The 144,179-nt window shown below is 33.0% G+C and overlaps 2 protein-coding genes across 2 annotated transcripts; one reads left to right on the top strand and one right to left on the bottom strand.

Moving 5' to 3' along the window:
• The first annotated feature begins 43,347 nt into the window (after positions 1-43,347).
• LOC123664914 (ATP-binding cassette sub-family C member 4-like) lies at positions 43,348-86,403 on the top strand. Its single transcript, XM_045599286.1, has 25 exons — positions 43,348-43,659; positions 49,277-49,408; positions 57,304-57,508; positions 58,207-58,432; positions 58,737-58,834; positions 61,834-62,031; positions 69,963-70,089; positions 70,924-71,094; positions 75,255-75,433; positions 77,178-77,342; positions 77,562-77,699; positions 77,961-78,128; positions 78,226-78,345; positions 78,546-78,787; positions 79,490-79,539; positions 83,403-83,612; positions 83,718-83,948; positions 84,036-84,142; positions 84,226-84,349; positions 84,553-84,726; positions 84,928-85,055; positions 85,391-85,513; positions 85,597-85,719; positions 85,786-85,946; positions 86,035-86,403. The coding sequence occupies exons 1-25, from the start codon at positions 43,439-43,441 to the stop codon at positions 86,312-86,314; spliced, it is 4,101 nt and encodes a 1,366-aa protein (XP_045455242.1). The 5' UTR covers positions 43,348-43,438; the 3' UTR covers positions 86,315-86,403.
• Positions 86,404-99,342: 12,939 nt separating this feature from the next.
• On the bottom strand, positions 99,343-143,184 carry LOC123661444. Its single transcript, XM_045596404.1, has 39 exons — positions 142,859-143,184; positions 141,857-141,985; positions 139,786-139,886; positions 138,710-138,869; positions 134,486-134,813; positions 133,115-133,327; positions 132,169-132,405; positions 131,446-131,631; positions 130,911-131,153; positions 130,410-130,664; positions 130,042-130,255; positions 129,201-129,340; positions 129,038-129,106; positions 125,656-128,500; positions 123,071-123,260; positions 122,826-122,957; positions 122,541-122,751; positions 122,217-122,442; positions 121,553-121,650; positions 120,368-120,565; positions 119,687-119,813; positions 118,905-119,048; positions 117,984-118,150; positions 117,697-117,861; positions 116,931-117,068; positions 115,738-115,905; positions 115,547-115,663; positions 115,127-115,371; positions 114,050-114,102; positions 112,571-112,780; positions 110,325-110,555; positions 109,987-110,093; positions 109,444-109,567; positions 108,797-108,970; positions 103,880-104,007; positions 102,996-103,118; positions 101,482-101,604; positions 100,479-100,639; positions 99,343-99,713 (listed from the first exon to the last, which is right to left on the bottom strand). The coding sequence occupies exons 1-39, from the start codon at positions 143,182-143,184 to the stop codon at positions 99,449-99,451; spliced, it is 9,471 nt and encodes a 3,156-aa protein (XP_045452360.1). The 3' UTR covers positions 99,343-99,448.
• Positions 143,185-144,179: the final 995 nt, after the last annotated feature.

The raw sequence follows: 144,179 nt of genomic DNA, 5'->3' as shown, positions 1-144,179 counted from the left end.
ATAAATATTTTTTTGTTTTATTTTATTTGTAGCGTTTGTGAATCAAACTGAATTTTATTTTATAATTTTGTAATACAAATCTTTGATAGTATACACATAATTAAGAAAGGCAGAAAAAGCTGTATCCACTATATGTTCCTCACGTCGCTTTTACCATATTGTATTTCTAAATAACTTTATTTAGATTAGGTCTAAAATTTCATTTAAAACTTCTTCTCAAGAACTGTTTATTAAGTTACATCAGTTTTGTTGTTGGATTAGTAGTAGATAATTGAACTCGTGAGAAAAATGTAAAATCATTTTAAAAAAAGACAACATGTCGTATATAGTCCCTATATACAATTAATAGTCAGGGTTGTCCAATTTTATTTTTATTTCTACTGCACTTCATCATTATCATTACAGCCTATACAGTCCACTGCTGGACATAGGCCTCCACAAGTTTACGCCAAAAATAACGTGAACTCATGTGTTTTGCCCATAGTCACCACGCTGGGCAGGCGGGTTGGTGACCGCAGTACTGGCTTTGTCGCACCGAAGACGCTGCTGCCCGTCTTCGGCCTGTGTATTTCAAAGCCAGCAGTTGGATGGTTATCCCGCCATCGGTCGGCTTCTTAAGTTCCAAGGTGGTAGTGGAACCTTGTTATCCCTTAGTCGCCTCTTACGACACCCACGGGAAGAGAGGGGGTGGCTAAATTCTTTAGTGCCGTAGCCACACAGCACTTACTGCACTTAGGTACACATAAAACGTTGCACGCGGCGGACAAAATTGTAGTTATTTCTTTGAGGTATTCTCAAATTTTATAAAATTACTTTAACAAAACTGATCTCAATAAAAAAAAAAAATACACGTAAGCCGCATATGGACCTATTGTATATTATGGCCAAGAAGTATTAGTTAATGTATAAAAATATATCGCTATCTAGTACAATTCAAAAACTACCAATAAAATCACTCATTAGCGTTAAAATTCTACCTGAAATTTTTACAGAAAGATACTTAAAATTGTATATTTTCAAGTATAAGTTATATAAGATAAGGTAAAGCACGTACTTATTACAGCTCACTGCACAAAGTATTTCACTAGATGTTAATTTATATATGTAATTTATTTACCCACAAAATTTTCTAGTTTTCTTATTGTTATATTTTAAAACAATTCAGTATGAAGGCTGAAAAATGTGTCAAGAGCTGGTGTTTTTCAATTGTTTATATATTTATATAAAAAATGAATCGCCGAAATGTATGTACCTACGTGCATAACTTTATAATATGAATATAAATTGAGGTAGGGCACGGCAGGATATATCATGTTCAAAATCTGGAGCAGCGCTTCTCAAGAAGTACCTCAACCTTACAGAAGCTCACAGCTAATGAACGCTGCTCTCAAGTAGTGTTGTGTTCCTGTGATGAGTAAGGTGTTTGGAACTTCTGTGTAGGGTCGGTATCGCGCTTGCAAAATTTCTGGTGTGGCAAACGTCTATAGGCCACGACCAACAGCTTACCATCATTCGGGCCGTAATTGCAATAAGCTTGTTTGCCGACCTAGTCGTATGAAATCTATTCAACATCTTTTCTTCTTTCTTTTTTGTGTACGTTATTGTCTTTATAACATTAATTTATTATGTTAAAGTTGATGTTTTTATTTATTTTTGTAGTTTAATTAAAAATCACGTAAACTGAGAATTAAATTCTAAAATTAATATAAAAAATTTCAACTATTTAAACCTATACCAATATCTAATCTATATATATATAAAAGCGAAAGGTCGTCACTCATCACGAAATCTCCGAAACTATAACAGCTATAAATTTGAAATTTGGCAGGTACTACTAAGAACGGATTTTACGATACTCGATCCCTAAGGGGATAAAACGGGGGTTAGAAGTTTGTATGAAAGTCCTATGTTTTTGAAGTAATAGACTTGAAATTTAAAATTTATGCTCTATAGATGGTGAGAAGGTGTCCAAATAATGTATCTTTAGAAATCCATTTCTTTTTGGGGTTAAAACGGGGGATGGTAGGTTGACTCACTTATCACGAAATCTCCGAAACTATAACAGCTATAAACTTAAAATTTGGCAGGTAGGTTTCTTATAGGGCGTAGACATCCGCTAAGAACTAATTTTACGAAACTCGACCCCTAAGGGGGTTAAACGGGGTTTGGAAATTTGTATAAAAGTCCTATGTTTTTGAAGTAAGCGACTTGAAATTTAAAATGTATGCTTTGTAGATAGTGAGAAAGTGTCGAAATAATGTATCTTTAGAAATTAACTCCTTTTTGGGATTAAAACGGGGAATGGTAAGTTGACTCACTCATTACGAAATCTCCGAAACTATAACAGCTACAAACTTGAAATTTGGCAGGTAGGTTCCTTATAGGGCGTAGACATCTGCTAAGAAATGATTGAAAAATGATTTTACGAAAATCGACCCCTAAGGGAATAAAACGGGGGTTGGAAGTTTGTATGAAAGTCTTATGTTTTTGAAGTAAGAGACTTGAAATTTAAAATATATGCTCTATAGATGGTGGGGAGGTGTCCAAATAATGCATCGTAATTTATATATGTATATAAAAGAGAAAAGTCACTAACTCATTCATCGCGAGAACTCAAAAACCGCTGGATGGTCTATCCATCCAGGTTGGACAAAGTTAAAATTTGGCAGGGAGGTAGATTATAGTTAGCAGACGTCCGCTAAGAATGGATTTTACGATATTCCACCGCTTAGGGGGTTTAATTGGGGTTTGATAGTTTGTATGAAACATATACAGCCTGAAAATAAAACTAAAAATGTGGTGTATAGAGAGGTTTTATAAAAATAACTATTAAATTATACTAAATTGTGCCTTTTAAAAACTTACTCAGTTTGATAAGCATTTCAAGTGACTGAAATAAAAAAATAATATGCGTTAAACATCTTAATAGTAATGCATATCTTCATAACCACGCGGACGTAGTCGCGGGCAACAGTTGGTGTATTATAAAACAAAGTCCCCAAAAGTCTATGTGATCGATTCGCTCAAAATCGACTGAGCGGATTTTCATGCGGTTTCACTATTGGAGAGAGAGCTCCACCATTGGCAAGAGGAAGGTTTACGGAACGGCTAAGCCGATTTTGATGAGAGTTTCACTGGAAGTTTGCCGGGAAAACTTTGTGGCACATTGATTTCAACGCGGGCGAAGCCGCGGGCACAGCTAGTAATAATATAAATGTAGTTGAGATGAGAGCGTTAAGAAGTATGATAGGAGTTAAACTGAGTGACAGGATAATAAATAGTGAGATAAGGAAACGTTATGGTCGGAAAGAAGATGTAGTGACAAAAATTGAGAAAGGTATGCTCAGAGGGTTTGGCCATGTCGAGAGAATGAGTGATGAACGATTGACGAAAAAAGTGTATAAGGCGAGTGTGGATGGAAGGGTTGGAACGGGTAGACCTAGGCGGACGTTCCGAGACCAAATAAGGGACGGCTTGATAAAAGGCCAGGTCAAGAGTACCCTAAACCGAAGAGCATGTATGAAGGGAATATTGAAAGTGGACGAAGCCAAAGAAGTATGTAAGGATCGTAGCAAGTGGAAAGAAGTGGTTTCTGTCTAACCCTACGGGAAAGTGGCGTGATTATATGTATGTATGTATACCAATATGCTAGCCTAACATAATACACGTTTTTTATTTGACAAAAGCTACTTTATGAAATATTTGACTGATTATTACTTTAGGTATCTACGATATCATCATTATATTATTATTATACGTGAAGCAAAAAATTTGTAGCCCTTTTCACGAAAATTGCGCAGACGGAGGAGTGTGAATTTTCGGACACTAATAGTTTATATAGTGAAGGAGAGCAGAATTCTAAAATTCTTTAAAAATTATGCATTAAAATACATTAAATCAATAAAAAAATCATTACACACACTACTATGTATTTGACACGCACACACGCACATTATACTATTTTGTTGATTGTCAAAGTCTCTAGTCCATTTGAAAAAATTAAAAAAAGTTTCTTTATTTTTATTATTTATTATTTTTTTGAATTTAAATTTTTAATTGTGGTCGAAATTCGACCACTGGGCGACCACTAGTATATATTAATACGCTAAGGTTAAGATGTTTGCATCCCTTTTTAGAAAAAAACCTCACAATTACTCCACATAAATCATATACAGTCGGCTCTCGTTAATTCGAAACTCGGGGGACTCGAAAAATATTATGAATTATCGAGTGTTTGAAATATCAAATGGTTCGAAATTTTTGGAAGATAATAAATAAAACTTCGAATTATTAAGTGTTGATCAATTATTACATACAAATTTATTAACTGCTATTCTTTAACAATGACAAAAGTCACCTTTCTTCTCACCTCCCTTTACTTTTTCGATTAACTTCTTCTTTTCAGCAATCGTCAAGCATTTATAATTTTTGAAACCGCGGAGATCAGCTAGTTAAGAAATAATTTACGTAAATACGAAAATATGATTCGATATTTACGTTCAACCAGTAAGATAAGTTTCGTTACGTAGAACTGTTGACCGTTGTATATATCGTACGTACGAGTACAATTGAAAAAAATCAATTGAAATGAATAAATAAATTTGTTCAGCTTCTGACTAATCGATATTTAGGCGTTTCTCGAAAGGAAGGAACTCAGCGTATAATGAAATTACGAGCCATTAAATTGAATGGCTCATTCAACCTAACGAAAATTTAAATTCTGATACAATAAACACTTTTTTCGTGTAATGTACGAAATTATATACCCGTATACTAATATCACAACAAAATTTTTTGAACAATTACATTCTGCAGAAACAACGCACAGATTGACAATAGTTACATAGAAATCAGCCGATAACACGACCGATTAATGTCCTCGTGAAGCTTAAGTGTACTTTATCTTATTACATTAAGGGTCATGTTTCATGTTTACATTTTTTATAAAGAAGTAGAATGAGAACTCAACTTGTGTAAAATTGTCGAATTTAGCCAAATATCTATAAATATAAATATATATATATATATATATATATATATATATATAAACGCGAAAGGTCACTCATCACGAAATCTCCAAAACTATAACACCTAAAAACTTGAAATTTGGCAGGTAGGCTCCTTATAAGACGTAGGCATTCGGTAAGAACGGATTTTATGAAAAACAACCCCTAAGGGGGTAAAACAGGGGTTGGAAGTTTGTATGAAAGTCCTATGTTTTTGAAGTAGGAGACTTGAAATTTCAAACGTAAGCTCTATAGATGGTGAAAAGGTGTTCAAATGACGTGTCTTTAGAAATCAACCCCTTTTTGGGGTTAAAACGGGGGATAGTAGGTTGGCTCACTGATCACGAAATCTCCGAAACTATAACAGTTACAAACTTGAACTTTGGCAGAAAGGCTCCTTATAGGGCGTAGACATCTGCTAAGAAAGAATTTTACGAAATTCGATCATTAAGGGGGTAAAACGGGGGTTGGAAGTTTGTGTGAAAGTCCTATGTTTTTGAAGTAAGAGACTTGAAATTTGAACAAAACTAAACAGAATAAAGAACAAAATAGAATAGAACAGAACAGAACAGAATAGAATAGAACAGAATAAGAACAGAACAGAATAGAACAGAATAGAACAAAATAGAACAGAACAGAATAGAACAGAATAAGAACAGAACAGAATAGAATAGAACAGAACAGAATAGAATAAGAACAGAACAGAACAGAAGAGAACAGAAGAGAACAGAATGGAACGGATTAGAACAGAATAGAACAGAATAGAATAGAACAGAACAGAATAGAACAGAACAGAATAAGAACAGAACAGAATAGAACAGAACAGAATAGAACAGAACAGAATAGAACAGAACAGAATAAAACAGAACAGAATAGAACAGAACAGAATAGAACAGAATAGAATAGAACAGAATAAGGACAGAACAGAATAGAATAGAATAAGAACAGAACAGAAGAGAACAGAATAGAACAGAACAGAATGGTAGAGAACAGAACAAAACTAAACAGAGTTGAGAACAAAATAGAATAGAACAGAACAGAACAGAATAAGAACAGAACAGAATAGAACAGAACAGAATAGAACAGAACAGAATAGAACAGAACAGAACAGAATAGAATAGAACAGAACAGCACAGAATAAGAACAGAACAGAATATAACAGAATAAGAACAGAACAGAATAGAACAGGATAAGAACAGAACAGAATAGAACAGAATAGAACAGAATAGAACAGAACAGAATAGAACAGAACAGAATAGAACAGAACAGAATAGAACAGAATAGAATAGAATAGAACAGAATAAGGACAGAACAGAATAGAATAGAATAAGAACAGAACAGAACAGAACAGAACAGAAGAGAACAGAATAGAACAGAACAGAATAGTAGAGAACAGAAAAAACAGAACAGAACAAAACTAAGCAGAGTTGAGAACAAAATAGAATAGAACAGAACAGAATAGAATAGAACAGAACAGAATAGAATAGAACAGAATAAAAACAGAAAAGAATAGAACAGAACAGAATAGAACAGAATAGAACAGAACAGAATAGTACAGAACAGAATAGAACAGCATAGAACAGAATTGAACAGAACAGAATAGAACAGAACAGAATAGAATAGAATAAGAACAGAACTTGTGGAGGCCTGTGTCCAGCAGTGGACTGTTATAGGCTGTAATTATTGGCAGGTAGGTTTCTTATAGGACGTAGACATCCCCTAAGAAAGAATTTTACGAAACTCGACCCCTAAGGAGGGTAAAACGGGGGTTGGAAGTTTGTATGAAAGTCCTATGTTTTTGAAGTAAGAGACTTGAAATTTGAAATTTATACTCTATAGATGGTGAAAAGGTGTCCAAATAATGTATTTTAGAAAACAAATCGAAATTAAAATATTTAACATAAAAATATTTAAGGGTCGAGTTTTGCAAAATCCGTTCTTAGAGGATGTCTACGTCCTATAAGGAGCCTGCCAAATTTCAAGTTTGTAGGTGTTGTAGTCTCGGAGATTTCATGATGAGTGACCTTGTGAATATAAACATATAATAGAAAGGTCACTGACTCATTCATCACGAGAACTCAAAAACCGCTAGATGATCCATCTATCTAGGATGGACAAAGAAGAAATTTAGCAGGGAGGTAGATTATAGTTAGTAGACGTCCGCTAAGAACGGATTTTGCGATATTCCACCGCTAAGGGGTTTTAATTGGGGTTGATGGTTTGTATGAGACATATACAGTAGCTATAAGTTCGCCTGATAGGTTATTTATACTGCAGCCTGAAAATAAAACTAAAAATGTGGTGTATAGAGAGGTTTTATAAAAATAACTATTAAATTATACTACCTGTGTCTTTTCAAAAGTTACTCAGCGTGATAAGAATTTCAAGTGACTGAAATAAAAAAATAATTTGCGTTAAACATCTTGATCGTAGTCGTAGTCGCGGGCAACAGTTGGTGTATTATAAAACAAAGTCCCAAAAAGTGTATGTGATCGATTTCCTCAAAATCTACTGAACGGCTAAGCCGATTTTGATGAGAGTTTCACTGGAACTCGACCCCTAAGGGGGTGAAATGGGGGTTGCAATTTGTATGAAAGTCCTATGATTTTGAAGTAAGAGACTTGAAATTTAAAATGTATGCTCTATAGATGATGAGAAGGTGTCCAAATGATGTATCTTTAGAAATCCATTTCTTTTTGGGGTTAAAACGGGGGATGGTAGGTTGACTCACTCATCACGAAATCTCCGAAACTATAACAGCAACAAATTTGAAATTTGGCAGGAAGGCTTCTTATAAGATGTAAACATCCGCTAAGAACGGATTTTACGAAATTCGACCCCTAAGGGGGTAAAACGGGGGTTGGAAGTTCGTATGAAAGTCCTATGTTTTTGAAGTAAGAGACTTGAAATTTAAAATGTATGCTTTGTAGATAGTGAGAAAGTGTCGAAATAATGTATCTTTAGAAATTAACTCCTTTTTGGGATTAAAACGGGGAATGGTAAGTTGACTCACTCATTACGAAATCTCCGAAACTATAACAGCTACAAAGTTGAAATTTGGCAGGCAGGTTTCTTATAAAGCGTAAACATCCGCTAAGAACAAATTTTACAAAACTCGACTCCTAAGGGGTTAAACGGGGGTTAGAAGTTTGAAAGTCCTATGTTTTTGAAGTAAAAGACTTGAAATTTAAAATGCATGCGCTATAGATGGTGAGGAGGTGTCCAAATAATGCATCGTAATCTATGTATATAAAAGAGAAAGGTCACTGACTCACTCATCACGAGAACTCAAAAACCGCTGGATGGTCCGTCCATCCATCCAGGATGGACAAAGATGAAATTTGGCAGAGAGGTGGATTATAGTTAGTAGACGTCCGCTAAGAACGGATTTTGCGATATTCCACCGCTAGGGGGGTTTAATTAGGATTGATAGTTTGTATAAAACATATACAGCAGGGTCAGTTTAAAGGAAAGTAACCACGTTTGCAACCCTATGTGTTCAAGAAACATTTATATTGATCACTTATAAGTAATACAAAAAAAAAAAATTCAATATCTAACCTTTACGTTACTAGAATACTTTTTTTTTATTTACCCCTGTCGTCACGGAGCCACGGAGGAGTGTGCGTTACGCTATTCCGTGGCATATATTTATATAGTACCATATTAAAAACTAAATTGTATGCAGTATCTTTTAAAAATATAATAAAATAAATAAATATATATATAAAATAAATATATTTACACTACAATACTATATTATTACTACATTATTTCATACTGGTGCTGTGTGGCTACGGCACTAAAGAATTTAGCCACCCCCTCTCTTCCCGTGGGTGTCGTAAGAGTCGACTAAGGGATAACAAGGTTCCACAACCACCTTGGAACTTAAGAAGCCGACCGATGGCGGGATAACCATCTAACTGCTGGCTTTGAAATACACAGGCCGAAGACGAGCAGCAGCGTCTTCGGTGCGACAAAGCCAGCCCTGCGGTCACCAACCTGCCTGCCCAGCGTGGTGACTATGGACAAAACACATGAGTTCACGTTATTTTTGGCGTAAACTTGTGGAGGCCTATGTCCAGCATTGGACTGTATAGGCTGTAATGATGAATTATTTCCGATCTGGTTCTTAGTTCCTGTGGGTCTCCCCACCGTGTCTCGCAGATATATATATATATAGCAAACAACACGTGTCCAAATTTTATTATAAACTTAAGGAGGAATAAGGAGGAAACTTAAGGATTTAAAAAAAAATTGCAAACTAGTTCAGGGCTCGTAATAGATATATTCTTAAGAAATTATAATAAACAAATCATACCCAAGCACTGAATATCGCTACTGAAATCAGCAAGAGAAGTACTTTTGTTATTGAAATATGAATACTTTCATACTCGAGTAATAAGCCAGTCCGTTTCAATTCTTTGTAAATATTTGTATGTGATTCATATTCAGGTCTAAAAATGAGTTAGGTACTGGAACTGTTTTTCTGTTGCTTGTTTTTTGCTTATAAGTTAAGTTTTAGTGCCTGTTTCACCGGTTGTAGATAACGCTATTTGACGGATGACGATATTCAACAGATAAATTGTTTTGATGGTGGTATCAATTATTCTTTTTCACCATCAAATTAGACTATAAATATATTTATTAGATTTTTCTATTCGCAAAAGTGAACCTAAAAGCTGTAGTTTATTAATTAACGCGAAACAGGTCCTAATGGGCCCAATCTACCTCTTACTGTTAAAGTCTAATCGTAACTTATATACAGGATAAACTTTATCCACAACTGATGAAACAGGCCCTAAGTATGTTAGATTTTTCTGTTACATTTTAATTATTGATTATAAAGTGAATTCGTAATAATGTACTAAATGTAATAACTGTATATGTGCGGTATTACGGTATAACTAACGTATTAATTCCAAAGTGGTTTTCATATTGTCCAAATTGTACCTGGAGAAGAATTTGATATACAATCTTGCTCCTCTCTAAAGTAGAATAAATAACGGGACCAGGATATAGGTTTCTAAAATTAATAATAATGATTATTAAAAATGATTCATCCAACACAAAAGCGAAGCCTTTGTTATAAAAACAAAATCATTAGTTAGATACATACAAATAATATAATCGTTACGAAAACCCAACTTTTTTTATATTAATTTTTACGTGATGTACGTTTAGATGTTGAACATATACTACTATGACCTAAAACATAGTTTACAGAATTTAAATAGCTGCGCATAAACGCGACAACCTCAATAATTATTATTTTGATAAAGCTGTACAATTATTTATGAATTCTTAGAGTGTAACTTAGTTTAATAAATCAAGTGTCGTCTAAAAGCGAAAACGTAACAATTAAAGTAAACGAGGGTTAAACTGCGAAAAAATATTGGTATAAACAACAATAAAACCTAGTCTAGTAATACTATTTCTACAATTGGTTTAATATGACGTAGGTACTTTATCCATAGGTACTTAAAGTTTCTCTTAAAAACTATAAGTATTTTAAACAATAATTTTACAATTAGCTAACCGTATTACTTTAATCAGTTCTCGCTCGTGCTGCATTCCGAGAAAATTAAATAAAGGATTTATAAATTCAATATGACTTTTTTAAAAAACTTCTCTTTAAAGTAAATACCAAATTCTTCAATTATTGCATCCGGAGCGTGAACTTTGATAAACATTAAGTTTTTATGTTCAGGCAACTGAAATTAATGTCGAATTTTTAACCGACTTCCAAAAAAGGAGGAGGTTCTCAATTCGACTGTATTTTTTTTTTTTTTTTTTTTTTTTTTTATGTATGTTACTTCAGAACTTTTGACTGGGTAGAGCGATTTCAACAAATTTTCTTTTAATCGAAAGGTGGTGTGTGTCATTTGGTCCCATTTAAATTTATTTGAGATCTAACAACTGCTTTTCGAGTTATATCTAATAATGCGTATTTACTTGACGCTTTTTTCGTCGACCTACGTTCTATTATACCGCATAACTTTCTACTGGATGTACCGATTTTGATAATTATTTTTTTGTTAGAAAGGGAATATCTCTTGTTTGATACCATGATAAGGAAACCAGGATCTGATGATGGGATCCCAGCGAAATCGAGGGAAACTTTCGAAAATCCGCAATATCTTTTTACTGGGTGTACCGATTTTAATAATTTTTAATTTAATCGAAAGCTGATGTTTATCATGTGGTCACATATAAATTTTATTGAGATCTGATAACCACTTTTTGAGTAATCTTTGATAACGCGTAGTTACTTGACTATTATTTCGTCGATCTACGTTGTATTACTTGTCGATATAATTGAAGGCGGTTTTTCTTCGTTTGCCTGCAAACACAATTATTATTATGAAGAGATTATGCATATGAAGGTTAGTGATCACCGTAGTATAGTAATAAGCACCCATAAACTCTGATTACATAAACATACAGAATTAAGGGTAGTAAAGAGTTGGAGATACGAATAGTGCCCACCAGCCGATCACGCAAAAAAGGCGCACCAAGACGTCGAGTTGCGAAAAATAGCCCGTGAACAACAACAACAACAACAACAACAAGAGTTGGAGATGAAGAAAAGAACCGACCACCACCGATGGCGGGATAACCATCTAACTGCTGGCTTTGAAATACACAGGCCGAAGACGAGCAGCAGCGTCTTCGGTGCGACAAAGCCAGTACTGCGGTCACCAACCCGCCTGCCCAGCGTGGTGACTATGGGCAAAACACATGAGTTCACGTTATTTTTGGCGTAAACTTGTGGAGGCCTATGTCCAGCAGTGGACTGTATAGGCTGTAATGATGATGATTATTATTTCATACCACAATTCTGACGAATTCAACGAACCATTTTGTTCGACGCGACGCGCGCTTCACGCGGACAATAGTTAGTGTATTATAAAACAAAGTCCCCAAAAGTGTATGTGATCGATTCCCTCAAAATCTACTGAACGAATTTTCACGCGGTTTCACCAGAGGGGGCTTCAAAAGGAAGGTTTATGGAACAGCTAAGCCGATTTTCATGAGAGTTTCATTGGAAGTTTGCCGGAAAAACTTTATGACACACTGATTTTAACGCGGTCGAAGCCGCGGGCACAGCTAGTATATATATATATATATATATATATATATATTTCCTAAAGGTATAATTCTCTCACGATTTCATCCCGCGTTAATATCAAAATATATTGTTTCGCAGACTGCACTGCCGTGTGGTGTCGACCGAGTAGAATAGCACCACTCCTTTCTTTCCGTGGGGGTCGTTAAAGGCGACCGAGGGATAAACCTGGCTCAAAATCATCAGGGTCCCGGAGAAGGAAAACTTCATTTGAAACCCGGAATGGGGTCTCCGTCAAACATTTGTGGCATAGCTCTAAAATGCGAAAGACTCCTGCAACCGAACTGGCTCCACACGTATCGACTCGTCGTTCCTGTGAGCCTAGCCAGTGAGATCGAGAGGGTGGCAAAGAGCTTAGGCAACTCTGCGATTCCCTGAAGAGTGTCCTTAACGACACAGTGTCTGTCTAATCTGTAAATAAATGTCTGTCTTGTCTAAATCGTCTGCAATAGACGGACTGAGGCCAATATTGTTTCGCAACTGCGAGCAGTGCGCGTTTTTATACTTCTGGATAAAGTAGCTTTTAATAATCTTCAATCAAATTTTGATAGAAGATTTCTATTACCAAATTTTGGTAAAGCCTAGAAATTGAGTAATAATAAAAATAGCAAATAACTAATTCTTGTTATACCTTGAAGGAAAAATATGTATTTTCTCAATATTGATATTGTTATTAAAATTGTTTATTTATTCTATTATATACTTATTTTCTCAAAGTGTATCTTATTCTTGCTTCATTATTCAGGCGTAATGGGTTTGTTGTTCTGTGAAAAGAGAGAAATATAATTAAACATGCGTATGTTAATAACTATCAAAGCACCTTTCTTCTATAGGATCGTTAATGTAGCAGCGTATTATAGCTGTATCAGTCATGCAAATCACATAATAAGTCACTACGTCACAGCATGGCACGCAGCAAACTTTTTGGTGATTAGTAAATTATAGTTACATTACTAGCTAATGTTCGCAACTTTGTTCGCTTGATAATTTTCCTAATAATCTCCTTTTACCTGGGGTTGTCTGGAAGAGATTGCTTAAAGCAATAAGACCGCCTTTGCATGCTGTCATTGTAACTACTCTTTGATTAATTTTATTTCTGTATTGCTGTTTTTTTTTTCCTTTTTTTACTACGTAAAAGTGTTTGTCTATATTTATGAGAAGACAATAAATAAATAAAATAAATTTTGATATTAATCCCATGCGTCATGCTATCCCATATACATGCCTTTAGTGATATGAAAATAATAAGCTAAAAACTGAAATTCAAAAACCCTTGAAAGCATATTTCTTTCATCGTATTTAAACAAAAATGGTACTTGTTATTTCAATCATAATAAATTTAATTTTCATAAAATCTTTAATTTGTCCATTTTAGATGTAAAAAACCCAAAAAAAAAACACGTGTTATTTTTTATATTTACAGGTTTAATACAAGCTGTATGTATTTTAAGCTATGTGGCTACGGCATTAAAGAATATAGCCACCCCCTTTCTTCCCGTGGACTGCAATTGGCTGAAATGATGATGGTGAGGTTGATGATGAAGAGTAACTACGGAGTTTCTTGCCGATTCTTCTCTGTAGAATCTACATTCCGAATCGGTGGTAGCTTTACTTCATCTCACAAATATAATAATTTATTTTTAAAGTTTCAATTTTTAAAATGACGATTCGAAAGTGCTCTTGGAGCCTATTTGAATAAAGCTGTTTTCGAATTTGATTTTGAATACAGTATTTCGTTCTTCAACATTTTGCAGCTTTTGTTGGTGAGTAAGGTGACCAGAGCTCCTGGGGGAAACTGGGGATGAGGTCGGCAACGCGCTGGCGATGCTTTTGGTGTTGCAGACGTCTATAAGCCACGGTAATCCCTTACCATCAGGTGAGCCGTAAGCCTGTTTGCCGATCAAGTCACATTTAAAAAAAAAGTTTCGGAGCTACATACCGATAGCAGCGCCACCTACCAGGTCCAATTGAGATAAAAACTACCCTACCTTCCAAGTTGGACCAAATCAAGATGCTAACAAAATTTGCTAAAAATTGGTTCAGTAGTTTAAGAGTTACATACCGATAGCAGCGCCATCTACCGGCTACAATTGAGATAAAAACTGGGTAGTTTTATCAACAATTGTATGAAATATCTAGACCTAACTCTGGACGGATGATGGAACTTTGGTCCGTACTTGAGGGAACTCGCTCCGAGGCTGCCTATAACTATATTAGTGTGCTTATTCTATTTTTTGTAGGATTTCAAAGTCATCTCACGAGACGCAAATATAAGTCACGCGGCATGTATATGTTCACCTATTACATTAACCTCATGTATGAGTAAAGACGCATATTCATAAGCGTTTAGATACACAAAAATGACTATTCAGTTATATTTATTTCCCTCCGGATCGCGGAAGCGCTTGGACGTGTTCACTGTGTTGAGTTCTGTGAGAAATTTAAATTTAAAATACTAAATTAACCATTGGAGTTTCGTGGTTTTGAACCCGTGCCGAGTGTTGGAAGGACTGTGAACGGCCATTCTCCGATTAGCAAATTTTTCGTGTCCGGGCTTGTTTAAACCGTAATATCATCATATTCAATCATGCACTTTTTTATATATTTTAGATAGCATCCGTACCTAGCTGTAAAAAAAATATTGGCTTCTGTTTTAAGTAATTAAGACTAAATTAATTTAACTTATGTTCAAAAAACCTCTGTTCTCTAATTACCGTGACGTGTCCGCACACCAACTTAATCTTAAAACTTGCTTGTAATTTTTATAGCGTATAGATTTACTTTGATCCATTCAACGTTTTAAACGATATTAAGCAGCGTGTATCGCATAACAAAATATCAACTCAATAGAACCAGTCTACTAATAATTATTAAGAAGTAATCGTATGTCCAATGGAAACTTCTAATTACCGTAACATCTGCTGTTCTCGAGTGCACATCCCTAAATAAAAGTATTTGGCACATCACTACCGTACGCATCGCGTCTCCTCAGTGTGTGCCGAGGTCCATCAGCAGTTGTATGACTCTCATGTTAGTGTACCACCAATGAAGCACGTGAGTATATAATTACCGTAGCCTTGGTTAAAAACTTTTCTAATTACCGTTGTTCTTATTTTAATACTAGATTTTTAAGATAGACCCAAGTTGATCATGTAAATGGAGACAGTACTTTGGCCTCTGTACGTTGTAATAAGCTAGAATTTGTATACTGCGTCGGTTTTAAACATTTTTGTGAAAATGTATCGTTTTCTAATTACCGTATACCAATTACCATATGTTTATAATTACCGTTGTATGAAAAAGTAATACTTGTTTACCGCGGTTTTCGTAGATTATTATTATCATTGTCCGTAAATATGTCTATATTATATGCTGACCATTCATCAAATTATTTAATTTATAGGATAGAAAAACCCAAAAAGACCAAAGAGGAAGTTAAAGAAAATAGAAGGCTTGCCGCGCGACAACGCCGAGAACGAATTAAAAATGCCCTTTTTTGTATTAGCAATCAAAGAAAAAATAAAGGAGAAAGAAGGGTACAATAAAAAAAATAAAAAAATACTGCCTATCTGCGAAATGTCACCAAAAGCCGGAAGAAAACTCAAAAAAGAAGTAGAGAAAATTTTAGAACTTACTATGAAAGACAAAAGGAAAAGGGAAAATTGAATACAATCGAGGAAGAAGGGACCTTAGATATAGAGGTGCTTGATAACAATATAACAGATCCTCTTGAAACTCTGTCACACCACATCTCAATGATTTATCATATTCGCTGCGCTAAAAAGTACACTAAAAGAGTACAAAATTGTCCCGAAAATCCCAAATCAAAAAAATAAGATAATCAGCAAGACGAAATTTTTCTGCAGTCGAGTTCTTTTGAAAAAGAATTAGTTCCCTTGAAAAAGACACCAAATTTTAAACCTTCTTTAATCACATCAACGCCGCGTCCATCTAGTGCTCTGTCATCATCTTCTACTGAAAGTATGTTATTTTATTATTAATCAATAATGAGCATTTGACCGAAAATAAACGAACGAGCGTCTTCCTTGTGTTCAACACCAACTTCACCATCTTCAAAGATAACTGTCGCGAAACCGATACGTAAAAAAATCTCACTCTTATTGTTATTTAGAAGGCATGTATAGAAAACAAATAAAGAAATGTCATATTTGAGACAAAACAATAGAGCTAAGAAGAGCAAAAGAAAAGTACAGGAAGCAAGCATTAAGACTGAAATATAAAACACGTTACATCCAAAACCAAAACAAAGTCATGATAAAGAAATAGAACCAAAGTATTTACATAATAATAATATAGGGACTACTGTAGAGATAACCAAACAAGACTTCCAAATTTTTGTAGAGCAAGATGAGATCAGTCACATTTGTCCTGGCAAGAGAGAATATATTTCAAGAAAAACGTGGCGTGAACTCATGTGTCTTGTCTTGTCTTGCCCATAGTCACCACGCTGGGCAGGCGGGTTGGAGACCGCAGGGCTGGCTTTGTTGCACCTAAGACGCTGCTGCCCGTCTTCGGCCTGTGTATTTCAAAAGCAGTAGTTGGATGATTATCCCACCATCGGTCGGCACTTTCAAGTTCCAGGGTGGTACTGTGTAATCCCTTAGTCGCCTCTTACGACACTCACGGGAAGAGAGGGAGTGGCTATATTCTTATTGCCGTAACCACACAGCATATTTTCTAATTACCGTTACATTAAATATAAAAATTTTCTAATTACCGTATTCATAAATTTTTTAAGTCTCATTATCTAGAAAACCACAATTAACTGTTACATGCCAAATTAATTATTGAATTCGTATTTTTGATTTGTTTCATATTTTAATGTGTTTAAGTCAAATCAGTGAAAAATAAAAAACGTCACGGTAATTAGGCAAAGAACGCCGAATTGGAGAATGACCGTGAAGTGATCACTGCTGTGTGCCATTACACCACATGTATGAGCGCCGGCGAATCGAAATTCTACACCGCATTCGACAAATGACGTAGTGAGACTGCGAAGCTTGTGACTTGCTACGATACTTACTAAAAATCAACAACAATCAATCAACTTGTGAGATTTCGTACGGGGTCTGTTGCCAAGGGTGACACCAATATAACAACGCGCTCCAAGCGCCAGCAAATGGAGACCTCTTCGCCAAATTCTTCTGCTCATTCTGGTTCCGAAAGTAGTGACTTAAGAGCGGATGTCCTGAAAATGCTTTCTGAATGGAAAGAGGATCAATAACGAAACCTACGTGAATGGAAGTCCACTCTAAATGACACCCTAAACAAATTATTTTCTGAATTATCTAATCTAAAAACAGAATTCCAGGAAATAAAGAAGTCAAACTCGGAAATAGAAAAGGGAATAGAATTTATTAATAAAATCCAGGAGGAGACCAATTGCAGAGTAAAGGAAATTGAAAGTAACCAAAAGAATAATAAAAATGCTATAAAAAACTTAGAATCGCACATCCAGGATATACAGATTCGTACAAGAGACGCAAGTCTGGAGATTCGCAATATCCCGATTTCTGAAAACGAAAAGTTTGACAATTTGCTCTCCACTCTTTCTGTCATCGGCAAAGTTGTGGATATTGATATAAATAGGAGTAATGTCCGCGACTTGTATCGGCTGCCGGGTAGACCAGGAGTATCAAGACCCGTTGTTGTTGAATTTACGCGTGTTCACGCTAGAAATGATTTGTTGACTAAACTGCGAAACTTCAACAAAGAAAGGCCAGTTCCTGAGAAGCTCAATACTCAAACTATCGGTTTGCCAGGAATAAAGACTCCAATTTATATCGACGAACATTTAGGCCCATTTCAAAGAAAACTTATGTTTGAAACTCGCCAATTTGCTAAGAAACATAGCTACTCTTGCTGGCATTCCAATGGAAGAATATTGTTGCGTAAGGATTCGACTGGTAAACCGATTTTAATTCAATCAGAAAAATATTTATCTGAGCTGGCAAAGAAATCATGACTCTTCTGCCTTTTCATCAACCTATATTGCCAATTAATTGTATATTATTATTTATATCTATTGTTTTGCTTTTGTCTTGCTAGTGAAAAAATTACTTTGATCAGTTTTTTCATGTTAACTTTTTGTTTAGTTTATAATGTGTTTACGTTTGAATTTGTATTTGCTCTTACACTTTTTAACTTGTATACTCACATTCACTGAAATTATACACCACTTGTACTCAATTTATACAAAGTATACTCATGGAAATAATGAAACTGCTAACAATTATCTCAGTCTGTTTTCGTGCCCAGTGTATGTGCTTTGTGTTGATTGTGTTTGTGTGGCTCTATTTTTGAAATTGGGCCATTCTCGGTGTGCTGCATCGCATGCCTTATTATGTTACTACAGTTTCGGACTCAGTAAATAAAATTCGATAAAACTAATGCAATTATAAATGATATCGATAAACTTGAAGTTGCACAATCTTCTCTTTGTAAAATTGAGGACTGTCAAAGAATTATGAACTACCCGAATAAGTGTCTAAAAATTATTCATCAAAACATTCGTAGTATAAATCGTAATTTTTCCGATTTTCAAACCTTATTGTTTAGATCCATGACTGATTGGGACTTAATAATACTAACGGAATGTTAGCTGCATAATAATCGTAACTTACCATCTCTTGAGGGATACAACAGTGTTCTAACTGAGAAAAACTTCACACAGAACGAAGGAGTTGTGGTATTTTTCAAAAAACATTTGAAATTAGTTGTATCCGAGCCTGACCTTTGTGATGCCAACTGTTTAATGATTAACCTTGAGGATAATATAACAATAATTGCAGTATACAGACCACCTGGTTACAAAGATGTTCCACGGTTTTTGGTATTTCTTGACAAACTTCTTTCTGAGACTAGTAGTACTCATAAAGTTCTGATAGGTGACATCAATATTGATATATTGGATAACAATAAGGATGTTAATTCTTCAACGTATTTGAATATGCTGGCTTCTCACAGTTTATTGCCGGCCCACACATTTCCAACTCATGGCAGGACTTGTCTTGACCATGTAATATTAAAATGCTCATATCACGCCTATTGTTATGTTGCTGAAACCTCAGTTACGGATCACGACACTTTAATCCTGAAACTTGAATGTAGCACAATGACTGACAAATGCTTTTCACTGAAAAATATTGATTACCCGTCTTTGGATGATGCTATGAAGAACTTGAATCTAAACATTTTATATGGAATGACTGATCCTAATGAGACAACAGCATTTCTTCTGACTGTGCTTGACACTGTAATTAAAGCAAATACAAAAACTATCACCATCCCAAATCGTAAGAGGATCAAGAGGCCTTGGATGACTCCAGGTCTACTAAGATGTGTAAAGCATCGTGACAAACTACATCAAAAAGTTCTCTGGGACACTATCAAACAACTAACCTACTCTAATAATACAACTAGTTCTGCACATGAATTGGTCTCTCTAGTGGACCCGTTACTCTCAGTCAATAACATTAATAAATTTTTCGTTTCTATCGGGAAGGATATTGCCGAAAAAGCCTATTCTAATAGCTCTTATAAAAAAGCACCAATCAATTCTACACTGTCCTCATTCGTCTTGCTACCTACTGATGAATTTGAAGTTCAATCTCTTATCTTACAACTGAAGAAGAGCGGTGCTGCGGGCAGAGATGGCATTTCTGGAGCCTTTCTTAAACGTTATCATGAAATCTTAGTCCCCCCGCTTACACATATATTTAATCTGATCTTTTCTACGGGGATCTTTCCGGACTTATTCAAGCTAGCTGAAGCTCTGTCTGTTCGTGGTGTGCAGCTTAAACTATTTGAAAGTTACTTGAGTGACAGACAGCAAAGAGTAAAGGTGGACAACACTGTTAGTGACGATCTGCTGATAGGCTATGGTGTGCCACAGGGTAGTGTTTTGGGTTCAACACTGTTTCTGATATTTATCAATGATCTTTGTGACCTCCAGTTACAAAATGGTAAAATTATTACATTTGCAGATGATACTGCGCTTGTGTTTCATGGTGATAGATGGAAAGATACTCTCGATATTGCGCAAAAAGGATTCGACGTTGTTAACGCCTGGCTCAGAATGAATGCCCTAACTATCAATGTCAATAAAACTAAATGTATACCATTCTTCATAAAAACTCCTGCCCCTAGTATTAACCTTGGCTTAACTGCTCATGTATGCTCTGACAATGAATCTTGTAGCTGTCAAAGGATCTCTGTTGCCAACAGCACTAAGTATCTAGGTGTAGTTGTTAATAGTTCGCTAAATTTTAACTACCATTTAGACCTGCTACAATCGCGAACTCGGAAACTTATCTTTACCTTTAAGAATCTCCGTAATATTGCTGAAAAATCGACCATTAAAATGGTGTATCAATCCCTCTGTCAATCCGTTTTAAGCTATTGTATTACAGTCTGGGGAGGTGCTTGTAAAACTTATCTTATAAAACTGGAGAGGGCTCAGCGTGCGTTATTGAAAGTTAGTTATTCTAAGCCATTTTTTTACCCTACCAAAGATCTTTATCTTTTATCTGACGTACTCAGTGTTCGCCAACTATTTATACTAAACACAGTGCTCAAACAACATTCTATGACTCGCTATGATCCTTTTTTAAATAACAACAAACGATGCAAATATAAAGTCTGCACCTCAGATACCCGTTGGTCCACCGCTTTCTCAAGGAGGTTTTTTGGTTTTATGGGCTGTTATCTATATAACAACATAAACAGGTTGATCAACATATATCCGCTTACTAAATATGAATGTAAAAAAGCTATAGTAAAATGGCTTAAAGATCTAGACTACAATGGGACTGAGAAGTTGTTACTAGTCCTCAGCTAATACTAAGCACTCTAACACGTATATACACATATTATGTTCATTACCACACATCCATGTACATATACTAAGACCTACATACACTAATACATTTACTACATACACTGACACATTCATGCATTAAAAAATACATACACTAACCCATACATACACCATGACACTAAAGTGTGAGTATATTTAATAATTTTATTGATCAAATTGATGTATTTAAATTCCATTCGGTCCGGATGTGGAGGGACTGGCAATCTGTAATACAGGTCTCCTAGTACAGTTGCCAGTCTCTCACACAGATTTTGCTTTGTTATGTTGAAATTTGTATTTGTATAAAAAAAAATTATATACTGTTTTTTTATATAAAATTTAAAACATATATGTATAGATAGATAGATTTTATTTATTTATTTATTGCCATAAATATACTACCATTATAGGCTTATTACCTAATGCGATAGTACATATAATACTAAAATATTGTAACCAAAACAACCACTAACCTAACATATAATAAATAAAGCAGCTCTTGTGAATTCATTCAGAGTACAACAGAATATGTCCACCTGATCTGACAACTGATTCAGAAGGCATGTTGCGCGATAGAATAATATAGATAGAATACACTTTATTGCACACCACTGAGAAAATACTTAAATAAAACAGCTATTTACACTAGTTAGTCATGCATAAAGGTGGTCTTATCGCTTAGTAGTGTATATACTACATCTCTTAATAAAGATGTCAAGATTTTTTATTTTATTTCAGACACATAAAAAGAGAATAGAAACCTAATACTTGTCATACATACAATGTCGCGCAAGTCTTGTCGCTAAGAGCGATATCTTACATACAGTGTAGCGAACTTGGAAACAACATACAATATTGAGTAATGCTGCATACGAATTAAATATTAAACAATAATTACAAAAGCAGGTACATCGCTAAATAATTTATATACGACTTACTACATTAGATGTCTGACGAGGCGTTGGCACAGCGGTTTATGCAGTCACGGTTTCGATCGCCGCTCATGACAAATATTTATAAAGGCCGTAGAAAAATATCATAGATTTCATTCATAGAGTCGCATATTCGAAGTTAAAAAATGTGTAGTTCATACGGCGTTTTATAAAAGTGACGTTTATGCTTACCAAAACATAAATATTTTTTAGCAGATTTCTTTCTATTTTTTATAACATCCATATAAAAATTTACTACATATACAAAATACTTCTGCAATGTGCCTTTTATTTATAAAAAATTATACGTCTTTGTCACTTCGACTTTCTCATTTAAGAAGAACACAAAAAAACGAGCGTAGCAGATGTAATCAGCAAGCAGATGCAAATGATGAACCAATAGGTTGGCACATAATTTTCAATGAATAACTTCCTAATAGTTTAAATATTTAGTATTTTGATTAATAATATATAACTCTAATGTTCTTTTGTTTTGTTTTTGTGACTAAGTTTTACAGATTAATCATCATTATTTATCATCATTCCGGGAGAAAGTCTGTGTGGTGAAACGTGTGAGATTCAAGGCTACTGACAGCGAGTGAATTAATCTTTTGAAATACCGGACTAGGGTCTCTAGACATTATCTAATCTAATATATATATATATATATATATATATATATATATATATGTATATATATACTAGCTGACTCGGCAAACGTTGTCTTGCCGCTAAACGCTATTTAAAAATAGGGGTTGATTGTAGAGGGTTGAAAATTTAGAGTGGTATGTATTTTTTAATGTTGTATCATAAAAAAAAAATAAAAAAAATTATCTACAAATTAAAAAAAAAATTAGGAGTGGACTACCCCCTTTAGAGGGATGAAAAATAGATGTTGTTCGATTCTCAGACCTACCCGATGTGCACACAAAATTTCATGAGAATCGGTCAAGCCGTTTCGGAGGAGTTTAACTACAAACACCGCGACACGAGATATACTTGACGACGCGTTTGCGTTGGCGGTCGCGGGTTCGATTCTCGCTCATGACAGACATTTGTATCGGCCATATAGATGTTTGTCGTGGTCTGGGCGATGCAGGCGATTTCAGGAGCGATAAATCGATATAGCTAGGATTCATTTTTAACCGACTTCCAAAAAAGGAGGAGGTTCTCAATTCGACTGTATTTTTTTTTTAATCTATGTTACCTCAGAACTTTTGACCGGGTGGACTGATTTCGACAAAAAATTTTTTAATCGAAAGGTGGTGTGTGTCAATTGGTCCCATTTAAATTTATTTGAGATTTAACAGCTACTTTTCGAGTTATATCTAATAATGCGTTTTTACTTGATGCTTTTTTCGTCGACCTACGTTGTATTATACCGCATAACTTTCTACTGCATGTACCGATTTTGACAATTCTTTTTTTGTTGGAAAGGGGATATCCTTAGTTTGGTACCATGATAAAGAAACCAGAATCTAATGATGGGATCCCAGATAAATCGAGGGAAACTCTCGAAAATCCGCAATAACTTTTTACTGGGTGTACCAATTTTGACTATTTTTTCGTCGATCTACGTTGTTTTACTCGTCGATGAAATTGAAGTCGGTTTTTTTTCGTTTGTGAGCAAACACAATTATTAGAAAATGTCGTTTTATCCCTGTTGTTAGGCAATGAACAAATGGCTACAATATCGTTAGAATACGAAGGTAAATTTCGCAATTGTTCGCAACTTTATTTGACAATCGCAGTTCGCAATTGTCAAATAAAGTTGTGATAGCTCAGGCGGGAAATCAGCCGGTCGAGATCGACCGAGAAGATCACGGTTCAAATCCCCATGTCTCCAAATCCATTATTTTTTTTCTAATTGCACTCATGATTTTTTTATTTAAATAGCCAGTTCATATTTTTTATTATTATGTCGGTAAAATCGGAAAATATTATTCATATTTTATCAATAATTATGTAATTCGTATTTAAATATTATTTCCAAAAAACACGATTTACTAAAAATACCGAGCTAAGCTCGGTCACCCACGTACTATAGTTATATTTTTAAAGCAGTTTTATTCCTTTCGCATCTTCTTGTGATTTCCCCCACCGCCTAAACTCTGTATTATTTATTTTTAATTTCAGGTAATCAATATCTTGAAATAATGTTTTAAAGTAAGTTGTTTCTTCATTTACTAGTAATTACTAAACGAAGCTTCAGAATCGATCTTGATGAATACCTCAATGATAAAAAGATGCCTTATTTGGAAGCGTCGCAGATAAATGATTTTGACCTCAATGTCTGTCTGTGTGTCTGTCTGTGGCATCGTAGTTTTCGAACGTGTGGATTACAATTCGTTTTTTTTTTCTTAACTGAAAATGAGTTTCCCTGCGGTTGTTGTAAACTATGTTTGGTCAAAATCAATCCAGTTGTTTTGTTGTCGAAGAGTATTTGCTCTTTTCAAAAATTCATGCATTTTCAGCATAAAATGGGATACTTGGGTGACTGTTAAAAAATTTAAAAAGCACTTTTTTATTTCTAATGTAATAGTTATTTCAATAATTAACCATATAGAAAAACCCATGCTTACTAAATTAGAAAACTAACAATGACCTAAACTATATCGCTACTTTACTACTTATTTAGTTAAAATAACACCTACTAAATAAAGATATTACTAAAGAAACTACACAGTTAATTGTACTGAATTAATATAGGTATAGTATGTGTGTTATTACTCATAGTAAATTTACGTTACTTACCTCATAAATCAAGAGACCCGGAGGGCCAGACTTTCGTCATTTCATAAAAGCTGAAAATTTCTCAGCATATGCTCCCATCACAAATAGAAGCAATGGTCAAATGTGAAGTTTTACTCATGGTGGCATTGGCGAATACCAGGTATAAAGGCGTATAAAATTACTTCACAGTCGTACCCATGGCCAACCTAAATGTTTATTTAGGTCGGGATTGGAGTTATCGAAATTGACCGGCTACTGAAGCAATATGCTCTAATTGCTAACCAAGTGACATGTATGAAGTTTATAGTTATTAGTAGTTTTATTTGAAGTTTTATACTATGACGTAAGTTAAGTTACAAAAGTTTTGGGCACTGGTTAACGTGATGTCTTATATTACATCGAACAGAATATTAAAAAATTACGTATTAGGAAAAGACGTAAGTTTGTTGCCACTTTGTACGCCTTCGCTACCTGGTAACTGCCAAAGTAACTATGACTTCATCTGTGGCCATTGCTTTAACCTGTATTGGGAGCATGCGCTAAGAAACTTTCAGCTTTTATAAAATGATGAAGGTCTGGCCTTACGGGCTCATGGGCTATAATAAATTTTGAATAAGGAAAAGCTTGATAATGTTACAAATACAGTAAGCGATTTGTTCATATGTTTTTGTTAGTTACCCTGCAGATCCTCCACCCATTGGCTACCCACCTCTCCGATTTTATTTTTCACCATTTTAATGCTTACACTGTACCACGTGGATATTGACTATAATATGCTGTGTATATATCTTCATACGTGGGAACTAAAAGTGGGTGATATCAAGAAGACAAGTGGGATTTATTTTAAGATTTGGACTAAAATAGTGCTATCGTCATACCTCTTCCAGCAATGGTCCTACACATGTTTCTCTGCTACCGCTAGCTGCTGTTGCACTGCAGGCCTACAAAAGAATTTGGACTTCAAAAAATATGACTATTTAAATTTTGAATAGTGCGTATTAAATTAATTACAAATAAGACATTTTTGCTATAGTAAGGTAATTTAGGTTAAGGACAATCGTGGAGCAGAATTTATTGTCATCCTTTATATCATAATTGCTTTAATATTTTACACTACTTTAATCTTATAATAAAGGTTATATTTTTTTTTATGAAATATAAAAAGATTATACAGATAACTGTGGCATCAGTAACATTTTAGTGCACTAGAGAAGATTCACTAAGAATATTTTGTAAATTATTTATATTCATTTTCAGTGGGGTGTTGATCATTTGACGTAAGTAAAATAAAACGTTGTAATATTTATAAGCACTTACTGATATTTTTTGACGTATCATTAATATTTTAGTAAAGAGGTTAGATGAGTGGATCTTCGAAGTTATATAGCGCATCGTTAAATAGTAGCTAATACGCTTGCATTTATTTATTTTTAAATAAATACTGAACACAAAATATTGACTATAGGTACGTTTTTTATGAAGATACATGCTTGATTTCCCTTTCTATAAAGGGCTTGTTTGCCATTTCTCCTGTGCCTGTAATTACACCGGTCCTATGCAACGGAGTGACGAGTCAAAGCATTCTTAGCAGGCAAATATCTGGCGAGAGGCTCGTGCCTACTCAGACAGACTCATCTTCACGTCAGAAAAGGTAATCTCGAGTCTTTGAAACCTGGTAATAAATAGTGTGTGATTCAAGAAGGATTACTCACTTGCTTTGACGTATGCGATTGAAGCTATTGTAGCAATCTCTAGGGGAGGTACGAAAATCACGTAATAAGGGTTTCGTAAACGAAAGAAGATCGAAATTGTAAACACTTTACAATTTCGATCTTTTAAACCGACTTCCAAAAAAAAGAGTAAGTTCTTAATTTGATTGTATTTTTTTATGTGTTATCTCATAACTTATGAATGGTTAGATCGATTTTAATGATTTTTACTTCAATCGAAGTCTGATACTTGGCTTGTAGTTCTATTTAAATTTGACCAAGATTTAATGACTACTTTTTGAGTAATCTTTGATAACGTGCATTTACTTGACTATTTTTTCGTCTACCTACGTTGTTTTACTTGTCTATGTAATCGAAGTCAGTATTCTTTTCGTGTTTCTAATATGATGCATGTGTATTAGATCCACTTGGAATACTTATAACAGTTATTCAACTTAAATGACACTAATTATGATCCCAACAAATTTCACAGTATACATATATATATATATATATATATATGTATATATATATTTATGACTTCCCATCCGACGTTTGTGCTATTCCTTGTTGAAGACGGTAATGTTATGTACAACTATAGAAGCTGTGATCATGTTTACGTATGTACGTTGACGAAACTTAATCGATCAATTTTTTTTCTGAAAAACATCCTTGCGCGCCCATTTATCAATGTCTTCATTATTACAAAAGTTTTTGTAACCCCTTAATTGTTCTATTCGTATCTATTCTGAAACAGTACTATTATTAGTATAATAATATTATTGATATTATGAGTACTGTGTGGCTACGGTACTAAAAATATAGCCACCCTCTCTCTTCCCGTGGGTGTCGTAAGAGGCGACTAAGGGATAACACAGTTCCACTACCACCTTGGAACTTAAAAAGCCGACCGGTGGCGGGATAACCATCCAACTACTGGCTTTGAAATACACAGGCCGAAGACGGGCAGCAGCGTTTTCGGTGCGACAAAGCCAGCCTGCGGTCACCAACCCGCCTGCCCAGCGTCGTGACTATGGGCAACACACATGAGTTCACGCTATTTTTGGCGTAAACTTGTGGAGGCCTATGTCCAGCAGTGGACTGTATAGGCTGTAATGATGATTGATATAATAAATTCAAAATTAAAGAGGGTCCCAAAAAGAACGTTATTTTAGAGACATATTGTTTAAATATCGTTTACATATAAAACAAACAGATAAACGTATTACATCTTTTCCATAATCTTTTTTCATAGAAATGCCAAAATATTTTTGCTATTTTGAGCAGATTTAAATTGTAAGTAAATTGTACAATAGTAGTGCTTGCAATTGTATTATTTTGTTTAAATAAGCGAAATAATTATTGCTGTGTACACTTAAAGTCTACACTTTATGTATGTCATACAATTTTACACTGATACAGCTCAGTCGGAACTCTTGACATGTTCCAAATATACAAATGGAATTTTACTTAGAGGCTGTAGAGCTTAAAAATTCGCGATATCCGATGCTACAGCATTACATTAATAATGCATTAATTAATTAATGCATTATACCTTTTCATATTCAATGTGCCTTTTTGGGAACCGTCAGGGTGCAGAAACGAAGATTTTAGTGAATTCGACGGTCAAGGGTTCAATTACCGCTCAGAGAGCATATTTATACAAATATTCGTTTCTTGTCAACGTTATTCTACTTGTGGAGATTTTCTTCTTCTACTCAGCATTATTTGCAAAGAATCTAAAGCCATCCATCCTTTATTCATTATTACCAACACCTTAAACGTATATAATTATATGTATTTTATATTCATCTTATCTTTAATCTCGGTAGAGATCTCTTTTTCCATGTAGGAAAAGGACCGGAGCGTAATACACCACGCCGTTCACCTGCAGGTTGGGGGATGTATTCCGTACTATGAGTAACGATCGCTATTAGTTGTGCATGATAAGGCATGACGGGGAGACCCACAAGGACTGCACAAACACCCAGACCACGGCAAACACCTGTATGGCCAATACAAATGTTTGTCATGTGCAGGGATCGAACCCGCAACCGCCAGCGCAACAGGTCAATCCATGGCTGTAACCGTTGCGCCAACGCGGCGTATTAAGAAAATATGTAATCACAAAATTAGATTAGACAGTCAATTTAGTATAACCATAAATTGTAATTTCGGATTAAATGGGAAAAATAAAAAGGCACAACGATAAACTTGTCCTCGATATTTCCAGATCGGTCTTTAATAACGAAATAAAATGAGTTGTTTGTCCCACGTGGACAGACGTACAAACAGGATAAAAATATTTGCACAAATATCTATCTGAAATCGAATTTGGAAACTACCACTGTTTTTTTTTAATTAAAATTTTAAATTAAATTTTTTTTTTATTAATTTTTAAGAGAAAATATCCGCTTAACCATAATGGATCATCGTGACGGATTAAGTTTCAAGTATTCCCCACTTACAATTAGTGGTAGAGAACTATGACATTCTATAAAGAGAATATTTTTAAACTGCTTTCGTTTAGTTAATTAAAAAATTAAATCTCGTCACAAATACTAGAGCATCATAAATTGCGTCTTTTCGAGACTTAACAAAAAAATCTTTTTATTTTCGCTATAAAATATTATCTGTATACAAGAGTTAGCCAAGAGTCCTTAGTCAAAGGACCTTTTTTAGTTTATAACGTAATTTGTTTACTTATATAATATTTATTTGGTTTCATTTAGTAATGAAGTTACCACAACACAAGTAAAGATAAACCATTAAAATCATATTAAAATGGTATCATAAAACTATTAATAGAATAATTGTGTTTACTGGCAAACGAAAAAACCGACTTTAATTACATCGACAAGTAATACAAGAACGTACGTAAGTAGACGAAAAAATAGTCAAGTAAAGACGAAAAAGTAGTAGCATTATCAAAGATTACTCCAAAAGTTGTAATCAGATGTCGATGAAATTTAAATGTGACCACATAATAAACATCGGCTTTCGTTTAAATTAAAAATCATCAAAATCTGTACACCCAGTAAAAAGTTATGCGGATTTTCAAGGGTTTCCCTCGATTTCTCTGGGATCCCATCATCAGATACTGGTTTCCTTTTCATGGTACCACACCTGGGATATTCCCTTTCGAACAAAAAAAAAGAATTATCAAAATCGGTTCAGAAATAAAAAAAAAAGAAATGTCAAAGTTATCCCCGAACACATAAAAATAAAAAATATATATATACGGTCGAATTGAGTAATCTCCTCCTTTTTTGAAGTCGGTTAATGATGATATTTTCTGCTTATCATTCTGATATTAGAGGTAATTAAAATTCAAGAAAATCAAATTCAAGGAAATTCAAAAAATCAATGCTATAGATTGTCTTCATATTTGTAAGGCGTGTGAAGTCCTTGACCTATCGCGTGTTAATCGCGGTTAGTTCAGAAGCCCTTGGCAAAAGTCTAAAGGCTAGCTATATTATCACAGTGTATCTACACTTTCACTTTAAAGCGGTTGCATTTCAGCCAGTATTCGATTGCCGGACCGACGCTAACGCGGAAAACCGTTGTTCGTATTAAGTATAATATTATGTTAATTCAGTCTTGATTTATAATTACTGCGTAAATCAGTATATATAATGCAATGAATCTACATTCAATAACTGGCCCGTATATCAATCAACTGTAAGTTACTATGATGCCCATCTTAGAAGGAGTCGAACGTGTCAGTTTTGGACAAAAAAAAATCTAGACCTGCTAAATGGCAATCTCCGATAATAAAAACCAACGTATCTTTGTGTTTTAATTATTTTAAATTTGCTTAAAACATATTAAACATATTTTTTACTGAAATTTAACGAAATAAATGATATTTACCTTCGTACAACAAATACATGCCATTCTTACCCTATTTTGTACATTTTAAATTACCCATTTTTTGATAAGTATAATTGTGTTTGCTCGCAAACGAAAAAAAAAAATCGACCAATTACATCGACAAGTAATACAACGTAAGTAGAAAAAAATTAACAAACGCACTAGTCGTCACTATGATTTTCGAGGGTTGCCCTTGATTTCTCTGGGATTCCATCGTCAGATCCTGGTTTTCTTATCATAGTACCACACTTGGGATATCTTTTGCAACAAAAACAGAATTATTAAAATCGGCTCATAAAAGAGGAAGTTATCGGATTATGTTTCGGGGGAACATACATAATATATATATATATATATATATATATATATATATATATATATACAAGAGATTTCCACCTGTGTAGACTCTACACGATATCTCTCGAACCATAAGGCGTAGAGACTTGAAATTTGGTAGGAATATTCCTTTTGCCGAGTAGAGGTCTGCTAAGAGCTAAACAGATTTCGAGAAATTCCACCAACAAGAGAAGGTTGCGGGGGCGTTAATAATGGAAAATTCCCGTTTTTAAACTATAGCTTTTTGGGGGAGCGTGAGGAACATGGTGTTAAGTCCCTCATCCCTATATACTTGAGGGTGATCCATGAGGATAATAAAATCAAAAATAATCAAATAATAAAATATCTATTGTTATATATATATATACATATAAATATATACATATATATATACACACACATATATATACATATATATATATATACACATATATACATATATATACATGTTTAGGCGCGTACATGGCGCTCGCACCACTACACCAGAGCGGTTGTTAAGTTGTTGTCAGTTAGATTTACTACTTAAAGCAAATCTAATAGTGAAAATGTACTTTTTTTAGCAAAACTATTTAACGAACAAGCTAAATAATTATATTATATACCTGCACTGTAACAACCTACAAAAGTATATAGCTTACAGGGCAAAGACCTTTTCTCACACTGAAGAGAAAAAGTGTAATCCAGTAAACAGTTTCTACAGCCATGTGACGGCAAAACATCGTATTTGTCTCATAACTATTATCGGACGATATTTCAGATGTTCCATTTCTATGGTTTTTATGTTATAAAAAGTGATATTAGCACATAAATCGTTGTAAATCAAATTTTATGGTTGTGATATATTTTAACTAAGCAATAAAAATTGTCTAAAAAATGAAATTTTCTAGAGATATCACTACATAGTATAAAACAAAGTCGCTTCCCGCTGCCTGTATGCCTAGATTTTTAAAACTACGCAACAAATTTTGATGCGGTTTTCTTTACTAAATAGAGTGATTCCAAAGGAACGGTTATATTTATAATACATGCATAATATAGTAGAGTAACACTGATAGTTTTAGAGGTTTTTTATGTGATTTCGTAAATAAACACATTTTTGCGCATATATTATGTAAGTATTGTATTTATTTATATCAGTATTGCACCCGTGTGAGCCGGGGCGGGTCGCTAGTTGTTAATAAGACATTATGACCACAATTATTTAAACATACATAGTGTAAAATATAATAAACATGCAAATCCTTAGATAGACTAAATTACGTAAAAACTTCTAACGTTACTAAAGTTACTAACTCTATTAATTACAAACGCCAAGATCTGTTAGGTGACATTAAACTTGCAAGTGAATTTGATATTGTTAAATATATTAAAAATAAGCGGAACTTTAAAATATCTGATATATAATAGCTCCAAATATTTTCAGACAGATATAAAAACTCGATGCCGGCATAATTGAAAAGTTGCAAATTAATTACTTTCGAAACGATTTAATTTAAATTTGAAATTTTCTCTAACCTCGATCCATATAAACTGTGGCGTGATTTAAAATCAAAGTATATTGATAAACTACTTAGAGAAAATCTGATAATGTAAATATACTTTAATTTTTAGTACAACTATTTTGAGAATACGGCATACGCTAAATTTTTATAAAAATAATTGAAATGTAATATATTGTAGTGTAAAAAGTGTTGTCATCATACTATGCTAAAAAAAAACCAACTGACGTTTTGGCATAGATCCAATTTTGAACAAATAACTTGTTTTTGCTTCAATATGCCCAGCTATATTGAAAGTTCGTCAAACTTACGTTATGGTTTAATAAAATAATTTTCTTTATAATATGACTATTACTAAACTAAAAAGCGTGATTAAGTTGATTTTATATTATTCTACTTACATTTAGGCTTTTGTTTTGCGTAGCACCATTATTTATTTATTTATTTATTAAAAATAACCAACAAAATACAATATAAATGTTTTAATACAGAATAGTTTGGTAAATATTTATATATTATATATTACTGATTAAAATTAAACGAATAATTTAATTAATTTTAATCGGTAAAATATACAATATAATACATTTATAAGAAAAATAAGCAACAAAAACACACTAAAAATATTACATATCCGAATACCGAGCTAGACTCAATTGGCTACCAATCAGACTGCGCCGTATCTCCACTTGCTCCCCCTTCTTTACTCCATTCTTTATAATCCCTTATCACCTTCTTATTTAAAAGAACATTTTGTATTTCTTGGCTCAAATTCTGACCTTCACCTAAACCTTCGGTCACGTAGAGACAATCGGCTAAAGATGTTTGTTTCGCAATCGCAAGTGCACAACAACTCTTTTACGATTAAGGCTGCGAAACTATGGAATAGCCTACCCAGAAAAGTTCGTCATTCTGATTCGTTATTAATTTTTAAGAACCGCTTATACAAACATTATCTATCGCTTTAAATGGTTTTTTTTTATATTATTTTATGATATGCATTTGTATTGTTGTATATGTATGTATGTAATTATGTATGTATGTATTTTGTGTATGTGTAAATATTTAATATGAGTACCTATATTGTTACGTATGGTTTACGTAAATTTACTTATTCTCATGATTTTGTATGTTTATCCTATTCTTCTATATGTGTATGTATATATGCTTTTATGTATTTATAATTCTATTTATATTTATCTACTTTTGCACAATCCCGCACTTTGTTACTAATAATCTCCTTTTACCTGGGGTTGTATGAAGAGATTGCTTAAAGCAATAAGACCGCCCCTACGTGCTGTCCTTGTACTTTTTGTTTAATTTTATTTCTGTACTGCTGTTTTTTTTCTTTTTTTTACTACGTAAAAGTGTTTGTCTATATTTATGCACTAAATAATAGGTAAATTAAATAAAAATATTAAATAGCGCAGCAATTTAGCCACAACCATACGTATAAAAAATTACATGTTCAGTTTAAAAACTAAGAAATTACGTCAGTTAAAAAACATTAATAATGATTTTATTTATTTACTTATTCATCACAAAACAAAATTTTACATATCAGTTTTATGTTTGAAGGTATAAATATAAATTTAAAAATATATATATATATATATAATAAGATATATATTACACAAAAGATCATTAAAATTATATGAAAAGAAAAATACCAAAATATTAATTTGAATAATATTCCAATTTGCTTGTTGTTAATATGTGCTGTAAGCCTTAATTGACTGTTAAGAATAACTCTCAAATCACATATCGAACCTACACTCAGCTTTTCAGAAGCTATAAAATAATGGCTCTGCAAAAAATGTTTCTCCTTGGTGAATCTAACCAAATGGCATTTCTTAGCGTACCTTTGTAAAGACACATACAGTTCACATTACGCGATTGAATAAGACGATTGAGATCTTTGAGGTAGTTCAATCGTCCGCAAACAGAGAACACTCAGATTGTTAGAATATTGCGGCGATATCGCGTAACGACGCGTTGGCGCAGCGGTCATACCACTGGCTGTTACGCTGGCGATCGCGGGTTCTATTCCCGCTTACGACAGACATTTGTATCGACCATATAGATGTTTGTCGTGGTCTGGGCGTTGTGCTTCTGTATTGTGTGTGTTTCCGGACCCCCAACAGAGGAGAAAATGCTACTGGGGCCGTTGAGTGTAAAGCGTTTATTATTTATTATTATCATTAACAAAAATATCAAAAATAGAAGGTACTAAAATGGAGCCTTGTTGAACACCAGAGTAAGCAGTATAAGGTTTGGATTTATACTCATTGATTACTACATTGACTATAATCTTTTTTGTAAGCAAAATGCGCACTAATATCTTCTAAATATAATTTCATAAACCAGACTTTCAAAGACCTTACATTGTAGAAATGATCGAAAGTGGTCTAAAGTTTACTATAAAATTAGGCCTATCACTTTTAAAAACAGGAACAATTCGTGCCTATATCCATATTTTGGGGAAAATATCCGTATTCAGTATAGTGTTAATAGCTGCGGTCATGCCAAGAAATTTGAGCGATGAAATAAAAATATTGGGGGTATATTATGGGACTAGTACTTATCTTACAGGATTTGCAATATTGCGATAAATCGTGATATTTTATTTTCGGTAAAAACTTGGACGTGTAGGTAAGTAGAGCAGAAACAATTTTCACGCGGGAGAAATCTTAAGATACAGCAGGTGTATTATAGAAGTTGTTATGATCTTGTCTCAAAACGCTAACCTACATTTATGACATATATACGCTTGGTACTTTTAATTTATCTCTAAAAATATTTTGTAAATGCAATTTTTATTTTAAACTAGCGGCCCATACAGACTTCGTTCTGTCAAAAGTTAATTGTAAAAATTAGTGTATTTATCAACTTTTTTTTAGTAATTAAACCTTCCGTGGGCCTTAAGGAACATACAAAAAAATAAATTAGCCGAATTGGTCGAGGTATTCTCGAGTTATGCGCTTAGCAACGTTCATTTTTATTTATATACGACGAAATGAAAAATATGAATTGGGACGATGTGAAATGCAAAAGTCTTAGAAAGTAACCAAAACTTCATTATAGTTTATGTCAGTCCATTAAAAGTAAAATAAATAAGTGTTACTTACCACTTTTTCTTCAACAATGTCGTTATTGTTGTTGTTGCTCCCATGTTTTAAGGCACCGTTTTCCATGACCACAAGTAACAGCCAGGATAACTTATTATCTATATATTGAACACTGTAGTCCTAATTTTACTTATTTATATACATATTTCGATATTTGTAGGGGGTTTCATTTAAAACTATAACATTAATTCTAGATTGTCACAGCCTATGTCTATAACTTCGGGGATATTTACTTTAGTATTAATTTGTAACAGAAATTATTATCTCAGATTTAATCATTTGTCATACTCACGGAATAAGATAAACAAATTATCAATAGTATGTATACTATATATTTTTTATTTGGATATAATAAAATAGTAATAAGCGTGAAATTGTTATTTTTAATTTGTCATCATATTTTTTTTTTAAATTATAGATCACTAAAAATTACGTAGTGCTTTTACTGTTTGTAAAAAATGTCTCTCTTCGTGTTTAGGTTATTATTATCTTTTTTATTAATTAGGTTAGGTTAGAGCATTGGGCAAGTTTTGATCACTTCCCAGATATAAACAAAGTTTCGCGACTGAGCATTCTCTTAGCCTCTCATCCGTTACGTATGAAAGTTATTGTGCTATGTTGTGCTGTCGCTCAATAAATATTTTTTTAACGGAATGTATGTCTCGGCGATCGTTTAAAATAATAAGCAAATAATAAATCGATCACATAATTTCTGTTGCTACGTTACATTACTTTGTAAACACTGTTCTTTTGTCCATTCGTACAACACACAAATTAACAATTTGCAACCTTGAACATATCTTTCACTTATTTTTTTAATTTCAACAATTATAAATTAAATAAAAACTGAATTCTTCACAGAACTTTAAGCGAAACACGTAAACACAACCTTATTGATAAATAAAATGCTGATAAGCAGTTTCGAAGGCACTATGAGTGTATCGGGACACATGATATAGTATCGTTGGAACATTAATATGTTAATAGTTGGTAAGCAATAGGCGCATTAGCGTGGTTGGAGTCGGGGCGGGCGGGCGGTTGGCGGGTCGCGTCATACTGCGGCGCGCGGGCGGATCGAGTGCTCGGGGCGCGGGCCGCGGCCGCCGCATACCCGCACTCCCACAGCGAACACCATCGCTCTACGCACCATCGCTTATATTGATGGACCTTGGACTACATACATTTTTACCACCTTCGGAAGTCAGCATTAGGTCAATGAGTAATATCGAATACCAAAATTCTTTTTTATACGAAATTTGTTCTTTAGGGCGCATGTAATTCCATGTATTTGACCTTACGTTTAAATACCTGAACCGGTATTTTTATGTATGCGCTTTAGATTTACTTTTCTTAACCGATTTTATTGTTACGTTTGACGACAACAGAAACAATAAAATTACGTTATAATGATGAATGAAATTTTAAAATGAATGTCCTAAATTGCATAAAATGTTGTTGATATCATAACCAAGAATGCAAAATTAAATGATAAGTACTGGAATTTATAGATATGAACATGTTGCCATGAACTTTGTCTTGATTCAAAGAGCAATCTCACTGAACGTCGTACTAAAAAAAAATAAAGATAAACAAATAATCCTTTGGTATCATGTTCTTATAATCTACAAAACACATCAGGTGACAATTGATATGAAATAATAGATAAAAAATAACATATTTATATATCGCTTTAAGAACAAGAAAGAACATTTATTATTGCAATTGAAAACAACTCCTTAAAACAATCACATTTTAAGTAATAAATTATAATATTGTACAAAGAAAAATTCCAAACAAATCTATAAAGAAGTAGCTGCAATTTATACTTGTAGATAATAATTTTATTTTAAAATATTTAGGGTTAGGTTAAAAATAAATCATACATATATGTGGTGGTACAGTATATACACGTATGGTGTATACTTGTAGGAGATAAAATATTCAATAAAAATAAAAACGATAATACAAAAACATACTCTAAATGATATATATCTAATAATATATATAACAAAAACTTAAAAAGTTTTACCTTTCGCAAAACCTTTTGATAAAACATAATATTATTAAAATACTTTGTATAAAAATTGAAATACTAACTGAAACTGTAACTGAGATTGTTTCCGAATCACTACGGTTTTTTATCATTATGAAATGTAAACTGTACCATTGTACAAACCTTAGTTGTTTTCTTTTGCTACTTATAATTGTGAAATTGTACATATTGTTTCTTTATTTGATAATAAAATCGATAAATAAAATAAAATCTATATAAATAAATAAAATTGGAGTGTCTGTTTGTAACATTAAAACAACTCCTTTTTTTTAACCGACATCAAAAAAGGAGGAGGTTACTTAATTCGACAAATTCGAATATATATATATGTATGTTCGGGGATAACTTCGTCGTTTATGAACCGATTCTGATAATTCTTTTTTTGTTGGAAAGGAGATATCCCTTAAGTTGTACCATGATAAGGAAACCAGGATCAAATGATGTAATCCCAGATAAAATCGAGGGAAACTCGAAAATCCGCGTAACTTTTTACTGGGTGGTTTTGATTATTTTTAATTTAATCGAAAACCGATATTTATCATGTGGTCACGTTTAAATTTCATCGAGATCTGATTACAACTTTTGGAGTAATCTTTGATAATGCGTATTTACTTGACTATTTTTTTTGTCTACCTACGTTGTATTACTTGTCGATATAATTGAAGTCGGTTTTTTTTTCGTTTGCCTGCAAACACAATTATATAGATTCAAGATGTTATTTGTTGTAAATTTTCAAATGCTATTTACAGTGTAAAGCCTTCAGCGACCTAAATTACTCTTACATGAGGTTGCACAAAGAAACAAAAAGATCTGCTTATGTGTCCCGGTTACGTACTACTTGTACTTGTCTTTTATACCTTACACTTTTTCATACTTTCGGTTTGATACTGTAATTAAAATTAAAATTTTTGTTTTATTCTGTTATACTCGTAATAATCCATGACACTAAGAACAATATGGGTAAAATTAAGATTATTTATTAAAATAATAGAAGTTATTGAAAATGTCTGGTCTAAGGACAGTTCCAAGGAAATTTGGTTACGACATAATATTGAATATAATAATTAAAAAGTATACTTGAAGAAACTAAGCATGTCTTACGGTGGTAAGGCACAAACGAATTCTATTTTTTTAACCAAATAAAAAAACCATTAAAACAATATCAGTATTAAAATAACAGGTACAAATAATAGTAACAAATTACACTACAACAAATAGTTTCCAAATAATGGTGTTTGCTAGCAAACAATAAAAACTGACTTCAATTAAATAGACAAGTAACGAACAACGTAGATAAAACAACGTAAGTAGACGAAAAACATTAACAGTGCGTTTAGTTGACACAAAAATTTTCGAAGGTTCCCTTCGATTTCTCTGGGATACCATCATCAGATCCTGGTTTCTTTATTTTGGTACCACCCTAGGAATATATCCTCTCCAACAAAAAAAAAAAAAAATATCAAAATCGGTTTATAAACAATGAATTTATCCGCGAACACACATTTAAAATATATACGGTCGAATTGAGAAACGTCCTCCTTTTTTGTAGTCGGTTATAAAGATACGTAAAGAAAGCTGTCCTGATAATTGTATATATATACTAAGTGCGCTTAAAAACATTAATAGTGCGATTCAGGCTCAGTTCGCGTAATTTCTTTCAGGCTATCCTGATCTGGACCGGACTGGGTACTGATCCAGTATGCCTTACCATACTTGATTATATTTTACATCATGCTATTCTGATCTGGACCGGACCGGGTCCTGATCCAGTATGCATTATCATACTTGATTATATTTTACATACGGCTATCCTTGTCTGGACCAGACCTGGTTCTGATAGAACTTGCCGGATCTGGCATGCCTCATTCTATCCTGATCCGGTCCAGATACATGCTCTGGTTGAGCCTGACCTTTTTTCTAGTCGTGATCTTGAAAAAGGGTTTTTGGCCGATATCTCGGAAACTATGCACTTTATCTATGCCCAGTAGTAGGATATTGGAGGGTGAAGTGAAGCGTATGCACTTTAGAGCATAAATTATTGAGACCACTATTATTGAGAATAAAAAACGCTGATAATATTTTTTAAGTCCCTGAGTGATTGACTAATATTTTCGCTAAATGCTAAATTTAGAAGTTTTCCAGAAAACTTTTCGAGATTACATCAATTACATCGTAAAGTCGAGGAGTCGCAACGTTATTGTCACATGCATAATAAAAAAATGGCAGTGTAGGAATAGTAGGCGAACATTAGTTTTCTCCCTTAATGATAAGCGATGTTTGGTAACTATTATCTGAAATGGTCGCGCGTTAAAAAAAATAATCTAGAGAGAAATTAAATTTTCAACGCGACGAACTAAAAAAAATTAAAAAAAAAACTAACTATAATTCAATAAAAGGACAATGAAATCAAAAATGACACATTAATTTATTACAAAGTATCAAGCACACTCTTATAGTTTAAATAAGATGACGATTTTTAAATACTAAAATTAAAATTAGGAACACACAAACTTGTTAAAATTTTTAACAAATAAAACGTAATTAAAAAAACTATAGCACCAGCTTATCAAAGGTTCGAATTATTCCTGGCACATGGTTGGAGGTTTCAAAAGGTCACTTAGCCGATCAGGCTCCGAAGCCCCAAGTGGCACTGCCCGTAGCACCACCTTGCACCACGTGGTTAAGCTCACGCAGCTCCCACATCAGAAGTATCCACCCTGACCGCCTCGCGAAGGACCCCAACAAATCGCACCCTGAACCTGACCGTAGCTGGAGACGAAGGAAAAGAAGGAGCCACACACCACAACGCAAATTATATCTTGAAGTATTTTTCAAATGAGATGCATATAAACCAAATTGTACTTTATGGAATATATCTGCCAATTGACCTAAGTTCTCCACGTAACAGTCTCGAGGAGTAAAAATTATATCGTCTCCATTATCAGAGTATAGATAATGCAAACCACACGACACTAGCTCCCTACAGTAAACTAAAAAGGACGGGGTGAAACCCGTGGATTCATTCACCGCACTGCTAATTGCAAATTGAATTTGTGATAAGTACAAATTCCACAATCTATGATCCTCCTCCACAAAGGATGCAATACATGTCAAAATAGTACGATTACATCTCTCAACCGGATTAACTTGAGGAGCATAACGCGGAGAAAAATTAACATTAGGAATATTATACATTTAAAAATATATACATATACTAATATATATATATATATATATATATATATATATATATATATATATATATATATACTCTTTACTAGTGAATAGCGGACTATTACCTAAAATTACCGTCTGAGGAATACTGTGAATCAAGGAAACATTATCCTCAATTACTTTAATTATTAATTTGAAAACCGCGCGCTTCATAGGAAAAATTAAACAAAATTTTGAAAAACAACATGTTATCCCCAATATAAACATATTTAATTTCGTACTTGTAGGTAATGGACCCATAATATCAACTGAAATAACCTGCCATGGTCGGACACAGTTCTTAGGTCGACCCATGTCACCTAATATTAAGTGATTTTGAGCCTTATATTCTAAACACTTAGGACAATTATTGACATAACTTAAAACATCTCTATACATTTTCAGCCAAAAGTATTTTAAAATTAATTTTTTAAGAGTTTTTAAATACACCTAAATGACCAGCAGTAGGTACATCATAATTAATTGATATTATTTTCGAATGGTGTTCCATAGGAATCACTTCCTTCCAATCAACTCTGATGTTAAATAATTTTTGCTTTTAGTCAATCTATATAATTTATAGTTTTTATTGAAATAATTTTGAAAAGATGCTGGCTTATTAACGCAACCATTAAAAATATTAAGAAACCATTTATTATTAACCGAACAAGTCGACGCATCAGGAATGAGATTATCGCAACCCTTATGATGTTTAATCTCAAAGTTAAATTCTGATAACCTAGTACTCCATCGAGCCAAGCGACCCGACGGGTTGGACAACGATAAGAACCACTTAAGAGCACTATGATCCGTGTAAACTGTAAACTTTTTACTATCGTCAAGATAACAACGCCAATGTTCGACCACAACCAAAACCGCTAACGTTTCCCGTTCCGTAATTCCGTTTCTGCTTGGTAAGAGACCTACTCAAGCGACGGGGTGTTCTTTACCTTCAAAGTTTTGAGTAAGCATAGCACCGATCCCGTAACTACTCGCGTCCGTGTAAACTTCAAAAGGCTCACCATAATTAGGATACCTGAGAGTAGGAGCCGAAACTAAAAACTCCTTGAGTTTTCTAAATGAACTATCAGCCTCGTCCGTCTACTTTAATAGAGGTGCTCCCTTACGAGAAGAACTTATTTTTTAATGGTGCCGCCAAAGTACTAAAATTCTTAACGAAACGACGATACCAAGATGCTGTCCCTAAAAAACGTTTTAAACCTTTAACGTTGGTTGGAGTAGGAAAATTAACTATTGCAGAAATCTTATCTGGGTCCGTACGCAAACCATGTTTATTGATTACGTAACCAAAATACTTCAACTGATTCCTTAAAAAAATGACATTTATCGAAAATTATTAGTAAGATTACATTCTTTTAAAATTTCCAATATTTGCAATAATATAGAAACATGTTCATTAAAATCAGCGGTTGCTATTATTGACCGTCAACAAAACAACAAACCTCAACACCGAAACGATTACCAAATAACCTATCTACTAACTCTGTTGTGAGGCAGGTGCTTTAGTTATACCAAAAGCCGTACGTTTAAACCTGGACGTGCCACGAGAAGGAATTTAAAAAGCAGTTTTATCCCTATCCGATTCCTGAGTTTGGAAAAAAGCACTACAAAAATCGATAGTCGACAAATAATGAGCACCCCTAAGGTTACCCAAAATTTCCGATATATAAAGTAAATTATACGCATCCTTTTTGGTTACTGCATTCAGTTTACGACTATCTAAGCATAAACGATAACTACCCGTATCCTTTCCCTTAGTTACCAGAAGGACGGGAGAGCTCCATTCACTCTGACAGGGTTCGATGACATCCATCTTAAGCATCTTATCAACCTCCTCCGAAAGAATTCGTTGCTTCTCCGGAGACATCCGATAATAACGTTGACGAATGGGAGCTGCATCCCCCGTATCAATTATATATGTAACCACGGTAGTCAAACGTTACGCTCGAATGAAACAGAACTAAACTGGTTAATAATACTATCAACTATCGATCGCTGATCGCTACTTAAACGTTCATAGCCCGTAAAAACCCTAAGAAGAATACTGCTAAATTACATTTATTATATTCAGGACTTATCTCGAGTATTTCATAGTTCACACTTGAGTAGAAATAACTAAATTAGAAGAGAAAACAATGAAGATCCCTTTTGAATTATTTTTTAAACACTTTAATAGAATTCCTTTCGGAAAAGAGCGACAAAAAAATTTACGACTGTACTTGCTTTTTCATTTAAATTTTAATATTAAAGTTAAGCCCATAAAGTTACAGTATAAATACCTTAATAAAAGAATATTTATCGTTATTGCAAACGGAAATAAACAAATAAAAGGCCTGATCAAAAGTGACTTTCTTTTTGTTTACTGATAATAAGTATTTCACATGTACGCGTCAATATAGTAGAGAGGTTATGATTTATACAGATAATATAAATTAGACTGGAACTTTCGCCCGTACCTATATAAAAATTCACCAAATCTTATCTGCTACATATTATCGACAAAACATGGATTACATACCAATGTTACCACAAAATATTCCATATTAAAAAAATATCTCCACTACTCATTAAGTGATATAGTGAAGTATAAATATCCTTTTGCATCTTTTCGAACAATATTGTCTTATGTAATTTTTGTAACTTAAATTATTATCATTTCTGATATTTTTAATTAATACGTCAGAAACTATTAAAAACTTAATTATATCAAGTGTATGTGTATTGATAAAATTTTATTATCACTTAGTTGTACGGATTAGATATTGTTAAATAAAGATCGTTATTGTGTTATTAAAGTGGAGCGTTGTGCTACGAGAAATTAAAACTCGCACAGTCGGAAAGTGTCGCAAGACGCGAGCGCATCATTACGCTTGCAACAGTAGGATTTTTTACGTTTCAATATTATTTTTTTAGCGTTATTAATGTAAAATGGTGACTGCAAAAAATATGTCAAGTAACAAAAATGAAAAACATGAAAATGAAACCAAGAAATCGAAAAAGAAATCACCTCCCGGTCTAATTTCTCGATTACTATATATTTGGATGTTTCCGCTTTTTTACAACGGAAACAGACGTGATTTGGAAGATGAAGATTTAGTTCCAACGAAAAAAATATATAACTCAAAAATTGTAGGGGATTATTTAGAAAGGTAAGAAAAACGCTTATCTTTATCTATATCTATTGTTGTGCAAAATTATAAAGCATTAAAACATACGGTGTATCGGTCACAATACTGGTGCGCTGCGCTGGCGGTCGCGGGTTCGATCGACATAAGATATTTCTCATGTCGATGATCATCTGATGTAGCATGATGTCGGCTTAAAAACTTTCTCGATAAAACATGGATCACAAAGTCAAAAGACTTTTCCACAAAATTTCGCAATATTGCAGCATATTAAAAAATATATATGTATATATGCACACCGTAACGCATTATTGTATTGGATTGTAACTTTTTTTTATTTTATTTTTTTATACACGTATTTTATACTTTTGAATACTTCTTAGCTTATAAATCAAATCCGAGTAGACACATCTATAAGTTTCTGACGAAGCAGAAACTACATACTTATTACTTAAATATGAAATAGTAATTATATAAAAAATTTGTTTTAATTTTATAGTTATTCTGAAAGTTACTAGCATATTATAATTAAACAAAATACAATGAATATTTTCGAATTCACTATTAAGTACTCATATACGCCATAAAATACTTTAAACTCTTGTTTAACATACGAATATTAATAATCAAAAATATTAGATTAGACAAACTGAATAAAATGTTGATAGCCAAAGTGAACTTTGCTCCATATGATGTACTTACTGATAGATAATGTTCGTAATAAAAGTTGTTAAATGTAATTAGATTGTAAGGATGATTGATCACCAAAAAATTCTATAAAATTTTAATGCCTTATTTAACACTGGACTTTTGTATTTTCGATATTTCCCCAAAATTTCTAATTGTTCCGAAGAATAAAACTGACAATCCCTAGAAAACCTATTAGGACTTCCATGTCAAAACAAACATTTGTGAGCTAGCTTTGCTAGAACTAATTTAAGCATCAGTACATGCTTATGCTGTGTGGCTACGGCAGTAAAGAATATAGCCACCGCCTTTCTTCCCGTGGCCGTCGTAAGAGGCGACTAAGGGATAACACAGTTCCACTACCACCTTGGTACTTAAAAAGCCGTCCGATGGCGGGATAACCATTCAACGGCGGGCTTTGAAATACACAGGTCGACAACGGGCAGCAGCGTATTCGGTGCGACAAAGCAAGCCCTGCGGTCACCAACCCGCCTGCCCAGCGTGGTGACTATGGGCAACACACATGAGATCACGCCATTTTTGACGCGAACTTGTAGAGGCCTATGTTCAGCAGTGGACTGCGATAGACTGAAGTGATGATGATGATGACGACATGCTTAAATAGAATAATAAAGTTATATAAACCAATTTTAAAAGAGAAAGCAGATATTAATATTTTTAGATATTCTAGGAAAGCATTTAATGGATAAGTTAAGATGCTTTTTTTACATATGAACTCGAATTAGCTACCTACTTACTGTTTGAACATATAACACTATATATAATATTATATCAACCGATTTCTTATACCTTTAACCGTTTTACTTATAGATAGATTATATTTTAATTTTTATATATATTTACAGAATTCGCGATGTATTACTCTGTTTTAAAAGTTTTATGATCTTGTTTGAAATTGTTGTCTATCGTTGTTTTTTTACATATTCCTACTGTACCTACTTTTACTTTTTTCTTTAATAGATGTAGTTTTTTATACGTTGTTTTATACTTTTATTGTTGAATTAATTTCTTACAAGATAAATATTTATTGTTAGCATTAGTTTCGAATCAGCTGTTTAATGTGTATTGCATGCTGAGTTAGCCTTGAAGTTTGGTGTATAGTGTAAGATATTTTACGCTTAATTGTGTACGAATGATAAAAACCACTTTCTACTATGTTAGATTACTATATAAATAAATAAATAAATTGCCGTAGCCACGGGACGTCTAAATGAAAGTATTAATCAAAATTAATATGATACCGATTCCCAAACCGGAACACTGTACAGGCAACAAACAGGCGATTCCAACAAAATAATACTTGTATTAAGATTGTGATTTATCAAAATAGTGTTTGCCTCTTTTGTACCCGCAAATACTACGCGCAAAAACGAATCATCACCACTACTATAACATATCAATTAAAACATAAGTCGTTGAGACATTAGATAAAACAAACAAGACTAAATGGCAAATTGCCCTCATTTTTATGACGAGTAAATAACTATGAAAACGCGGTTCACAAACCTGTTTTAGCTACTAAACTACAATTCGTTTTTATTTTTTAATTTATGCTAACGTTTAAATATTTATAAGCAATATAATCAAAATATTTTTGATGCAATTATCAATTATTACAATTCTAATTTGAATAACAATTATTGTTTATAGAAATTATAATTGTCTCATTAAAATAAAGTTTTAAATAAAGTATAAATAATAAGTCACGCATACTTTATAGTTATTTAAAATCAATGTAACGTCTAAGTAAATTAGCGTCCGGATGAAAAACTTGTAGAACAGCAATAACAATTCGAGACATCATTATTTCACTAACTGGAACAAAACTCAATACAGCTTCAAATAGCAGTGCACCTATTTCTAGGAGCACATCTTAAAATGTTGATTAAGTCTATTTCCTCTCTACTACTCACAACTAGCACAATTATTGCTAGTAAGTGTTATTATTATTATTATTATTAACTTATTACAATCTCAGTGTGCAGTGGGACATAAACTGACTTTTACAGTTCATTTCGATTTAATAATAAGGATGTATGTACGTATAAATACATAAGATAATTATAAATATTGTTAGAAAGTTATAAACATAGTACACAAATATTATAATAGTCTACAGCAATTTTAAATACACCGAAAAATACCCATTTTCCCTGAAGGTATTTAAAATTAGTCTATCTAAATTCCCATGTGCGATTTTATTTTTGTGTTACTCACACTTCTAAAAATTTTGGAATTCTAAATATTTTTGAATATCATACCAAAAATTGACCGTTCCAGCGGGGATCGAACCTGCGTCTCCGCCTGACCATGTCGGCGCTCTAGCCAATTAAGCTTTGAAACGATGTACCCGTTAGATCGAAATTTTTGATATGATGATGTTATTTTCGGTTTAAGCGAACCGTGGCGCCGTCTATAGTGAGTTCTGGGCCTATACCCAGTAGTGGGATATTACAGGCTGAAGCGATCGATAAACGAAGATACTAAATTATTGAAAAATACCCGACCAAACGTAGACAAATTATTCTTGCGAGGAGGACAAACTTTTTAGGGTTCCGTACCCAAAGGGTAAAAACAGTACCCTATTATTAAGACTTTGCTGTCTGTCCGTCCGTACGTCCTTCCGTCTGGCCCTCTGTCTGTCACCAGGCTGTACCTTAAGAACTGCAATAGCTAGACAGTTGAAATTTTCACAAATTATGTATTTCTATTGCCGCTATAAGAACAAACACTAAAAAAAAAAATTAAATATTTAAGGGGGGCTCCGATACAACAAACCAGATTTTTTCACCCTCTTTTGTTCGATATCAATAATGGCAATAAGTAGGCACTTGAAATATCCACAAAATACTTAGTCGTATTTTAATTTTAATAGTAAATGATAAAATTAAAATAAAAAAAATATTTAGAGCAAATAATTTTGTCTAAATATTTTACCTATAGTCAATGCTACGGAACTCTCCGTCCACGAGTTCGAATCGCACTTGGCCAGTTTTATTTTAATACGTGATAATGTAGTGAACATTACACATGTAATAAAATATTTTATTAAACTTTCTGCTTTTAATGGGGATTACATTGCGTTATTTTGACTTTTCATCAATAAAATAATTTTTAATTTATTAGTAATATTATTTATGTTTGAATGTTTCCTTTTTTTTAATGTTGTTTCTTTATTATTTTTCTTGAATAATGATAACGTTTGTACATGTAACATTACTGTTTTAATTATTTTGAATTACATACTCTTTTATTTATAAATTGATAACAGTACTATAAATGAGAGTGGTTAAATGACATAAAAATACAACAAAGAAATACAAAATGATTATGTTAACTGTCAAAGTAAATTGCCACAGTATTGTTTCTATTTAATCCATCCTATAAATAAAAAGATTGTAAGTAACAATGAAAAATATGGAGTTTAACAGACTCGTGTTGCACGGCTGTTAATTAAAAAAATAAAAATAAATGTATTTTTATACCCTACAATTTATTTGGTACTTAAAGTATTATTCCTATAATATTGCTATTTCGTAAAGCTATATATATTTCTTGCCTATAAACCATTCAAAGCAAAATATTAAAATTGTGAATTCCTGTAGCTCCTTCAATCCACCACGTCGCTTCACAGTAATATTTCATGGGGTACGCAAGTTTCAACCTGACACTCAAACTTTGTTTTGTTTATTTGTCAGCCTGTAAGCACTTTTGAACCGTTATTTTACAAATCTGGCATATTCAGTTGAAAGAAATATCAATCTCTCTTAAAAATGACCTGATTAATGTTTTGTATATTAGTTGTACAACGTTGCGTAAAAAAGTACCTAATTTTTAATTGCACCAGTTTCAAGAAATATTTATTTAAAATCTATAAAATAATAGCAAAATGAAAAAATGCGAAAACATGATAGTAATATTACATACATATTAGCAATAAATTAGAAGCGAATTTTCATATTCCTATTTTGTATTACATAATATCAACACGTACAGATCTATATGACGTCATTAAAATAAAATTTTACCAATAACATAATACAACATAGGTTTTTCGTGACAAATTGTTATCTGTGTTCATTTATGTAGGTATATATTGTGAATCCAACCCATTTTTATTATACTATAAATTATTTATTTATTTTTATAGGAGGCCAACAAATCAGAATGTGCTATATAAATTTCTTACAAAATAAAAATTAACAATATTTCAAATCGTTGTCATCGTATAAAATAATTACTGGCTAACTCATCGCGTTTTATACGATGACTTGAAACTAAATAAAAAAGAAAGAAAACAAAAAGAATGAAAATATTCTAATTACTCTATATATCCAATGCAAGCTAATGTGTAACGGACATATTAGCTGCTGAATAGTTAAGGGTTCTTGAGTTCTAACTTTTGTTCCATTAACTATAACTTTAGCACCGCGGTTTCACAGCCAGTTGGTAAATAATGAGTAATTAACAATAGAAACGCAATTCCAATTGCGCCACCCTTTCGACCTCACTGATTAGGCCCATAGGAACGAAGGAATCGATACGTGTGGAGCCAGTTCGGCTGCAGGAGTCTTTTGCATTTTAGAGCTATGCCACGAGTGCTTGACGGATGCCCCATTCCGGGGTTTGGGGATGATTTTGAGCCATGTTTATCCCTCGGTCGCCTTTTACGACTCCCACGGGAAGAAAGAGGGTGGTGATGCTATTCTACTCGGCCTTATTTTATTAAAAAAAATACTATTCTTATTGAATAAAACTTCTAATACGATCATACCAATAAACGGCAAGTCTATGAAGGATCTGGAATGATTTTATTTTGTACTTTTAGTGATATAAAATAATTAAATTTGTAAATAATACTATTGTTTATTTATTAATATTTAAACATTATTGTGAAGGTCAAAACATTAATAAAATCCAAATTTTTTGACAGAAATTGGCTTCAAGCAGAAGCGATAGCGAAGGCTTCGGGAAGGCAGGCTTCGTTTTCAAAAGTTATCTTCAAAACTTTTATATGGTCATTCATTCCTGGTGGTATAATGCAATTAATTTGCATCGCCATAAGGTAAGATATAACGTAGTGGCACCAGTCGTCGACACTTTAAGGAGATAGTGGACTTCTTTATAAAATTAAAGGTCATTTAGTCATCTTTAAACCAAAAGTAACGATTGAGTATGGTAAGGTATATTCTTGATATAAGAATAGGATGTAATATTTTTATTAACTATATCCGGATTAGAAAAAAATCCTAAAAATGGAAAAAGTGTATAAATCTCCAATCATCGACACCGAATCTCCAGTAATCGACACCCCAGTAATCGACAGTTACCAATTACCGACTCCCAGTTATCGACTATTACCTATAATGTGTATCTGCCAAATCGCGGCCTCCTTAGTGGGTCGTTAAAATAAAATTAACAGTTTAATAAGTATTCATTTATTGTCCATAGTATAATGTCCATATTTTTAACCGACTTCAAAAAAAGGAGGAGGTTACTCAATTCGACCGTATATATATATATATTTTTAATATGTACGATTTTTATTTTTGTGTTACCCACAATTAGGAATTCTAAACATTTTTGAATATCATATCAAAAATTGACCGCTCCAGCGGGATTCGAACCCGCGTCTTCGACATACCGTGTCGACGCTCTAGCCAATTAAGCTATGGAACGATATACTCGCCAGAGCGAAACTTTTGATATGATGATTTTTACTTTCGGTTTAAGCGAACCGTGGCGCCGTCTATAGTGAGTTCTTTACAGAGACTCGTAACTATTCAAAGTTTCATATTACAATGAAAATCTTTGACAGGAGACGACACCATGCTATTTTTAATATGTACGATTTTTATTTTTGTGTTACCCACAATTAGGAATTCTAAACATTTTTGAATATCATATCAAAAATTGACCGCTCCAGCGGGATTCGAACCCGCGTCTTCGACATACCGTGTCGACGCTCTAGCCAATTAAGCTATGGAACGATATACTCGCCAGAGCGAAACTTTTGATATGATGATTTTTACTTTCGGTTTAAGCGAACCGTGGCGCCGTCTATAGTGAGTTCTTTACAGAGACTCGTAACTATTCAAAGTTTCATATTACAATGAAAATCTTTGACAGGAGACGACACCATGCTATTTTTAATATGTACGATTTTTATTTTTGTGTTACCCACAATTAGGAATTCTAAACATTTTTGAATATCATATCAAAAATTGACCGCTCCAGCGGGATTCGAACCCGCGTCTTCGACATACCGTGTCGACGCTCTAGCCAATTAAGCTATGGAACGATATACTCGCCAGAGCGAAACTTTTGATATGATGATTTTTACTTTCGGTTTAAGCGAACCGTGGCGCCGTCTATAGTGAGTTCTTTACAGAGACTCGTAACTATTCAAAGTTTCATATTACAATGAAAATCTTTGACAGGAGACGACACCATGCTATTTTTAATATGTACGATTTTTATTTTTGTGTTACCCACAATTAGGAATTCTAAACATTTTTGAATATCATATCAAAAATTGACCGCTCCAGCGGGATTCGAACCCGCGTCTTCGACATACCGTGTCGACGCTCTAGCCAATTAAGCTATGGAACGATATACTCGCCAGAGCGAACTGTTATACCTAGGTTTAATTCGCGGATAGTGCTGACGCCGCTATTTTAATTACTTTAAATATTTCATTTTCCATACGGTCGAGTCAGTTGCCGTTTACCATCCAGCGCGTCACTATATATATTTTTTTACCCAGAAAAGGAAAGTGAGGTGTTTCTAGGGACAGTTACTGTAAGTGTTTGGACTATTAAATAAACTTTATCAATATTTAACCAGTTGTGTGTCTATTCTAAAAGACTACCTGGAGGTGCCGCGTAACAATTGGTGTCAGAAGCGGGATGTCGTAAGTGGTTTTCTGTATAAGACCCTGACATCCGAACCCTGGCACCCAGGTACGTCATTAGACACAAGGTCACAGGCCCCACGTTGCCGTGCCTACACCAGATATACGTCTCAGGCCCCACGAGCCGAGGCAGATCCACCAAACACACGGAACTTCTAGCAGATCTACAGCCCCACGCTGCTGAGACTGCGTCCCAGCAGAAGAACCCTCACCAGGCAACCACACCATCATCTACATTTCATATACACGTCGCTATATTGCAACGTGACGCGTTAGCTGCAATACGACTCACAGAGCCACCACGTGTCCGAGTTCCGGCCCCGCAACGTCATCAACACGTGTCACGCTTCCCAGCAGATATGATCGCGCTTGCTGTTTCATTGTGAGTTTTCTATTTTACTAAAAGCCTAAAAGTGAATAAGTGCTAGTGATCAGTGATTCTTTCCCAGAAGATTAATATATCTTAACCTTTTTTTTTTAATAAACCTTAAATTCAGTAACAAGCTTAGTATATTTATAGAGTCACGTATATACAACTTCTACAAAAATCTATTTACATTTTCACTAAAATTACTGTTATTTTTAATTGAATGCCTCCTAAAAAGGAAAAGACTGTAATTGAAGAAGCTCGCTCTGATTCCGACAGCAATTATTCAGATCCATCTTTAAAGTTCTCAAAACCGAAAATGGCTGAGAAGATAACTCTATCTGTTCTTACCAAATTTATAAAACCTTATAATGGTGATCGCGAATCTTTGCCAGCTTTTCTCACAAACTGCGAAAATGCTATTTCTCTCGCAACCGCTGACCAACAGAATGTGCTCTGTAAATACATTATATCCCAGCTTGAAGGCAAGGCTCAAATGGCTTGCTGTCTTAAAACATTTAATAAATGGTCCGATATAAAATCATTTTTAAAAGTCACGTTTGGTGAGAAAAAGCATTCTACGCATCTTTTAATTGATCTACAGAATTGTAAGCAAAATTCAACAGAAGATGTCACGCAATATTCATTAAGAATTGAGTCTTGTCTAACACGATTACTATCTGATATACATTACAGCTGCGAAAACTCAAACGAGTTAATAGGAAGGTTAGCTGCTATGGAGGATTTGGCATTGAATACTTTTTTATTAGGGATTAATTCAAATTTATCGCAAATTGTACGCTGTCGCAATCCCAAGACGCTATCTGAGGCTATCACACTTGCTATTGAGGAGGAAAAGCTTTTAAACCTAACCAAAATTTCTCAACAACCTTCTAAATATTGTTCAATTTGCCACAGATCAGGTCATAACACCTCTGTATGTTTTAAAAACCAAAAACCTAATTTTACTAAATCTAACAATTTTCAAAAAACATTTCATCTACAAAATCCTCCAATTTTAAGTCAACCTTATAAACTTAATTCTAATTATAATAATAAATATTGTGTTTATTGTAAAAATAAGGGTCATGTTATAAACGAATGTCGCAAACGCGAATATAACAATAGCCGCCGCATACTGCAACCCGATTCTTCTCAGATTGCACAATGCGACGAAACGGGTTCACGTGCACCGAATAACGTATCGCGCGTGCACCATTGTGATAATATTGATCGATGTAATACTTCTTTTAACGAAAACGATTTAAACTAAATCCGATTTCGGCCTCGTGCCAGTCGAAATCGTCGGCTATAAACGGCATAAACTCCATTTTCGATTCTCTATCATCTCAGCCTCCCCGCGAGGTAGGCCTGAGTCATATCATTTCGAATACTATTCCTATTCTTATAAATTAAATGCATCTCAATCCCAGCCGCTGAGTCTCACTGAATCTCATAAATTAAATGCATCTCAGTCCTAGCCGCTGAGTCTCACTGAATCTCATAAATTAAATGCATCTCAGTCCTAGCCGCTGAGTCTCACTGAATCTCATAAATTAAATGCATCTCAGTCCTAGCCGCTGAGTCTCACTGAATCTCATAAATTAAATGCATCTCAGTCCTAGCCGCTGAGTCTCACTGAATCTCATAAATTAAATGCATCTCAGTCCTAGCCGCTGAGTCTCACTGAATCTTATAAAATAAATGCATCTCAGTCCAAGCCGCTGAGTCTCACTGAATCTTATAATAATAAGTCTCTTAAATCTCATAAAAAAAAAAAAATCTCAATCATTCTATACTAATGCACGCAATCACGCATTCTAACATAAATAAAGCCAGCACAATCGTAAAATCAAGCTTAAATACTTTTAATTCTACTATTCGAAGACTAAACCAAAACGAAATTAAATTAAAATTCCCATATAACTATACCTACTAAATGATATTCTTTCTCAAGTTACAAAGCAAAATGATAACTTATACTACGTAACGCGAATAAATAGTTTTATCAATCTAATTGAAAGTTCCCTGATAACAATTTCTAATTTCTTAGACATAATCCTTAATTCTATTTTATTTTTAAAAGCAAATATTTTAGCTAACATGTTTCTACTATAACAAAAGATTATTTTCATATTAAAAATACCATTAATATACCCAGAAAAATACATTGTTTACAAAAATATTCCTTTACCGACTCCACATGATAAAAATGCTAACACGTTTTCTTTAATGCAACCGACTAAAGCTTATATTGCAGTAACAGATGATAAGCTCAGTTACGTCTTATTAGATAACTTAAACAATTGTAAGTTGATAAACGATGAGTATTCTATATGCCCTATGATCAGCATTTATTCGAGTATAAATAATCCCTGTTGTGAAAGTAAATTGTTAACAGAAGTAGTCCTATCAATGTCACCTGAATGTAATCTTAAACTTTTGTATAGTAATGTCGATATTTGGCAAACGCTTAGTAATAATAAGTGGATATTTGTTCAATCTAAACCATGTAAATTAACTGTTAAATGTAATGAAACTCTCAAATCGTAATGTATCCAAATTCTAAATAAATGTTTTTTATACTAACTCTAAATATTAAACTAATGTCTTAAGATTATCAATGTACTATCTCTTACACTATTCATTACACTAACTCATATACTAATTCTTATAATAAATAATAACCTTAACTCTAAGATAAACTTACTTAGATACTTATAAAAGTTTGTTATGATTTTTTTTATTTATGAATTTTGGCAATTTTTGACAATTTTATAAATTTTATGATTTTTGTGAATTTTATTAAATTTATATTTTCTTTAAGAATTGTTTGTGTGTAGAATAGACTAACATTAGTCATATAAGTTAAAATGTTACTAACACATATGGATGAATTTTCTGAAACAAACTTATTATTATAATTACATTATTATAATTTTATAATAAAATGTCAAATTCTTAATTATTGATGATAATATTAACATTGTTAAAATTTTAGCTAAGCAGCTCTCTTATTGTTTAATGATAAATTTTATTTTTTTAATTCCAATTAATTAATATTTTGGTAAAAATTGTAAAACGCTCATTTTCCTTTCTGACCTTTTCGATTTTAGTCGCGTCTCAATTCCGCTTCATCTTTAAAGATAAAGCTCCATCAAAAGGGGGGAGATGTTATACCTAGGTTTAATTCGCGGATAGTGCTGACGCCGCTATTTTAATTACTTTAAATATTTCATTTTCCATACGGTCGAGTCAGTTGCCGTTTACCATCCAGCGCGTCACTATATATATTTTTTTACCCAGAAAAGGAAAGTGAGGTGTTTCTAGGGACAGTTACTGTAAGTGTTTGGACTATTAAATAAACTTTATCAATATTTAACCAGTTGTGTGTCTATTCTAAAAGACTACCTGGAGGTGCCGCGTAACAGAACGAAACTACGAAAACGAACGAAACTACGTAAAGAACTCACTATAGACGGCGCCACGGTTCGCTTAAACCGAAAGTAAAAATCATCATATCAAAAGTTTCGCTCTGGCGAGTATATCGTTCCATAGCTTAATTGGCTAGAGCGTCGACACGGTATGTCGAAGACGCGGGTTCGAATCCCGCTGGAGCGGTCAATTTTTGATATGATATTCAAAAATGTTTATATATATTTTTTTTTTATTTTTTTTTTTATGTATGTTCGGGGATAACTCCGTCGTTTATGAACCGATTTTGATAATTCTTTTTTTTTTTGTTGGAAAGGAGATATCCCTAGTTTGGTGCCATGATAAGGAAAGCAGGATCTGATGATGGGATCCCAGAGAAATCGGGGGAAACTCTCGAAAATCCGCATAATTTTTTGCTGGGTGTACCGATTTTAATGATTTTTAGTTTAATCGATAGGTAGCTGATGTTTATCATGTGGTCACATTTAAATTTCATCGAAATCTGATTACAACTTTTTGAGTAATCTTTGATAGTGCGTATTTACTTGACTATTTTTTCGTGTACCTACGTTCTATTACTTGTCGATATAATTGAAGTCGGCTTTTCTTCGTTTGCCTGCAAACACAATTATTCTTTCTGAAGTGTATTAATCATACAAATACACAGATTACACACTTACAGACTTATGTAAATTATAATAAAAAGGGTCAATATAATTAACAAACAATTATCAAAAAGTTTCATCATCATCATTTCAGCCTATTGCAGTCTACTGCTGGGCATATGCCTCCACAAGTTCGCGCCAAAAATGGTATGCGACTGCAATCTTTTCGCCATTTTTTTTACAGCTTCTAAGGTTTTTTCTAACTGGTTGGGAGTATAATTTTTTCTCGGAACCATCTGTAAGAACCAATCATCGACACATTATTTCCCAATAATCGACACTTGTCGATTACTGGTCTCTCGACTTTGTTTAGTTTACTTCAAATATCTACCAAATACGCAAAGTAAGAAGAACTATATTCGCTTGTCAAATGAAAAATGTTTCCAAAAAATTATTATCGACCCATTGTCGATTATTGGTAAAAGTCAGTTTATGAAAACCAGTGATCGACACCAACATTATACTAATATCAAAATAACCTTAAACTTTCGTTAGAACAAAAATCGATCGTATAGTTCTTATAATAACCCGTGAAAAACATAAAATCCAAATATATTAGACTACATTAGTATAATTAATAAAAAAATGTACTCACTTCCTTAAGGATTTCACTAAGAAATGTTGTAATTTTCACCGGTACTCCAGGCGCAATCAGTTGTCACACCGTCATTTTAAAAAAAAAAGACGGATATCGCTCAAAAGTCACTGGGAGCCAATCAAAAGTGTGCTATTTATGGTACAGTTTTGCTATAGTAAGAAATCGTTTTCCTACTCTTATTTTATTGAATCAAAATAAAAAGTGTCGGTTATTGGGTCTTGTCGGTCATTGGTGCCACTACGGTATATATTTTTTACATATAAACGTACTCATTTTTTGTAATCTATGCGTATAGTATAAATTATTGAAAATAAGTTTTTACATTCTTGTATACGTTTGATATAATTAGGAAAACTTGATTTTATAGAGGCGTACAAGCAATCAACATTAAAATAAATATTCATGATGTCGTCAGTAACCACGATGTGTCGTCAAAAATTAATGACATACGCCCTGTGTGACAAAGACTCACTAAGCCGTACTTATTTCAAGACAACTTCGTTTTACATTTTTGTAGGACGGGATTAATGTTTATTTTGTTTCTAGACTTAGAAAACATAAAACAAAGTTTTTGACATTCCGATTATATTCGAAATAAATATTAGTCGTTTCTTTATATAAAGTACCTGGGTGACCGAGCTTAGCTCGGTATTAAAACAGATTTATTGTATAATATATACGATGCACAACGTGATTATCACAGGTATTGGTGATGATCTTTCTTTTATCACGCTCTGTTTTCGGAACTAAAATTTAATTATTTGTTAAGATGCACCTAATTAAAAATATATCAAGTACGAAACCCAAAAACCGAAAAACCCGAAAGCCAAAAATCTGCTAACGGCAAGTGGCTTTTTTATCATGAAAAACTTATTTTTGGACTTTTGAAAACACACCCTTGTATCTAACTGACCTATCACCTTGTAACTATTGCTGATTACTATTAAAATTAAAATAACACTAAAGCAACATATGTCAACAGAACGGGGGCACCATTATTGTTTGCAAAATTATTAGAATACTGGTCTGTGAATTCTACTATGAGTCAAGAAGAAGCCTCGTACTATGCAGCAGGTCTAGTGTTGGCCAATTTGGTGGCAGCCTTCTTCAACCATCAAGGAAATTATTACTGTCAACAATTTGGTATGAAACTGAGAATCGCTACTAGTACTTTGATGTTTAGAAAGGTGAGTGCAAAACTATAAAGTAACCGTATTTTTAATCGTATTTGTGTAAAAAATAATAGAGATAAAGAGTACAATTCCAAATAAAATTTCATTGTTTTGTAGATTCAAATATGTAATAAAAAAAAGCACCTAAATAAATACTTAAATACAAGTTATAATCGATATAAAGTAATTCAGTACTAGACACACAGTTGCACTTAAAACCCGGGCTAGGTTTTTAAATATTCAAACTTGGTGGAAAAAAAAATGTAAGAAAACTCAGACGTCTAAAGGAACAAACCACCTAGCAATAGAGCAATGTGCAATAGAGCAATGATGCAAAGCTACTTTAGCTTCAACTAGTATTCAACTTTGGACAATACTATAGCCCGTCATGGATTATTTACAGATACAGCACATTATACAATTTTTCTAACAACGGCGTGGTGTAATGCACCAGAAGAATACACACAGGACACTATATTTGATGAGAATAATTATGTTAAGCCACACATATTTTTAAAATCCTTATTCAATTCAAGTTTTTGTTTGAATGTTATTTTAATTTCAGACATGACAATTATCGAGACTAATAAATAAAAAATAATCTATACACTTAAATGTTCTCAAATCGTTTCTCTTATCTCATAAATTTTATACCTATCTGATAAACTGATTGGAATTTTACCAAAAAATAAAATAAAATCAATAAATTTTAGATAATGCGAATGAACAACGGGTCGCTTGGTGAAACGACAGCTGGAAAAGTTGTCAACCTGTTATCGAATGACCTGCAAAGGTTTGACCTGGCATTTCTCTTTCTGCACTACGTATGGATCATTCCTCTGCAACTCGCTGCGGTGTGCTACTTGGGTTATGTTCAGGCGGGATATGCAGCGCTCATCGGTTTGGCCGCGTTGATTATCATCGCTTTGCCGATTCAAGGTTCACCTCCATATTTAATAAGATAACATACAATATTTTATATTATATGACGTAAAATTATATCTATTTTTTTAAAAATGAACTTCTCAAATATATGTTCACACATAACTTTCGAACGACTTCACCAAATGGAATAATTCTTTATTTTTGTTGAGTTCGTTATTCTCAGGACAAAGTTTGTAAGAAGTTTGTCAGTCAGCTAGTTTAATAGAAACAGGACGAAGAGTGGAGGTGGCTATATTTTTTACTGCCGTAACCACACAGCAGATGTACAACAAATTGTAATAAATTTGTATGTTTGTAGGCGTTCTCGGTCAGATACTTGGAAAAGTAAGGTTCCGCACCGCTGAAAAGACTGACGAGCGTATAAAAGTTATGAGTGAAGTCATTAACGGGATACAGGTAACTTTATGATAATTACTATTATGACATGCAATATGATATAAATGATTTTTCCCCCTTCTTAAGTTATATTCGTATTTTTTGAATGAGTTACCTATATGTTTTACCTTAAAAGGATGGCAAATTAGGGTACGGTTAACATGATGGTAAGCGGATACCGTAGCTTATGGATGCAACACCAAGATCTTTCCCCAACCCCCCTAGGAGTACTAGCTATTTTACCTACCACAGGAACATAACATTACTTGAGAGCAGTATTTTTTAGCTGTGATCTTCGATAGGATGTGAAGTGTAAGGTGTGTGCGTGTGTTAGGTGTGTGCGTGTTTTAGGTGTGTGCGTGTGTTAGGTGTGTGTGTGTGTGTGTTTGTGAAGATCTTCTCCATCCCTAGGAATATATTGCTCGGGTTGAATAAATTTTGGTCTACCTTAATCAAATATTATACTTCGTAGGATTTTGAAAAAAGAATTTATGCTTTGAAAAACTTCTAACTGCATACATATATGAGTAGATACTACATTAGTATTCACTTTATTTCTAACATTGTATGATATAAATGATTATAACAATGAAATATTAATGTTCTGATTCTGTAAATTATAAGCAAATTCAAGTCGTGATGTAAGATAAGAAAGTGACTAAACTGTAAACATTACATACATAAATTTCAAATGTAACAGCGTGATGGATTAAGCTAAGACCCTTCTCCTACATGGAGAAAGAGGCCTATCTGGCCCAGCTGTGGTATGTTACAGGCTAAGAGAGTAAAAGAATTACAAAAAATAAATAAATACACATCACTCGGGGTAACTTTGATTGATAAGGATATCTTTGACAGTAAAATTGCAAAATTATTTTTAATTTTTTACGTGGTCCACATTTAGTGCGTAAAATTATATTTATAAAATTTGCTTACATAACAAACTATTTTAATGAACTCTCTGAAAAAAAAGAAGCTATGAAACGAAGTTAATGTCAAAAACATTGCTAAAAGTTCCGCGCGCAATTTTTGTATTTTTTTTCAGTGGTAAACTTTTTAGATAACTCGAAAATTTTGCTACTATGTTCTACAATTTGATTCTGCCATCACCTTTCTACCAACGAACCGCAAGGCATTGCATCAATCTGCAACGCTACGTGGTTGAAATCCCACGATCTCGCACTAAGCGCTTTGCTTCCTCGTTCCTAATACGCACCGCAAAAACTTGGAATGCCCTTCCGGCTTCCGTTTTTTCAAGTAACTATAACTTAGGTATCTTTAAATTAAGAGTGAATAGGCATCTTCTAAGCAAGTGCGCACCACCTTAGGCTGCATCTTCACTTACCATCGGGTGAGATCGCAGTCAAGCGCTAGTCTGTATATGTTAAAAAAATTTCATGTGTGTCAAAGTTACCCATAAAGGGGGGTTAAAACTTTGACACACAATAAAATTGCCAGTTTTTGATACATATTATGATTTTTATAGCCGTTAAATAACTTGAAAGTATGAAAACCAACCTGAAAGCACATATTAAATTAACTCCTGTGTCTCATATTTAACATTGTCAAAGTTAGCTAAAAAAATATAGTAATGATCTGTCAAAGTTTGCCTGAACGACTGTCGACTGTAATTTTCTCTATGAATAACTTTTTAATTATATTGAATATTATGTGATATCTGTGGTAATAAATAATAATAATTAATGTCATTTCAAATCATCTTTTAACGGTTGTTAGATTGTTTCGGTAATTAGTCAGTGTATTACACATACTAAACGTTCTTGAGATATTTCAAAATGTGCACATATATCATGACACTTTAATATTCTTTATATGTCGAGTCATGATACCTTTCGTATTTACGTTGTATAGATAGCCGAAATTATTAAAACGCATTATTTTTATTATATATCGCCTTACTTATTGATGATAACGCAATCAATAAAATATTCTCTGACTCAACAACACGAAAAACAAATGCGATTACCATCTTTAAATAATTATTGGTATTTATTCTGAAATGGGTAACTCAAATTTAATTTTGTAAATTAAAAATAAAACCTTATAACCTTAAGTATGGATTGAAAATTGTGTCAAACAGACCAATCACGAAAAGTTTAGTAGTTGATCAAAAACATTTACATTTAATTAACAATTACAACAAAGTTTACTAGAATACAACAAATATTGACAACGATATATCTGTGACAGTGGCTGGATCTTAAATACTTAAATTAATACTTCTGGTTTATCCAGCTGGTAATTCTTATCAAATATAAAACACGAGGGTGTTGTATCTCTGTAATTGCAATATAATGAAACTGTAATGTTATTGTCTCAGTATAGGAATATTAAAATTAAATGCTAAACATTTAACTGAATTTTTTTGTTTGTTGTTTGTCTGCAATGGACTCCTTAAACTACTTATCCGATTATAATCACATTGGCACACCGTGTGCAGTGAAAAATGCAATTTGAAATATAGGCAATATCTTATTTTGATATACCTATATGTGTAATTATTATATTTAAGAAATAAAAAATAAGGCAGTACGAAGTTCGCCAGGTCAGCTATTTGACTATTTAGACCACTATAAATGCTAGTTTTATTAGCGTAATGGATTTCTATAAATATTCTAATCTTAAGATGTTACTGATTTTAAAATGTACAATCAACAAAAGTAATCACAAACACTATTGAACGTGAAATGTTGTGGAAGAAGTAGCTTGTGAAATGTGGACTATTACTAGGAAAAACCTACAAATTTCATTTTCTTAATTATTATTTACGTTGTTTTATCAACATATGTACACAGAATGAAGTTAAGTGGGCTAGGGTAATTACAAATTTATCAACATGAAGTAGTGACTCGAAAATATTTCTTACATATTTTTATTAGCCAGAAAAAACAATCGATCAAATAAATTGATCAGAGAAGTAAATTAATCCTAATTTAAAAATATCACCCTGGCACAATTTTGGTATTATAAATCTTAAAAAATAATCATTATATTTTCAGGTGATTAAAATGTACGCATGGGAAATTCCATTCCAAAAAGTTGTTGGACAGAAACGTAAAGAAGAATTAAAAGAAGTGAAAACAGCTACAATCCTAAGGACTATCTTTATTGGGTTCATGATATTTACTGAAAGATCGGCCATGTTCATCACTATTATCACTTTCGTGTTATTTGGCAACGTGATATCGGCGAACGTAGTAAGTACAAATTAGAACATTTTTTTCGTTTGCCTTTAAAAGTAAAATTGATTGCACTGTTTTCAGACATACTCAATTAACTAACTCAATTAAGGCTACGGTCGAAATTTTAAGTAATTATTTTTAATTCCTGTTTTTTATCATAATCTTTACATTGAGGTTAAACTTGATATTCTTATGTTTTTTTTTTTTTAAATAAAATTAAATGTATTTATTTCCTGTATGTGTAAATATTAGTAAAAGATAAAATTATAAATAAATACAGGAAAAGCAAATACATAAAATAGTATTATAATTTTTAGTAATATACGTCTTTTTAACCGATTTCCGAAAGAGGAGGTTTTCAATTCCATTAAATCATTTATTTGTTTTTTTTTTTTAAATGTATGTTACCTCAGAACTTTTAACTAGGTAAACCGATTTTGATGATTTTTTTAAATCTAAAGGTGGTGCTTGTCATGTGCTTCAATTTAAATTTAATTGAGATCTGACAAGTACTCCTGAGCTATATCTAATAATGCGTATTTACTTGACTATTTTTTCGTTGACCTACTTTGTATTTATACCGTATAACTTTTCACTGAGTATACTGAATTTGATGATCCTTGTTTTAATCGAAAGTTGATGCTTGTTTTGTGGTCCCGATTAATATTTTTTGAGTAATCTAAAGGTGGTGCGTGTCATGTGCTCCAATTTAAATTTAATTGAGATCTGACAAGTACTTCTTAAGCTATATCTAATATCGCATATTAACTTGACTAATTTTTCGTTTACTAACGTTGTAGTACTTGTCGATGTAATTGAAGTCAGTTTTTTTTTGTTTGCGAGCAAACATAATTATTATTAGTTTGTAAGTAAATAGAAAATTAACAATAATTTCGTAATTGTTCCTTTTCTGACGGGCGATAATTTACTGTTTTAAATAAAGTTGGCACCGACAAAGAAAATATTTAAAGAGCACTTTTATACATTATCTTACATCAAGTGGTTAAGTAATTAATAAGAACAACGTATTATTTGCACAAAACAAGTCATTGGTATAAAAATAAAAGATAATTATGATAAACATCATCCTAACTACATTATTTAAAAATTGTGAACACGTTGTATTTATTGCAATAGTACACACATTCGCGGTTACGCAAACTTATCATGGCACAGATAAATAAATAAACCTATAGCTACAAATATTATAAAGTGGAAAGATTTGATATTTTCTTAGATTTTTTTTTTGTTAATTTGTTATGGATAAACTTAAGAACTACTAAACCGATTTAAAAATTATTTTACCAGTAGAATGTTACGTAATCACTGTGTAACATAAATTCTAATGGTGAAATAGAATACTCAAAATGTAGCCCAAGCAGGCAAAACTGCGCCGGAAAGCTACTAAATAAATAAAGTTGGCTGATTGTTGTTGATAATAATTATCAATAACCTTCATATAATCGCTGCATTGAAGGTGACCAAATAAAGCTAACATAAGATGTAATATTAATAATCGCGTATGGAGTCACTGGCTTTGTCTAGTTAGATCACTAAATAAATAATTTACAATAGCCTGTTGATTTTATTATCAAAGTAAATAATATAGTAACATATTCTAAAAGTTTGTGATTTTGGATAGATTTGTTGTTTTCTCGTTAGACTGGTTAGGTATATCATTATGTAAGTACCTGGATGACCGAGCTTAGCTCGTTTTTTTTAGTAAATCGTGTTTTTTCGGAAATTATATATAAATAAGAATTACGTACTGATGAAATAAGAATAGTAATTTTCGATTTTTCCGACCAGTTCATATTTTAATAACTAAAAATATGAATGGTTTTTTAATATACGTCAATGCGTTGATCAAGAGCTTACAATAAAAGAAGAAACTTGAAAAAACGGAAAATCCGGACTGGAGATACCTATATAGATTCAATTATACATATATATATATAGCTGACTCGGCAAACGTTGTCTTGCCCGCTGAACGCTATTTTAAAGTAGGGATTGGTGGTAGAAGGGTGAAAATTTAGGGTTGTTTTTATTTTTCAACGCCAAATCATAATAAAATAAAGAACAACTAATTTATCTAAAAATTAAAAAAAAATTTGGGGTGGACTACCCTTAGCATTTCGGGGGATTAAAGTAGATGTTGTTGGGTTCTCAGACTTACCCAATATGCACACAAAATTTCATGAAAATCGGTCAAGCCGTTTCGGAGGAGTTTAACTACAAACACCGCGACACGAGAATTTTATATATTAGAATATACGGTGGAATTAAGTAACCTCCTCCATTTTTGAAGTCGGTTAAAAAAGACTTAATCCAAACCGGCAGCGAATAATTTTATCATTTTAACTCTCTCTTCTACTAACCCTTCACGATTTACTAAAAATACCAAGCTAAGCTCGGTCACCCAGGTACTGTAATGATATATACAAGAATTGCTCGTTTAAAAGTATTAGATTGCACACGCTTCTAAATAACAAGAAGAACAATGCAGTTTTGCAGCTGTGAAGAAAATTATCTAATTAATAAACAAATAATCTCATTATTTAAGATTAGATAAAAAAAACAATGAGTTAGTCAATGTTACCTTAAGATATTTGCGATCGTTGTTACGAGTATATCTCTTTAAATGCGTAATTCAATGCGATTGCCTATCAGTCAAGATACTTTCTCTAGGTTTCTCTCTTATCAAATGTTTGTAATAAGGTGACATAAACCACCTAACACTGACATCGATCTGGTATAGTGGTGTGTATGCCGTGTATGCGTTAAAAAACTGGCGATTCCGGGTTAAATTCCAGCTCGGAATGGTAATTGTGTGTATGCAAATACTTCTTTCCGGTCTGGGCGTCTATTTTTGTGGGCTCCTCACGATGCCTCGGAGAGCATGTTAAGCTGTCGGTCCCGGTTGTTATCAAAGACGCCTGATAGAAATCGTTAGTCATTCTAGGGAATATATCCGCCAAACCGTGTTAATAGAAAAAACTGACTTCATCTCATGTCAGTGAGGTCGCCTTTAGAGCAGAAAATTCTACAAAAAAAAAGGTTCAGTTGGTTAAGCGGCAAAACGGATTTACGAACAATATTTAAACAAAATTATAATTTCGTATCGGCACAACCTAATGGGCTTATCTTTGAAGTGACAACGTAAGAAAACTTGTATTACGACTTATATATAACCTTCACTCGAGCAATGTATATTCCATTCCGATACCGTATCTACGGAGAATTGTCGGTGGTATTCATACCGCTATTTCATGCGCAAGTTATGTATAAACCGTCAATACGGGTACGTATGCCATTGTTTAGCTCAGTGATGTAAAAGATTATGTTATTAAAAATTTTCAGGTCATCTGTATCTATACAAATATATAAAATTAAAATGTTTGTTTGTATTATTAAAATAACAGCTTTTTTACTAAATGCATATGGATGTATACACGGTACATGTTATATCAAAATAACATGTTTTACAATTTTTGTATGTCCGTCTGTCTCTCTGTTTGTTCCGGCTAATCTTTTAAAACGACTGGACTGGGACTTTCAGTGGCAGATAGCTGATGTAATAAGGAATGACTTAGACTACTTTTATTTTAGATTTTTATTTTATTTAATAACGGCGAGCTAAAAAATAACTATTTTCTTACATTCCACGCGGATGAAGTCGCGGGCACAGCTAGTATATAAATAAAATGAAAAGACTAAAGATAATTTAGTATCATAACGTACTTATATAGTCAATAGGATTTCAATATATGTATAGATCATTAAAATGATTAACTGTAATAGTAACACAGTAGTCGTCATTCTAACAGCACGTTCTTTTTGTCTTATTTGGCGATTGCTGTAAATAAAAAAGGAAGCTTTTATAAAGCTATTGAAAACTTAAAGCTTAATTTATTATTCCGATACAATATTGTTACTTCAATAAGCGATTAATACGATCTATTAAATCGATTTTTAATGTATTTATGCAAATTTCACACAAAGCAAACGTTGCCCAAGGTTAGAGGTGCCAAGGAAGTATAGACGATTTTAATTCTTAAGAAAACTAAAATTGATAAAACGTAAATTATTCTCACTAGATTATATCAAAACAGCATAGTACGTATCTATATTAAATTATATCAAGCAATACGATAATACCATCACACACACGAAAATCCTTGATTCATTAAAGCATTTATCTACAGTGATAAAATAAAACATCATATCAAGGGCAAATTGGTAAAATTATAACTTCATTGTATTTATTACCCATTATTCACTAATAACAAAAATCATTGACATAAAAAGTAATAACCGTTGCATAGTAACATTTGTGGTTATGTTAAGTTTACACCTATTAAGTGAACAAAGACATTTTTATTGTGTTGGCTCTTATAGTACTATTTATTACACGCTATACTAAGTCACTTTTAAATTATACTATATTTTATTTTATTTATTCTTTATTGCAAATTTGTTGCAATATTGTGTAATGGAAAAAGAAAAGAAATAAAAAGAATATATAGCAATAGAAAAAAAAACTAAAGCAATATCTTCAATTTACAAGAATACTAAATGTACCCGTGATTTGCTTCGCGACTAAATGTTTTGACTTATCTTTTTAAATGCTACGTACGTATTGAATTTCGAGATAAAAAGTATTTAATATCTAAGATTGTAATACAAACTGAAATGTTGTCAAGTTTTATTCAAATTCTTATAGTAGTTTCAAGATAATCGGCCCAGACACAGACAAATGGTAAAAAATACAGTTTTAGTTTTAATATTGATTAAAAAATGTCTTCGCTAAAATCTCAAAACAATGAATATATAATACACAACTGGACTTACTACAGTTTTATTATAGGTATAAGTTTTATACTTCTTATATTGCATGCTGAAAATATAATGCCAGCTGAAAAAAAATAGTTCTACAGAATTTTCTATCAATACTGTATACAGGGTGTCCCAAAAAGTAGTGATAAGCGGAATTCCAGATATAGGGCACCCCTTGGGGTATCCGAATCACCCCTATGTATGTTCAGCGATTTTGCATAGTTTTCGAGTTATGAATTTTTTTATATGTTTTTGAGAATTTTCCACCTGAACAACTTTAAAAATTTCAAAAAAAAAAATTGAAGACTTTTTAGAATTTTTGTTTTTGTATCTAAATAGTCATGAGCTGTAGCTTCCCGCTTAAAAGATTCAGCTTCTTAACTTCGATGGAAATTGTGAAAATCTAAGTGTAAAGTGAAAATTTTACGTTTTGAGAACTATGAGTTCAATTTTCAACTTAGAATTAAAAATCTAAACAGGCGATTTTATGGTTTCTAATTAGGTTTAAAAACTTTTTCAAAGTGTCAGCTTTCATAATCATAAATAAAAAGTTGTACTTAATGGGGCTACTTTTGCTAAAATTTGCCTTCAAAGACATCAAGGTGGAAAATTCTTAAAATTACCAATTTGAATAAAAAATATTTTTTTGCTCAATTTATTATTCCTTTAAGGTTAAATAGTTTTGTCGGCGCTCTAGCTGGGTCATACGTATAGGATTCGTGCGGAGGAAAATGATAAATCCGTAGACTGAGTGATATGGTTCCAAAACGATGGTGGTCCATGCCACCTTGCAAGAATAGTCAGACAACATTTAACAGAAAGATTTAGAGACAGATGGATCGGCCGTGGAGGGCCCATTGCATGGCCGCCGCGGTCGCCAGACTTGAATCCAATCGATTTCTTTGTCTGGGGATATTATAAAGAAATAGTTTACGCTAAAAACATTAGCAACGTAGCGGAGTTAAGACGAAAATTGAGACAGGCAGAAGAAACAATTAAAAACAACAGAATAGCATTCGTAAGACTCAAAGAAAACTTTTTAAGACGATGTAGAACATGAATCGAGCACGAAAATGTAAAAAGTTTTCAATATGTCGATATTGAAAACTTTTTATAATAAATAATTTGAAGACGATTACTTTTCGTTTTATTAATTAAACCTAAATAACCTCCAAATGTTTATTAAATCTTCGATCTTAGTTTTCTTACAATCTTTTGGTCGGTTAACAGACTAATTAACTCTTACGAATGCTATTCTGTTGTTTTTAATTGTTTCTTCTGCCTGTCTCAATTTTCGTCTTAACTCCGCTACGTTGCTAATGTTTTTAGCGTAAACTATTTCTTTATAATATCCCCAGACAAAGAAATCGATTGGATTCAAGTCTGGCGACCGCGGCGGCCATGCAATGGGCCCTCCACGGCCGATCCATCTGTCTCTAAATCTTTCTGTTAAATGTTGTCTGACTATTCTTGCAAGGTGGCATGGACCACCATCGTTTTGGAACCATATCACTCAGTCTACGGATTTATCATTTTCCTCCGCACGAATCCTATACGTATGACCCAGCTAGAGCGCCGACAAAACTATTTAACCTTAAAGGAATAATAAATTGAGCAAAAAAATATTTTTTATTCAAATTGGTAATTTTAAGAATTTTCCACCTTGATGTCTTTGAAGGCAAATTTTAGCAAAAGTAGCCCCATTAAGTACAACTTTTTATTTATGATTATGAAAGCTGACACTTTGGAGAAGTTTTTAAGTCTAATTAGAAACCATAAAATCGCCTGTTTAGATTTTTAATTCTAAGTTGAAAATTGAAGTCATAGTTCTCAAAACGTAAAATTTTCACTTTACACTTAGATTTTCACAATTTCCATCGAAGTTAAGAAGCTGAATCTTTTAAGCGGGAAGCTACAGCTCATGACTATTTAGATACAAAAACAAAAATTTTAAAAAGTCTTCAATTTTTTTTTTTAGAAATTTTTAAAGTTGTTCAGGTGGAAAATTCTCAAAAACATAATAATAATCATAATAATAATAATAATAAACCACTTTATTGCAACTAAAGATAGTATAACATAGCAAACCTTAATTCTAGATACATATAGTGCAATGGGCGATCTTATCACTAAATAGCGATCTCTTCCAGATTACCCAACAGAAAAAAGCTAGCAGTGTAACGGGCTTGCGCAAGAGTAATAAAGTTTAATCAAAATACATATATAAATGTCTACAAACAACAAAAACATATAAAAAAATTCATAACTCGAAAACTATGCAAAATCGCTGAACATACATAGGGGTGATTCGGATACCCCAAGGGGTGCCCTATATCTGGAATTCCGCTTATCACTACTTTTTGGGACATCTGTATAAGCAAATATAACTGCTAAACTATTCAATAACATTTGACTAACGTATTAATTTAAAATATACGCTAACGCTTCCCAACGCGTGTAATATCCCACTGCTGGGCATAGGCCTCTTTCCCCATGCAGGAGAAGGATCAGAGCTTAATTCACCACGCTGCTTCAATGCGGGTTGGTGGATAATTTAAAATACAAAGTGAAGTAAACAAGGGTAATTTTAAATAGTGCCAACATTTCAGTGGATATTTAAGGCCAGTCTTATGTTCATATCATAAGTTTGTTTTACAATAATTGTGTTTCCTCGCAAACGAAAAAAAACCGACTTTAATTACATCGACAAGTAATACAAAGTGAGTAGATGAAAAAGTTAGTCAAAGATTACTTAAAAAGTAATCTTTGAATAAAGTGATCAGATTAAGTGGGAGTACATGACAAGCATCAGCTTTTGAATAAAACAAAAATCATCAAAATCGGTATATCCAGTGAAAAGTTTTGCGGTAAAATACAACATAGGTCGATGAAAAAATAGCCAAGTAAATACGCATTATTAGATATAGCTCAAAAAGTGTTAGTTAGATCTTAATTAAATTTAAATTGGACCATATGACAGGACCTTTCGATTAAAAAAAGAATCATCAAAATCGGTCCACGCAGTCAAATACTCGTACATAAAAAATACAGTCTAATTGAGATCCTAATCCTTTTTTGGAAGTCGTTTAAAAAAGTAATCAATTTTGCAGATTTACCCTCTGCAGCAGTTCATCGGGGCAGCTCAAGTCAATGTAACATTAATTCTGCCATTAGTGTTGTCCTTCACGGCGGAACTTTTCGTGTCTTTACGAAGAGTACAGGAGTTCTTAGTTCTTGGTAAGATAATGTTAAAATAAACATGTTTCTATTATTACGTAATATCAGTTATCGTGCAAAATTTAACTCAACGTTTGGGTTAGTGCAAGAAAAAAGTTTGAGATAAATAGAAGTTGAATTTAAATTGAAAAAAAAATGTGCATTTTTATGTGTTGTATTCCTTTTTTTCTATATTTACATTTAATTCTTTCAACGAAGAGTCCGCTAAAGAATAAGTTCTATGGAAAAAAAAATAAATACATTCAAGAACTATTCAAAGCCAATAATTTTTTTATACAATTTGACGAACAGTTGAATTTGTGTAATAAATTTATTTCTAATCGTTTGATTCTTTATCATTACAATTTATGTATCATGAACCGCTGAACTTGTACCTTGGTCTAGACTTAAAGCCGTGGTTTATAGATTGTAATTACAATCACTTTTTTACATATGATTTAAAAGTCAACTTCATATAATAAGTAAGTACGTTGATGATTATTATTAAATATTGTTGTTAGTTGTTATATGCACAAATTACAAAAAATTATACAATGAATAATTTATTTTGGGGTTATTCAAAATATCTGAAGGATAAAATTCATAGCAATAGTATTAAAAAATAATAAGTCATTAGTACTAAATGTATTCCTTTTGCCAAGATAACTCCATATCATATCTCTAATACGGAAAAGTACAAGTGACAAAACAGTTAAGTTTTTTTATTCGTACAAAATTAACATTCATAACAAATAAAAACTCTTTATGATGCAGCGTTCCCTAACAAAAGAACTGTAATTGATGTTGCAAGACAAGCAGATGCCTCTCATTTTACTGATTTATTATACCTTACAGAGGACAGACCTGACTTAGTAGCGACTATCGGGATACCACAATCGAAGTTATTCCGAAATATCGGGGGAAGCCTTAAAGATTCCAAGAATTCTACAATCCAGCCCATCGCATTTCATAATAACACATCTGAAATTTCGATCACTAATAGCGTCACTAATGGCATTGCTAATGGTGTTGATAATGGTAAGTAGTTTATTCGGTTATTAACCGGAATTTGTTGTAAATATTACAGTTTTTACATAATATTACTATTAGAACTAATCTGTCAATACAAGTTACATGTATAAAATTTGGATTCGTAACGGAAATTACGGGTTATTATAAAAAAAAGACGGATCAAAAGACCTGTTAAATTGTTTACTTATAAACGAGAAATATTTTGTATGAATAATAAAAATATAAGACTAAAATGAGAGAAAGAGAATAAATATTTAAGTTAGCGTCCATCGTAATTATCATAAGCCGGATGCGGCAACGTTAAGTTACCCTAGAACGAAATCATAGAAATAGGTGATCTTCAAATTATAATTATTACATTTCCAAAACATATAATGAATTTTTTTATCATAATTTAGCTGCAAGAGGTCTGTATGATTTTTTTTAATTAAAAATAACATACACGCGCTTAAAATTCCCATGCCTTTTTGTTAAACACGTATTAAGGCGATTTATCATTAGAACTACAAGTCGACAGTCCTATGACCGCCTAGTAAAGCTAGGATGTGTCCTTCATAAAGATTCCTTCCTACGTGTCGGTCTCGGTATGAACTTGGACAAAACGAAAGTTATGTTATGTTGATGGTACCCTTCTCGAGGTTATTCAGGACTATATTTACTTAGACCATACTATCAAACTAGGCCGCAACAACTTCGAGAAGGAGGCCGATAGAAGAATTCGGTTGGGCTGGGCGGAGTCTGGTAAGCTTCGTCGAGTCTTCGCTTCGAAGATTCCGCAATGTTTGAAGACAAAAGTCTTCGAGCAATGCGCCTTGCCTGTGTTAACACACGGAGCCGAAACGTGGACACTGACGAAGGGACTGGTCCACAAATTTAAAGTCGCTCAACTTGCAATGGAAAGGGCTATGCTTGGGGTTTTTCTCAAAGATAGGATTAGAAATGAGACTATCTGCGAGACAACGAAAGTAACCAACATAGCCCACAGAATTAGCAAGTTGAAGTGGACTAGTCATCTGCGTTGCAGGACCGATGGCCGTTGGAGCAGACGGGTCCTGGAGTGGAGACCGCGTCTTGGCAAACGCAGTGTGGGACGTCCCCCGGACCTTTTTTGGTATTGCAGGGGAACCCATTTACGGGTGATATCCAGGATGCCCGGGTAGGCATTCCTAGACCGTGTGTCGGCTTCAGCACTTGGGGGTGCACTACCAAAACCCCTGCGAGAGCCTTCAGTCGCTTTAATTGGAGGGTCCCGGATCTGCAGGTAACAGGCTGGCCTCGGCGAAAAGACCAGACATGTCCCCCGGTCCGTTGGACCGTCGATCTACGTAAAATCGCCGGTGTAGACTGGATGAGGATTGCGGAAAACCGGGATGTCTGGCGCGAACTTGGAGGCCTATGTCCAGCAGTACACTGCAATAGACTGAGCTGAATAGTTATTTTTATAAAACCTCTCTATACACCACATTTTTAGTTTTATTTTCAGGCTGCAGTATAAATAACCTATCAGGCGAACTTATAGCTGCTGTATATGTTTCATAAAAACTATCAACCCCAATTAAACTCCCTTAGCGGTGGGATATCACAAAATCCGTTCTAAGCGGACGTCCACTAACTATAATCTACCTCCCTGCCAAATTTCATCTTTGTCAATCCTGGATAGATGGACCACGATGCATTGTTTGGACACTTCAAGTCTCTTACTTCAAAAACATATGACTTTCATACAAACTTCCAACCCCCATTTTATCCCTTTAGGGGTCGAGTTTTTTACAATCCATTCTTAGCAAATGTCTACGCCCTATAAGGAACCTACCTGTCAAATTTCAAGTTTGTAGTTGTTATAGTTTCGGAGATTTCGTGATGAGTGAGTCAACCTACCATCCCCCGTTTTGACCCCAAAAGGTAGTTGATTTCTAAAGATACATTATTTTGACACCTTCTCACCATCTACAGAGCGTACATTTTAAATTTCAAGTCTATTACTTCAAAAACACAGGACTTTCATACAAACTTCCAACCCCCGTTTTACCCCCTTAGAGGTAGAGTTTCGTAAAATCCGGATGAAATTCGTATGAATGATGATAAATTCGTAGATCCAGATCTGGATGTCTACGTCCTATAAGGAGCCTACCTGCCAAATTTTAAGTTTGTAGGTGTTATAGTTTCGGATATTTCGTGATGACCTTTCGCTTTTATATATGTATAGATAAATTTTATATTATATATAAATATATATATATTATATATAAATTTTTTATATGTATGTTAATTTACAAGTGAACGTTACGACTAGTCGAAATTGTCTTTATTCGTTCATTTATAAATTAAAGTTCCATTTAAACTTAATAACTCGATGTTTGCACAGTTATAATGAGTTTGGATACATGTTTTACACATTTTAGAAAGACCTTAAGTCTACAGCATTCGTTTTACAAATATATTAAAACAACTTTTTAAAAAGATCCGACATCTGAACACAGACGAACGCTAACAAATAAAGGATCTTATGATTTATGGGGAAAATGAAAACGTTAGGTAACATTTTTTATAAAGAGCTTTATTTTTCATTGGTTAAAACGTGATCAGTCGTCAAAAAGTTCAACTTGAATAGCATATTATTTAACTGCGTATAGTTCGCGTCATGTAAAAAGAACGCTGAAAGAAACTGGAGGGGGTGCGTTTGCGCATGGGTATACTCGCGCACAAAAGTACTACTGTTTTATTTTTTAATTAGGCTTTCACTCGCGGCTTTGGGTAATGATTATTGGTAGGTACATTAAAAAATACTAGAAATAACAGTGCGAATAATTCGGACCAAATAAGTATAATAATTATCACTTTACAAAATTACAATTTCTTTTTAAACAAAAGCAATAAAAAAAATTTTAGTTATTGAAATGTCGTATTCAAAAATATTAATTATATGTACTCTCGATATTCGTATCTTAATAGTTTTTATGTGTTTAAAATGATAAATTGATATTTGTTTTTTAGTGAAATAAATAGTAAATGGAGTTTTACAAGTGTCCGTATGCTAATGTGTTGTGAAAGTGAGTGATAAATGCGGAAAAAACGTGAATTACGATTGACAGTGGTTTGTTTACCAAATAAGACTGTTCCAAAAAATGGACAGTACGAAAAAGTTTTTTCAAGAGTTGGTAACACTGTAAATCGCTTTTGCGCATTTTGACAACCAGCGTTCTTTTTAAATGACGCGAATTATATATTATAAATAAATTTTCTCACTTCTCTATGTAAAACTATTTCGTAATTTAAAACTTTGTGCGCGATAGTATTTTGAGTCGACGTCGAACTGTCCAACCAATAGCACACCGGCAAGCATGCGACACGTGATAAACACTCCCGTCCCCTACCCCATACCACCAAATAGACCGATAAATCGCTTCTGCGCAGCTTCAAGGCCAGCGTTCTTTTTACATGACGCGAACTATACACGTATTAGACTTTGCTTAGGCAGCAGTTTGAGTTGTTCTATTCTTCTGTGAAGTAAAACAACAAAACAAATAGCTTATGCTTTAGACCTATCAGAGATATGATTCAATCATACTTCTTGAATGGCTAAAACGCACGAGGTAGTTTTAATTTTTGTCTCTGTGAATGTCTATCCATCACAAAAAAATTGCTTTACGTTATGTTTCTACAAAGTTTAAAGGATTTATTTTGTTAACAATTTTAAATGCTCTATTCAGTATAATGCCGAAGTTATAGGCCAGCCACATAAGGTCGCTCACATGGTTTAACCTACCGCAGTCCACTGCTGGACATAGGCCTCCACAAGTTTCTATCCACGCAGGAAAAGCGGGTTGGTGACCGCAGACCACCGGAGACAATGGATGGATGGTTATCCCGCCATCCGTTGGCATCCACTGTTCCAAGTTCGTCGTGGTACTTTGTTATCCCTTACTTGCCTTTATGACATCCACGGGAAGAGATGGGTTGACATTTCCTATAAGTCGTGTAAACCAATACATCACCGACATTTAGTACCTGTTACTATGACAGTACATTAATTAAAAGCTAGGCAAATTATGCAGTAGACGATATGTATAGCCAAACAAGTGTTTTTCACTATTTTATTTCAAGTTACTTTTGATTTCGTAATCCATGTTATGATTGTGTTTTTTGATATGTAGGTTCCATTAGGAGAAAGTTCCGCCGAAGTCTTTCAACATCCAATGACACAGTAGTAGAGGTTCATGACGTATCGGCGAGCTGGACCGGCGACCCTAACTTCTTGGCACTGAAGAACATATCTTTACGCATTCGTAAAGGAAAACTGTGCGCTATAATTGGCGCTGTAGGTTCTGGCAAGGTATGTACTGGACTACTTATGAAATCGTAATAAGTTATAATAAAAATAGGAAATATTACGATCTTTAAATTAAACAAAATATTTGAGAATGGTAATTGAATATCTAAGATTTTATTTTTGTGTTACCCACATTAGGAATTCTAAACATTTTTTTTTTAATATCATATCAAAAATTGACCGCTCCAGCGGGGTTCGAACCCGCGTTTCCGACTGTCCGTGTCGGCGCTCTAGCCAATTAAGCTATGGAACGATGCACCCGCTCGAGCGAAATTTTCGATATGATGATTTTTATATTCGGTTTAAGCGAACCTAAAATGGTAATTAACCTTAAATGGTAATTGAATCTTAGAATGGTATCTCCGCAATACCGAAATATCGAAAACCTCTAGTATTTTCAGCAATTCTAATACTAAGTAAAAACCTTTTTTCCGTGTGTAAACAAAAACACACACAAACACACTGATAACATTTCTTGGCATTTGATTTCTATGTTAGTTACTTTTTTACTTGAATAAAATGTTGATTTATGTTGTATTTGCTTAACAAATATCAGATTTTAATAAACATTAAGCAGAGATGCACGAGTGTGTCGCTGATGACGTGCCGAGTATTCATATGATAATATAAAGTAAAATTTGGTTATGTTCTTAGCATAAATTTTAATTTACAATATGTGGAGCACACTGACACTGTGAATAATTTCGTAGCAACTTTATGGATGAAAGTTAGACGTTCTAAGTTAGTAAATTAGGATAACCTCTGACACTCAGGCTCGACAGATCGCTTCAAATATACATAATACGAGTATATACAATGTTGAATAAAATTATGTACATTGTATATTTCCTTTAGTGAAATTAAGAATATGTATGTAAGTTTATATTAACTTAAAGGTGTACATTCTTACAAATAATATAAACGCTAAATTTATAAAGATGAATGAATGCTGTTTTTTATACTTCTGCTGGTAACAGTTATGTAACAGAAATCATTTGACATAAAAAATAGTTATAGGTTTGATCCTTGCTCTTGATATGAATCACTTGATAAATATATGTCACGTGTTTGTGTTGTGTGCTACAAACTCCAAAAGAAGATTTTATAGAAAAAAATTATCCTACTAAGAATTACTCAAGTGCGGAACCTTTGTCTGAATAATATGTTCTTATTACCGCATGTGTAACACGTCCGCTAACTTCTAGAACATGCTTAACAGTCAAAGAATTAATTTTAATGTATTTTATATTTTACACTTCATAACAAATGCATGGAAAATGGTAATTTTCATCTCAGACTGAGCATATAGCTGTGTGACCTGGAATAAAATCTATCTTTATCTAAATTGTATATCAGATCAACGGATACGGCACGTAAATAGAGGTGAAAAAGAAAAAATTTGTTATAGAAAAATAACGGGAAAAGGAAAGATATTAAAGCAGTTAATGTGTATGAAAATACGATTTTTCGATTTTGATAAAATATATTGTGAATATTATTTAGAGTTACATACATTACATTTAAAATAGAAATATTTTTTGGAAAAAAACTTTTAAAATAAAATATCAATTAAATGTAGATTTTTTACATAAAATACGAAAAATATTGTTGATTTTTATAATGAAATTTAATGGTATGCATGTTTCAACCATTACAGCCGGAACAGGCACAACTGACATTGTGAAAATTTAAATAGAAACGACAGCTTAACAAAACTAGACAGATATTATATAAATGCATATTTCAGTCCTCAGTTCTGCAACTGATTCTAAAAGAACTACCAGCAGCAACCGGAAGCGTATCTATCTATGGAGACATTTCATACGCGAGCCAAGAAGCGTGGCTCTTCCCTAGCACAGTGAGAGAGAATATTCTATTTGGTCTTCCTTATGACCCTGTCAAATATAAAAAGGTATGAATTTTACAAATTTTAATAGTTACAGTATTTAAGAGTAAGTCTCTCTCTCCTTGTTTGTTTACTGCGCACCTACAAAGTTTATTACAATAATTCGTAATAGGCTTTTTTCGGTCCAAAACTAATCATAAGAATACTGAGTAAGGGAACTCGTCTCCCAATTATCTACCACAATTTTGTACTGAAATCTAGTCGCTTAATGTTAAAATTTTCTAGGTATGTTCGGTATGCACTTTGGAGAAGGACTTCAAGCAGTTCCCGTACGGCGATCAGACACTAGTGGGGGAGAGGGGAGTTTCGCTATCGGGAGGGCAGCGGGCGAGAATCAATTTGGCACGAGCTGTCTACAGAGAAGTAATTAATTATAACTTTTTTTTCTTTTAAGTCAAATAAAAGCAATGTTTCCAGTACTTTTATTAAACCTATTTTGGATTCGGGTTTCACACATCACGCACATAAAAAAAGTTAAATATTCTACTTGTTCTTGACTTTCCTCTTAGTATATATTATTTCGTGCAGCTGAAATTTATTTACTTACTATTGTAACGCTACATTAATCCAGGAAATGTATAAAGTAATTAATAAATTAACTAAATACTTTTTTTTGCACTTTAGGCAGATATTTACCTATTGGATGACCCACTCTCTGCGGTAGATGCGAATGTTGGCCGTCTACTGTTTGAAGGCTGTATTAATGGATATCTGAAAGGACGTACGCGTATATTGGTTACGCATCAAATACATTTCCTTAAGGCAGCAGATACCATTATAGTCCTAAATGAGGCAAGTAGTTTACATATATGTTAACAATTAAAAATATCATCAATATCAATAATAATACTTTTAAGAATACATTAAATTCAGTTGTACATTTATTTAGGGAGGCATTGAAAACATGGGAACTTTCGACGAACTTGTTTCTTCTGGCAAAGAGTTTGCTCAGATGTTGGTATCGTTGCAAGAAGGCAAAGACAAAGATACTGACAGTATTAATTCCAGTGTAAGTAATATTTATTTATTTAGTGAACAATTTATTATACGTACACAGCTGTATGAAAATATTTGTCATTGAAATTCACGTATAAAGGCTGTGATTAAAACCCTGGAAAAGATTTCTTCCAGCAAATCCGAAATATTTTCAAATAACGAATGTTTCATTTGAAGATTATAAAACATATCATACAATATTCCAATTTATAGAAATCAGAGGAAAAACCAGCGTTGCTCAGAGCAATTTCGAGTAATGAATCTGAGAACGTAGATGAAATGTTTGAAGAGCAAAAGATGGCAGCTGAAGAAAGGCAATCAGGAACCTTACGATGGGAAGTTATTTACTCATACTTTAAAGCGGGCGGTGGAATTTGTTTCATCCTATTTAACGTTTTGATGATCTTTATAACGACAGGAAGTGCAGCTGCTGCCGATTATTGGATCAGTTACTGGTGAGCAAACATGATTTTTAATCTTTAATTTTTAATTTTAAATAAAACTATGAGATATTATGTAAACTGGTGGCAATATCAAAATTATGAATATCGACTAATATAAAAAGCTTTGTATCAAAGTAAAAAAGGAATAAAAAAGCGTAACTATTATTAAGCTTACTTCGTTAAATTTTAAATCATATATTAAATTCAACGAGTTTAATTTGTTTTTGTCAAAATATGTATATATACTTTCAAATTAAATACATTCCATAAAACTTTTTAATGACATAAGGTAAAAATAAGGAAGAAAATTTAGTACTTAAGTGGTCCCTACAATTTCTCACAATTAACACCTAAATTTTGGGATCACCTAAATTGTTCCACACTTTACCTTTTGGTATGACCAAATTTGACATATATTCCATTTTCCATATTCCATATTTGCATTGTTAGCACTTACAATGCCAGAGAAAATAACGTTAAAACTAACAAATAGCACTTGACTTCTTAAGTTTAGAAACTAAACAAACAATGAGAAAGTGACTTCGAACTTTTTTTGGTTTAATACTCACCATTAGCCTTCGACTTTTCTTGAGACTTCTTTACATACTTTGTACTAAAACAATAAAAAATAAAAAACTGTTCCATATTTAAATTTCTAAATATCTACTATATAAGTTTATTTTATAAATATCATGATTAAAATAATTGTTCAAGGTCAAACCAAATGGTGATTTATGAAGAAGAAGTTGGCGAAGAGGGAATGGGTACGTAACAATGAACAGTTCATTGAAATTATTTACATTTTAATAATAAATAATACACCATACATAGGAAAAACTAGAAATATAATTAATAAACTGAACATTTTTTAAATTCAGCTCGTTTTTTAACCGACTTCCAAAAAAGGAGGAGGTTCTCAATTCGACTGTATTTTTATTTTTTTATTTTTTTTAAATGTATGTTACATCAGAACTTTTGACTGGGTGGAGTTATTTCGATAAATTTTCTTTTAATCGAAAGGTGGTGTGTGCCAACTGGTCCCATTTAAATTTATTTGAGATCTAACAACTACTTTTCGAGCTATATCTAATAATGCGTTTTTACTTGACGCTTTTTTCGTCGACCTACGTTGTATTATACCGCATAACTTTCTACTGGATGTACCGATTTTGATAATTCTTGTTTTGTTGGAAAGGAGATATCCCAAGTTTAGTACCATAATAAGGAAACCAGGATCTGATGATGGGATCCTAGAGGAAACCGAGGGAAACTCTTGAAAATCCGCAATAACTTTTTACTAGGTTTACCGATTTTGATAATTCTTTCTTTGTTGGAAAGAAGATATCTTTAGTTTAGTAGCATGATAAGAAAACCAGGATCTGATGATGTAATCCCAGAGAAATCGAGGGAACTTCTTGAAAATCCGCAATAACTTTTTATTAGGTTTACCGATTTTAATGATTTTTAATTTAATCGAAAGCCGGTGTTTATCATGTGGTCACATTTAAATTTCATCGAGATCTGATAACTACTTTTTGAGTAATCTTTGATAATGCGTTGTTACTTGACTATTTTTTCGTCGATCTACGTTGTATTACTCGTCGATGTAATTGAAGTCGGTTTTTTTTTCGTTTGCGAGCAAACACAATTATTGAAGAAGTAATTGCGATACCTCGGCAACATATCTACTTTATTATCACATGTCGGTCAGTTAATTTATTTAGTTTTAAATTTGTACATATACAACGTGTTATTGAACTGACGTCCTTCCGTTTAGGAAAAATAATGAAGCAGTAGTAAGTACAGCTAAACTATTTACCATTAAAATCGGCAAATTTGAAAAAAAAATGTAGAAACAACATTGTGAAATTGGCTATAAATAATCGATTTAATTTTAAAACTCAGATGATTCGGTTATTACGGCCATTCTCCGATTAGCAAATTTTTCGTGTCCGGGCTTGTTTAAGCCGTAATATCATCATATTCAATCATGCACTTTTTTATATATTTTAGATAGCATCCGTACCTAGCTGTAAAAAAAATATTGGCTTCTGTTTTAAGTAATTAAGACTAAATTAATTTAACTTATGTTCAAAAAACCTCTGTTCTCTAATTACCGTGACGTGTCCGCACACCAACTTAATCTTAAAACTTGCTTGTAATTTTTATAGCGTATAGATTTACTTTGATCCATTCAACGTTTTAAACGATATTAAGTAGCGTGTATCGCATAACAAAATATCAACTCAATAGAACCAGTCTACAAATAATTATTATGAAGTAATCGTATGTCCAATGGAAACTTCTAATTACCGTAACATCTGCTGTTCTCGAGTGCACATCCCTAAATAAAAGTATTTGGCACATCACTACCGTACGCATCGCGTCTCCTCAGTGTGTGCCGAGGTCCATCAGCAGTTGTATGACTCTCATGTTAGTGTACCACCAATGAAGCACGTGAGTATATAATTACCGTAGCCTTGGTTAAAAACTTTTCTAATTACCGTTGTTCTTATTTTAATACTAGATTTTTAAGATAGACCCAAGTTGATCATGTAAATAGAGACAGTACTTTGGCCTCCGTACGTTGTAATAAGCTAGAATTTGTATACTGCGTCGGTTTTAAACATTTTTGTGAAAATTTATCGTTTTCTAATTACCGTATACCAATTACCATATGTTTATAATTACCGTTGTATGAAAAAATAATACTTGTTTACCGCGGTTTTCGTAGATTATTATTATCATTGTCCGTAAATATGTCTATATTATATGCTGACCATTCATCAAATTATTTAATTTATAGGATAGGAAAACCCAAAAAGACCAAAGAGGAAGTTAAAGAAAATAGGAGGCGCGACAACGCCGAGAACGAATTAAAAATGCCCCTTTTTGTATTAGCAATCAAAAAAAAAATAAAGGAGAAAGAAGGGTACAATAAAAAAAAATAAAAAAATACTGCCTATCTGCAAAATGTCACCAAAAGCCGGAAGAAAACTCAAAAAAGAAGTAGAGAAAATTTCAGAACTTACTGTAAAAGACAAAAGGAAAAGGGAAAATTGAAAACAATCGAGGAAGAAGGGACTCTGCACACCACATCTCAATGATTTATCATATTCGCTGCGCTAAAAAGTACACTAAAAGAGTACAAAATTGTCCCGAAAATCCCAAATCAAAAAAATAAGATAATCAGCAAGACGAAATTTTTCTGCAGTCGACTTCTTTTGAAAAATAATTAGTTCCCTTGAAAAAGACACCAAATTTTAAACCTTCTTTAACCACATCAACGCCGCGTCCATCTAGTGCTCTGTCATCATCTTCTACTGAAAGTATGTTATTTTATTATTAATCAATAATGAGCATTTGACCGAAAATAAAGATACAAGTGTGAATATTACGGAACGAGCGTCTTCCTTGTGTTCAACACCAACTTCACCATCTTCAAAGATAACTGTCGAGAAACCGATACGTAAAAAAATCTCACTCTTATTGTTATTTAGAAGGCATGTATAGAAAACAAATAAAGAAATGTCATATTTGAGACAAAACAATAGAGCTAAGAAGAGCAAAAGAAAAGTACAGGAAGCAAGCATTAAGACTGAAATATAAAACACGCTACATCCAAAACCAAAACAAAGTCATGATAAAGAAATAGAACCAAAGTATTTACATAATAATAATATAGGGACTACTGTAGATAAAACCAAACAAGACGTCCAAATTTTTGTAGAGCAAGATGAGATCAGTCGCATTTGTCCTGGCAAGAGAGAATATATTTCAAGAAAAACGTGGCGTGAACTCATGTGTCTTGTCTTGTCTTGCCCATAGTCACCACGCTGGGCAGGCGGGTTGGAGACCGCAGGGCTGGCTTTGTTGCACCTAAGACGCTGCTGCCCGTCTTCGGCCTGTGTATTTCAAAACCAGTAGTTGGATGATTATCCCACCATCGGTCGGCACTTTCAAGTTCCAGGGTGGTAGTGGAACTGTGTAATCTCTTAGTCGCCTCTTACGACATTCACGGGAAGAGAGGGAGTGGCTATATTCTTACTGCCGTAACCACACAGCATATTTTCTAATTACCGTTACATTAAATATAAAAATTTTCTAATTACCGTACTCATAAATTTTTTAAGTCTCATTATCTAGAAAACCACAATTAACTGTTACATGCCAAATTAATTATTGAATTCGTATTTTTGATTTGTTTCATATTTTAATGTGTTTAAGTCAAATCAGTGAAAAATAAAAAACGTCACGGTAATTAGGCAAAGAACGCCGTATTGGAGAATGACCGATTAACCCGATCCTAATGTACACGACGGTCATTTTATAAAAGAATATTTAAAAAAAAAAACGTAAGTTGCAGTCTTTAGGTTATAATATCGATTTTAATGTCACAGTTAAATTGAAGAATACCAGTTTAATACCACGTTGTATGTATGTATTTATATATGATTTATGGATATGACTAAATATGTGTCTCTCTCATTTATCTAAAATTTCCTGAAAAAGGTCGACGTTATAGATATAATGCTCCATTTTTATGTTCATGACTACTATTAACTGGTTTACGTGTTCTTGTAAATTATAATGAATAAATAATTTAAAAAAAAATTGTTTGTAACAGATCCCGGACTAGACGTTCAAATTGGACTCTTTACTACCGGCCAGTACCTCCTTATACATGGAAGCCTCGTGATTGTCTGTATCCTTCTTACGCATTTGCGTGTTATCCCCTTCGCAAAACTCTGTGTTGATGCCTCCCAAAATCTGCACGATAATATGTTCTCGACTATGATCAAGGGTATCATGAGATTCTTCGACACCAGTTCTTCAGGTATTTTTAGTTGTTTGACCTTTTACTTAATACTTTAGTTATATTATAAATATCTATAACGTATTAACATAATTATAACCAATGTTTTTTTCTTTGATATTTCAGGTCGAATTCTCAATCGTTTCACAAAGGACATGGGAGCATTGGACGAGATTTTACCTAGATCCTTGCTAGATGTAGTTCAAATTTACAGTACCTTAATATTCATACTCGTCCTCAATGCTGTAGCCTTATATTGGACACTAATACCCTCATTCATCCTAATGATTATATTTTTTTTCACCGTTAAACTGTATTTGAAAACTGCTCAGGGCATCAAAAGACTGGAAGGAACAAGTAAGCATTATTTACTTACTCGTGTATGAAAAAAGAAACAATATTAAGGTATTAAAACAGGTTTTATATAAACATTTTATCTTTCAGCTAAAAGTCCTGTTTTTGGAATGGTGACATCTTCACTTAATGGAATAGCGACAATACGCTGTTCTGGAGCACAAAATAGACTTGTCGATCAATTTGATGATTACCAGGTTAAATTATGAATTAACTTTTACGTAAACTAGTGTTAAAAATATTTTTAAGCAATGTTTTTTCATACAATAAAATGTTTCAGGATCTTCATTCAGCTGCTTGGAATTGTTTTCTTGGTGGTGGATGTACTTTTGGATTTTACTTGGACGCCTTATGCCAAGTTTATCTTACAATCATTATCTTTGTCTTTTTGTATATTGACTTTGGTATGTTGTAAAAATTAAGATTTCATAATATTCCTTTTTTTTATTTAAAATGTAATAATGTATGTAAATGATAAATAATATATTATTACTAGTATAGTATTGTTGTCAATAGTTACATCTTTATTACTAATTCATTATTAATATTTGAATATTTCATTAGTTCACTCTGTCACAATATATGTATATTAATTTATTTATTTCAGGTAGCGTCATTGCCGTTGGTAGCGTGGGTCTCGCTGTTTCACAGACCAACATGTTGACGTCGATGTTGCAACATGGTGCCCGCATGCTGGTAGAATTTCTTGCACAACTTACTAGCGTAGAGCGTGTTCTAGAATATACTCGTATCGAAACCGAAAATAACCTCTTTGATGGACGTAAGTATTCATTTATATGAATATTTTATTAAATCGTATCTCAGTACTCCATAACCCAGCTCAAGAGAAAACTATTAAATAAATATTTTCACAAATTTGTTGTTAATTTCAAAATCATAAATGTAAAAAATGCAATGATCCTTACATTAAAATAAATAATTTCTTTCCTTCTTAACTTTATGTTTTTGCCTTTATTTGCAGAAATAGCATTACCCCCTACATGGCCTTCAGAAGGAACAGTTGTTTTCCAAGATCTCTCTTTGAGGTATGCTCCTGACGAGCCCCCAGTTTTGAAAAATCTAAACTTGTCCATTCAAAGTGGATGGAAGGTAAGTAAATTATCTTATGTAGATAATTAATGTAATCAATAAAGTTGAAATATGACTTAGGAAATATTTTAACTTCAGTTCAGATTGTGTAACTAAACATTTTAATGAATTTAATTAATAATTGTTCCTACCTACAATGTTGTCATATGTTACTATATTTAATTAGTGGACTGGTAGTATCTAATGTTTTTTAACTTAAATTACAAATTCTATACCAAAACCTAGTAAAGTACCCGGCCATAAATAATGCACATCGATTGTCTCTTTTCAATGGTCGATGTGCATTATTTACTAAGTAGAGTAATGTACATTTTTCTTTTTATTACAATCCATAGGTCGGTATTGTTGGCCGTACAGGCGCTGGTAAATCATCTTTGATATCTGCGATATTCCGCTTTGCTTTCATTGAAGGAAAAATTTCTATCGATGGAATTGATACATCTCAAGTATCCAAACAGGTTTGTAAACAATATAATCTTTAGTAATTACTTTATTAGTGTTATTTATTGATTAAATATAAATTTACAATTTCCTTTTTAAGGCTTTGAGATCAAAAATTTCAATTATTCCTCAAGAACCAGTTCTCTTCTCTGCGACTATAAGATACAATCTCGACCCCTTCGATATCTACAGCGATGACGAACTTTGGCGAGCCTTGGAACAGGTAAATAGGAAATAAAACACAAAAGTATGATAGACAGTTATTTTATTTAAAAAAATCAAATTATAGGTTGACTTGAAATCAGCAGTTCCTTCTTTGGACTTTAAAGTAACCGAGGGAGGAACAAACTTCTCTGTTGGTCAAAGGCAGTTAATGTGCTTAGCTCGAGCCGTTCTAAGGTCGAACAAAGTATTGATTATGGACGAAGCCACCGCTAATGTCGATCCACAGTAAGTCACATATTAACATAATTTTTTACTTAACAGGTCATTAAAATACTATGGATTTATAATTCGAATGGTTTCTCTTCTCTTTTAGAACCGACAATTTCATTCAGCAGACGATTCGTCGACAGTTTGCATCTTGTACCGTTTTAACCATTGCTCATCGTCTTAACACAATCATGGATTCGGACAGAGTATTGGTAATGAGCAGCGGACAAATTGTCGAGTTCGATCATCCTTATATCCTTCTCAGCGATCCCAATAGCCACTTCTCTTCAATGGTCAAAGAAACTGGAACAAAGAGCAGTGAAACACTATTTGAAGTAGCTAAAGAAGCATATTTCCAAAGTAATATGGAGGAAAACATGAGATAATATTTTGATAAATGTTTTAATACTATAAGGGAAACAAGACTTTGTTACATAATTTGTTTGTAAATAAAGATTATTGTGGTTTTCGTAAACATATTGAACATTGAACTTGTCACAAGAATGCTCAAATGGCAATACTCTAAAGTTATATCAATTACCCACAGTGGGACTGAAGCAATGATCACAAAATAGAGTTCAAAGATTATGATTGGTTAATATTAAGTACCAAAGTACAATAAATTATTAAGGAATATAAATTATATGCTTTATACTATACTATCAATAACACTGCAAAGCCTACTCTCCCAAAGCTTGCTTAGGACTTTTTTACTATTTATAAAATCGCGTACTATAATATAATTATATTAAAATGTTGTCTAAAAGTAAACAAAAGTAAAAGTTCTTCCGCATGACATTTCGACTAGCCCGTTGGCGCAGTTTCTAGTGGCCCTGCTTTCTGTTCCACGGGTTGCGGATTCGATTCCCGCCTGAGTATGGATATAATATTTGTATTTATATATTTATATAGGTATTATTTCTATGTATATTTATCAAAACAATATTTACCTATAACAGTCGGCTGTTACCTATACCACAAGCATTAAGTTGCTTACCTTAGGAACAAACGACAGTGTATGTTAAAAGATGTTTATTTAACTTATTATTAATTTATTATTAAACAATATTTACTACTTTTTTATATATTGTGTGGTTGAAATTATTAAAACCAGGATTCAGAGATAGGGATTGATTTATGTTATAGCTGAAATTGTGATATATTTATCTACTGTAATTTTTTCCTAGTTTTTAATTATTAATGCAAAAATCATAGCTTTCTAAGTACACTATCAATATGTTTTAAAAAATGTTCATATTTTTAAAGTATTAATTAAATAAATATTTTTAAAGCATGTTATAAAACGATGAGACGTCCTGTCTAGGATTATTTGAATTCTTACCTTTTTTACACAATTAGTTAAGCTTGTTTGTTAATAAATCTTTATAAAAATAAAAAATAAAATAACAAATTTATTTTGATTAATTAAAGCTACTTTCCAAATCACTATAAAATATTAGTACAAAAATTATTATTACTTACTAAAACAGTAACAAACTAAGAAATTTCTACATAAAGAGTAATTCTGTCGCGGAAAGGGATTACTTACTTTTTAATAGAAATTGACGAAATTGAAGTTTACATATTGTTTTCTAATGTTTACGCGAATTTTACTCATTTAATGAAACAACTTTTTTCGGATTTTATCGCGGTTTATTATTTACTTTTGATTCCCGACGTTTCGGATACTTTACAGCAACCATGGTCACGGGGGGACTGAGGTGTCAGACGTCCCAATGTTACAAAGTTATTCGAAACTACCCGACATACATCAATATCTTATATAGTCCTATCTACGCAGAATGAAATTGAAGTTTTTCTATATTTCAAACCCAATATGTTGTAGAGATAATATATAAACTTTGTAGATTTAATACTAAAATCAAAAAATGACCCATTGGAAATCAAATATAAAACTTTGATCAACCCGCAGTAGAGTTGCGTAGTGGGTTAAGCTCCTACATAGAAAAAGAGACCTATGCCCTGCAGTGGGACGTTACAGGCTGAATCGAATCGTATCGTATGTATAAGATGATAAGAAATTAACAGACTTAACAATAGAAGTAAAAATATATGTCAAAATGATTTAATACAACCATAAAAAACGAAATAAAATAGTACTTACAATCATAAGGTGAAAGGTTAAAATAATCAATAACTTTAATTATTTATATGAAACTGCAAAGGCCTGCAGTATCATTAGACCTAAATTTGTGACTGTAAAAAAAACCTTTACTACAAAATAATAAAAGCTATTTTCAAATACTTAGACTTAACTATGCTATTTAGTAAAATTTATATATAGTTTTAAGTGGCAATACGAGGCACTTTTGGTACATTTTGTTAGTTACCAAAGTAACAAAATCCAAATTTTGCAGATTTCGAAGTTAGGGATTGCTATAGATTACTTGTTAATTGGTAGTGCATTGTAGTATAGCAACTCGTAAAGCCTTAAGTGCTATTTTTTGCATCATTACGAAAAGTACTGAATTTTGCCATCTCTAAAAGGAATCTAACATATTAAATTGTTGGGCATTACCCGGCGATAATATTACAATATCGATCTTTTGGAAGAGCCAATCAGCTAATTTCGACTTCGTTGAGCGTTTTGGCCCAAGAGCTCAGACCTTTCTTATTTTTAACCGACTTCCAAAAAAGGAGGAGGATCTCAATTTGACTGCATTTGTTTAATGTGTGTTACAGAACTTTTGACTGGTTGGACAGATTTCGATGATTTTTATTGCAATCGAGAGGTGGTATGTGTCATGTGGTCCCATTTAAATTTAATAACTACCTAACAAGTAATTTTTAAGTTATATCTTATATTGCGATCCTGGTCGTAATACGCAGTGTGTTATATCAAGATGTAAGCTATTGTTTTATATCAATCGGGTATCACTGTATGTTCTTTTTGGCCTAAAATAGTGTTTGCGCTACGGTAATATGGTGTGATATTTTTGATTTACCTTATAATGTCTTGTATGATGACTTTAGAAGTTCATCATATATCATTCATATCGGGACATATTCATGTCGGTTCATTCTATATCGGGACCTCAACCAAGTAATGTTGTTGTGCATTGCGGATGATTACACAGGTGGAAGTGATACATTACTGAAGTATGGGACCCTAACTATGGATTTATTCTATAATGTTAACACATAAATTGTGTATGTGTGAAGCACCTTTGTTACAAATGACTCGCCCTAATATGGACGCCCCCTTAAGTAGAGATTCTCCCGATTAAATTGTAGCTATATCAGACATCTATTAAAATTAAAAAGTGGGTACTGTAAACCTCTTATATCATTGATCGAGTTCTATTATTGTTTTAGCAATGGAGCTACAGGTGTAAGTCTTGGATAGATATTCGTTAAAGGAAATAGAACGGGCCGCCCGGCGATCGTGAAGTTAAAAATGTAAAATAACATGATTAATCGCTAAAACAACGTAAAATGAATCCTAACTAACTAGACACATACACACAGCAGCCTATTGCAGTCCACTGCTGGACATAGGTCTCCACAAGTTCGTGCCAAAAATGGCGCGAACTCATGTGTTTTGTCCATAGTAACCACGCTGGGCAGACTGGTTGGTGAACACAGGGCTGGCCTTGTCGCACCGAAGACTCTGCGTCTTCGGCCTGTGTATTTCAAAGCCAGTGGGTTGTTTATCCTCCCAGGTGGTAGTGGAACTATGTTATGCCTTAGTCGCCTCATACGACACCCACGGGAAGAAAGGGGGTGGCTATATTCTTTGCTGCCGAAACCACACAGCTTACTAGACAATATCGTGAAACTCAGAAATAATCTATACATATAATAAAATGGTAGGAAAGTCAAAGCTGCACATTAAATATTTTTTAAAAGAATATTTGGGATGTGATCTACAATCGATACCGAAGCCAAAAATATGGTTTTTAGAATTTTTGTCTGTTTGTCTGTTTGTCTGTATGTATGTACGGGATAAACTCAAACAGTACTGCATGGATTTACTTCAAATTTGGCACGAATATTATTAAGAAGTCGGGTCAACATATAGGCTACATAATATCACTCTATCACCCTCCGGGAACGAGCAGTGCACCTTTATTTAGGTTTAAAGAACTTTATTTCTCAAGAACATTACAGTTCACTTATGAGTATTGTACATATAGATACTTTATTAAATATGTAACAAACAGTTCGACCGTATTTGTTTAAATAGGTAATGACTCAAAAAAGGGAAAGGTAGCAATAAAGAATCATGTTTATTTATTTGTTTACTACGAGTATTATGAATCATATTGCGAACATGGTTTAGTTTGTCTCTTTGTTTGATTGAAGGTAGTTGATAAATTAATGTGAAAGTTTATGAGTGATTTTTTTGTTGTGATTGTATATGTATATATATTTTTTGTTTATTTGTTATATTTATTCATTTATGCTTTATGTTTATTTATCCATTACATTTTAAGTACAATTTTTTTTTTATTTAATTTATTAATTTTTTTATTTTATTTTATTTTTTATATTTATTCATTTATGTTTTATGTTTATTTATACACATTATGTTTCAAGTATATATTTTTTTAATTTACTTTTGTATATTCATAGAAAGGTTTTCACATATTTTTATTTCATTTGGTAGTTTATTGTACCTCATGACACCATCATATAAAATGTTTCTTTTACCGTACCCTGTTCTTGGTGTAATGAGTTTCAGTTTGTGTGTATTTCTTAAGTTGTGTGTATACTCGCGTTTGATAAAAGCTGTCTGCATGCGGATGTGTCCAGATAAATTTTTTTTTATTAACATGCATATGTTTACGGTGTAAATTTGCTCAAGGTTAAGTATTTTAGTGGTTTTGTATAGTATAGAAGTAGATGTTAGCTTGGGATATTGGAATAACACTTTAATAGCTTTATTTTGTGCACGTTGTAATGGCATGATATTCGTTTTAGCGGCGCTGCCCCAGACCTCTATTAAATATGTAAGTTTAGATTTTATAAGCGCATTGTACAGCATATATCGTATTTTAGGTGGTATACAAGAAGACATCCTCCGTAGCGCGCCAATGAATTGTGTAAGTTTACTTTTCAGGTGTTCTATGTGGGGTCGCCATGTCAATTTATCGTCCAAAATTAAGCCAAGGTACTTTTCTTGGTGTGATCTACGAAGAATTTCGTCGTTAATACGTAGTGATATATCGTCCGGTATTTTTTTATTTTTTGCACTGAAAATCATGTAAGAAACCTTTCGTTAACTGTTAGTAGATTACATTGACACCAAATGCTGTATTGGCGTAGATCTTGCTGTGCTTGTTTGACCAATTCTGTTAGGTCCTTTCCGAAGTAAAAAAGACATGTATCGTCTGCATATAGTGTAATATGTCCAGTTAGATTGATATTAGTTATATTATTGACGTAAATTAGAAATAATAATGGTTCTATTACGGATCCCTGGGGAATAACGCCCCCGCAGGTTAAACGTTGGGGATTGCTTGTGTAGCCTGGTGTACCGATTTTAACAACTTGTGTTCGAGTTTCTAAGTATGATTGAAATATGTTGTAAGCAGGTCCGGATAACCCTAAATTTTTTAACTTAGCTAACAGTAAGGAATGACTAACGGTATCGAAAGCTTTCTGAAGGTCATGAAGATACCCAGACAAAAGTTTTTTTTATCAATCTCTGTATTTATTTTAGTTATTAAAACAATTAATGCTGATACCGTTCCGGATTTTTGACGGAAACCGTATTGTTGCGTAGAAAGGAAACTTAAACTCTCCAGGTGTGCCATCAGGCACTTATAGGCATATATGACACTCTCAAAAACTTTTGAAATCACAGGCAACACAGAAATCGGACGATAGTTACCCGGATCAGTTTTTGGTCCGGATTTGTATATCGGAGTTATTTTTGCTATTTTCAAACTATTAGGAAAAATTCCTGTAGCTAAACATTTATTTATACAATCTGTTAAATTTTTTACTATAAGGTCACATATGCAGATAAGTGATTTTGTGCTGATGCCGTCGATACCTGTACTACACGATTTGTCTAAACTTTTAATTATATAAATTAAATTAATGATATTTTTTACTTCTTTAATGGTGCAAGGTTCAAAATTTGTTATTATATGTTCGGGTTCTTCATTTAAGTAAGTCATAGTGTTAATAAATTCATTTGGATGATATTTTGGTATTTTTTGAGCCAGTACAGAGCCGATTGATGAAAAAAATATATTAAATTTTTCGCATATATCATTGCCATTGTTAATTGTTTTACCTGAATGAAAATTTCTTCAACGCATTCTGTAACAACGTGTAATCTAACAACGCATATTTGAATGTTGTTGTTATTATGTCAATAACCATGCTATAAGCTAGCTTCACACTATAAATAAAGACATTCTGTAGTATATTTAGTATCAGCATTGCATCCGTGCGAAGCCGGGGTGGGTCGCTAGTATTTTAAATACTATTTTTCTATACATTATCTTATGAACGAACATCTTTTGTAACTATATAGTTAAACCAGGATTTCTTTTTAAAATATTAATTAAACCTTATAATTTTGTTCTGGTTTGTTAATCTTTGATTAACTACTGTGACTTATAGTTATACTATACTTGGGTATTTATTGTTTATATAAAAGGTGTGTAACTGCAGTCATTTTGTCCGTACGACATGTGTATTTGTGTTGTTATTTATATACTAGTTTTTATATGTGAAGACCTATCTTTAACCAAATTGTGTTTAGTATGGCTATGTATTGTTATTTGTGCTGTTGGTTTTACAAATATTTAATTAATAAATATATAGATAATAAAACCTAAAGACAATTACTTATACCAGGGTTCTACTATGAGTTGGTATATTTGAGAACATTAACACTATTATATAGTAAACTTACTTACTTGTTTAAAACATACAAAGTAAGCGTCGCCGTGGGTGATAACATCGGTATACTTGGTAGGTTAATATAATAATAATTAGAACCAATCCCAAGAAAAGTCCCCGAACTTTTTGTTCCTTGAATATTGTTTTTAAATTATCCTCGTTACGTCCGTGACAACAACTCATTTTGTTTCGTTATTAAAGACCGATCTGGAAATATTGAGGACATCTTTATCGTTGTGCCTTTTTATTTTTCCCATTTAATCCGAAATTAAAATTTATGGTTATACTAAATTGACTGTCTAATCTAATTTTGTGATTACATATTTTCTTAATAAGTCGCGTTGGCGTAACTGTTACAGCCATTTATTGTACCTGTTGCGCTGGCGGTGCGAGTTCGATTCCCGCACATGACAAACATTTGTATTGGCCATACAGGTGTTTGCCGTAGTCTGGGTGTTTGTGCAGTCCTTGTGGGTCTCCCCACCGTGCCTCGGAGAGCATGTTAAGCCGTCAGTCCCGATTGTTATCATGTCCACCTGATAGCGATCGTTACTCATAGTAGGGAATATATCCGCCAACCCGCATTGGAGCAGCGTGGTGGATTAAGCTCTGATCCTTCTCCTACATGGAGAAAGAGGCCTAGGCCCAGTAGTGCGATATTACAGGCTAAAGCGTATATTTTCTTAATATTTTATTTTTAGTGTAATTACAATACAAGTAAAAGCAAAATAAGTTAAAAACAAATCGAAAGTCCTACGTTTCATTTGCTAAAAATTATTGGAGAAGTTCAAGGTATCATCGTCTTATCATAAAAACAATACCTTTCAACTAAATAAGGATTATAAAATAACTTGCTGAATGCAATTTCAAAATTTAATTTCAATTACTTAAAAAAAAAAAACTTACTATAAATATTTTTATAAAGCTTTCGGACTAAAATCGTTGGCATACTTGGCACCGATACAGCGACCAGAACAAGTATAAAATCAAAACTATTAGCATCCCAGATATGTAGAGAACGTGTGGATTTTTGAACACGGAGGCAGTTTTTATACAGCAACTAACTTCGCTTCCACAACATCCCATTTTAAAAAAATTGTTCTGCGAGACTTTCAACTTTATTTTTCATCTTGTTTTTTAGCAGTATTTAATGTGTTACATTTTAACGAAGTTACATGATTTAAATCGAATTTTTAATAATGTACATTTTAATTTTTACTGTATAATGATTGATATTTAATAATTTTTGATACTTATTGTAATGTCAACCTTATACGAATGCATACTTTTTGGGAATATTTATGATAAAATTTTATTTTATTATACATATTTTATTTATATTACAGCAACATAATGCACAAAAATAACTTGCATAAAAAAAAGTTTGATCGGAATTTTTACAGAGATTTTTGTTAAAAATTTAAAACGTAATATATAAAAGATACTTTTACATTTTGTGCGAATATAACGCAAAGTACATTATATTGTCCGAGTGGTTGGACTTAATACTCTCGTCTTTCTTCAGTTTCTTAATAAAGATAGATTCTTGCTGCAAAAAAAAACTGACTGTTGAAACAAATATTTTCAAAGCATCATGGGTTAAATGATTTTGCCTTTGAGATTTTTGTTTTTGGTCCATCTGTTACGGAGATTAGCGAAAACAAAAAAAAAACTGGCTACTTTTTAGTGCGATTTTATAGTTAACACTAAAAGAATGACATAAATTTCATAATAAAATGAGAATATAAACAAAATATTATCGAAACAGCCAAGATTAAAAAAAAATGTCCTCCACATTGCGATCAAGATCAGGAGTTTGTATACCTATATCTTTCCTAACCGTAGTTCCATTGCTGCCATTTCTATAGTCCACAAGTGTTCAGGAGTCGTGGTGATCATCTTTCAATAGATAACCTGCCAAGTGCCAGATCAATCTGATTGCTTTAATAAATTAATGAGAGCCATTTTTCTCTCAACTGCAGAAAAATAAAGCCATTTTTAAGCGTGAAAATTTGGTTACTGTGTGCATGTTTACTGGTCTATGGTTATCCACTCTTATATGGACCCAGGATCACAAACATAAAATATTTTTGGATTATTGGAAAATATTGAGCTTTCTATAGAGGTTATAGTTAGCAACATATCTATACTAATATTATAAAGAGGTAAAGTTTATAACTTTTTTTGTATGTAGGGGGTAATCTTCGCAAATACTGATCCGATCATAAAATTTCTTTCACTAACAGAAAGCTACACTATTCAGGAGTAACATAGGCTATATTTTATTGTAATTGAAGAAAAAATTCAGTAAATAAGAAAAAGATTAAAATATGATATCAAAGTGGTAAATAAACTAGCGCCATCTATCGCTATTAGAAAACAATTTATTAGTCTTTCGACATTAGTTTCGAATTTAATCTTATTTTAGTCTCGAGACGTTTTCTTGATTTTTGATAGATGGCGTTGGAGCAACATATTATTTATTTAAGTGCTATATTTCTTCTTTAAAGTATGTTTTTTGGTTCTGTAATTTAAAATAATAAATACACGGGGCAACATATTATTTATTTAAGTGCTTTAAATTTGTTCTTTAAAGTATGTTATTTGTTTAATATAATAATAATTAACGCCCAATGAAGTGGGCACGGGTCGGCTAGTAATTAATAAATAAATAAGGTCCAAGGGTCAAAGAACTTAATATCGACAAAAGTATAGTAAATTCTTAGAAGTGGTAGTGGAGAAGTAGTAGTAAGTAAAAAGTTGACGTTTTTAATGTGACTAATATAATAAGTTTATCTAAACTAAGTTTGCCTTTTGCCGACATGTGAGCGAAAAATAGATTGTTAATTTCAAAACATACAACCTGATATAAAAGGATTTGTTTTATTTCGGACACTTTAAATATATAGCTAAAAAGCATAAAACATCAAGCAGTCGTTCATTGATGGCAGTGCACCGTATCTAATATTCGATAGGACGCGCTTGCTTTGTCTGAAAATGCGCAAATGTTTAAACTACACTTTAAAAGATTAAATAGAAGATCAAGGGTATCGTTGATTTTAAGAGAAAGATGCCAGGATTTATCGCACGCTCTCATTGTGATACCAGGTAAGCCGAGATAAGTGTCATCAAGCGTGATCGAAAAGTCTATGAAGTCCAGATAAATACTTAGGTATGTTAATTGAAATCAAGGTTCTTAATATCCTATTATTTTGAGCCTCAAGGTTGATGCATAAGTGTTCTATCGTAATAAAGTTTTTAGCTTACAAAAAATGTACATATATTCTATTTTTTTGGAATAGTCTTATTTAGTAAACAAATATGGCGTACTTCCACTACAGACAATAGAGTAATATTGTAAGTATAGTAAAGTGACACAAAGAGCAGATGAATAAACAATATTAATAAGCCATAGACGAATATAAAATTCACTATATGTTCAAATATTTAACGCTAACATATTGCTAAAATTATTTCAAAACCTAATAATATATTGAATTTTTTTGCTAAGAATTAGTAGAGGTACAGAATTACGAAAAAAAAAAATATATTAATTGAGCATCAAACATAAATGACAACAAATTTATATTTCGTTTATGTGAACTGGTTGGTAAAAAAACGTCAAAAATAAAATTTACAACAAAATAGGGCCGGCCATCTGTGTCTAGAAAAAAAAGTCGACCCTATTAATATTATTGTCACATTATTCTCCACGAAGCTCTCATTGGGTAATCCTAAGTCTCATGCTAGTCGCAAAAAAAATCCTGTGAACTACAGTAAACTTTTATGCCATTGCTATGTAGTATAATTTATTATACTTTAATATTATACTTTAATATTATCTTCTATAATATCTATAATATATATAAAAGCGAAAGGTCACTCATTCATCACGAAATCTCCGAAGCTATAACACTTACAAGCTTGAAATTTGGCAGATAGGCTCCTTATAGAGCGCAAACATCCGCTAAGAATGGATTTTACGAAACTTAACCCCTAAGGGGGTAAAACGGGGGTTGATAGTTTGTATGAAAGTCCTATGTTTTTGAAGTAAGAGACTTGAAATTTAAAATGTGTGTTGAAACGTGAAGTTGTCTAAATAATGTATCTTTAGAAATCAACTCCCTTTTGAGGTTAAAACGGGGGATGGTAGGTTGACTCACTCATCACGAAATCTTCGAAACTATAACAGCTTCAGACTTGAAATTTGGCAGGTACGTTTTTTATAGGGCGCAGACATTTGCTAAGAACGAATTTTATGAAACTCGAACCTTAAGGGGATAAAACGGGGGTTGGAAATTTGTATGAAAGTCCTATGTTTTTGAAGTAAGAGACTTGAAATTTAAAATGTATGCTCTATAGATAGTGAGAAGGTGTTCAAAAAATGTATCTTTAGAAATCAACTCCCTTTTGGGGTTAAAACGGGGGATGGTAGGTTGACTCACTCATCACGAAATCTCCGAAGCTATAACACTTACAAGCTTGAAATTTGGCAGATAGGCTCCTTATAGAGCGCAAACATCCGCTAAGAATGGATTTTACGAAAATAGACCCCTAAGGGGGTAAAATGAGGGTTGGAAGTTTGTATGAAAGTCCTATGTTTTTGAAGTTACAGACTTGAAATTTAAAATGTATGCCCTATATATAGTGAAAAGGTGTCGAAATAATGTATTTTTAGAATTCTATTTCTTTTTGGGGTTAAAACGGGAGATGGTAGGTTGACTCACTCATCACGAAATCTCCGAAACTATAACACCTAAAAACTTGGAATTTGGCAGATAGGTTCCTTATAGGGCGTAGACATCCATTAAGAACGAATTTTATTATATTTTGATGGACAGAGATGAAATTTGGCAGGGAGGTAGATTATAATTATTAGACGTCCGCTAAGAACGTATTTTGCGATATTCCACTGCTAAAGTGGTTTAATTGGGGTTGATAGTTTGTATGAAACATATACAGCAAAGTCGGCTTAAAGCAAAATAACCGCGTTGCAACCCTATGTGTTCAAGAAACATTTATATTGATCACTTATAAGTAGTACAAAAAAATATATTTTTTACAATATCTAAACCTTTACGTTGCTAGGATACTTTTTATTTACCCCTGTCGTCACGAAGTCACGGAGGAGAGTGCGTTACGCTATTCCGTGGCATATATAGTTACGTAGAACCATATTAAAAACTAAATTGCATGCAGTATATTTTAAACATATACACTACAATACTATATTATTACTACATTATTTCATACCAGAATTCTGACGAATTCAACGAACCATATTGTTAAACGCGACGCGCGCTTCACGCGGACGTAGTCGCGGGCAACAGTTAGTGTATTATAAAACAAAGTCCCCAAAAGTGTATGTGACCGATTCCCTCAAAATCTACGGAACGGATTTTCATGCGGTTTCACCAATGAAGAGAGGGCTTCAAGAAGAAAGCTTACGAAACGGATAAGCCGATTATGATTAGACTTTCACTGGAAGTTTGCCGAGAAAACTTTGTGTCACACTGATTTCAACGCGGGCGAAGCCGCGGGCACAGCTAGTTTTATATAAATAAATAAATAAATAAAAAATATGGGATTGCGTGAAAAATGTTCAGGGTGAAATTGATATTCAGAAATATTCATGACATAAAAATAAAACCCTTACAATGAACACCTTACCATAAAAGATTGACATTTAAAATATTTTGTAAGCATTTTTTTGCGCTCAACCACAGACATATAATATGTCTGTGCGCTCAACATACAAAAAAAAAAGAAAAACAAAACAATAACAAAAAACAAATTAATAACAAATCGCTTTACGGCAACATTATTTTATAGTCTATTAACAAATTATAATTCGTGAAAATATAAAAAATAGTTAAAGCATGGCCTATTTTATCGCTCATGCTGTTCATTCACTTACCTATACCTCCTTACTCCTTCACCTCTTAAAATATTATGACCACATCTCTATTTGCCTTTTAAAAAAAGATATTGTAATATTCAAAATCATTAGTTATCTGTACTTTCGGAATTCGTATTTTAGTAGTTTTTATGTGTTTTTGTGTGTATGATAAATTGATATTTGTTTTTAGTGAAATAAATAGTAAATGGAGTTTTGCAAGTGTCCGTAAGCTAATGTGTTGTAAAAGTGAGTGATAAATGCGGAAAAAACGTGAATTACGATTGACAGGGGTTTGTTTACCAAATAAGACTCTTCCAAAAAAACGGAATATATTTATTTCTTTTACACCCATTTATTAAACTTATATATTTATTTTATAGAGAAACTACAAAACGTAATTTATTAACTACAATTATATTTTACACAAATTAATGTGCCACCTAAGTACATGTACAAAGAATAATTTTACCAATTTTGAGATATATCCATCATCATAATCACTTATTATTATTTTACACTAGAAGTTGGCAATAAAATATGTGATTTTGTAGTTGATGCATAACAATATTACAAGTAAAGCTATAGAGTAACTTTTTTAACATATAATTTGTTAGTATTTAATTAATAAATACATTTTAATTGTCTGCAATATTTATAAGAATAATTATTACATTGAAATGAAACTATGTTCGTTAAGCTACACATTGCAACAAAAACAGTTCAGAAGTCACACTGGTTGCTACGAGACATCGTTCTGAAACTTTGCTTTGGCAGTTTCAAAGAGTACGTTACTCATGCCCTCTCCAGTCTCTTTGACCATGCGGTTGAGCAAACTTTTGGGGTTTAAAAGCAGAGTGTAGGGGCGGTCGAACTCCGCGACGCGCCCGCCGTCCATCACGAGCACGCGGTCGCAGTCCATCACGGTGTGAAGGCGGTGCGCGATTGTGAGCACCGTGCAAGAGGCGAACTGACGGCGTATTGTATTTTGTATTAATGCATCCGTTCTGGAAAAAAACGCAAAGCTTCGCATAAACGTTGAAGGGTAAGTAAATTAATTGGTGTCGGCCGAGTAGAATAGCACCACCCCCTTTCTTCTCGTGGGGGTCGTAAAAGGCGACCGAGGGATAAACCTGGCTCAAAATCATCAGGGTCTTGGAGAAGGAAAACTTCATTTGAGGGTTTCAAACGGTAGTTTAGTTCGGTAGCGGGGAATAGGGTCTCCGTCAACCATCCGTGGCATAGCTCTAAAATGCGAAAGACTTCTGCAGCCGAACTAGCTCCACACGTATCGACTTGGCGTTCCTGTAGGCCTAACCGGTGAGGTCGAGAGGATGGCGCAGAACTTAGGCAACTCTGCGTTTTCCTGAAGAGTGTCCTAGGCAAAACAGTGTCTTTCTGACACTGTCTAAATCGTCTTTAATAGACGGATTAAGGCCAATGATGATGATGGTGAGCTTTATCAATCGTTTTAATAATTGGAAGTATGCGAAGGGGACAGGCGGATGGATGGTTAATAAAAATAATGTTAAATTTGTGATTTCCTGTCTGTACTGGTTCACATATTATTTTCTATTGTTTACTCGAATTTAACTCATTATAATGAAACAACTTTTTAGGATTTTATCTTATCCTCCCGTGACCATGGTCGCTGTAAAGTATGTTAAATATTTAAATGTTAGACTTTTTATGTCAATTATCCTATTTGCGTCGGTAAACACACACAATAAGAATAAAACTTTGCAAAAAAGTATGACGAATGAGTATCTTACTGCGGATCGACATTAGCGGTGGCCTCATCCATGACTAGTATCCTATTGTTGCGCAAAATCGCTCGCGCGAGGCACACGAGCTGTCGCTGACCCATCGAGAAATTTGTTCCACCCTCTGTTACATTGAAATCAATTGCTGGCACTGCATCCTTTAGTTCCACCTGCAATTACACGATACTATGTTCAACTGGTAAAATTTTAAAAGCTCATTGTGAAATAAGAGATTAGAATTTATTTTATGTAACTTGAAGTATTTCAATTCCTAATGCTGTTAATGCATTTGAGAATATTAGCCGAACTAATTGCTCGAACTAGTCGCTAATCATTTGAGAAGGTATTTGAAAATTTAGATAATATTGTACAAAAATAATCGCAAGATAAATCTGTTGATTCCTAATTACATTTGGATGCATATACATTTTAAATATTAAATATATTTTACTGAAATATAAAGATATAATACATAATCATATAAAATAATACGTACGATACACATATTTTAAATACGGGCAACGAAGTCAGCAAACATATAATACAAATAGTTACATTGCATCAGTTTTATTCACACAGAATACGTGCTAAGTAAAAAAATTCGTTATTAAAAATTCTAGGACATTTTGAAAAGAGCGAGCTCGACATTTAACCTCTGACTTTTGTTTGACATTTGTAGTTCAGTTCAACTCTTGTATACGTGCCTCTTGCATATAAGGCTTTTAGTTTTCTTTCCGTCTCTCTATAATTATATAGTAAACATTAATTTTTATTTAAAACTAGAATCCCACTATTTCTTTGCACACATCTCGTTCTTCGAAAAATAATTTAATATTATAAAGCAATACAAATGGTCTTGATATTAAAAAAACAAAAAAAAAAATTGTAAAAACGCAACTTTGTGAAGATGAACGGGTGTGAGGATGCTCGTTACTCCGTCACATACATATATTTTAAATTTTCCAGAGATAGATTATTGAACCGGGTCGTAAGTAAATAATGTTCCACTTACTTTTTCCAAAGCTTTCCAGATTTCATCGTCGCTGTACTGATTGAACGGATCAAGATTGTATCGCAGTGTAGCAGAGAATAGAACGGGTTCTTGCGGTATAATTGATATTTTTGATCTCAATTCCTGAAACGAAAATATATTTTATGCTTATTTAATACTACTACGCTAAAGATAATTTCTTTGTTTGATCGCGTCAAACTGTTTCTGCTTAGTATTAAAAATGGTTAGAATTCCCGAATGTTTGGTTAACAGAGAAATAAATAATGTTTCTGCTTGTTTCAATTTCTTTTTCTTTTGTATTATAAAGTGTTTATTGTGACAAAATTGTTTAAACTAAAAACATCACACATAAAAAAAAACAGAAAATATAAACGCAAATAAAATCGCACGTTGTTTGTTCGCGATGGACTCCTAAACTACTTAACCGGTTTTAATGAAATTTTGCACAGATATGGAACTTTGTCTACCTTAAAATATAGACTATGTTTTATTTCGATATATATTCTTATCATGTCCACGAAAAATAAATTTGGCGGTACGAAGTTTGGCAGGTCAGCAAGTTAAATATAGTAATAATAAGTCCAATTAAGACAATATTTTAATGTTAAATATGTAAACCAAGTGAAAACTTTCTAATCTTTTAACTATATCTGTTTTTATACTTAAATATCTTGATATTCTTTAATATTTGAACCCTGAAATGATATACATATGTACGGTGAGATTCTTAACGTGTAGAGAATGCCGCGACCAGGCCGGGCGTCTATACAAACTGGACGCAGTCACACCGACGCCAGGCGAGACTTAAACCGTAAAAACCCGGACGCTCGTTGCACTGTTTAATGAATCCTTGGTAATTGTCCACATGAGGATTTTTTTCATTGTTACGATCGTTTCTATTCTTTACATCTGTTGATAATGGCGTCTGTAGATAAAGCTTTGTGTGGCGCCTTCCCTGTTTAGGGTTACGACAAAGGAAAAGTTCAAACGATTCCGTTTGCACAGGTCCGAATTAAGTATCAGCAATGACATCATTGACTAAAATTTGGTCGCAGCAATAATTAGTATATTCTGATTTTATAATCTGATGATTCTTATTAGAGACAGAAATTTTATTTTAAATTCACTCAAATTGTGTCAGAATATTATCACTTATAAGCCAGCTTTGTATGCTTTGATTCAATTTTATTAAATGCTTTTTATGACATAGCTTTTATACATTACTTTACGAAAACAAATGAAAAATAAAATGATACATTATATAATAACACATTTTTTTAAAAACTGGCAACGATTATTCAATTTTGCGTTGTGACTATGCAGACACAGTGATGTCACACTCGTATTGTTATCTATATGTAGCCATACATTTTCTTCAATTGTCAAAACCTTTAAAATGTTATTATCGCTTAATGAACCACCGATAAGGGACCAGTTAAAAGCAAACAACTTGTAAACCTTAGGTAATAGAACTACTGAACATAATGTAAATTGTTATATAATCATAATCAAACCTTTTTAGAAACTCCAGAGGTATCAATACCGTCTATTTTAATACTACCCTCGATGTTGGAAAGTCTGAATAGAGCGGATATGAGTGAAGACTTCCCGGCTCCTGTTCTACCGACGATCCCGACCTTTAAATGTAAAACAAAATAAATAGTTATACTTTCCCATTTTGGAAATGGAGATAATATTGTAAAACGTCTCGGAAAGACATTAATAAAAATGAAAGATGAATAGCCTGCGTATTACGCAAAATTTAAGTGAAAATATATCAAAAATAGTATATTATTTTCATTGATATTTAATTAAAATGTTTATAGAGGTAGGTTTAATTTATTCTAGTTAGCCCGGTCATCCCAGATTTATATCATGAACCTATGATAACGCCTAATAGCAGTCTTGTATAGTTATCAGCACGAATATTGAACGCTGACCTTCAACTTTATTTCAAACCTTTTCCCGATATGTAATGAGATCCAAATCGTTTTACATTTTATTTATTTTTCTTTTCGTACTGAACAAAGCACGACCCCTGCACGATGCGCATCCCCTGTGACGCCGAGCGCTCAATATCAGCGTCGATACCTATACAGAAAGCAACCTGTACAGTAATCGACATTACCAAATTAAAATTTTGGTTTTTTTAAATGTCGTTTGAATATATATAAAACTTATATTTCTGTAACAGTAATTATTTTCATTATTGTTTGTCTATCTATCTGTCTGTGTCTTGGCAGCAAGTCGATACTATTGAGTGTATTTGAATGCAACATGGCATGATAAGAGTTTATACTACGAGCTTAAGTATTATATATTTAAAAGTTGATAATAAAATGAAAGGCATTATGTGTCACGAATGTGGCCATAGGTTAAAGTTGAAGACAAAATATACCTTCCATCCACTATTTATTACAAAATTTAAATCTTTCAGAACCGGTGGATCTTCAATTCCATATTTTAAGCTAACATTTTCAAACTCAATTTTCCCAGCTGACGGCCAATTCTGAGGCGATTCAATTGCTGAAAACAAAAATATTATATTATATATTAAAGTTTGTTTTATTTCTACTATTAGATCGTTCATTTTACTGAAATGAATTTAAAATTATTTTAAAGTAATTTACATTTACATTAGGTTATAATATTTTAATTACCGTTAAAAAAGCAATAACTGTGAACATGTTTAAGATTCCGAAAAACCATACGAAAAACAGAACCCTTATCTCGGTTTTTATTAATATGTCTGTCACAACCAATTTACCACAAATCATCTGGACCACCGAAGTTAAAATTTCAATCAAATATAAAATGGTTATAAGCTAAGTATGTAATGTGTAACGCAATAATTTTTTTAGATTGGCTTTTGGAAAGAAATATAAAAAAAATAAATGAAAACCGGAGTATTGGTAGCATATAGCCAATTGATGGACTTTCAAAAGCTTTTGATGGTGTAAATTAAAATATTTTACCACAAAAAAGGTACTCCAAAGGTAATGTACCTTGAATACCCAATGTACCAAGAATCAGATAGAAAACGCATGACTTAATAAAATAAATAGTGAGAACACAATTAATTACTCACTGACAGCAATTTAGTAATTAATAAAACCAAACGAAAATGACAAAGATTAACTCAAACGCGAACTTCACCACAATTTTTAATAAACTCGTTTCTTATCATTATTGTGATAATATAACACAGAATATCTTAACTGCTTACAAAACGCAGTTATTATTCATTTAATGTATTTATAATGTTTAAATAAATTGAACATGCATTACTTATTTTATAATAATAATAATAATAACCTCGTTGCCTTCTGGCGCAACATATGGTCAAGGGAATGGAGAATGAGGAGGGCCCTTGGATTGCGGCGGTTCAGGACGCATGTGCTAAAATTGAACCCGATCACCATCTCTACGGAGGACGTCAGTGGTGCGGTCCGGCGGGCTCCGAACTGGAAAAGTCTGGGGGCCGACGGTCTGCATCACTACTGGCTAAAAGGGCTCTCAGTCTGCCATGCGACCTTGGCTCAACAATACCAATAGGCGGAAGATACTCCCGAACCTTTTCACTACCGGGATCACTCACTTAGCTCCAAAGTCCACCAACACCGCGGATCCTATGAATATCCTGTGACTTAATCGTCGCAGCTTAGTTTCGAATTAACATCATTCAAGACCCTTTCCGAAGCTGAATCTTACCGGTATCTGGGTATGTCACAATGCATAGGTGTGAAGGAAGTGGACATGAAAGTCAGTTTGCGAAATCTTTTTTGGGCGGCTGACAAAAGTTTTTCGGAGCTATTTGTCTGGAGCCAACAAGGTCCGAGCCTATAACGCCTGGGTCATGCCCACTCTCTTGTACACCTTTGGCATACTCAGATGGACTCAGACCGAACTTGACGCCCTGGACAGAAGAGTCCGCACAACTATGACGCACCATCGCGTGCATCATCCTAAGTCGTCGGTCATGAGACTGTACATCCGCGGAAGTGTGGTGGTCGAGGCATGTTAAGTGCTAAGACCATGCATAACCGCAAGGTGTGCAGCCTCAGGGCCTACTTTGAAACGAGACGGGACAGCGCTTTGCATGGTGACGTGACAGTGTGTGACAAAGGACTAACCTCCCTAGCCTTGGCCAAAGAGAACTGGCAGAAACCGGTCGTACTGAGCACCTCTGACCGGGAGACCGTATGGATGAAGAAGGAACTGCATAGACGGTTCTACAAGATGCTTCACGCAACACACGTGGACAGTAAGGCCTCCGTGCAATGGCTGCAATTCGGCGACCTCTTTGGGGAAACCGAAGGTTTTGTCTGTGCAATACAAGATCAGGTGGTCAAGACGAACAACTACCGAAAGCACGTCCTGAAGGATGGCACTCCCGACTTCTGTCGAGCCTGTCGTCATCCCAGTGAGTCACTCAGGCATGTGCTTTCGGGTTGTTCCGCGCTTGCTAATACTGAGTACTTGCACAGACACAACCAAGTGGCCAAGATGCTCCACCAAGAGCTTGCTCTTATGTACGATCTCCTGGAACAAAGGATGCCGTATTACCAATACTCACCGGTGCCAGTACTCGAATGTGACGGAGTCCGGCTCTACTGGGACCTGCCTATCGCCACAGACAAGACGATACTGGCGAACAAGCCTGATATCGTGGTGATGGACAGGGCACGGTCGAGGGTATTTTTAGTGGACATCACCGTCCCGCATGAAGAAAACCTCGTGAAAGCCGAGACTGAGTAGTAGTTATCAGATCTCGATAAAATTTATATGTGATCACATGATAAACATAGCTTTCGATTAAATTAAAAATTATCAAAATCAGTACACCCAGTAAAAAGTTATTGCGGATTTTCGAGTGTTTCCCTCGATTTCTCTGGGATCCCATCATCATATCCTGGTTTTCTTATCATGGTACCAAACTAGGGATATCCTCTTTCCAACAAAAAAAGAGTTATCAAAATCGGTACATCCAGTGGAAAGTTATACGGTATAATACAACGTAAGTCGACGAAAAAAGCGTCAAGTAAAAACGCATTATTAGATATAACTCGAAAAGTAGTTGTTAGATCTCAAATAAATTTAAATGGGACCAATTAACACACACCACCTTTCGATTAAAAAAATTTGTCGAAATCGGTCCACCCGGTCAAAACTTCTGATGTAACATACATTAAAAAAAATACAGTCGAATTGAGAACCTCCTCCTTTTTTGGAAGTCGGTTAAAAAGCGATTTCTTCTAGACAACCTTTGGGTATAGGACAGGGCATAGAAAAGCGGTTAGGAAGTGTACAAATAATTGTTATAGAAATTAGAATAAATTACAATAGAATATAAAATTATACATATATACATACATACACACTTACATACACTCATATATATATATATATACATATATATATATAAATATAAAAAATTTATACATATTTATATCATCCAAAGCTGAAAAGACAATCATGGCGAATTAAGCGACAAATAGTGAGCCTTAAGATACTTTTTGAAGCTAAAGAGTGATTGATCTTGTCTTATAAAGAGAGGAAGAGAATTTCAGAGCTTAACAGTTGTTGCGGAGAAGGAGTTGGCGTAGAACGAAGAAGTGTGATGTGGAGTCTTAAGAACCAGATTTGAGTTAGATTGAAGACACCGATCATGGGTGTCACAAAGAAACGCAAAGCGTTCTTTAAGGTAGTGAGGTGTGTCACGACTGAACAATACACAATAAAACAACGATAGGATATGAGTTTTCCTGCAAAGACGGATTGAGAGCCACTTGAGTTACTTACGAAAGTTAGAGACATGGTCATATTTGCGGATATTTTAATATTAACAACCTAATTTAGAATAATTTGCAGTTTCATCGTATGCATAAGAAGTTGTTGTATCAGTACGACATCAAAGCAAATAGGTACAATTATATATACATTGATAAAGTAGGGATTATATTTCTATTTGTTAGCTACTACTTTGGTTTTAGTTTTATTTATTAAATTTTTGCTTATTAATATTTATCTCTAAAGTAATATATTAGATTGAAATCGGCTTTTATACTAGCTACTGAGTTACGTTTTATAAAATAGGTAGTATTTTCAAAATAATTATACATTCTAATGCCACAAGAATTATTAATTAAGCGCTGTAGTTTAAAATTTTATTATGTATATTTTATAGTGAATCTGTATGTTAAAAATTATATTTTACTGTCTGCAATAGTTTTTTTTTTCGATGTCCTATCGAAAATGGAATCGCCGAATTGTAGATGCAAACCATCGGCTTGTGACTGTTAAGTTTCTTTAAAAATGAAATTAATTGGATTCGACCGTTCAATGTAAAAAAATTGTAGCACTTACGATTACAACTTTTAAGTTCTATTAAGGAAGAGAAGGGCCAATGTTGGCGTCCAGTTCAACACTTATTATATGAGACATCATCATCATCATCAAAGCTCACGGACGCCCACTGCTGGGCATAAGCCTCCCCTAAAGTTTTCCACGACGATCGGTCCTGCGCAACACGCATCCAGCAGCAAATACCGAGCATTGCCCTCTCCATCGCCCGCTGAGCGACTTTGAGCCTTCTTTCATTCTCCACGTCTCGAATCCGTATGCCATCACTGGCAACACACACTGGTTGAAGACTCACGTCTTCAGACACTACGGGATATTGCACGCGAAGATTTTTTGTAGCTTCCCGAACGCTGCCCATCCGAGTTGGATTCGGCGAGAGATCTCGTTCTCGAGGTTGGACTTATCTAGCTGTATTAACTGCCTTAGGTATATGCAATGGTCAACAACTTCGACAAAAGTGTTTCCAATACGAACTGGAGCGGGTGCGACATGGAAGTTCAACATAATTTTCGTCTTGTCCATGTTCAGTTTAAGACGTACTTTTTTGGAAAACGCTGTTGAGATGCTCAAGCATTGTGTTCAGGTCTTCCGTGGTCTCAGCCATAAGGACTAAGGACAGGAGGTCATCGGCAAAACGGACGTGGGTAAGGTACTCGCCATTGATGTTGATGCCGAATCTTTTCCAGTCCAGAAGCTTGAAAGCGTCCTCCAAAGCGGTGGTAAACAGGTACTCCTCGGCCTTCTGTATAACCTACCGCAGTGTGTCTATGTGGTCTATGGTGCTAAAGCCTTTACGGAACATGGCTTGTTCGGGAGGCTCGAAGAGTAAGACATAGCTAATAATAATAACTACTTCACCAGGATATTCTGTAAGTGTACCTTGATAGAACTAGCCATATACAATGTTTTTAAATTCCGTATAGCCGGGCCCTTTCGCCGAATCTCAACTTACACCCATTTTCCATGTTTTCTTCGGCGGGCAAGTTGGAGTACTCCAGCACGCGCTCGACTGAGGTCATGTGCCCGAGCAAGTCAGATGTAACGCGCGCGGCCATCTGCAGAAACACTGTCAGAGTCATAGACTGACTAACCGCCAGGCCCACGCTGCCAACAGCTAGTAGAGATCCTGTCGTAGCAAGCTTTTTACTTAATATTTTAACAAAAACTCTTAGAAAATATAAATGTTTAAAGTTAAAAGTTTTAAGTGAACATAAAAACTTGCATAAAGATTACGCAAAAATCAAATAACGCTCACGCATTCCAAGTACACACATACTCAATATATTATAATTTAAAAAAAAATGTCTTTTACATCTTGTAAGAGGTTGCCAATATGATTCAGCCTTTAACATTCCGTGTGCTGAGCATAGGCCCCTTTCTCCATGCAGGAGAAGAATCAGAGCTCAATCCACCACGCTGCCACAGTGTGGGTTGGCGAATATAGTCCCTACTATGAGTAAGACCCAATAAATATATTTATTTCCAAACATTCTTTAATTTACAGTAGGTATAGGTGCATCTAATATATTTGATCAAAATGGAGTAGAACAAGGCAAGGGTTATTACATTAATAAGTTTATAACTAATAAATGAACTTACCGAAATCTATCAAAATAAATGCAGCCATTATAATACCAAGATATACAAGGCATAGTAAATCCAAGAAAAGCCCAAAACCACTTGTACCGCCTATAAAGGTGAAAAACGCACTGGAATTGAGATCCTAACAAAACAATAATAATAATAATAACCTTTTTTTATTTACACACATAAAAGGCAGTGTTAAGACAAATAAAATATTTTATTTACATTAACTAAACCTTCGTCTTTACGTCTTTTAATGACTCAGATAGCAAAATCCTTGTCATACAAACTCAATGTTACAAAGTTGTTTGATTAGTCAATTTGTGTTTTACAAAAAACAAGATTGTTTAATAATTTAATATATTTTATCTTTTTTATTTAAAAAGAGCTAAAGAGGAAATATTCCTTGCTTGAGTTTAGCAGCACGTAATATGCTACTAATGTTTCTTACCTTTTTTTATAAATATTTAAAAGAAAAATATTTTCTTCACACTCGCGGATCAATACATTATCGGTCAAGAAAGATAACCTTACAAACAAACGTTACTGATAACTTACCTGAGCATCGTCGAACGCTTTTAACAGCCGATATTGAGAATTAGAACTTCTGATTGTAGACAAACCAGATATGGTCGAATTTATCATACTAAATACTGGACTCTTAGCTGTTGTCAAGCAAAAAAATATTATTATTACTCTAAAGTATAACCATTACTACAACTGAATATAATTGCCATATTTACGAAAATTATTACGAAATTAATCATTTATGATAATAACTAAAACCCTTAAATCTATAATTTCACAAATGTGACAACTATCCAAGCGATAAATTAATGAAGATTTTGTTTAAGATATTGTATATGTAATGTATCTATAAATGAAATTAAACTCACTGGTACTCTCTAGCCTTTTAACAGCCTGGGCTGCATTTAAATACCATCTCAACATTAAAATAAATATTGTCGTCAGTATTGCGGTGGGTATTAACGTCCATGGCAGCGCCAGCGCATTGAGAACGAGAACACTCGCCAAGAAGAAGTACATCTGGATCATCTCTAGTATACTCCGTGGCAACATTTCGTCCATTGAGCCCATATCTTTCGAGAATCTGTTGAGAACTCGACCTACACGTAAAAAAAATTTATGACTATTTATTAGGGAATAAATAATTGTGTTTGCAGGCAAATGAAGAATACCGCCTTCAATTATATCGACAAGTAATAAAACGTAGGTATCAAACATTACTCAAAAAGTAGTTATCAGATTTCAATAAAATTTATATCTGACCACATGATAAACATCAGCTTTCGATTAAATTAAAAATCATCAAATTCGGTATACCCAGTAAAAAGTTATGCGGCTTTTCGAGTTTCTCTCGATTTCTCTGGGATCCCATCATCAGATCCTGGTTTCCTTAATGGTATCAAACTAGGGATATCTCCTTTCCAACGAAACAAGAATTATCAAAATCGGTTCATAAACGACGGAGATATCCCCGAACATACATTAATATATATATATATATATATATATATATATATATATGTTACGCTCAAAGATCGAAAACGCTCATTGAGCGGAAAAATAGCTCACAACGCGATGTGGTCACAGTAAAACATCCACATAGCGAAATTCGTGTTATGGCTCTAATGAAAACGCGCACGACGCGTTGTGGCAATCAAAGAAAGACCAAATAGCGAAATTCGTGTCGTGGCTTACATGCTATTCGATCTCAACGCGTTGTGGCAATAAAGAAAAGCCATGACGCGTATGGAATACTATTTGATTACAACGCACACTACTTTCCGATATAGATCCTACTAGGTCTAGGCTGGAAATGTTTTGGTAGATGTCCTTAAGAAATATTTTTCATTTTATAAAATCACGGCATAACGTGTTTCTCAGTATCAAATATATTAAGTATATAATTATATAAATTAAAATGAAAAATATAAAATGCAACTCAAAATGCCACAGTAATAGTTCATGTAAAAGTAAATAGCAATCAAATACTTATTTTTCACAATTATAGTTATTTCTAATATAGGTACATTGTTGTTGTTTATTGGTTTGTGTTAAATATTTTTATTTCTTGAAAGAATTTTAATTGTCATGAAAAAATTAAAACCCTTATCATTTTATGTGAATTATGAGTAATTTACAAATGATATGAATATTTTGTGTTCAGTGATTTATTACTTAATACATTGATTTTTTTAAATATAAAGTAATCTCAATAAATAATAAATATCGTTTCATTTTAATTTATATAATTATATACTTAATCTATTTGATACTGAGAAACACGTTATGCCGTGATTTTATAAAATGAAAAATATTTCTTAAGGACATCTACCAAAACGTTTCCAGCCTAGGCCTAGTAGGATCTATATCGGAAAGTAGTGTGCGTTGTAATCAAATAGTATTCCATACGCGTCATGGCTTTTCTTTATTGCCACAACGCGTTGAGATCGAATAACATGTAAGCCACGACACGAATTTCGCTATTTGGTCTTTCTTTGATTGCCACAACGCGTCGTGCGCGTTTTCATTAGAGCCATAACACGAATTTCGCTATGTGGATGTTTTACTGTGACCACATCGCGTTGTGAGCTATTTTGCCGCTCAATGAGCGTTTTCGATCTTTGAGCGTAACATATATATATATACGGTCGAATTGAGTAACCTCCTCCTTTTTTTGAAGTCGGTTAAAAATGGTTATCAAACTGGAGGTAAGTTAAAATTGTCACGCAGAAAATCATATAATCTAATTACTATAACAACCAACGTTTTCCCATATTACCCTACTTTAATAGAGCATTAAACTCATTTTACTCATTTTCTCGCTTTAACTCATTTATAGTTATAATATAATACTTATTAGAACTTTTACACATCTGTCTATAAAAATCGATTTCTTTGACTTTGTTTACAAGAAATAGAATTTTGATATAAACTCCGTAGAATTTGTGTCTTGAACTTATCACTTGCAGTTATAATCAAACTTATACTGAAATTTGAAACTTTTAAAAGTCAAAATGATCCAATACTTTTTAAAAATATAAATTTATCTAAAAGTATTAGACCATTAATATAATTAATAAAATACAATACTTGATATATAATGATGAATACTTACCGGACGGATTTGTATCAAAGAATCTCATTACGGCTGTGAGCAAATTCTTAAACATTAAGTCATGTAAGTTCTGAGAGGCGCGCATTGTCATAACGACGAAAGCAGTTATTCTCAATTGCGTCATGATTATGATAAACAAAACTACGCCACCGCTGATCCCTAAGTATTGACCTGTTGTTAAAGGACCCATTTGCGTGCCTAGACCCGGATCTAGAAAAAATATATAAAGTTTGTTTTAAATTACATAATTTTCAATGTCCGCTTTCTTTATATTTTTCATTATATGTTTCAAAATAAAGAAAAACGCTATAAAGTTAAAAACAAACATCCCTAAAAATTAACACTTATTTAAATACTGTAAAAGTACTTTTAACGTAACGAAGATTAATTTCTCATGTTCAATATTTATTGTATTCTTAAGATAAGTATTTAAGTAATTAAATGATGTACTTTTAATTTATTACGCCACCAAAACACTCCTAATCATCAGTAGCATAAGATCTGCAAACAGTTTACTTTATTTTCCTTGCGTCTGTCTTGTGTCCTGTGCAGATATAACAATCATGCAAATCATGATGAAAATGTATCTTTTATTAAATAATAAATAGCATGGAAAAAGTGAAACTTATCTCATAGCATTCCTATTTGTTAAATACACATCACATATACACGAATGATGTCATTGATGCTATAAAAAAATATCCCCGCCCCAACAGAGATAACTTATCTTATCTGAATGTACACGAAGACATGATCAATAATACCCACTAGACTGAACCATGGGGTTAGGTAGAACAAATTGACGCCCAGAAAATCGCTGAGTCAATTTCGACTAGAAACGCTGAATGTTTTAAATTCCTCCCACGCTCGACAATAACGCTAAAACGCGTGTGAAAACAATATGATAAAAGAAATGCTGAAACATTTATATCGCTAATCCGATGTAACGTCGGCAACAAGCAGTTCACACTTTCACATTATTCAAAAGTCAAGCAACAACAAAGAATTAAAAATTTGTCTTGAACCGGATAAATGCTGTTATCATGTCTTAGAAGTTATACCATCAATTTATAAATATCGTTTCAGCGTGATTAACAATAAAGTTTATGTTTTACGAGTATATCTTACTTCACGTGAATATGGGACGTGATAATTCTAGAAAACTACATATTCGTTTATACACGTCACAGTTCGTCTTTTTAGCCGTAGACCAGCGTTAGGTAATTATAGTTCACAGGTTAAATAATATTTTGGTATTTTATAATCAGACTTTCAGACACGGAAAAAAAGATCAGTTAGGAACGTACCTATTTTTATAGAATTGACTGTGAGGATAATAAATATGAGGATAATGCATATAACCTATATTCTTTAATATCAGTGTTTGCAATGGTGAAAACAGTGTTTATTTACTAAATTAAATATTTGAACACATATCCAAGCAATTATTGATAGCACATTATAAAAATTTTCACTTACTAGGTTCTTCTCCAGGTTGTAACGATGTTTCGTAGTTGTCTACCTCATTCGTCCTGAGTAAAAGACAAGATTTAAACAAGTAATACATAAAAACAAAGTCAATTGTTCAATTAGGGCAAAGTTCTCCCATCATCATCATCGCTTCAGCCTATCGCAGTCCACTGCTGTACATAGGCCTCCATAAGTTCGTGCCAAAAATGGCGTGAACTCATGTGTTTTGCCCATAGTCACCACGCTGCGCAGGCGGGTTGGTGACCGCAGGGCTTGCTTTGTCGCACCGAAGACGCTGCTGTCCGTCTTCGGCCTGTGTATTTCAAAAACAGCACTTGGATGGTTAACCCGCCATCGGTCAGCTTTTTAAGTTCCAAGGTAGTAGTGGAACTGTCCTTGCCCCGACCTTGACCCTTAGTCACCTCGTACGACACCCACGGAAGTGAGGGGGAGGCTATATTCTTACTGCCGTAACAACACAGCAAATTTCTCCCATACAACACTAAAATTCTTTAATTGGTTTGAATATTTAAAAAAAGTGTATCCTCTACAACTACAAGTTTAAAAAAGTATATTTTCATTGGGATAGATAAATAAAAACTATTTTATTAACGATTAAGTAAAAAATCATTTCCATTTCATGTTTATATTATTTGCTTACTTTTGGATTAGAAAATATTTACAGATGATAAAAAAACACGAAATATCTAGATTATTTTCATAAAATAGCAACATTTTTTTTGCAATATTTTAATAATTACTGGAAACACTAAATTTTTAAGACCTAAATTAGTTGATATCCTATTTTATGATCATCCATAAAAAATAACTTTGTAAACAAAATTCCTTATCTTTGGTTATATTTCTCTCCCTTTCCTTTTTACAAATTTACAATAACGCACAGCGAAGTTTTATCTTCTTGTTGATAAGAAAATATTAAAAGAAATTACTCATTTTCCCTGTCGGAGATAATAGCTACGTAATAGTTTACAATGTTTATAATTCAACAAAAATAAAAATTAACAGCTCGGTAAAATAATCAATTCAATAAAGGTCGTGTGATATTTATCTATCAAATTTTCTTACCAATAACTTATCCAGTAATCTGACAATGTGGCTCCGGCCTGAGTTAGTATTAAAAAGAAAATGGCTATCATGACTATGAACCAAGAGTTAACCGATTGGAAATACTTCCTTATAACTGTCCATTTTATATTTCCTTTAGCCCTTTCCTCTGCTTGTAATATTTGTTCCTTCTCTGCTCGCGGATCATCGTCACTTTTGATTGAAACTCGTGACACACTATATTCCAATACCGTTGGACGATCAGTCTAATGCAGTAAATTAAAAATAATACATAATAAAAAAATTATAGCAATGTTATGTTTTTCATAAGTAATAGAATATTGAACATTGCTAATGTATATATTATATTTATTAGTATAGTAATAAACAAACAGGAGAATTATATATATAATACATAACGTAAGTAACATGTATATTAACAATTTCACTTACTTTTTTACCTTCAACATTATACTCTTTATCGTTGGATGTTATAGAAGAAAATTCTATTTCCGATTTTACCAGATCGTCGTACGAACCCACATTTTTAATTGAACCCTAAAAAATTTCATCATTCATTAGCTTACATAAACAATTTTAATCTTTAGAACAGAAGTAATTTAATTAATTACCTCACTGAGAACAATAATAATATCGGCGGCCTTGAGAAAGTGTATTTGATGCGTGACCAAAATGCGTGTACGTCCACTTAAGTAATTTTGTATGCATCCCTCAAATAGCTGCCGACCTACTTTAGCATCTACTGCAGATAACGGATCGTCTAATAAATATATATCGGCCTAAAACAAATAATTAAAACTTCTTTCACTAGCTAATGTGTGATTACACATACATTAGCTAGTGAAAGAAGTACATAAATGTACATACATACATATTCTACACATTACATCTGTATAGAATATGTATGTATTTATACATTTATATATATATATATATATATATATATATATATATATATATATATATATATATATATATATATAAATTAATTATCTTTTTTATGAATTAGATTTTTTTACATATATTTAGTTGTATTGTTTAAAAATGTTGTAGTTATTTAGTAGTGTTTTTTCTTTAAATGAATACGTCTTGTACTGTTTGCCTCGCTATATGAAACAATTACTCATGACCATGGGTTGGCTGGAAAGAAAGTCGTACTCATATATTCCCATTGTATTGTATTGTTTTATAATTGTCGAATAATAGTAATAATGCTATCCTGATTATCATATTGCGTGCATTACATGATTGCTGCATAATTTTATTTTACATAATCGAGAGGTTTAATCCTACGTTTCATTGAAGAACAAACTTATGCACTTAATATCGAGTGCATGACATTTAATTTTCGCCTGTTTACACCTGTCGCGCACAGTCGAGCCACAACATCGCTCATATTGACTTTCCTGAAGTTAATACGCCGAAAGTTACATCTATGTTATGTATAGCCTCTTATTAGTTGCACTCGGACACGTGTGTAGGAATATTAAATTTGCATTTAATAAAAATATTATTACTGACAATTCACCGAACCGTAGTGGCGCTCTACCGAAACACAGATAGATAGACGGAAGGTCAAACAGAAGAAAAGCACTTTTTGTAATAGTATTCCGTTAAACTATAACTCTAATAGTCCTATAAATTCGACAAAGAAATGAGTTTTGAAAATTCAACAGTTAAGCGACCTTAGTTTGGACATTTGGCTTAAAACAAAATTAGTACGTGCTTAGGGAACATCTAGTTAAAACATGTAATTTAAAAAAACATTAAATATCGTTAGATTACATTTTACAATTCCGCTTACCTCTCTATAAATAGATCGCGCTAAATTAATCCTGGCTCTTTGTCCCCCCGATAGTGACACACCTCGCTCCCCTACCAACGACAGATCACTATAAGGGAACTGCTTGAAATCAGGCAAAAGGGAGCATACTCGACAGACCTTTGAAAATACAAATATACTTTAACTGTTAATGTTGAAAAGATACACTTTATCGTTTTTGACTATATATTCTGGTATATATATTTTCTTATTAGATATATTCTTATATATATTATTGTTTTATAATTATATATACATATATATTTATATTCGTAGTGGTTAAGTCAAGACTTAAAGATTATTGTATTTATTATTGCATTTCTAAGCTTATGTTAAAATTGCAAGTGCTGTTAACTGATTTATGTTTAACATTAAAGAAGACGATCTATACAATTAAATAAATACAATTTGTTATAATTTACTGGTATCAAAGTTTTAACTGAGATAAGGCATAGCAAATAATATTCAACAGCAATAAAAGCAAGAAATATTCTGCTCATAATCTTGTACCTTGATCTTACCGAACATCACAGCTAAATAATACTGTTTTCAAACAAGTATTGTGTACCTGTGGTCAGTAAGGTGACCAGATCACCTGGGGGGGGGGGGGTGGAGGTAGGGTAGGCAACGCACTTGCGATGCTACTGGTGTTGCAGGCATCTATGGGCTACGGTACTAGCTTACCATCAGGTGAGCCGTGCAATTGTTGCTGACCAAGTTGTTTAAAAAAATATATAAACAAACGAACCTGCTTGTATTTATTCACATCATACGGCAACCCAAATAGTATGTTTTCTCTCACTGTGGCGGGGAATAACCAAGACTCTTGACAAGCATAAGATAAGCTACCTTTGACTGCTAAATTACCACTCGTTACTGGTAATTCACGAAGAAGCACTTGCAAGAGAGAAGACTAAAAAATACCATAAATATATATAGTGTAAGAATAATATTAAAAGTAACAGCAAAAAAAATTAAAATTAATAAAAAAGAGGAGACAAATACTTAAAAATATGATAAAGACTCATATGTCACCTTTCCGGAGCCTACGGTACCAACAATAGCACACAACTTTCCCTTTTCCAAGTGCATTGTTATGTTCTTAAGTGTCATTTCTTCAGGGCTTTTAGATGAGTCCCAAGAAGCGCTAACGCCGGATAGTTCCACTATATATTCACTTACTACTTCTGATTCTGGACTAACTACAAGTTAAGGAAACTTAAATTAAAAATCAAGTATTTAATAAGTTTATATGAAACCGTATGAAACGCGTACTTGTGGATATATATCATATTATAGACAATTGCTTGCCTTATCGGCATGCACAACTAAAAAAAATTATTATTGCTTTTGTCTTTGTAAATAATGAACCAATAAAATTATACCTATATATAACGGCTTAGTGCAAATTATTCGTATGGTTATTACTAGTATAGTATAGTAGTAGTATATATATATATATATATATATATATATATATATATATATATATATATATATATTGTGACAAGATACTTCTACATAGCCATCCAATAAGCGCGTAAAGCACGGCTATAATTTACAATAAATACATACTACGAGTATATACATACATTACACCAGAAAAAGAATTCCTTTTAATACGCAGTGTTTAGTTGCATTCGTCGGGTAGTAATAATATACCTTTTAAATCCGTGTATCATGTGCTCAAGGAATCGACAACAAATCTATCAATTTATCTCGTTTAGACAAACAATGTGAAATTTGAAAAAGGCCTAGGATATTTTTTTGTCCCGGTTGTTATCATATACACCTGATAGCGATCGATACTCATTATAGGGATATATTCGCCAACTCACAGTGAAGCAGCGTGGTTAATTAAGCTCCAATTCTTGTACCTATATGGAGAAAATTGCCAATGCCCAGTAGTGGGATATTACAGGCTGAAGCTTAAATTTATTGAAATATTTACGTTACCAATGGAAGGTCTAGTATTTTCCACAGTCGAATATTTTCTAGCGACTATTGAACTGGAACCAACAGTCGACATTTTCTTTGTGAGGTTTGAAAGACTTACAGGTGCTGTAGATTTCGCTAATAGTGATAAATCTTCTCTTTCATCTGAATCGGAATATAAAATTATTCCTATTATCAACTAATGAAAAAACATGTCCCAGCATACTTTAAATTTGAGTACATATCAATTCAAGGTTAAATTATACGTCATTCTTCCTGGTTATCTTAATTAATACAAAACTATCAACGATTTTAATGTTAGATTTACTATGAAGTACGCTTACTAGCAATAAAATAAGTCTTGTATAAATAATTTCCTTGTCACTATATTCAATGAATTTTAAACTTATTTTAATAATCGGTGAAATATTACTTGGGAAATACACTAGATGTAACTTTTATACCAACACTAGCTGTGCCCGCGACTTCGTCCTCGTGGAATTTGACAAAAAAGTTAATACTCAGTTCGCAGTTATAAAATAAACAAATTTCTAAAATAAAAGTAGCTTATGTTACTCCTAACTATATCAGCTATCTGCCAGTGAATGTCCCGTCAAAATTGGTCCACCCGTTTCAGAAATTTGTCGGAACAAACAGACAGATAGACAAAAATTGTAAAAAAACTTATTTTGTTATATATACCGTGTATACAATCCATATTTAATAAAAAACAGTTATTTTAATATTACAAACGGAAACTTCAATTTTATTTATTTGTATGGATGTATTGATTTACTACTTACCCATTATCAATATATTTTGTATTCGTGCTAAAGAGACAAACAGCTCGGATAGACTGGCAATCGCAAGAGGTAAAATAAAAGTTAAATTCATCTGGACTATATTAAGAAATAACTTAATGGGATATATCTGAAAAGAAAAACTATGTATAATAGAAACGAAAAATGCTATGAAAGAAAATATAAAATAACAAATTTGAAAGCATATTAAGAGAAAAAAAAACATACTATGCTAATATATATTATATTATTAACCTTCCAATACCCGTACATTAATCTATCAGAGCGACGACATACATTTGCCTATGATTTTTTTTTCTTTGGATTTTTGTTTCGTTACCAAGTTCGATCTTCATGATTGGTGGCTAACTTCAAGTTATTAAAACGCAATCATTAGTAAGTGCGGCACACTTCTGTATTCACATGATATGTAATGTTATATTATATTATTTGTTTTACTTTTTTTTATATTGTACACCTACACACTATACTTTCTTGCACATACCAAGGTTGACTGGTAGAAAATGCATTAGCGTTAAGCCCGCCTTTTGTACACACTTGTATAAATGTATTTATTGTACAATGAAGAGTTTTAAATAAATAAATATAAGTGTTACACTTTCTCACGCGGGTATAAAAAGGTTAAAATAGTTTTGTTTATTTTGTAGAAAATTGAATAATTACAATGTCAGCTCGAAGTAAATTTCCAGAAAGAATGTAAGTCAAAGATGTTAGGAACAAGGTGCTTCTCTCTGCGAACATCATAAATCCTATGAAGACGCTTCTTACAAAAATCGATTTTCTGAGAGCAGCCAATTCGAAGGCACGGGTCATCTTCACTATATTTTGAAAAGATTTTTCCCAGGCATACATTTTTATAACCTGAAAATTTTATTAATGTAAAGAACCATCCAGAATCCTTCTGATACCATATCCAATTTCTCGAAATACTCCCAATATAACTAAGACGTTATTTTAAGGTTTTTCCGGAATACAATGTTATAAAAATGTAAATGAATAGACTACAAACAAATAATCTATACTTCTATATTAATATATAATAAGGTATTAAATTTGTATTTTTCAAAGACACGATCAGATAAGGGGTAAGAATATCCGCAAGAGAACGGAAGTTAGCGACATAGTCTGTAGCATAAGCAGTTGAAGTGTCAGTGGGTTGGTCATTCCTGTCCCCGAACCGATGTCCTAAAATGGAGACCGCGTGTTGACAAACGCAATATGGGACGCCCTCCAGCTCGCTGAAACGACGATCTATATAACATTGCTAGTGGTAGCTGGATGAGGACTGCGGATAAACGGGAAGTTTGGGAGGCCTATTTTCAGCAGTGGACTGCGATATGCTGAAGCGAGCGTGTAGGCGTTAGTATTAGATAAAGTCAAAAAATACTGGACTCATTTTAAAAAATTATTTCATCAGGAGAATGCTTTATCACTGAATAACATATTCATATTTTAAGGGTACGAAAAAATTGTGTAATTTACACGATCCCAATATCGAGCGAAAAGCTAGTCTTGTATAATTAAATGAAAATACATTTATATAACAAAAGGTAAAAACTATTTTATGACTCATAAGATCCAGTTATTTTACAAGTATAATTTAAACATTTTTGAATATCATATCAAAAATTGACTGCTCCAGCGGGGATCGAAACCGCGTCTCCGACTGACCGTGTCGGCGCTCTAGCCAATTAAGCTATGGAACGATGTACCCGCTAGAGCGAAATTTTTGATATGAGTATTTTTATATTCGGTTTAAGCGAATCGTGGCGCCGTCTATAGTATGTTCTTTACAGAGACCCGTAACTATTCAAAGTTTCATATTACATAATCACAAGTATAATTTACCTGAATGCCACTTATAATTTCACTCATTAACTTAATTCGCTTATCCGTTCTCTGAGCGACTGTCCTTCTAATTTTAGCAGTAAGTTTGGTAAGTCTGGCTAAAATTAAACAAAAAAAAATCACATATTTTGAATTGCAATAAACTAAAGAATTAGGTAGTATCAATTTAAATAATTCATTGGTTTATAGTAATATAACACTACGACTTAAGTGAGACGCAATAACTATAAATGAAATCAAAAAATATTTTTATACTAGCGTACCCGGCAGACGTTGTCATGCCCGGAAAACAGCTACCAAATTTGTTTGCTTACATACCGATAGCAGCGCCACTTACCGGGTCCAATTGAGATAAAAACTACCCTATCTCCCAAGTTAGACCAAATTACAGATGCTTACAAAATTTTATAAAAATTGGCTCAGTAGTTTCGGAGTCGTTAACATACATCGTGACACGAAATTTATATATAAAATAATTTCTTTCAAATGTAACATAATTGTTTATTTATTTGTTAGTAATAATTGAAGTAATGGAAATAGATAAAAATATGCTCTAATATAAGGAATCATAAATAAAAATTTAGTTTTAAATAGGTTGGATCATCCTGGAAATACCATTTACGGCTCTAACTAGCATTGATACGAAAAAAAAAAACAATAATACCTTGAATTGGCAAAATTAAAAGCATTACAGAGAAAAGTCCAACAAATGGGGCATAACCACCAGCTTCATACAAGAAGTACATTACGACCGCCAATTGCACTGGGACCAACCATATGTAGTGCAGAAACATAAATGCCATATCAAATCGAGCTACATCATTAGCTAACAAATTCACCAATTTCCCAGCTGCTACCTCGGTAATGGAGACTTGACTCATACGCAGTACCTACGAAATGAATCAACTTGTTAACATTCGACTTATTAATGTATCTAATTATTTCAATAATTTTATTTATAAACCTTTAAATATTATATAAAAATTACCTTTCTATAAATAAGAGCTGAGCATGCTACTTTCATTTTCAAACTGAAGCGATTTACAAATAAAGTATTATGATGTTGACTTAAGGAAGCAACTAAATTAAGCCCCAACATGCCAATCGCATAATAACCCGCTTGTTCTTGGGTTATTGACTGGCTTGAATTAGCAGACCAGTAGGATAGAAGCTCAGAAAACAGTAAAGGTTGTACAGTCCTGTGATTAAAAATTAAAATATGTTTATATAAATATATTCTTCTTAACTGCGTACAAATATACTATTTAAATACCTCGCTGTTGTATTAATTAAAAGAAAAATGGCTCCAGGAAGATAGGCTAACCAAAATGCTTTCGCAAGGGCCTTCGAAAGTGAAGGCTCACGTTTATCATTTATAGCTCTTTCATACTCCTCTAACCAATACCTGAAGGAAAGTGAATTAAGAAAAATATGTTTACGTTAGAAATACGCATGTGATATTTAGCAACACACCATGTGTTAATAAAACAAATAATTGTAAATAACATAAAAATGTACCTTTCTAGTTTACCACCAAGCATATCAGAATCATATTGTTTGTTAGGAATAATCAAGTCATCTTCTTCAACATCCCTTTTATTTCCTTTAAAAAGAACTGGACAAATCCAACATATAAACAGCTTAGACAATATATTTGGATTACTTCTTTTTTTATTAACTTCTTTTTTTTCTTCCATTTTCGCGAATACTTTTTGAATATTGTTTCTTTCTTTTATAGTTCACAAATATATTTACGCTCCGATATTCACTTAAACACACGTCTATACACAACTCTAGGTTAATCGACTTATTGACTGATAACACAATCAATTTAATATCGTATATACAATTAAATTTCAATAAAAAAACTAGGTGGTACTGATACAATAAGTATAGTTTGTTACACTTTATCATTCAAATATCACTAAATAAAAAAACGTGTATTTTGTGTTGTTATTATTTTTACAAACTACCTTACCGACTTTAAATGTAAGCTATTTTAATGACAGGTCGCAACGAGCCAGCTGATCGGCATTCCGTAAATATTTGTTATAGCGCGTAACTTTTAAAATGGCTTATAATTTTAACCAAATAAAATTTATGGTCCTAAGTCTTAAGTCTAGAGTACTTTTAATTCTGTTGTATATCATCTTATTACTTCTGTTTTCTTGTGTATTGGGTAACGTTTTTCAAAGCAAGCGTTGTACTAAATTACAACAAAACAGCGCAGATATTGTTATAACTAGAATGCTGCTTTAGCTTCGTACAGGCAATATGTAATGCCTTATATTTTTCTGTAGTAGTTACGAGTGTATAACAACAGGGGCGACAGGGAGGAGAACGTCGCTGGGTGGTCGTTTCAATCGAGTGAGGCCTGCACTTGAATATATTGCATATGTTACTTATTGAATGTTCAATCAATTTATACATGATTATGAAAATGTGTATAAAATAGTTAATGTAACTCAAGTTAAATACTTTAAGTAATTGTAATTGATACGGTTATTATATGCGTCAAAACAGCTTTCAAACTATCGCATTATCATTACATAGTATAAAACAAAGTCGCTTTCCGCTGTCTATATGCTTAGATCTTTAAAACTACGCACGGATTTTGACGCAGCTTTCTTTAGTAAATAGAGTAATTAAGATCTTCGAGGAGACTAATGTTAAAATTGTCAGTCTTTCACCATTCGGGCAATTAAGCTATGGAATAATTTACCATTATATATAAAAGAAGCCAAATCACTCCCAACGTTCAAAAAATTAGTTAAAAAGCATTACCTTAATACTGAGGGCGATTCCAATTAAATTTATTTATTTATTTCATTTATTATTATTATTATTTTTAATTTTTAATTTTAATGGCGAAATAGATTGTAAGTGCTATGAGATACTGTTGTTATATTTATCAGTTTATTATATTATTCTAATGAATATATGTATTGCTTGAAAGTATTATTGTATAGATATTTGTATTTAAGTTTATTATAATATATAATTTTTTGTCCCTAAATAATTGTTAAATATCATCTTCGCAATATATTATGTAGTATTTGTGTATGTAGTATATATGGTGTATGTATGAAGTTATGTATATGTAGTGTTTATGTAAATGTATAATTATGTGTATATATATATATGTGTATATATATGTATTATATGTAGTATATTTACTTATTTTTATATCATATAGCTTGTAAACTCCTTGCCAATTCTTTATCAACTATTTGTACACTTCCCTACCGCTTCTCATTTTATATGCCCTGTCCTATACCCTAAGGTTGTCTGGAAGAAATCGCTCTTAGCGATAAGACCGCCTTTGTACATCTTTCTTCATATGTATCCCTTTTTGTAACATTTCTTTGTAGTGTACAATAAAGAGTATTTATTATTATTATATTATTAATATAACTGCACCACCTACCCGATCTTCAAATAAATAATACTCAATCCTATTTCGGGTTGTCTGGAAGACATGGCGAACTAGCCATAAGACCGCCTCTTCTTAAAGTTGACCGACACATTCTTAAGTTGCCTGTATTATTATTAATTTGTATTTGCATATTGTGGTGTACAATAAAAAGTAAATAAATAAAATAAATAAATAATTTCCGAAAAATGTTTATATGTATAATACATGCATAATATAGTAGAGCAATACTGATAGTTTTAGAGGTTTCTAATGTAATGTCGTAAATAAACATTTTTTTTTTGCGCAATTGCAAATATTTATTTTATATTTAGTATCAGCATTGTACCCGTGTGAAGCCGGTGCGGGTCGCTAGTAATGTAATTAAGTTTCGGATAAAATATCGTATTTAGGTTTTAAAATTACTTTATATTACTTTTCACAATAAACTGTTTATTACTTCAGAATATTAAGAGGTTACAGATATAAACATTTAAAATATTTTTATAAGATCATCAATACGACATGTTGAGTTAAAGTCATAAAAATATAAAATGGAAAAATAATTTGGAAAATATTATATGTTCACAATAAATAAGGAATAGGTTTCCACAGTACAATAAATAAATCTAATTATAATTATATTCTTCTTTTGCGTGTATGGGACAAACTTGAGAGCAAAAAGACTCACAAGTACACTTTGATTGCACTAACTTTTGTTCAATACTCTCTACTAACATTTTAACATGGCATAAAGGAACCTTTTTACATTCACAATTTTCTAGTTCAGGGTTCTTTGTATGATTTTCTTTAAAGTTTGTATATTGACTATGCTCTGGTAATTGTTCAGTGGGAATATGTAAAGAATTTAAAAGCATAGCTTTATTTAATTCAGCATCTGTTACATAGTCATCGTTATTATTAGCTTGATCATTGCAGGCATAACTACCACGCCTCTCTTTTGAATATTTAAGCACAACTTCGTGTTCATTATTAGTCGTCATTACTTCAACATTACAATAATTTCTAATACTTTCTGTTTGAGAAGTCCTATCATTGCTTGTATTAACATGTTTCGATTTTTTTTCATACATTATTTTATCAATGCCACAGGTTACACTTTCGTTGTTATCTACCATAGAAAGCGATTTCCAGACACGACATTTTTTTCTACGACATGTTTCTACCAATGATTTAGTGCAATAACATATACCAAATGTACAGTCACATAAACATTTTAATTTGCATCCTTTATTAAAAGATGAATAAGATACTTTAGTTTCCAATAAATTAACAATACTCGTATCTTTAGGTAATTTAAGACATTCTTTCACTGAAGTTGATAAAATTTTCGTCGGCTCTTTATTGTATATGTCGGTTAATTCAAACTTGTCACTTTCTGCTTTTAAAGTTTTATTAATCAATAATTTCGTGCATTGGTTATATGTACGGCTATCATATAAATAGCGTGATTTGACTGCATAGCAACTGCAATCTGTTATGAAACCCTTTTTTAATTCGCAAGAAACTTTTTTTTCTGCTGTATTTATAGTGTTTTTTGAACCATCATACATAACTTCACACGACTTATTATTATTAAAAGGAATATATATTACCTGTGTTGAAGTATTTTCTGTATTTTTCTCATATAGACTATTATTTTTGCTATTATCAAATTGAACATCCATATCTTTACATTCTAAAAGTGTTTCGGTCATCTGCTCATTTAATTTTTTAAGAGATGAATTTGCTCTGATAATTTTATTGTCACATTTACATATTGCTTTTAAACGTTGAAAATCATCTTCAATCAAATTACAAACTTGATCTAATATAACTGGTAAACATTTCTGTGAATTGTTGTTGTTAGAAATACAAGCACGATGAACTCTTTTCATTTTTACTTTTAAATATTCTTGTAACAAGCCGTAGGTTCTATTCCAACTGTCCTCGCTGATTTTAAGTTCATTAGATTTACAAATTAATTTATTGGAATTTTCTGAAAGTAATACCTTAACTTTACCTAATATTTTAGATAGCAGTACTTTTTCTTCCTCAACTGGTATACACGTGGATATACACGAGGAAGTTTGAAATTCTTCTAATTTTTCTTTCAAATGTTCTTCAAGCAAAGTAAACATGTTTATTTCTAAATCATTCAATTCTTCCTTATCACAACAAACACATTTCGTTTCCTCATCTTCTATTACGTCTGACATTTTCTTCACAACTTTGTTTTTTTCTATGGAATCGCATAATGGATCTGAAACTATTTCCGTCATACTTTTATCAGATTTGTATTGTAACCGAGAATTTATCGGCTTATTTTTTTCAATCTCACCCATATTTCTTACACCACGACTAAAGCGGCTCTCTTCAGGAACCAGAACTATATTTTTTTCTTCGTAGGTTTTTGTAATGGTTGGTGTCGCTTTTATGTTTGTAAGAGTCACTCCCAAAAATTTTACACAATAATCACATTCACGTGGTATTATATCTGATTTTTTTAAGACGTCGTCAACGTATGATACCCCGCTAATTTCTAAGCTTTGTTTACTTGCATTATAATCAGAATTTTGTATCTTTTCAGCACATTTAAATTGAGAACTGTACTTACTTCTATGTTCCTTCATGGAATAAACCTTAGATTCTTTTTTAAGGTCTATATCACAATTCTTTAAAGAATGTTGGTCGCGTTTTACTTCTAAAGGCTTTTTACCATAGGATATTTCATGTCCATCACCACATTTTAGTTTATAATTATTACTCACATATTTAGAAAAATTGTCATTACTTTTGTCTAAATTAATAGCACCAATATATTCAGACTCCGTAGTAGCTGGTAAAGTATCATGATTCGTGCCTTTATCGTAATTTTCAATATAACTATTTTTTAGTAAATTGTTTTCCAATTCATTAATAATAGAATATACGGCAGGCTTATCACCTTTTGTAAGTGTGCTTAAGTTTGAATTAAATTCATTGTTACTAATTTGACCTCCTTTTCTTTCATTGCATATTATTGCCTTATCGTGCGTATTATTTGTGTTTCCGTTCCATTTTATTAAACAATCTAATAGTCTTTCAATAGATGTATTAGACGGAATTTTATGGAAACAAACACAGTTACTAGGACAATGGCTCTTTGTTGAAAATTGTTGTGTTCTCGTATCAATATTCGACGTTTTTGGCGTCACCGCAGGCATAATTTTCACTTGGTTTTTTGTTTTATTTTGTTTTAAAGTTGGTTGAAAATCTGTATTATTTGTAGATCCTTGAGTCAAATTATTTTGTGCTCCGCATAAACATAAGTTTACAGCATATGATGGTTCATTTTTTTTTAAAGGTTTGCCAGGTTTTTCCTTTACATAACCACTAATATAATTGCATGATTCGTCTATACTTTGTCTCGTAGTATGCGTCTTATTGTCAGATGTATTGATTTTGCTAATATTTTTTGTGTTTTGCTTAATTCTTTCATCAGTTTCTTTAATAGTTTTAATTTTTTTGTTTGCTTGGGTAATATTCGACAAATCCTATAAAAAAAATAAAGTAGATTTTATTGTTACCATTAGGGAAATGTAAATTTATTGAATAAATGTAAGTATATTAACAGTTTATAAATTTTAATAATCTATGTTTAATAGTGACAAATTTTTAATGTGAAATTACCTGAAAAATAAAATGAAACAAATCAACACTTTACACTCAACATATCAATCTAGGGTGCGATTACTGTGTCCAGAAACACACACAAAACACAAACACAAACGATGACCACGGCTACAACTAATGGTCTTTAAAAATATTTTTCATAAACGGAAATCGAGTTCGCAACAGTTTAGCGTCAGCCAGTTGCTATGAACACTGCGCCAACTCTTCGTTGAATAATGCAACTGTAGAAATATTACAGTCACGCTTGATATTCGACTAAATTTCTGGTTAGTAAGAAATATCAAGATCTCTACGAAATTGCTGGTAATATTATTAGGTCTCTGCCTTGCAGTGGGATGTTACAGGTTGAATCGTTATTATTCACACAAATCTCGTAAGAGGTTTAACTTCATACTTACCGAAGATTGTTTAAGTATTTTTGTTATCTTTTCTTCCATATGTCGTAGATCTTCTTTTTTTACAGTCCTCTGTACACAAATTATTAATTCAAAAACATAAAAAACCATAAAAATAATTTATTACAGTAGTAAGTAGTAAACATTATTACTACCAAAGTAATACCTTTTTCAGATTTTCAACTTGAACTTTAAGTTGAGTGACGTCTTGTAATGCACGTTTAAAGTATGATGGCGTGTTCTCGGTAGTTTTAAATGGACTATATTTTGTAATTGGCCTCTTGACAAGACACTGATATACTGCGGCTGTAACAAAAACCGTACTTTAAAAAAATATATTTTAACGTTTCATTTAAAAAATTTCAATAACTTGCATGATTTAGCACGCTTACATCTTAAAATATCTATAATAATCTAAGCCGACCGGTGGCGGGATAACCATCCAACTGCTGGCTTTGAAATACACAGGTCGAAGACGGGCAGCAGCGTCTTTGGTGCGACAAAGTCAGTACTGCGGTCACCAACCCGCCTGCCCAGCGTGGTGACTATGGGCAAAACACATGAGTTCACGTTATTTTTGGCGTAAACTTGTGGAGGCCTATGTCCAGCAGTGGACTGTTTAGGCTGTAATGAAGATGATGATGATGACATCTTAAAATGTTTCACAGTATCTCTGGGAAATAAAAAAAATAAACTAAGAATTAAACTTCTCAATTTGCAACATAAATTAGTAATGAATATCCAAAGAACTGTATGTCTATTAAGTTATTTTAGAAACATCCACTTGTTTATTCTTTCTAGATTACTAACGAAACATATGAAGTCGTGTCTAACTACAAAATATTATTTTCACACTTTATTTGCTTATGTTTAATGCAAGAATACAAGGAAAAACTGGTAAATACAGAATATTATAAAGATAACGTTCTTTTATAGGAAATGAACTATACAAGTAATGAAGACAATTAAATTGCTATAAACAAAGGAAGTAATACGCTAACACCTACGTTGTGTCTTGCATTCACAGGGAGGCGGTCCCTTAGTGGCTATTTCTTTAGCTTTTTTTGTAACTTGTTCAGCTCTTTCTTGGAAGAGTTGCTCTGCTAATTTTGTAGCAAGTTTTTGCGCTCGACGTTCTATGGCTCTTTCCTGCCAACCTTCATTAGTATCTTCAGGATCAGGCGTCATTTGTATTTGATCAGCACAAGAGGCACCGACCCACTATCATAATAATAAAATTATTGTTTGTTAAGGATTGTATTGAAAAATCTTTTAAAATTCTTTAACACATCATATTAATTAAGAAAATATAATGTTAACAAATTATATATGATAAATTAACTACAATATGTATTTGTTTTTGGATTCTACTAACTTTTGCATGATATTTTTCAATAGATGTAGCAATGGCAATGTCTAACTCTCCAACGAGTAATTGCTCGAAAAAATTGCGCAGGTTCATTTTAACTACGCTGGAACGGTCCCAGTTATGTTTATCTTCAAGGCATTTCAATAAGTGGCAAGGCATTAATGAACCTGATCCACCCAACTCTGATTGAAGTCCACCAAAAAGATCAGCCAGTAAATTAGATAACAGTTGGGTACGTAAAGAAGTGCATGAACAAGATTCCTGAAAACAATTGTCATACGTGAAAAAATATTTATAATAAAAGAGGGTTTATTATAATATATGTTTATACGTTTTATTATTACTTAGATTAAAGTTACATAACATTTAAGCCTTGAGTAACTGCATTATCCTAACAGACTAACAGCGTAAACGTAAACAATAATGGAAAATTTTAGTATTGCTAGAATTAACTAGCTTAGATTTGAAGGCTATATTGAATGTAAAAGAAACTAGAATATTATTAACCAGTAACTTGTCTTCAGGTGTACACTGACAAAGCGCAGCTATTGAAGGTGTTCGCTTTACTTCTACGGCGACGTCTTGAGGAATCTTGCATTTACATTGTATGACTTTTTCTTTCAACTGCATTATTTCCTCTCTTTTCTGCTTTAATTCGTTTAGCCGTCCTTGCATTCGATTATCACACGTTAACTTACAACCATCAAGATCTTCTAATAAATCGTCTTTTTCTTTTCTCAACTCTTGAAGCTAAACATATATCAATTTAATATAAAAATAATGATAAATAAATTTGAACCCTAAGGACCAAGCAACCTATTCTGTCCACGGAACCATATCGACCCACGACTAGGTCAATAGTACTATTTTAAATATGAATAGTCGGACTAAAATATTTATGTTTAAAATAATCCAAACAGTGACAAAACGAACAATCAGTCAATCCTTTGTTGTCTTTAATCAGTTATTTTTAAACTGAAGGAGATAAAAATATTTTAAGTATCATTAAATCAAATAAAACATGGTTCTTATGCAAATTTACCTGAACATTAATAGCATTACATTCAGACTCTTCAGACAGGAGTTGATTTGAAACTTGTGTAACCTGTTCCTTGAGAGCTGCGAGTTCCGCGCGCATCGCACACTCCGCCTCTTGCGTCAAACATCGAGCCGACTGTATTTCACTTTCTAGGGATGATACTTTTCTACGACTTTGATCTTCTTTGAACTGTATAGGGTTTTTTTAATTATTTAGATTGATTGTAAGATTCTATTACCTTGAAACATATTTAAAAGTCATATGAAATTCAAATTCAAATATAGATCGTAATCTGTAGAAATAAATAAAATTGGAATGTCTGTTTGTTATACTAAAAGAACCGCTATTTCCGTCTGTCTGTCCGTTTGTTTGTTCCGGCTAATCTCAGAAACGGCTGGACTGATATTGACGGGACTTTCGCTGGCAGATAGATAATGTAATAAAGAGTAACTTAGGCTACTTTTATTTTAGAAATTTATTTGTGTTATAACTATGCGAATTGAAAAATAACTTTATTGTTAAATTCCGCGTGGACGAAGTCGCGGGAACTGCTAGTATGTAATATGGCTTAACTTACAAAACATACTATTTGTATTATATAATCGTCGATCCAAAAATGCAAACAATGGAAACGCAAACAACAGATAAACGATCAATTTGCCATGATTGAGAGTCGAACCCGTGACCTATCAATAATAATTATTATAAGTAAGTTAAAAAACTTACTTGTCTATCTCTGTCCATTTGATTCGCTCTGCAGATCTCTTCAGCTAGTGCAGTATCACCCCTTACAATTTCTTCACTTAACCGCAGGCGCACACAGGCGCGATCGCATAAATCCTTCTCGATCAACGTCAGACAAGCTCGCTCCTTCTCCGCAGCCTCACCACGCTCTTTTAGTTTCTCCGCCAGTTTTGTGCAGGCGCCCTTATAGCCATTCCGTTCGTCTATTACCTTTTTGATCTAACAGAATAAATTTTTATTTAATTTTTTTATTATAAACTAGCTGTGCCCGCGACTTCGTCTGCGTGGAATTAAACAAAAAAGTTATTGTTCAGTTCGCAGAGTTATAAAATAAATAAATTAATATAATAAAAGTTGCCTAAGCTACTTCTTATTACATCAGCTATCTGTCAGTGGAAGCTCCGTCAAAATCGGTCCAGCCGTTTCAAAGATTAGCAGGAACCAACAGACAGACAGACAGACAGACAAGAATTGTAAAAATATTATTTTGGTATATGTTCTGTGTCCATATGCATTTAGTAAAAAGCGGTTATTTTAATATTACAAACAGACACTCTAATTTTATTTATTTATATAGACTATAAAAAAATCTATTAATTTTAAAAAAACAACAACTCGAATCAATTCACGGAAGAAGTGTAAATATCATGATAAGTACCTAAAGTCAGTTCTAGTCATAAGAGCCGGTTTTTCATTGAGTTTTCAAGTTTGTTTATTCAGTTAAGGACAAATGAAGTATTATTGTATGCAATGTAATATTTATATACATACTACATGACGTGAAATCATTAATTGCGCTCTATTAATGCAAATAGGCTTCTATTTGCATTAATATTTGCATTAATTAGAAGCTTTCTAAGACAATATTTAGTAACTTAAAATAAGAAATAAATAATACGAATTCCGAAATTCTTTTTTATATACTTACTTGCTTAGCCAAATCATCTTCTTTTTCTTCAGTCAAGCCAAGTCGTCGCTGATAACCAAGTTCTAAGTCCTTCCACGCGGCTTCAGCCCGCTCCAACAGCTCGACACGTTCAGCCTCCCGACGAGCGAGTCTAGCAGCTCGGCTTCTTAATTCACAGACTGCTGTGTCTAGCTCCGCGAGGCGTTGCACACACACAGAGTCCATACAGCACGCCTATGTTTGTTTAATCGAAATAAAGATCTAAATACACTTTACTCGAACAAACGTATAAAGCATTCTTAAATCTTCAACTACTACTCTATTATTCTTCTTTGTATAGTGCTGTGATATTCTGCTTCAAGCCACCCGCCAAGCTGTTAACCCCAACGCCAAGCTTAAGTGAACGCTGTTTTAACAGAGCACAAATCTTTGACTTTGTGTTATTCAACCTAAAGTTTTGCGGAATGCCGATAACAATTCTAACCAAGTTGATACGACATTCTATTCTCTTTTCACAAGACTAGTACAAATGTCTACTTTTGTTAGTAGTTATTCCAGTCTTCTACGTATTGGGTCAATTAAAGCAGTACCACAAAGAAAACAACCCGAATTATCCAAGCCTAGATTGCCATCCACACACGGATATTGCAGACTGATAGTCCTACATGTGTCAATATTAGATTCGTTAAAGAATTATCCAAATCTACTATTTAATTCACCATGGCTAATTTTTTTGGTGGGTTTTCCCTGCGTTACCCACTGATTTAACGTCATAATAGTTTTAAGTTGGCAGCATTTAATACGCCCTTTAGTTGGATATATCAAGCTTAATCTGCCTGGCTTTGTTTCGTGACAGAAAAATTTGGCTTGAGAAACAGATAATAGCATTACGTTACTACTCGCTAGCCAATCTTTCAGTTTTCTTTTCCCTCTAGGTACACACTCATGACATTCTCATATATTGTGATTCCCCATTTCGTGTTGATTTTCGTGTTGATTCCGATTCAGCCCATAATGATCCTCTGCTAGGACTCTTTTTCCATGTAGGAGAAGAGTCGCAGCTTAATCCACTACGCCGCTCCAATGCGGGTTGGCGAATATATTCTCTACTATGAGTATCGATCACTACCATGTGTATACGATAACAACCGGGACCGACACAGTTGAACGCGCTCTACGAGGCACGGTGGGGAGCCCCAAAAGGACAGACATCCAAACCGGAAAGCAATATTTGTACGGATCCATCCCAAGCGGGAATCGAACCAACAAACCGTCGGTGTTTAGGCGGTTACACAGTATAGGCATCACTACACCAGAGCTGTTCGTGTTTCATACTCCACTTCATTATCATATTATTATTACACTCATATATTGTAATCAATAATGACTTACAGCATCAATTTTGTTTTTCATATCATTTTGACCTTTCGCTGTGTTGGTTTGCTGTGATATTTTTTTTCCAGAATGACGAGCACATGGCGAATATTCTGATCGCATAATAATATTCGTTTCAACTGGCAATTTAACCACAGGTCCCATAAGTGACTTAATGTCGAAATTCGAAGAGTCAATGTCTTTATATGTCGGATATTCTGGCGATGCATTACAAAAATCTTTGCACTGTTTAGAAGAAACGCTAACTTTGTTAGTTGAATTAGTATTAGAATTATTAGAATTCTCATGAAACGGTCTAGTGGTCTTACGATTTTCCTCTATAAATCTGAAATGAAAATATTTATTTAATATTCACGCACTTTTCTTACATAAGATAAATGAAATAACAGAGAAAGTTTTATAAATTATTTAAGTATTTCATGCCCGAGTAGTATTTTCACCCCTTTTACCTTACGGTAACAACAAAAACTTTATTTCTAGATTCCTGTCCATTTATTTGTATTGAAAGGTTTTGTTTTAAATAGAAATTATTAACAAATACATTTTATATATATTTCTTGTGTGCGTGTGTATGTCACTGAACTCCTCCTAGACGGCTGGACGGATTTTGATGAAATTTTTTGTGTGAGTTCAAGGGGATTTGAGGATGGTTTAGATTCACAATTTGGTCCACTGGAAAATGTTTATTTAACTAATTTTTCATTTATAAATAGTTGCTAATTTTGGAATGTTTTACATTGTATCCGTTGGACTGCGCTACCATCGCAACATCAAATAATAAATATTATTCTATTTTAATTTCAGTTTGTCCCGACAGTTGGTGCTGCGATCAAATTGAGAAAAATATTTGAAATTTTGTGTTATGGCAAAACAACGTTTGCGGGGTCAGCTAGTACATATATTAGCTGTCCCTGCGACTCCGTCCGCGTGGAATTCAACAAAAATGTTATTGTTCAGTTCGCAGTTATAAAATAAATATATTTCTAAAATAAAAGTTGCCTAAGTTACTCCTTATTACATTAGATATCTGCCAGTGGAAGTCCCGTCAAAATCGGTCCAGCCGTCTCAGAGAGTAGCCGGAACAAACAAACAGAAAGACAGACACAAAAATTAAAAAAAAAATGTTATACTAAATGTACCGTGTATACATCCATATGCATTCAATAAAAAGCGGTTATTTTTATATTACAAACAGACACTCCAATTTTATTTATTTTTATAGATGTATAGATAGATGTACATGTATAATCACGATAATTTCCTATTATTTTATGTACGTGTATTGTTAAACAGCTTACACCTGTGTAAAGGTGTCCTACCTTCAATGATAAAATGGATAGAGTTTTTAACTCATTTTATTAACAGAGTAAAGCGCAATTTAAAAAATGAAGGCAAAAACCGCTATCAAGATCATCAGATTTATCTGAATAGTACTTACTATAATTATGATATGAAAGAAAAACCAAACTCCAGATATGTATTATTAGTATACGAGAAAGTAATTATAATTTAAAAGATAATCCACACAAATTAAAGATCTGTTTGTAATGTCAAAAAGACTTTTTTACTAAAATCATATACATACGTATTTACGTAGAATAAAAAAAAAACAATATTTAAAGTTTTTTTTAGTACCTACGTATATTAAAAAATAACGATCACGTGAAAAAAATTTAAAACGCATTAAATTATGGACAAAATTCGACTCAATTGTTCATCTTACTGAAGTCCATGCGGACAAACCTGCGGGCAGCATTAGATAATAATTAGCTAACAACAATAATCAGCATCATGTCTTAATGAAATGGTCTGTCCGCATTTTGTTTGCCATCAAGAGTTCTAATTGTATCTTACCGTGACATTATTATAATTAATTATAAATATAAATTACAATATTAGAATAATGAAGATCACTTGAACAGACAGTGAAATCCTTAAGCAAACATCCCGCATTTATTACACAGTGTCGTTATAAACGTAGTAGATATCTAGTAATTACATATAACTATTATTTAATTATGTCACGGAAAGTGGAAATTTACGTAGGTGGATACTTGAAATATTTTTTTTTTTATTCTTTAATTATTTACTTCTTATAGAATTACATGACAGAGCTATTTTACAAAAAACAAATACACGAAAAATTATTGTGTTCTATTGTTTGTAGTAATACCACTTATCAGATAATATTTAAATTATAAGGTGTGAGTGATAGCGGCTTTGGTAATTGTCACCATGTAAACAGAGCGTAATAACGATGCCTTTAATTGCCTTCATTATATTTGAAGGCGATAAACCACAGTACGGCTTATGAGGGTCCGACCTTAAATGTTTTATATTTGGCCATAACGTGGTCTTATTAGCTGGTGGTACATGCACTTAAAAATTATTGTTTTTTTATATGTTTCCGGACCGTTAGATAAAACAAACCGCTTAAAAAATAATATAAATAATTATTTTAATATATAAGTATCTTTCATAAGCTAAATAGTTTTATTTACATTTAATACGCTGAAAGGGAAATTGATCACTTGATTTTGCACAATAAAACGTATTTAAATACCTTATAATTGTGTTTGCAGACAAACGAAAAAAAACTGACTTCAATTACATCGACAAGTAATACAACGTAGATCGACGAAAAAATTGTCAAGTAAATACGCGTTATCAAAGATTACTCAAAAAGTAGTTATCAGATCTCGATAAAATTTAAATGTGACCACATGATGAACATCAGCTTTACATTAAATTAAAAATTATCAAAATCGGTACACATAGTAAAAAGTTATTGCGGATTTTCAAGAGTTTCCCTCGATTTCTCTAGGATCTCATCATCAGATCCTGGTTTCCTTATCATGGTACTAAACTTGAGATATCTCCTTTCTAACAAAAAAAGAATTATCAAAATCCGTACATCCAGTAGAAAGTTATGCGGTATAATACAACGTAGGTCGACGAAAAAAGCGTCAAGTAAAAACGCATTATTAGATATAGCTCGAAAAGTAGTTATTAGATCTCAAATAAATTTAAATGGGACCAATTGGCACACACCACCTTTCGATTAAAAGAAAATTTGTCGAAATCGCTCCACCGAGTCAAAAGTTCTGATGTAACATACATTAAAAAAAAATACAGTCGAATTGAGAACCTCCTCCTTTTTTGGAAGTCGGTTAAAAATAATGGATAAAGTCGTTAACGTGTAATTTTTCAATAGTTACTTTTTCCATGCACTATTATGTATTAGACAAGTTTACAGATTTACCTAATAAATTGATTGATTAAATTTGTTTATTCTATATTGTTTTTTATAATAGGTTTTTTGTTTGTAGTTGATTAACCGTAGTAACCTGACCGCCTTTTACTAAGTATTTAACTTTTAAGTAAATATGATGGATCAAATACGAGATTGTGCTGTGTGGCTACGGCACTAAAGAATTTAGCCACCCCCTCTCTTCCCGTGGGTGTCGTAAGAGGCGACTAAGGGATAACAAGGTTCCACAACCACCTTGGAACTTAAGAAGCCGACCGATGGCGGGATAACCATCGAACTGCTGGCTTTGAAATACACAGGCCGAAGACGGGCAGCAGCGTCTTCGGTGCGACAAAGCCAGTACTGCGGTCACCAACCCGCCTGCCCAGCGTGGTGACTATGGGCAAAACACATGAGTTCACGTTATTTTTGGCGTAAACTTGTGGAGGCCTATGTCCAGCAGTGGACTGTATAGGCTGTAATGATGAATACGAGATTATAAAGAATATAAAAATAATTTAAAGACGCAGGGTCAATTTTAGTTAAAATTAAAACTACAATTATGATAAAAACAAATATTATCAGGTATAGAACCCGTTGTATACTGAAAAAAATACGCCATCCTCATGTATTTGACAAAGTCAAATGAGAAAAAATTGTTACATTCTAAAAGAATTAATAGTTTTATTTAGTTAAGTATAACAAAGCATATTTTCTTTCAGGTTAAATAACAGCTCCTGGCTGACTGACAAGTTGAATCTTAACTAAAGTTTAACTGAGGTTAGGACCCAGCAGGAAATATCATGTTCAAAATCTAGATATTTTGAAGTTGTACCGCTGATTTAATGACAAAAAATTAAGTTGTATTTATTAAACTTTGGTTATTTCAAATGTATCTATTTTATATGACAAAAGCCGCGACAACAGCTTAACGTTCTGACTAGTAACTTCCTCATATAACGTAATCTTACTGATAAAGGCTATCAGTGTCCTTGTGGCCGAGTTGCTGCCAAGCCAACAATGCACAAGTGAGATGCCGCTCAGACTGTGAGATCACCAAGCTCTGGTCACGCGACACACTCTCCAGACGCTCGTGCGCCGAGCGCATCGCATGCTGCATCAGACAATATACTTCATAAATTATTTAAAACTTGTATTGGTTTTTATAAAGTAACAAACGAATAAGCGGGTCATCTGATGTAAAATGAGTACCGGTAATAAATACTTGTAGCACTAGAGGTTATGCAAACGTGATACGGGCTGAAGAAGTTAAGAGTAGCAAACTTTCTCCTAAGGATCGAAAAGACACTGACATTGGCTAAATCCTTCTATAGTAGCTACTACACAAAGAATAATTTAAAACCCGTGCTATTTCGTAGTTTTATCATATTTTATCGTCACACTTAACATGTTAAGAATTAACAAAATCATGATTCATCTCATATTTTATAAGTTTAAATCTAAGCAATGAATGTTTTTAGATAATTATTAAAAGTACCACTAACCTAACCTATTAGGGCTATTTTTTTTGTAACCAAATTATGTCGATAAACAGTATAATTTGGTAGTCAGATAGGTTAGGGTTATTTTTTTATATTTTTATTTTTCTTGTAACAAAATTATGCCGATAAACGGTCAAATTTTGAGCTTAGATAATTTGACAGTTCTTAATCTGAAGCCTTACTATGTAGATACTACTAATGTAAATCTCAACGTTTATTACCTATATTACAGAAGAATTTCGAAAAGAGGAATAAACAAAAATTTAGAAGATATAACAAGAATAGAAGATGTTTATCTATAAAATAAAAACATAAAACTTAAGTATGAATTTAAAAATTATCGAAATTATTCACCCTTAAATCCATATATGGATTCTCTTCGAACGCCTTGGAAACATTCCAAATAATAAGGGAGCGCATCGACGTTTGTTTAGTTGGCAACGAAAACGAACCCGTTTCCCCGTATTTTTGACGGCTTTGAGACTAGAAAAAATAATTTTTGGTCTATTTTCTATATTACACAATATTTTCAGTATTCTTTTTACCTGATTGCCTATCATTTTCGTTGCACACGGAGTACGTCGAGCTTATCAAATTATCACTAAAGCAATTTTGATCTAGATTCAAATCTTGTTCTAAAAAATTTCTTAAATAAAATTACATTTTTTAAGAGAAAATGAATTATTTTAACTGAAAATTTATTATACGCGTATTCAACGCTTATGATAATTTAAGTGACATCTATCAGATTAAGAAATCTGTTTTTAACGAAGGAAGTTTTATTCTATTAAGATCGACATCATCTATATACAAATAAATAAAACTGGAGTGTCTGTTTGTAATATAATAATAAACGCTTTTCAATAAATGCATATGGATGTAGGTATACACGTTACATATACTGAGATAACATTTTTTACAATTTTTGTGTCTATCTGTTTGTTCCGGCTAATCTCTGAAACGGCTGAACCGATTTTAACTTAGGCAACCTTTATTTTAGAAATTTATTTATTGTGTAACTCATCTTCCTGCCCTTATCCCACTTATGTAGGGTCGGCACAACATGTTTTCCTCTTCCATTTCTCTCTATTATTCGTCACTTCAGTGCTTACTCCTTTCTTTCTCATATCCTCACTCACACAATCCATCCATCGCTTTTTCGGTCTGCCGATCGCTCTTCGTCCTTCGACATTCATCCCTAACATTCTTTTACCAACATAGCGTTCATCCCTCCTCATTACATGCCCATACCACGCTAACCTATTGCTCCTCATTTTCTCTGTCACGGGTGCTACTTTCAAACTTCTTCTTATATACTCATTTCTAATCCGATCTTTCCTCGTTACTCCACACATCCATCTTAGCATTCTCATCTCGGCTGCGTGCACTCTTCTTTCATCCGTCACTTTTGTTGCCCAACATTCCGATCCATACATTACGACAGGTCTTATGATCGTTTTATAGATTTTCGCCTTAAGTTTAAGTGGCATTCGTGGATCACAAGCAGTTCCAGAGACCTGTCGCCATTTCATCCATCCCGTATTTATTCTATTTTTCACGTCACGGTCTATGTTGCTGTCATTTTGTATTAATGACCCAAGGTAGCGGAAGTCGGAGCAGACTGGTAGGGATACACCATCCAAGGCAATATGGGAAAAACCACCGCCGCGAACTGCGAACCGCTGAAATCGCAGAATAAGTGCTCGGTTTTATTTATTTATTTATTTATTTATTTGGGAAACATACAATATAAAAATCACATACAATTAATTTTCTTACAAAAACACATTAATCACTAAAGTTTCCACTAACAATAATATACAGACATGTCATTTGTCAAAAGTCGTAGTTTTAAATCAATTAACATAATATAAATTAAATTAACTATCAAAAAAGACAAAAAAAAAGTCACTTAGATATAAAAATTTATGTGATTTATAAAAAAAAAAGTCACAAAAAGAGTCGAGCGTGTCAATTATGTCAAATGAAAGGATTATAATTTAAAAATAAGTCAAAGATTAGAATTAAAATTAAGATTAATACAAAAATTACTGTAATAAATCAAAGAGATACATTATTATATCAAGAAATACATTATAATTTTTTAATCAAAGAAATACAGTATTATTTTTTTTACTTATTACGTCCCTAACATGCTGCTTAAATGAGGTTAGGGTACAATTAAAAATGTCAATAGAATTAAATATGTCGTCGTGTATGTAATAGTTTTTACAGGACCTGAGAACAAAGATGTTTCCAGCATATTTGGTCCTGGTTACAGGAACAGAAAATAACCTTTTTGAACGCGAACTCGTCCGAGGGCATCTCAAATTAATATTTTGTAACAAAAACGCCGAATCAATATGAGATTTCAGTATCTTATACAAAAAGACCTGGTCTCTCTCTAAGCGCCGATCAAGCAACGATGGGAGGGGTAACGGTGCGGTAACATCATTGCGACTAAAAGCTTTAGAATTAAAGTGCCTTTCAAATTTTCTTTGAATTTTTTCTATAGCTTCAATATAAGTTTTGTATTGAGGGTTCCAGACTGTCGATGCATACTCTAATATTGATCTAACATATGAGTTGTACAATAATAATAGAGTAGATCTATACCTAAAATCTCTACCACATCGAAATACAAAGCCAAGCATTCGGTACGCCTTTGTAGTTATATGCTCGATGTGAGAATTAAAGGATAGTTTACAGTCAAAAAGAACGCCCAGGTCTCTCACTTCAGATACCCTGTTAAGCATAACATTGTTTAAAAAATAATCATATTTCAAAGACTCAGTCCTTCTAGAAAATGAGATAATGCTACACTTTTTGGGATTCAGAGTCAGATGATTGTTTGTACAATAAATACTTAATTCGTTCAGGTCGATTTGTAATAATTGACAATCAAGAGATGTTTTAATTTTCTTATATATTTTCATATCGTCAGCATATATCAGTAAGTCAGAATATTAGACTTAGAATTTAGACCTACTTATTCTCAATCCCGCGCCCTCCAGTCTTTCCTGCCATTTTACCAGTTTGCTCTGTACCTCAAGAACATTATCTCCGACAAGAACAACGTCGTCAGCAAACAGCATACACCAGGGTGCTTCCTCCTGTATGTCTGATGTTAGAACATCCATTACTAGAAGGAATAAATACGGGCTTAAAGCCGATCCCTGGTGCAAACCTACAGCCACACTGAACTTGCCAGTTACCCCGGCTTCGGACCGGACGTGGGTGCTAGCTCTATCATACATCGCCTGAACAAGTCGTACATACTTCTTTGGCACTCCTTTCCCTTTCATAGCCCACTACAGAACCTTACGGGGGACCCTATCGTATGCCTTTTCCAGATCTACGAACACCATATGTAGGTTTTTTTGTGCGAGTCGATATTTTTCGCAGAGTTGGCGGAGCGCAAATATGGCGTCCGTAGTTCCCCGGCCCGGCATAAATCCAAATTGGTTCTGTGTGACCTCACATTCTTCTCTCATTCGTCGCGCTATCATATTCTCCCATATCTTCATGCTATGTGACATGAGCTTTATTCCCCGATAGCTGCTGCAGTCCTGTATGTCACCTTTATTTTTAAAAATGGGCACCAGTGAACTGTAGTACCATTCCTTGGGTATAACCTCTTCTTGGAGCAACTTATTGAAAAATAAAGTCAGCCACTTCCATCCATCCGCCTTCAAAAACTTCCACACTGCCGCTGGTATACCATCTGGCCCAACTGCTCTTCCATTCTTCATACTCTGCACTGCCATCTTCACTTCCTCTATACTTACCTCTTTCACCATTCCTTCATTACTTCGTACATTTTCTAACACTCCGCTCCATTCATTTTCTTCTTTCGTCAAGTTATTAAAGTATCTCTTCCAGCGTTCTTTTATTTCCTCATCGTCCGTCAAAATCTTCCCCGCTTCGTCTTTTATACATTTCATATGGTTAACATCTCTTGCATTCATCTCTCTCTCTCTTGATATTCTAAAAAGATTTTTTTGACCTTGTGGGCTCTCTAAAAAATAATACAACTTATCTTGAGCCTTGGCCCTTGCGATTGCGACTGCTTTCTTAGCCTTCTTTTTAATATTTTGATATTCTGATCTTTTTATTTTTTTTTCTCTGTCATTTCCATCTTCCACTCTTTTCCATTCTTTGAAAGCATTCTTCTTTTCTTTCAAAATCGTCTGTACTTCCTCATTCCACCACCATGTATCCTTCTCTATCTTCCTTTTCCCTTTTGTTTCCCCTAAGACATCCCTTGCTACACTTCGCACCCACGTTGCCATCTCACTCCAGCACTCGTTTACTCCCCTCCCCACCATATCTCCCATCTCTATCATTTTACCATTTATTGTGTAACTGCGTGTATATTTATTGTGTAACTGCGAACTGGAAATAACTTTTTTGTTAAATTCCACGCAGAATGTCGTGGGCACAGCTTGCGGCGTGCGGTGCGGTGCGGTGCGGTGCTGCTGCGCTGCTGCTGTGCTGCTGCGCTGCTGCTGTGCTGCTGCTGTTGCTGAAAATAACGATAAAGCGTGGAGGCGCGAAAATAACGATAACGCGTTGAGGCGCGAAAATAACGCGCGTTTAATTTCGCGTTTAACGCCGAAGATTTGTCTGGACCTGATCATGAGATGAGATGAGATTTCCTGATCGGGTCCAGATCAGGAAATCTCATCTCATCCTGATCAGCCGGTTCGGTCCGGTCCTTTTAAAAAACACGAATGTATATTCTTGAAAAATTATTTGATAAAAAAAACGAATTGATATTATAAATATGTTACTTAACATAATTATTATAATATTTATTTCCGTTTATTTTTTCCAATGTATTATTAATTTATGTTTTTACTTTAAATATTAATTATTTTTATTTATTTTTATATGATTAATTAATTATTATTATTAATTAAATTTTATTTATTAACTT

The sequence above is a fragment of the Melitaea cinxia genome, chromosome 2, assembly GCF_905220565.1.
Source record: "Melitaea cinxia chromosome 2, ilMelCinx1.1, whole genome shotgun sequence".
In the NCBI taxonomy this organism is placed as follows: domain Eukaryota; kingdom Metazoa; phylum Arthropoda; class Insecta; order Lepidoptera; family Nymphalidae; genus Melitaea; species Melitaea cinxia.
This window is presented reverse-complemented; position numbering and strand designations above follow the sequence as displayed.

Bases quoted from the DNA above. Each gene is read 5' to 3' on its own strand.
- LOC123664914 (XM_045599286.1), top strand. From the start codon at position 43,439: ATGGTGACTGCAAAAAATATGTCAAGTAACAAAAATGAAAAACATGAA. The intron at 83,613-83,717 runs GTATTTTTAGTT...TTGATATTTCAG, and splicing joins CTTCGACACCAGTTCTTCAG to GTCGAATTCTCAATCGTTTC. The intron at 85,056-85,390 runs GTAAGTAAATTA...TACAATCCATAG, and splicing joins CCATTCAAAGTGGATGGAAG to GTCGGTATTGTTGGCCGTAC.
- LOC123661444 (XM_045596404.1), bottom strand. From the start codon at position 143,184: ATGAAATGTATAAAAGACGAAGCGGGGAAGATTTTGACGGACGATGAG. The intron at 129,341-130,041 runs GTAGGTGTTAGC...TTTTTGTTACAG, and splicing joins CTGTGAATGCAAGACACAAC to CCGCAGTATATCAGTGTCTT. The intron at 115,372-115,546 runs GTTAATATACAT...TTACTGCATTAG, and splicing joins GTAAAAAAGTAAGTGAAATT to ACTGATCGTCCAACGGTATT.